We start from the raw sequence: 142,685 nt of genomic DNA, 5'->3' as shown, positions 1-142,685 counted from the left end.
TGTGGGGTAACTTCAACGCAATCATATGATTTTTAAAATGTATTCTGATGGAGAAAGGCAAACGTTGGAAAACAGAGGTCAGCAGCAGGTACTAGCCGTTACTCCTCACTTCAGTGGGAGGAAGTCAGTCATGAAAGCGCATGCCTGGAACCCTAGCGCGAAGGAGGCTGGGAAAGGAAGGCTTCCTGGACAGCTACACAGGTCTCCAAAGACCGAAAGGAGTCTGGGGTGTGGAGAAATGGTCCAGCCGGTAGAAACGCTTGTTGCTCTTCTGAGATCCGGGGTTCTATTCCCGGCATTCCTGTGTGATGGCTCCTGGAGCTCTAGCTGCAGGAGGTCTGATGTCCTCTTCTGACCTCTGTGTGCACCTGCACTTGGTCACATGCACATACACACAAACATGATTTGAGTTATAGGTAATTATGAGCAGCAACATAGGTGCTGGGACTCAATCTCTGTCCTATGGAAAAGCAGGAAGGACTCTTTACCACGGGATCATGTCTCTGGATTCGTAAGTTAAATAAATAAAAATCAATCTTTAAAAAGAAAAAGAAGGCTGGGTGCGGTGACACATGCCTTTTAATCCCAGCTCCTGGGAGGCCGAGACACACCGCAGAGTTCTGTGAGTCCCAGGCTGGCCAGGGCCATGTAATGAGACCTGTCTTAAAATAGAAAAAAAAAAAAAAAAAAAAAAAAAGAAAGAAAGAAAGAAAGAAAGAAAGAAAGAAAGAGAAAAATGGGGCCAGATCTGCAGCAAGATATTCTGTGAATAAAGTCCTGGCCACTTAATCTGATCAAGTGAACCCACGTGAAACCTAGGCTGTTCCCCAACCTGCACATATAGGTCATGGGTTCATACACACACACACACACACACACACACACACACACACACACACACACACACACACAGAAATAAATAATAACAAAAATGTTTGAAAATTGAATTAATTTTTTTCCCTTTTTCAAGACATGGTTTCTTTGTGTAGCCCAGCCTGGAACTCACTCTGTAGACCAGGCTGGCCTCAACTCAGAGATCCTACTGACTCTGCCTCTCTGCCTCAGCTTAAAAATTAAATGTATTTTTAAGGGGGTCGGGGATTTAGCTCAGTGGTAGAGCGCTTGCCTAGGAAGTGCAAGGCCCTGGGTTCGGTCCCCAGCTCCGAAAAAAAAAGAACCAAAAATAAATAAATAAATAAATAAATAAATAAATAAATAAATAAATAAATGTATTTTTTAAAAAATCATGTATATACATACATACATACATATAATGTCTATATGTATACATACATGCATACACATATTTATGAGGGTGTTCTGGAGCCAACAAGGACAGAGGTATGTAGCCTGGTGTAACCCAGCGGTTTTGTGTGCTAGGGCACCCTATCCACACCATGCTTCCAAGTACATTCTTTAGTTTGTCGAGAGATAAGCATGGGGCAGTGCTTAATAAAAACCCAGCCTGGCTTACAAATGCCTAACTCCCAACAGCAAACAATGCCAGCCACGAAATCCTCGGTCCCCCTAAGCTCTCCTGCAGGTCCACACCAAGCAACCAAAAGGTAGCCCGTTAAAAAAAAAAAAGGACGCTTGCCTTCTCTTCTTCCACCTCCCCGTCTCGTTGCGCTGGGAGACCCAAGTGCCTGTTTTCACCACTGCCATGGTTGTGAAAAGGAAAAAGGGAAATCACCTTGGCAAGTTTTGGGTCTGTTTCTTACTGTGTTTCTACTGTGAGCCTTTACACAAGCTCTGCTTCCTGTTCAAGATATTACCTTCTTACTCTGCCAGATATAAACTGCCCCTCTCGGAGGTTCAGAGAGGTTTGAGAGAGCAGGCATGGATCAAAGAAGGGAGAGAAATGAAGAAAATAAAGACGGCACTCCAGCTTATGGGATATATAAACCCTGTTTCCTGAAAAGATAAATGATTTCCTAATGAATAGATCCTTTAGGCCATAAAAAAATCCATTTATTTTCTTTCACATTTGAATAGAGGGGATTTGCATTTTCTCCTGCGCAGTTCCATTTAAATTAAAATGCAGAGCGTGAGGCTGGCGCACAATGAAACCAAATAATAGTGGGAGGGGCCGCAGTATTCTTCGTAGGAGCAAAATTCGGAGTGTGCTAAAAATTCGGAGTGTGCTAACTTTACCGTAGGAAAAAGCAGGCGCCGGTACCAACACCTACTGTTGCAGAAGAGAATGCGGCAAGGCCATTCCGGCCACCTTCGAGAGTCACGCGAGAAGCTGGGCGGCGGTGCTCACGTCTCGTTTATTAGGAAACTAGGCAATGTGTTTATCTAAGAGAGGATCTGCCATTTCCAAAACCTCTGCTGTTCTGACAGCAGCAAGCTACGTCCTGATGGCTAATTATACTCGGAAAAGGGCAACTTTAAAAAAATAAAATAAAATAAAAGCGGTAGAATGAAAATACCCCCCCCCAAAAAAAAGACCATAAAATTGTTTTAAAGTACCTGCGTTTCTGTTGCTCCCTAATCCCCAGCTGTTCCTGGTCGTCTCTCTTCCCTGCCCCCACCCCATGTGCTGGAGAGCCAGCATTTCAATGTCCCTGGTGGCCACCAACTTACAGTAGAGACCTCTCCTCTACTCCCGCCCGGTTTTCAGAGCACAAAGAATAAAGTACAAGTTATGAGGTCTTAAAGACTAGAAGGGAGGACACGTCAATGTCTCTGAAGGACAGGGACGGGACACCGTGCCGTAGAGGGACCCTGGAAACTGGGAACGGTGTGGTAAAGTCAAAAACCTCCTGAGGCCGAACAGACAGGTGTGCCCCTGACTGGAAGGTAGGGTGTGGCAGAGCACGGAGATCGGGCTGTTGATCTACTGCTGCAGAGCCCTTCGAGGCCATTGGCATTTGGACTCTGTGGCTTACGTTTTTTAAATCAAGAAAAGCCAGAAACTGGGGCTGCCCTGGAAGAGCTTCCACTAGAAATGCTGGCCACTCTGTTCAGGGTGTTTAAATACTATCTAAGCTGAAGAAAACCTGAAGGGAGGTGTGAATAGTCCTCAGCTTGTTGTCCCTGCTTCTGGGGAGTCTGAGGTTATTTAAAGAATGTACTTATACAACAGCTTACCTATTAATTGTCCTTGAATAATTAATTCTGTCTCATTAGATTCAAGGGACAGATAAAGCTGTAGTATGCTTTCAGTTCTGCTGCCCTAACGTCATCAATTCTCTCTTTCTCTCTCTCTCTCTCTCTCTCTCTGAGTGAGTGTGTGTGTGTGTGTGTGTGTGTGTGTGTGTGTGTGTGTGTGTGTGTGTGATGTTGTTCAGGTTGGCTTTAGAGTTACTATAAAGCTAGGGCTACCATTGAACTCCCGATTCTCCTATTCTCCTGCCTCTCAAGTACTTGGGATTACAAGTGTTCGTGCACAACTAATACAGACAGACACACTTCCACACACTTCCCCTCAGCCAGGCTGATGAAACCTGTCTCGAATTATTCACTTACTGTGTTTTTTTGTGTGTGGTGTTTTTGTGGTGTGTGTGTGTGTGTGTGTGTGTGTGTGTGTGTGTGGTGGTGGTGGTGGGGCGTCGGGAGTGATATCAGTCATCAGACAACTTTCGATAATCCGTCCTCCCCTTCCACCTATGGGTCCTGGGGCTCACACTCAGGTGAGACCACCAGACATATGGTCCCACAGAGCCTTCACTCCCTGAGCTGTCTCTGTAGCCCACGCTGCTGATCCACAATTTTTTTTTTTTTTTAAAAAGGCATGAGCCACCGCGCCTAGCGACTGTTTCCTCGCTTGTTTGTTTTAGCTGGATGTCTACTGTTTCCTGAGAGCCTGGATTGTTTAGCACATTCTTATCTACACAGAAAACACCCCCCCCCAACCCCGTTCGTTTGGCTTTGAGAAGAAATCCCGAGATCTGAAAGAGAAGAATTAAAAAGGCTCTCTTCTCTGTGGGAGGGGCCAGATGTTGACTGTGCTGCACATAATTAAATCTGAAGTCTGTTAGGCGGTATCTCCTTGGAGAGGTTCATGGAGGACTTCCTGAGAGCCGGAAGAGAAGGTTTCATATGCCAGGGCTGAGTGAAGATTTTACCTCTAGCCACACCAAACTCTTGATCTCCTTGAAATTCGTGTCTGCATTTCTCTTTTGGGGTAACATGGACAAAAGGGAAAACTAAGCAGTCCCTTACGTCGTAGGCATTCTCTGAGTCACTAAGGGCTGGGGAGTGTAGCTCAGTGAGTAATCAACTGGTGTGCATGAGGCCCTGGGTTCTATCTCCAGCACCACCCCCACCCAAAGGAGGAAGGTCGGGAGCTCAAGGTCCTCCCCAGACACACGGGGAGTTGGGGGCTAGCCTTGGCTTCAGGAGTCCTCAAGTGAGAGAGGCCAGATGAGATGTTAGATCCCTGGAACTAGCATTATGCATAGGTGTGAGCTTCTGTATGGGTGCTGGGAACCCAACCCGGGCCGTCTGCAAGAGCATCCAGTGGTCTTTGCTTTGGTTTTGTTGTTGTGTTTTCAAGACAAGGTTTCTCCATGTAGCCCTGATTGTCCTGGAACTTACTCCGTAGGTCAGGGTGGCCTTGAACTCACAGAGATTAACCTGCCTCTGTCTCCCAAATTCTGGGATTAAAGGCGTGCACCACCAATGCCCCATGCTTCCAGTACTCTTTTTTTTTTTTTATTAGTTTTTATTTATATAAGTACACTATAGCTGTCTTCAGACACACCAGAAGAGGGCGTCAGATCCATTACAGATGGCTGCGAGCCACCATGTGGTTGCTGGGAATTGAACTCAGGACCTCTGGAAGAACAGTCAGTGCTCTTAACCGCTGAGCCATCTCTCCAGCCCCTTCCAGTATTCTCAACTAGCCACTCAACCATCTCTCCGACCCCTTATATTTTTAACATAATTCTCTATATATGTTTAATATCCCTACTAATCTGCAGCCACTATTTTATTCATTTCCCATTGTCTCCCCCCGGGCGGGAGTATGTAAGGGTTGTTGCATAAAGTCAGGACTGAGGGGAGGAAAGAGGAAAGGGTGAGGGAGGCTTGCCAGGGTGCCTGCTGCCTTTCACCAGCCTTGCCGGGTACTGGGAGGGACTGTGGCAGTGGGGAAGTATTTGAGACATAGAATGTCCTGCCGTGGCTCAAACTCCTATTTCACCATAGCCCTGGGAGCTCTGATAACAAGTGTTCATTTCTTACCACCGTGGAGGCTAGAAACACCAAGTCAGCAGGGGAGTGTCTCTGAGGACCCTCTTCCGGGGTGCAGCCAGCTGACATCGTGTGTCTCCACAGGGTAGAAAGAGAGAAAATTAGCTCTGTTGGCCTGTTCCCCCTCTTTGCCCCCCTCCCTCTCTTTCCCCTCACCATCCTTGTCTACTTGAGATAGGGTCTCATGTAACCCAGACTGGCCTCAGACTCACTACATAGCCAAGTACAGTATTATACTCCTGGCTCTTCTGCCTCGACCTCCCCAAGTGCTGGGGCTACGGGAAGGGGTCAGCATGCGCACTCTTGCTTTTCTATAAGGAGGCATTAAACCCTGTCAGGTGGACCCCACTCTTACGACCTATAGCCTTCCAGAGGCCCTACCTACAAATTCCACCACATTGGTGGTGAGATTTCAACATATGAATTTTGGGTCCAAAGTCCAGAACCTGTAATAATCAGAACTGCACAAGCATCACTACTCTTATGGTGATTTCAATCTCGATCAGACTGGATTGAGACAGCCCCAGGGCAGGTTGGGTGTGGCGGGGCCCCTGCCTGTAATTCTAGCATTCTGGAGGCACAAGATTGAGGCCAGCCTGGTTTACACAGCTAAACCCTATCTCAAAAAGTCAACAGCAGCAAGCTGGAGAAGAGATGTCCCAGTGAGCAAATGCAAGCTCGAGGACCTAGGTTCAAATCCTCTGTGCCCACGTTAAAAAAAAAAAGGCAGATGCTGCTCCTGCACTACAACCTCAGTGCTGTGGGAAGAGTAGACAGGAGGACCACCAGCCTCGCTCCAGGTCCTGAGAGTGACTTAAGGGAATAAGACAGGTGTAAGTCCAAGTGGTCTCGCTCTCTCTCCTGGCCTCTGCGGGCACTGCCCTCATGTGTACGTGCCCATCCCCATACACACATAATAAAAAAAATTAAAAATAAAATAACTTTTTTTTCTTTTTCTTTTTTCTTTTTTTCGGAGCTGGGGATCGAACCCAGGGCCTTGCGCTCGCTAGGCAAGCGCTCTACCACTGAGCTAAATCCCCAACCCTTTTTTTTTTTTTTTAATTTATTATTATTTTTTTTTCCGGAGCTGGGGACTGAACCCAGGACCTTGCGCTTGCTAGGCAAGTGCTCTACCACTGAGCTAAATCCCCAACCCCATAAAATAACTTTTAAAAAATTACAAGAACTGAGCTGGAGGGATGATTCGGTGGTTAAGAGGACTTGGTACAAATCAATCAATCAATCAATCAATAAAACATTTGTTACAGCCAGGCATGATGGCACCTGTCTCAAACAAAACCAACCCAAAAGGTATTTATTTGTTGCTCCTGCAGAGGGCCCATGTTCAAATCCCAACATGTACATGGTAGTTCATAATCCTTCATAACCCTGACTGCAGGGGATCCCCTGCCTCTGTGACCTCTGTGAGCAGCAGGCACACACGTGGTACATACACGCGTGCAGACAAAACACCCATAGACCAAAAAAAAAAAAAAAGAAAGAAAGAAAGGAAGAAAGAAAGAAAGAAATCCTCAAGCCCCATGAGCTTCTTTGTTTTATATCCCAGAAAAAAACGAAAGCCCAGAGTAGTCAAGGAAGTTGTTCAAAGTCTCACAGTGGTGAGAAGACAAGGAGCAGAGCCAGCTCCTCAGACTCAAGGGTTCAGACTCTAAGTCTGAAAAATGTTAATGAAGGGGAGGCAGAGAGCGAAGGTTCCCTGAGCAGCTTTTATGCCCTACCTCAGAGTAGGGTTCTCTATGCTAAAGTGGACTTTAATCTCCTAGATGAAGGGCACTAGGGCCTGGTTTACAACAGCCCGCATCAGTGAAACAACAGTGAAATGGGCCCTTGGACGTCAGGAGCGCCTGCTCAGATGAGGCCACGCCCACTTCTTCCACGTGCCCCCGCCCCCCATCTTGCATTCATTTGCTCTTCTTTCTTGGCTGTCTCAGTGGCAGCTCTCAGAAGGTAACCCTGCTGTTTTGTTCAGTCCGGTTTGGTTTTTGAGAGAGGACTCTGGCTCCTCCAGAGTCCAGCTCCTGGGTGCTGGGCTCCCAGACGCGTGCCCACCACTCCTGGCTCAGTGCAGCTGTCTGTTCAACCCAAGAACAGGGATGAGTTGTCACTAACCCCCATGTTCGAATCCATGTTAAAATCTCTCGGTAAACTCAGCCTCCGCATCAACATCTGTGTTTTTATGTTTCGCAGTGCGTGGAAGCCAAGCCAGGGCCTCACCCACGCTAGAAAGCAGCCCGCTTCAAAGCTACACGCCCCAGACCTAGAGAGACTTTAGAATGTTGTTTGAACAATTCATGGCGGTAAAGAACACAGGGCCCTGCTTTTCAAGGAATCACCCTGATCGCTTGGATGGATAGGGGAGATACTGTTTGGGGCTTTGGGAAGACACAAACTATGTGCCACACTCCAGGGACTCCCGAGGACAAACACTGTCCAAAGCTGCCTGACGACACTGGCGAATGAAGCCAGACTGCTGTCCCATGGAGATACCCAGCACCCAAGAAAGCGATCTTGAGTTTGAATATTCAGCTGTCTCAGTTTCTCCCCGATCATGACTACAAAGGAGGAAGGTGGTGTGGGCTGCGTCATTCGTTCACCAAGCATTTAAAAAAAAAAATTATCTATTTAATGTGAGTCTTCAGACACACCAGAAGAGGGAATTGTATGCATTACAGATAGAGCCACTATGTGGTTGCTGGGAATTGAACTCAGGACCTCTGGGGGAGCAGTTAGTGCTCTTAAATACTGAGCCATCTCTCCAGCCCTCACCAAGCGTCTTTGACAGTGTGTTATTAGTGTACATGCTTGTATATGAACGCACCACAGCCCAGAGGTGGGAGTAAGAGGGCAACTTCATGGATCTATCCTCCCCCACCCCCACCCCCGCCTGTCTTGCCTTTTATGTGACTTTTGAAGATTATCAGATTTGTAAGGCAAACTTACCTGCTGGGGCACCTTACTGGCCCTCAACAAGGCATTTTAAAATTACTCTTCAGACTCAAACACTGTTTTTCTAGCTTGGGTGGGTTTTTGTGGTGTCGAGGATTGAATGCCTTTTACATGCTAGGGGATGCTCTACCAGTAAGCTACATTTCCAGCCATTGGGACATTTCAGGCACTGGATCCCCTGGAATTGGACTTCCAGAAGGTTATGAGGCCAGCTCACTGTAGATGCTGGAACTGAACCTGGGTTCTCTGCCAAAGCAGGAAGCACTCCTGGCGGCTGAGCCATCTCTCTAGCTCCCTGCTTGTATTTTTTTGAGGTCTGTTTGATTTTCAGATGGGATCTCCTGCAACCAGGAAAGCTTCCAACTGTCTATGAAGCTGAGGCTGGCCTAGAACTGCCGGTCCTCCTGCCCCTACCTCCTGAGTGCTGGGACTGTGCCTGTGCAGTAGCGCAGCCATTTCTAATTTGGTTCTAATCGTAGAAGTGAAGTTAAAAATCCTTTCTTCATACTGGGGGTGGCGGCGGCGGGGGTTAGGGGTGGCAGACAGATCTCTGTGAATTCAAGGCCAGCCTGGTCTACTGAGCGAGTTCCAGGACAGCCGAGGTTACACCGAGAAACCCTGTCTCAAAAGCTAAATAAGTTGGATTTGGCTCAGTGGTAGAGCGCTTGCCTAGCAAGCACAAGGCCCTGGGTTCAGTCCCCAGCTCTGAAAAAAAGAAAAGAAAAAAAAATCCTTTAAAAAAAAAAGCTAAATAAGAAGTGACATGGTTACATCCATATACCAAGTATGATGTTCGGTTGGTTGGCACCTTGCTGCCTAGCCCTGATTGCCTTGAATATGTACAGTCCAGGCTGGCCTGGAACTCACAGAGACCCCACTAAGTCTCCCCAGCATAGGTAAGATTAGGCGTGAGCCACCACACCCAGATAGCTTTTCGGGCTTTATTTACAGAGCCGGCCTACTTCCTGCATAACCTTATCGTCTTGCATAGCAATGAAATACAGACCCAGTTCTGTCTTTATCCTTCCTAAGGATCAAACTGAGCCACAGTCCTGGGCAAAGTGAGGCACGTCTTCCTGCCTCTCAAGAGAGTCTGAAGCGACAGAAAGCAAAATATAATACTTCCTTTCTTGGGCCGGGGATGTCGCTCAGAGGGTGGAGTGTCCATTCCCAGTGCCACCGTAGAGCACATCTGTAATTCCAGTGTTCAGGAGATGGAGGTGGGATCTCTAGCAGCTATATACTGAGGTCAAGGTCACCCGGGGCTATCTGAGACTCTGAGGATAAAATAATCAATTACTTAAATACACACACACACACACACACACACACACACGTGCGCCCGCGCGCGCAAAGGAGAAGCACCAAGTTAGCATCATATAGCACACACCAGAACAAGCAGGCCCTCAACAAAGACAACCGCAAGTTGCTATGGAAACCCAGAGACCCTCTAGAAACGTGAGCATCACCTCCTGAGGTAAACAAGTTCATCTGAGACAGGAGCAAAAATGCCAAAGGACAGAAGGAGCGACAGGAAGGGCTTCCTGCTCTCTGATGTCTCTGGATCCTAAGTGTGAGGGGAATTTCTCACAGGTCTCCTGCATTGCAAACCTGAACTCAGCTCGAGGGACTCTGCTGGGTGGAATAGCTCAGGTGAGTTTGGTTCTTGGAAGGAGAGGATCAAATCCAGAAGGTTGTCCTCTGACATCGACATACGCAGTGGCACGCATGCCTCAAAACACACGTCACGCACACCACCAAAGACTAAAAGAAATAAGTCAATTTAAAAACACTGAGGTCCAGTGATATGGCTCGGGGGATTAGGGGGCTTGCAGCTAGGCCTGATGATCTGAGTCCTCTCCTCTGCCTTCCAAATGCTGGGATTAAAGGCATATGCCAGATTAAATTTTAGTAGTAAAAAAAATTATAATTTAAGAAAAGCCCCCAGCCAGGCATGGTAACAGCACACACCCTTAATCCTAGCACTTCAGAGGCAGAGCGCTGAGTTCCAGGACAGCCCGGTTTGCAGAGTGAGTTCCAGGTCAGCCAGGGATACACAGAGAAACTCTCTATAGGAAAAACAAAGAAAAGAGAAAAAAAGAAAAGACCACCAAACTGTTCCCTCTCACCCAACTCTCTTCTTATGAATGAAAATTATACAAAATATGAGATTTCTTGTCCCTCATTCAAATCTTTCCCTTCCTTTCACAATCATTTAATCAAGACACCTTTAGACCAAACAATCCCAGCTCCTGATTTAATAAAACATCCTGTCCAAAGAAAGAAACCTGTCAAAAAATAAAAATAAGGGGTTGGGGATTTAGCTCAGCGGTAGAGCGCTTACCTAGCAAGTGCAAGGCCCTGGGTTCGGTCCCCAGCTCCGAAAAAAAAAAAGAAAGAAAAAAGAAAAAGAAAAATAAATAAAAAATAAAAATAAATAAGAAAGAAAGCTGTCAAAAAATAAAAATAAATAAAACTAAATAAAAAAAGAAAGAAAGAAAGAAACCTGTCCTTGAAGTCACTTGAAAGAGCAAAAAAGATCTAATAGAACAACAAATTTGTGAGGAAGGGTAGAGCTAGGCTTCTTTAATCCACATTTAATATTTGAAATAGAAAATGCTGGGCTCGGGATTTAGCTCAGTGGTAGAGCGCTTACCTAGGAAGCGCAAGGCCCTGGGTTCGGTCCCCAGCTCCAGGAAAAAAAAAAAAAAAAAGAAAGAAAGAAAGAAAAAAAATGAAATAGAAAATGCTGCCCTTAAATGCTGAGGACTAAGACAGTTTGAAGTGTAACTACCTCTGTCCCACAAGCTAAGGATTCCATCAAAACACCATGGGCAGCAGTGCAGAGCCTGAGTCCTTGGTATCTTGAGCCACCGTAGGGCAGGTGCACTGCCCACCACAAACCTATATTCCTGTTGCAAAATGGAAATAAAGTAACACTCCATGAAGCAAGAGAGTCCAGGCCAGACAAACCAGGAACTACATCACCCGCTGACATGCTTGTCCATATCATGTGATAGACATGTATTTATTTATTGAGGTGGAGTCTCATGTAACCGTAACTGGCTTCAAACCCACTATGTAGCTGAGGAAGACCTTGAACTTCTGATCCTCCTGCCTCCACCTCCCAGGTGCTAGGATTAAGGCCTCCTATCTCTGCATGACTGGCCTTGAATCTCTGCTCCTCCTGCCTCAGCCTCCGGACTGTTAGAATAACTCGCATAGGCTGCCACGATTGGCTCTGTAGAAGTCAAGAATAGAATGTGAGCTTAAACCGGTCATCCTCAGCTCTCTAGAAAGGACTTTGTTTCTATTAGTGAGCCTTGAAGGGATGTGTGCTAGGTAACAGGATAGGCTATTTCTATTCTAGACCATTGAACACTCGATGGTCTATGACGAGGTCTCAGATAGCCCAGGCTGTCTTCAAGCTCTGTTATGTAGCTCAGGATGTCTCCCAGTTCCAGGATTCTATCCTGGTCTGGCTATCATTCCACATCCTGTAGGGAAAGAGGGCGTAAAGTGATGTTTCAAGCTCTCTGGTCCCTACACTATTCAGAAACATTTTGCTGGGCCAGAAAAAAAAAAAAAAGAAAAAAGAAAAAAGAAAAAGAAAACAAACAACAAAACCAACAAAACTTTGAAGCTTTCTAGAAAGCGTTTCTCAGATGAAGAAACAAACAGATCTTTTGATTTGAACCGGGAAGCGATTCTTCAGAGCAAGGAAGGAAATCAAAGGCTTAAATTCTACCACGAAATTCAAAAGTGGTCCTTTCAGGAGGAACCCGACTTAGTTCCTCCACTCACCCAACTCGTTCTGGAGAGAGGAAATTAGTTTACTGCCATATCGAAATAAAGAAGCCAGGAGGCTGCGTTCCAGAAAATCACGTGGCGCCTCCCTCCCCCACCTCCCTCACAGCTCTCCCAGCCGTCCCCTCCCTCCACACGGTTTGCTCGCTCGCCGCGCTGCGGCTGCGCGTTGCAGCGTGACAGCCTTGCACACTCTTGGGTGTGGGACCAAAAAAAGTGCAGAAAACCTGCTAAGAACCGAACAGCCAACGTAAGTTTTGCATTTCTTCCTGCCGCGCCCGCATCCTTAGACTCCTCCCTCCTCCTCCTCCTCCTCCTCCTCCTCCTCCTCCTCCTCCTCCTCCTCCTCCTCCTCCTCCTCCTCCTCCTCCTCCTCCTCCTCCGCATCCCGGGTCCTGGGCTCTGGACCCCAGTGAGGACTGCGAGTGGAGCACACCCTGGGGACCTTGAGACGTTTCTTCATATTTTAAATTATTCAGATCGGACCTGGATACGTTCCCCTGTAAACAAGAAGGACTCTGGTGAAGGCGATTGTGAAGTAACTTCTAGCTAGTATTGTTCCTTCCTACCCTCCACCTCTACCCCATCTCCACCCTCCCCACGCCTTCCCCTCCTCTTTGCTCCCCTCCCCGCCCACTCACCCCAACGGGTGTTCCGTTTGGTAGGCGTCCAAGCCATATACGCCTATTATATAGAAGCTATAAATAGGAGGAGAGGATTTATCAACCTGAAATCTGAAGATTGTGACATAATCAGCCAATACTTTTGACCGAGAAAAGCAATCACTCGTTTTTGAGAAGTCCAATGAAATTAAGAAAGATTGTTGGCAAGACAGAAAACAATAACAGAGGCCAGCGAGAATGGCTCCGTGCCTGAAGGTGCAAACTGCCAAGCAGGAAGACCGGAGTTCGATCCCTGGATCCCGCGCGGTGGAAGGTGACTCCTACAAGCTATCCTTTGACTTCCACAGCCGCTCCCAAACATGTACAAATGCAGTCAATCGATAAACTTAATTTCAAAAGGAAAGGGGGAGAGGGCAGTGGCACACGCCTTTAATCCAAGCATACAGGAGGCACAGGCAGAGGGAGCTTGGTGAGTTCAAAGCCAGGCTGGTCTAGATAGAGAATTCTAAGCCACCCAGGGCTACCTAAAGACACCGTGTCTCAAGCACAAAACAAAACAACAACAACAACAACAACAAAAAAAAAAAAACCCCGACATTTTACCTTCTTGCTCAATGTGGTATGTATTAACTTTAACCATTCTCTGTAGAAAAAGATGGAGATACTCAATACCACACAGTATACCCTTACTCAAGGCTTGCCCATATCCAAAACACACTCTCTCTCTCTCTCTCTCTCTCTCTCTCTCTCTCTCTCTCTGACACACAACTAATAACATCCATAATAAATAATACTAATATAAAGCTTACAAATAAAAGCAAAAAAGGGTGGGTGAACTTTTTATTACATATTTTATATTTTAGGTATGTGTTTGGTCTGCCTGTATATGTACACCATGCTCAGAGAGTGTCCACAAAGGCCAGAAGGGGGCACCTGGTTCCTGGAACTGGAGTTACAGATGGAATTGAACCCCGGACCTCTGTAAGAGCTGCAAGTGCTCTTAATCACTGAGCCACCTCTCCAGTCTCCTTAATATTTATTTTTAACTGTGTGTACATATACTAGACTTGCTGGTGCATGCTGTAGGAGGTAGAATTAGGAAGCTCTGAGGTTTTGTGCAGTTGAATTCAGGTGTCTGAAGAGGACAGAAGAGGGCATCCCTGGAGCGGGGTGTCTCAAGTGGTTGTGACCCACCCAAGGTAGGTGCTAGAAACCAAACTGAGTCCTCTGGAAGAACAGCAAGGGCTCTTAACTCCTCAACGCTTCACCGGTACCTTAACAAGGCTTAATAGGAGAGTAGGGCAGGGAGATGGGGGAGGGACAGCAGGCAAAGGGTCAACCCAAATTAAGAGCATTGGTGAAGCCATCAAGAAACCTGATACTGGGGGCTGGAGAGATGGCTCAGTGGTTAACAGCACTGACCGCTCTTCCAGAGGTCCTGAGTTCAAGTCCCAGAACCCACATGGTGGCTCTCAACCATCTGTAATGGGATCTGATGCCCTCTTCTGGTGTGTCTGAAGACAGCTACAGTGTACTCACATACATAAAATAAATAAAATAAATAAATCTTAAAAAAAGAAACTAACTTGTTAATCTAACTACATAAGTACACATGTAAATAAACTAATAATTTAAATGGGCCTCATTTGAAAACCAATGTAACATTTACAAGTTCTTTTTAAAATATCTTTTTTTTAATATTTTATTTATTTATTATATATTATGATTACACTGTCACTATCTTCAGACACACCAGAAGAGGGCATCAGATCTCATTTCAGATGGTTGTGAGCCACCATGTGGTTGCTGGGATTTGAACTCAGGACCTCGGGAAGAGCAGTCGGTGCTCTTAACCACTGAGCCATCTCTCCATCCCTTAAAATATCTTTTAAAGTTTTGTTTTTCTTCTTTTTTCCTGTTCTCAGGTCCCCCTGACCCCTATCCCCAACACACCCCAAAATGATTTAACTCAACCTCAGTTCACTCCCACACCTGACTGGCTGGGAATCCTGTAAAGAAAAATTAGGGGTTGGGGATTTAGCTCAGCGGTAGAGCGCTTGCCTAGAAAGCCCAAGGCCCTGGGTTCGGTCCCCAGCTCCGAGAAAAAAAAAAAAAAAAAAAAAAAAAGAAGAAAAATTGAGGGGGAGAACTTGAGGCTCAGGGTCCTGCTGAATGTGTCTGTCCACCTGAGTGTGTCCGTCTACCCTTCTCCCTCCCTCCTCACTGTGTGAAGCTACTCGTCCTCACTCCCCCACCCCCACCCCAGGAAATACACGGATTTCCCTCCCCTGTCTAACTGGGATCTTTCAGAAGTATGGAGAGAATTTGTGGACAAGGTCCTGGGTCTGACATCGCTATACATTCTAAAGGGATGATTCTTCTCCAATTGTTCCAGCGAAGTCCCGAAGCCCTGGGAGGGCCAGGCTCCAGGCTCCAGGCTCCACCTCCTTTTGTATTTTGAACATGCATTAAATACCTGTTCCTCCCCAAAGAAGCTTCCCTAATAGAAAACTGCAAGCAGTCCTTATGTCGCTGGGTCTCGTGTAGTTGAGCTGTGTGTGATTTCAGAGAGGTGTTCCCTGCTTTGCTCATCCATTGTCTTGGTCCTGGCAGCTCGTAAGCGTGTATTACCTGAATTAGACTACCCCGCCATTTAGGTAGCAAGGAACAAGATTCTTTGAGTGTCAGCTGATTGCCTCCTGTTGAATGGTGCACACCCCTCCCGTCCTGACAGGAAAAGCTCAAGCTGCTGTATGTTGTAGAAGCTGTAATTACTTTAGCCTTTGACTCACTAGAACTTGGTTGTGGCCGGGACAATGTTTCACCGACATTTGCTTTCTAAGCATTCTAGGACTTGGATGCAATCTGTAACCTCTCAGATCAGGTTTTTTTTTTTCTCTTGCATGCTTTTTAATTTTTTATTTATTAGTAGTATGCATGCGTGGGATATGTGTGCGTCATTGTGTGTGGAGGTGGGAGGAGTCAGCTCTGGCCTTCTACCACCTTGGTCCTGAAGATTCGAACTCAGATCTTCGGGTTTGGTGCCAAGCACCTTCTGAGCCATCCTGCCACTACCCCTTGGATCAGGCTTTCATTTTTTTTTTTTTTTTTTTTTTTTTGGTCTCAAGTGATCTGTAGCTCTCATCTGTCCCCTTGGCTCTGCCGATGGCTGGTGTGAAGATCTCCAGCCTTTCCCAAGCCTGCCTGAGAACAAGAGCTTTGTCATACATGTAAATTCAACCGGGAGGCAAGAATGTGTTAAACAGCAGTTTTAGTTTATCCTTCTTTAGTTTATCCTGTGTTTTAGTTTCCCTTCTTCCGCTCGTGATTTTTTGTTTTGTTTTGTTTTGTTTATTTCATGTATGTGAGCACACTGTAGCTGTCCTCAGACACATCAGAAAAGGAAATTGGACCCCATTACAGATGGTTGTGAGCCACCATGTGGTTGCTAGGAATTGAACTCAGGATCTCAGGACCTCTGGAAGAGCAGTCAGAGCTCTTAACCACTGAGCTGTCTCTCCCACCCTTTTTTGTTTGTTTGTTTTTTAGGTAACTGTTTCTGAATTATAATATCTCCCGAGCCGTCTTCTGAGCAAGTTCGCAATTCTCTTGTAAAGTCCCCTCTTCCGAGATGAGCCAAATGTGATTGATTTATTAATTAGCAGAAACCGTCCTCTGAAATTACCTTGCGTTAATCACAATTCATGCAAAATGTATCCAATTAGTCTTAAGATGTAAGTTTGACAGACTCGCCTTTCTTCGGAGACTGAAGTCAATTTTAATAACCTTTGCTGGATAAATCATTAACTCAGGCAAGGCCTGAAATGATAATGGAGAGATGATAATGGGGAGGAAATTCCAAAAAGTCTAACAGCCGCGCTCTGGCAAAGCCCAGAGCTGTGTGAAGTGGAGTCAAAGAGACTGGAGGAGGCTGGAGGAGACTAGAGGAGGCAGGAGGAGGCCGGAGGAGACTAGAGGAGACAGGAGGAGGCAGGAGGAGGCTGGAGGAGGCAGGAGGAGGCTGGAGGAGGCAGGAGGAGGCAGGAGGAGGCTGGAGGAGGCAGGAGGAGGCAGGAGAAGGCAGGAGGAGGCAGGAGAAGGCAGGAGGAAGCTGGAGGCAGGATCCTGGCAGCTGGGGATGGGGCAGTGTCTGCAGCTACCACTGATTCTCCTGAGATTGGGGGGGCTGGTGGAATGTGCGGAATTCACAGGGAAGGACACCCCCCCCCCCGTGGGCTTAGCCTTTTGGTGAAAGACACTTAAAAGCTCCCCAGAGCCCAAACACAATGATCCACTGGTCACAAGTTCAAGTCTCCACAGCCATTTGTACTTCTAAATGTTCCTTCCCTTTGCTCCAAACTGTACTCTTTCAAACGCCTGCACATTTCACTGCCTTCTGAGCCCGATCCCTGGGAGTTTGTCTCACTGATAAGGACACAGAAGTCCTTGAGGTTAAGTGCAAAATTATACAGCATGTCCAGAGGGGAAGTCTCAAAGATCCTAGGGTAAGCCACACAGCTTCTCTAGGCCCCGAAGATCTTCTGCATAATTAGAGAGTTGGAATAAATGAAATTGTATGGTTTCCCACTCAAAATGGTGGTGCTTTTAGTGTGTTGGATTCCAAGCCAGCTTTCTTAGTAGATTTCCTGAATATGTCTATTTAAATATGCAGGGGTTGGGGATTTAGCTCAGGGGTACAGCGCTTGGGTTCGGTCCCCAGCTCCAATAAAAAGAAAAGAAAATAAAATATGCAAATTTTATATACATGGTGCATGTACATGTATATGTATGAATACACATGTGTGTTATATAGTCATATCTGTGTGTGCAGTGTATATACATATATGTGTATATATGTGTTTATATGTATTTACTCACATGTGTGTGACATATATATAGGTATAATATATATGTATATTACACACCTACATAAATGAAACTACCACACAACGAGAAGGTCTGCGTGTGTAGTGTTTCCTTTGACTCTGTGTTTACAATGCTGGACACCAAACCCAAGCTCTCTAGCATGTCACCGAATGAATGCTCTGCTAGCCACGGATTCCAACCAGATTTAAACCCAGAAGCCAAATCGAATGCTCTACAGAAACCATAGAGCAGGCATTTAAGGGGTGCTACTTTAAATCATTTCTGTGAGACCGAACTGTTTTGTCTCCAGAGATGGGGTATCCCTCCCTCCCTAGACCAGGATAGCCTCTTGCTATGTACACTAGGCTGGCTTTGAACTTCCTCTGATCCTCCTACCTCAAGCCTCTGGAGCTCCAGGATCACCCCTGGCAAAAGGCAACACACCCAGCTGAGACCAGATGCTTTTAACTGTGTCTAAGGCTGAGTGTTTACTTTCTATCCCATGCTGGGGGTTTGTTGTTTCTGCTGCTGCTCGCTCTCTTCCCCTTTTCCTCCTTCTCCTCCTCCTGTTCATCTTTCTCCTCTTCCTCCTCTCCCTCCTCCTCCTCCTTCTCTTCCCTTCCTCTTCTTCCTCTTCCTTCTCCTCCTCCTCCTTCCTGTTGGTTACAAAAAAAAAAAAAAGGAGCTAAATTTTTCTGGACATTTAAAACTCTGCATACCGAAGATAAAATGAAAATTACTGAATTCCTAGGAAATGAGAGAGAGAGAGAGAGAGAGAGAGAGAGAGAGAGAGAGAGAGAGAAGAAGGAGAAGGAGAAGGAGAAGGAGAAGGAGAAGGAGAAGGAGAAGGAGAAGAAGAAGAAGAAGAAGAAGAAGAAGAAGAAGAAGAAGAAGAAGAAGAAGAAGAAGAAGAAGAAGAAGAAGAAGAAGAAGAAGAAGAAGAAAAACCTTCGACAAGCCTTCTGGAAGATTTACTTGGGGAAGAAGGGGCGAGCCCCAATCTTAGCAAACATGGAATTTGGTTGAAATATTCTCCTAAATACAGTGCACTGTAGGGAGCTGTACTCCTGAACTCCCTGTGAGCCCCAGTATCCATGGAGTTTCCAACAAGTGGGTAGAAGCTAAAGGGTGTAGCCTCCTGGAGGCAGAGGCAGGGCTGGGTTTGAGGGTCTGTCTGTAGGGAGAGCCTGTTTCAACATGGAGGGAGATGGGAGTGAATGCTTGTAATCCCAGTTCTCCTCAGGAAACTAAGGTAGAAGAATCGGGGTTCAAGGCCAGCCTGGGCCACATAGGGATTTCCAAGCTAGCCTGAGCTACAAGAGTGAGACCCTGTCTAAAGGAAGAAAAAAATCAAAAACCTGGTGGTTGGGGGTATTTCATAAGCACTGTTGTTTGGGGGGGACCATTTACCTTTTTGATGTACTGTATGTTTTATGAAGTAAAACATAAAATTCTCTTGAGACAGATCTTAGAGGAGGACGGTGCCATCCTAGAAGCAGACGAGCCTTGGAAACCCATGCCCAGCTTCCGCAGCTTTGAAACACTGACTGCGTCTTCTTCACTCAACACCTGACTCCTCGGTTCTGCAATTAAGGGCGTTAAATCCCGAAGAAGCCAGGCAACCCCTGTAATCATGACCCGTGTCTGCCCAAGGCTGCCTTTGGCCTGACATCCTCCCCCGGTACTCTCAGGGGGAGAAAAGTTGCCTTTTGGGGGGGGGGATGTTCACTGCTCTGAGAATTATATGTTTTGGGGAGCACTCACTCCCCTTTAGTGTGACTTTATAGAGCCAAGGAACTCTCTGGTGGACTTCGCCCTGTGTAGTGAAGCCTCTGGGGAAGTTGATGGAGTTATGATTTATCTTTTGGCAAGGGACACTGGGAAACAGCTAGAGCAAAGGTCACAGGGACCAGCTCCGGTTTTAAATTCAGCCTCGGGAGGGGTAGTTCCAAAGGGAGGGTTCGTACCCGAAGCTTTCTGGGAGAACGTTACGTTTTTGTAATGTTAGGAATCTAGAAGTGATTGGTCATCTACAGTGTCATCTGGATGCCTCTAGTGCAAAAATGTTTTAAAACATAACCTGGTTAAACCGGGAGGGGGGTCCTTTCCTTTGCCAAAAGCAAACATTCACTGAATCACACACACACACACACACACACACACACACACACACACTCCCAGTGCTGAGGCAGAAATATTGACAGTTAAGAGGCTACCCTGAGTAACAAAGATAGACCCTGATTCAAAGCAAAACTAAAGCGACAACAGCTATGAAAACATAGTTTGGGGGCTCAGAATGTAGCTCTGGCGGGGGACACTTGCCTAGCATGCGTAAAACACGGGGTCCCATCCCAACACTGTGAAAAATCTGAAAATTGAATAGACAAGGAAAGAATACGAGGTTTAAGAATAATCCTAATTTTAAAATAAGTTAGGGGGTTGGGGATTTAGCTCAGTGGTAGAGCGCTTGCCTAGCAAGCGCAAGGCCCTGGGTTCTGTCCCCAGCTCCAAAAAAAAGAAAAAAAAAGTTAGAATTGTAAAAAGAAACTCACAGTATATTAGTCTTTTCTGGGGAAAAAGAAGAGATTTTAGACAGAGTGTTTAAGACTAATCAACAGATACCATTCACCATCGGGCCTTGTCCAGAGACAGGGCAGAGGAACTGCCCGGCAAGTTCCAAGCAGCAACCTCTAAATCCTAAAACCAGAGCTGGTTCTGGTCCCCAGTTTGCTGCGTGCCTGGCTCCATTATTTATTGATGCTTTTAAATTGATGTCGTAGTGGCCAGCTGATGCCTCTGCTTTCTTCTGTGAAGTGTGTGACATTCCTGCTTTCCCTCCCCCTCCGCCCCGCCCCCCCCCCGTCCCCCCACTCTCCCCCCTCCGCCCTGCTCTCTCCCTGCTCCCCGCCTCTCCCCTCACCTGCTCTTCTCCCTTCTCTTCTTCCTCCCGCTCCTCCAGGGCTCAGAGGGCAAACGTAAAAATTTCCCCAGTTGAATGTGTAGTAGAACTGTGAGCAAGGCCGAGAACACAGCCCGAGCAGCCCCCCCATTCTCAATAGCGTCAGCCGCCCCCCACCCCCACCCCTCCGCCATACTTCTCCCCCCACCGCCCCCTACACTGGAGGCTTAGATCCTAGCCAGGTTTGGCAAACCCTTACTTGGCTGGAAAGATCTACCTCTGGCAAAATAGAAAAACTCTTATAAGATTTCCGTTCGGGGGTTGGGGATTTAGCTCAAAGGTAGAGCGCTTGCCTAGCAAGCGCAAGGTCCTGGGTTCGGTCCCCAGCTCCGGAAAAAAAGAAAAAGAAAAAAAAAAAAAGATTTCCGTTTGATTCGTCTTTCGTTTGTCCTAAAAAACAAACAAACAAAAAACAAAACCCCACGTGCATTTATGAATCGCCACGGTGCAAGTGCGGAGGTCAGAGGATGATTCACAGGAGCCGATCCTCTCCATACACGCGTGGGTAGCAGAGACTGAACTCAGCCGGTCAGACCGGAGGAGGGGAGGAGGGCACTCACTACCTGCAGAGCCATCTGCCCCGCCTCTCTAAAGTCTTCTAAAAAAAAAAAAAAAAACCAAACCAACCAAAATACACCATGAGCGCACATATGTTACAGAGGATGGAGATGGAGCTGTGGGGACATGTGCCTGATAACCATGATAAGAGAGGAAACTGAATTAGCCCCAGTGTGAGGCCTCACAGCTAAAGAAGCAGGCAGCAGGCAGGGCTGTGAGGATCAGTTGATAGACTGCCAGGGGTGTAAAAAGCCATGGGTTCTATCTCCAGTGACTTGTAAAAAAATGGGAAGGGGTGTCACACAGCTTGTAATCCCAGCATTTGAGAAAATGAGGCAGGAGGATTGCTCTTGTAGAGGACTGGAGTTCGGTTCCTAACACCCACTCCGGTGGCTCCCAGCCTCCTGCAAGCCCAGCACTAGTGTTACCCATTGCCTCTGGTCTCCCAGGGGACTGTAGTCATGCACACACACAGACATGCACATATACTCTAATTTTAAATAGGAGGAGGCACTCTGGGCATGAAGACAGAGGCAGGCAGATCTACACAGTACTATGCAGAGAGACCGTGTCTTAAAAAGAAGAAGCCAGGTGGTGGTGGTGGCGCCTTCAGTCCCAGCACTGAGGAGGCAGAGCTGGGAGAATCTCTGAATTTGAAGCCAGCCTGGCCTACGGATCGAGTTCCAGGACAGCCAGGGCTGTACAGAGAAACCCTGTCTCAGAAAACAAAACAAAATGAAAAACACAAACAAGAGGAAGATCATGAAAAAAACCTGGAGAGTCTTAAATATTGACTGCTATCTAATAGGATATAAATAAACCTGGGCTCAAACATTGAGCACTTAACCTGGACTCTGTAAGCACACACACATACCCACAAACACACACACATATATACACACAAACACATACACTCATACATACATATACACACATATACATACTCACAACAAATACACACATATATATACACATACACATACATACACACAAACACATATATGCACACATACACACACACTCACACACATACACACATACATACACACACACATATACACATACACAAACACACAAATATAAACACAAATATACTCACACATACATAATGCATATATACACATACATATATATACATACTCACATGTACATAAACACACACATGCACACACACACACACACACACACACACACACACACACACACATACACATACACACACAAAGAGAAACCCAAAGGATTGGAAGAACCATTTCCTGTGCTCAGTGGGAAAGTCTAGCAGAATGACTATCGGTCATGGGGGAATGATCTTAACAGCATCCTAGTCTGTTTCCTCAGATCAAAAAGGACAGACACAAGCCCCACATTTAGATCTGCTGTACCCAACTGTCTCCTCTCCCCTAGAGGAATTACACGCTCCAGCCTCGAAGCCATGTGCCTAATACCTTAGCTCTCTGAGTACAAAGACCAGCGAGGGTCAGATGACATTGCTATATTTAGAAAGAACTCTTTCTTCTGTTTGGCTTTCTCTAACAGTTTTCTGCTCTGAGCAAACGGAAGATTTAAGGGCGTGTTATCTCTCATTTGTTGAATGAGCTGAAGTTGTGCCGGAGTTTAGCGATTAACGTGCAATTTTCTAAAAAACAATGAGAGATAGTCTCTTCATTCAACATGCCCCCGCCCTAATCTTTTCAAAAGAACTTGGCCGGAAGGCTTCGTGAAGTGTTTAACAAATGTTACAGAAGATGGGATATGCAGTTCACTGGGCCGACCTATGCGCATAGGATCTGAGGTGATTTAGATAGCGATCTCTACTTACCAAACTAACACCGGGGGACAGACTAGCTCACGTAACTAAAGATGGTGACTGTAAAAAATTAACTCCAAAGAAAGAACAAAAATTAACTCCAGGGGAGCAGGGAAATAGGTTGTGCCTCCTCAAACCTTCCCCCTTAGAAGATTCCTGAAAATAATGTCTCCTTTTTTTAATGGACAGCTCTTTTATTGATTAGAAAATGTTACTGTTGTGTGCAAATGCCGGGGAGGGGTGCCTGCCACCGCAGGCATGTGGAAATCAGAAGACGCCCCGTGGAGTCCTTCTCCTTTCCGTCCTCACACAGAACCGGAAGTGCTGGCTTTCCTGGCAAGATACACGAGGAGCGGCAACCCACGGCCTGGGTTTTATTTACTTATTTCTTTTTTTAAGGTTTTCAAATTTTATTTTATGTGCATGAGTGTTTTGCCCGAATACACACACACACACACACACACACACACACACACACACACACACCACCTGAGGTCAGAAGAAGGTATTGAGTCCCCTGGAAGCGGAGTTACAGATGTTTGTGAGCCAAACACTGTTTCTGGGAATCAAACCCAGGTCCTCTGAGAAAGCAGCAAATGCTCTTACCTGCTGAGCCGCCTTCCTAGCCTCTGGTCCAGTTTTTATTTTAAGTTAAATATCATGAACATCAGTGGACCACAGAACCAACATTTTTTGCCAGTTCCGGTGGGGTACATAGTTTAAAAACAAAAAAATCCCCAAACAAATAACAACAACAATAAAACACCCAATCTCTTTTCCCTCCATCTTCACTGCCCCTCCCCTCAACCCCCACTTCCCCAGGACAGGGTTTCTCTGTGTAGCCCTGGAACTCACTCTGTAGACCAGGCTGACCTGGAATTCAGGGATCTAAAAGCCTTTGTGCCAAGCGCTGGAATCAGAGGCATATGTCACCACAATCAGCTGTTTGTTTGTTTTGTTTCTTTGCTCTCACAGCTCCGAATTGTCTCGAACTCCTTATATAGACCAGATTGGTTCAAAGAACCGGGCCAAGCCGGGTGAGTCAGAGCAGGCCATTATCCCAGCTCTTACAGGTAGAAACAAGAAGTAAACACGCTTACGTCAGCTTCAGCCATGTAGTGTATTCAAGACTATCTACAGCTACATGAGACCCTGTTTTTAAAACTACAATGAACAAATACATACACTGTGAAAGTCACACACATCCAAAGATGCCCGGGGTTCAGGTAAGTCCCACCGAGAACACTTGCTGTGATCTCTTAAACCTTCCATTTTGTCAAAGACGGTGCTAAACGGATTCGATCATGCTACAGGAGGGAGGAGGAAAGTGGGTGTCTGCAGTTGTATTTGGGATGTGCTTCCCCCACCCCCAGGCCGGTGTGCCTTCCATGTTCATCACAGACACTGAAGTGAGCAGGATTAAAATACACAAACAGGGCTGAGAGATGGCTCAGTGGTTAGGAGCACCCACTGCTCCTTCAGAGGTCCTGAGTTCAATTCCCAGCAACCACATGGTGGCTCACAACCATCTGTAACGGGATCCGGTGCCCTCTTTCTGATCTGTCTGGAGACAGCTACAGTGTACTTATGTATAATAAATAAGTAAATCTTTTTGAAAATACACAAACGTGGCTAAGTTTGTAAGGGCACTTGCCGCTCTTCCAGAGGCTCTCAGAACCAAGTTAGGCAGCTAGTTCACCACTGCCTGTAACTCCAGCTTCAAAGGCTCTCAAGCCCTCTTCCAGCCTCTTTAGTAGCCTGCCCTCCCACGCAGGTACCCACACTAGACAGACAAGTACATCTTAAAAGGAGAGCAAGGAGCCTCTACCTCAAAAGTAGGAAAAGAATCAAGTTGCCGTTGAAGTGTATTTGGAGATGACAGTGACTGAGACGGGGACGTAGCACTGAGACTCAAGTCCTGCCCACTTCAGCCCTGCTAAAGGCCTGTCAGTCAGTGGACAACACCTTACATGGTTTGAGAATTAGATTCAGTGAATGTCGGGAAAGCTTTCAGGACTCAGCTCTGCGCTTCACCTCAAGCAGCCTCTGTTTCTCCGCTTTCACAGCCCACTCCAGGCTAGCTAGCAGCTGAGCTTCCAGGCCGTGCTCTCATCTCCACTGGGAGTCTCCTACAATGGTGTCAGAATTACTGACACATCTGCCTTTTAGGGGATCACACTCAGGTGGTCAGGCCTGCGTGGTGACATTTTAGCCAATGAACACTCTCTAAGTGAGACAGGGTCTCATGCAGGCTGACCTTAATGCCCAGCTGACCAACTGTGGCATTTGCACACATAACACACACATATGCACGTACACACACATGCATAAACTATACATGCATGCATACACACATGCGTGAATCATACATATATACATTCATGCATACACACATGTATGCACCATACACACATACATCCATACATACACACACTCATACATGCATGTACCATACACACATACATAAATACACGTGTACATATACATATATATATTCATATACACATGCATGCACTATAATATACACGCATACATGCATGCATAATACATGTATGCATGCATGAATGTATGTGCCACACACGTGTGAATCATACATATACATACATGCATACATACATGTATGCACCATACACACACACTCATACATGCATGCGCCATACATCACATACATACCTATGTACATACACATATTCATATATATGTGCATGTACCATAATATACACACATACATACACATGTATACACATACACATATATGCATACATATATACACACACATATTCATATACACATGCATGCACCATAACATACACACATACATACATGCATGCATACACACACTCATACACACATGTATCTATCTTACATACACATACATACAAAATAGAAATGCCAATAGAGCAAGCGTCACAGAGAGCATGGATGAGGACTTAGGGGCTGGTGGCAGCCGGGGGAGGCCCTGGTGAGTGACTGTATGAGGGTGACTTGGTGAAGAGACAATAGTGAGTCGCTTCCTTCTCCACTCGGGATAAACATCTCAAGGCCTGGGACCAGTCTAGACTTTAACAACACTGTCCACACAAAGGGTTCCTCATTTGAGAAATGCAACGCAAATTGCATAAGAAATGTGTTCTTTAAAAAAAATTATATATATATATCAGGATTCCTGAGGCTGTGACAGGGGTGAGGTATGCACAGGGAAAAGACAATGCTAAAATACTTCATTTCAGAGAAATATATTATGTTTGGGGGCTGGATTGCTGGCTCAGTAATAAAAAGAACCTGTTGTTCTTGAAAAGAGAGGACTGGGGTTCAATTCCCAGCACCCACATGGCAACTCAACCATATTAACACCAGATCGAGGAAATCCTAGGCCATCTCCAGCCCTCCGCGAACACCAGGCACAAATATGAGACACCAACATATGTGCAGAAAAGATACCCTGAGGGGCAACCCTGCGGTACATTTCCTTAACTGTAGATTGATGAACTGCAGACAGTGCCGTCCCTGGGCTGGTGGTTCTGGGTTCTATAAGAAAACAGGCTGAGCAAGCCACGAGGAGCAAGCCAGTCAGCAGCACCCCTCCACGGCCTCTGCAGCAGCTCCTGCCTCCAGGTTCCAGTCCTGTATGAGTCCCTGCCCTGGCTTCCCAGTGTAACCTGAGAGTTGTAAAATGGCCTAATACATTTCCTTCCCAAGTTGCTTTTGGTCATGGTGTTTTGTCACACAACAGAAAAGTAAGACAATGGCTGAGCCAGGACTGTAGAGAAGCTGGAAATACTGGCCCTAGTGTATCATTGACTGCATCCCTGGGGTGTTCTGATGACATATTAAAAGGCTGGTGTCTTTGCAAAACCCTGCAGGTCTCTTTTGAATAGCTTGTTGCTCTGTAGAAACTACACTGAACATGGTAAAGACTGTCAGTCCTCTTGGGCTGATCTACCTGGAAACGGTGGCAGACACAGCCTTGGCCCCAGAGAACATTAGCAAATGAAAGAAGGGGAAAGAGGAAGGGCAGGTTACAGAAAGACAGGAAGTCTGAGGTTTGTCAGTTGTTGAAGCATTTCTTGTGTTGTAAGTGTCTGTGTGATCTGAGAGTTTCCTTTGGGATAACAAAATGCTAGCTAGTGGTAAAAACCAGCAGCAGTCGGCGAGGGGTGGAGGCAGGAGGATGGAAAGTTTCAAGGCAAATACATAGTTACATAGCTAGACTCTGTCTCAAAATAAACACACACACACTCACACGCGCGCACGCGCGCGCGCACACACACACACACACACACACACACACACACACACACACACAAATTCCTCCAATCCCAGCACAGAGGCAGAAGGTGGGGAACAACTTGGAGGCCAGCACAGACTTCCTGGATACCCTGTCTCAAGAACAAACAAGAAAATGGCAGTAAATAAAAGCACTGAAGAGCATCGTAGAATTTGTAGGTGTGGCTCTGAGGTGGAATGCTTGCCTAGAGTGTACAAGGCTCTTGGTTCACTTCCCATACTGCAAAAACAAAAACAAAAGACCCAAACCAGGAGCTGGCAGTCAACTCAGATGGAGGAGTGCTTGCCTCAAGTGCAGGGAACCCCGGATTCTATCTCCAGCAGCACAAAAGCCTGCAGTGGTGGCACATGCTTAGAATTCAGTGCTTCCAAGTAGAGGCAGGAGGGTCAGGAGTTCAAGGCCATTCTGTACAATTTAGCAGGTTCAAGGTCAGCCTAGGACAGGAGATCCTGCCCTTTCCCCCAAAAATCCCCCAGTAAAGTACCATGTTACTCAAATCCCAGAGTGGAGAAGTTTCTAGTTAAAGGGAGGGGCTAGCTTCGCTCTCCTACCTCACTCAAGAAGTTCAGTCCATTTCCCAGGCCTTCCATCATGAGTTGTTCTCCCCCTCCCCCCCACCACCACATTCTGCACTCAGGAAATAGCACAAAGTCGGAGGCAGGGGATATGGCTCTGGGGGGCAAAGAGCTTGCTGTGGAAATGTGAAGCATTGAGTTCAAATCCCTAGGGCCCAGGTTAAAAAAAAAAAAAAAAATAGTACCTGTTTGTAATCCCTGTGTTCCGAAGGCAAGATAGGAGGCAGAAACAGGAAAACCGATAAAAGAGACTGTCTCAAACAAGGTAGAAATGAAGAACTAACATCTTCTCCCTCTCTCTCTCTCTCTCTCTCTCTCTCTCTTACACACACACACACACACACACACACACACACACACACTTAAGCTCATGGGTGCACACACACATGCATGTACACACACTCATACACATGCACACATACACGGGCACACATGCACATACTCATGCACATGTGCCTGCTTGTGGAGACCAGAAGAAGGTAATGGATCCCCTGGAGCTGGAGTTACAGACAGTTGTGAGCTGCTATTTGGTACTGGAAAGCAAATTTGAGTACTTTCCAAGAGCAGTCAGAGCTCTTGACCACAGAGCCATCTCCCAAGCTCAAATACTATGTAGCCCAGCTCAAGGTGGCCTCAAACTCTCAACCTTTCTTCCTCAGCTTCTCAAGTGTGTCCTTGTATCTGGCCAGCTTATTCGTAAACACAGACGTTTAAATAAGCCCAGTTACCACACATATAACATCTTTTATCTCAAAGCTGCTGGGCTCCATTTAGGAGGCTGTGGAGCTGATGCTCTGAGGACTGGTGCGGTCTCGTCCCCTTCTGCTTTCCTTCTCTGCTCCGCCAAGGTCGTAGTGAGCTCCCCTGTCTTGCTAGGAACATGGACTCGATCCTACCTGAAGCCTCACAAACCTGCTGGGACCTCACTTGAATGTGCCTCCCACCTAATTGCTAACCTTGCTCGCTCACTTAAACTAAATCTCTTTTCAAACGACCCTGAGGACAGTGTTGGCAAGTATTTCCATCGATATTCTAGACTTTTCTAGACTCTTCTGTGGCACCGACCCAACTCTGAGATGGCAAAATCAAGTACAGAAAAATAACTAAATCTGGCATCCGCAGAGCCGTTTTGGATGTAACTCAATGTTTGGATACCAAATGGAAACTTACATGATGCAAAATTACGTTTCCTTTGATTTTTTTTCCCTCAATTAGAAAACACAAAGGCCGAACACCACCACCTCCAGGCCATAAAACCATTCTTCCAGGGAGCTACAGAAAACATCAATGAGGCAGGGTATAGATCAGGGCCGAGTGCTTGCCTGTCATGTATGGAGGCCCTAGATTCCGTCTTGAGCACCAGTATGAATGGAGCATGGTGGTTGGTGCCGGACACCCTTGAACTCAGAAGAAGGATTGCTCTCAAATTCTGTTTTGTTTTTTAAAGGTTATTTGTGTGTGTGTGTGTGTGTGTGTGTGTGTGTGTGTGTGCGTGTGTGTTTCCTGGAAGAAGCCAGAAGAGGATGTTGAATCCTCTGGAGTTGGAGACCTGAACTCAGGTCCTTTGGGAAACAGTTCATGTTCTTAGCTAAGTGACTAGCCATCGCTCTAGCCCCTGCTGCCAGTTCTAAGCCAGCCTGGACTACCTGCTGTACCCAGACTACCAGGGCTACATAGTAAGACCCTGACTCAAAATAAAGGGAGGGAAGGAAACACACACACACACACACACACACACACACACACACACACACAACGGGGCGGGGTGGGGTGGGAGAGGGGGAGAGAGATCTTACTAAGGACATAGTTCAGTAGCAAACCCCCTGCCCAGCCCATGCGAAGCGCTGTTTTAGATCCACACTACCAGATAAAGAACAACAAAAACAACAGTAACACCAGGGGGAGGAGTGCTTCAGTGCCTGCCTAGCTTGTGTGAAGTCCCACATTACAAGCTGGGCTTGGTGGGATAGCTTTGGAATCTTAGCATTGGAAGTCCAGGCAGGAGGATCGGGAGTTTAAAGTCATTCTCAGCTATATAGTGAGTTTGAGGGCTAGCCTGCACTACATGAGACCTTGTCACGAAACCAAACAGAGGTCTGGGGAGGTGGCTCGGCAGTTCAGAGCAGTTATTGACGAACCGTGACCCACTGAGTGCATGCTGGGAATTAAAGGTCCTCTGGAAGAGCATCCAGTGTGCTTAACCATTGAGCCATCTCCCCAGCCCTGGTATTTCTTTAAAATTTTATTTGTGTATTCTTAAAAGTATGTTTACGGGGATGGGATGGAGGGGTGGGTTATGGGCAGGAAACCGGGAAAGGGGATAACATCTGAAATGTAAATAAGTAAAAAAAAAAAATCCAATAAAGTCAATAAAAAGTCAATAAAGTGAAAAAAATTATGTTTGCGAATGTAGGTAAGAGAGGAAGCCAGAAGAGGTCATGAGATCCCCCAAAGTAAAGGGAGTAACAGGCAGTCGTGAACTGCCTTCTGTGGATGCTGGGAACTGAACTCCCGTCTTCTGAAACAGCAGTCAGTGCTCTTTTTTTTTTTTTTTGGAGCTGAGGACCGAACCCAGGGCCTTGCGCTTGCTAGGCAAGTGCTCTACCACTGAGCTAAATCCCCAACCCACCCCCCCCCACCCCCCGCAGTCAGTGCTCTTAACTGCTGAGCCATCTCTCCAGCCCCATGCTGATATTTATAAATGGAAGACCATCATTATAAAAGACAAAAGTGGGCCTGGGTTCGGTCCCCAGCTCCGGGGGGGGGGGGGGGGGATGTTTAAAAGACAAAAGTGTCCTCAGTTTTCACTTGCTTGCTTTTGGAGTCTCAAGCCCTCCAACCCAGGATGGTCTTGAACTCCCTACAGTGCACTGTGACGCAGGATGTCCCCATTTCAGAGTGCTGGGATTACAGAAACGCTCTACCGAGACAAGCTGGGCATGGCTTGGGATGCAGCTCAGCGTTCTGCGCACAGCAGGCAAGCACCCTAGCGATTGATCTATGGCCCCAGCGCTCCCCATAGCTGTGCTTCCCAGCTTTCTCACTGCCGTGGCTAATTGGACACAAGAAACTTAAGGTAGGAAAAGTCTATCTTGGCTCACAGTTTGAGGGATCCAGTCTGTTCCGATGCAGAAGTCATAGCAGCCAGACGCACTGCATCTCCAAGAGTCAGGAACTAGGGAGAGCTCGGGAGAGCTTCCTTTCTTCTTTTTATCCATTCCTGCGACTCAACCCAGTGGGGAGGGGGGAGACGATACTCCCACGAGGAATGTCTTCCATCAATTGTCACACAGCAACCCCCTCATAGGCGTGTCCAGAGCTTTGTCTCCCAGGTGACTGTCAGTACCGGCCATCACACAGGTTCAAGAAGAGAGAGAATATTAAGGCTTTCACAAAGCTCACGCCAGGGTCTGCTTTGCCAACGTGATGGTTAGGATCAACTTCAGCTGGAATCCCAGGAGAGACAGCATCTAGGCAAACGTGGAAGGGATTATTTAGTTTAGGCTTGTGTCAAGGGAGGCCTGTTGGGAGGGACTGTTTTGATTAGGTTAGTTGACTTGGGAAGACCGGGCTCAACTCCTCAACAGCGGGTGGCACCATTCCCTCTGCAGCGATCCAGGACAGTTTAGAGAAATCAGCATGTGTCCATTGTTCTCCTCCGAGACACTGCAACCTGCAGTCTTTAAGCTCCTGCCTCCCTAGACCTCCCCTGGAAGAATTGTACTACCGAACTGTGAGCTGAAATAAACCCTTGGTCCCTTGAGTTACCTTTGCCAGGATAGTTTATCACAGCACCAGAAAAGAAACCGAGACACCGATTTCTCTTAGGAAAGAATCCCAGCTGGAGAAGCCAGAAGACCTGGGTTCGATTCCCAGCACCCACACGTGGGCTTACAACCCACTGTGACACCAGACCAGGCTCCCTGATTCTGGTCTCTGCAGGCACCAGGCTCCCACAAGGTATAAAAACACACATCCAAATGAAACACGATCTCAATCAATCAATCAATCATCAATAGAACCTGCTTTACACATTTAGTATCATTTGGAAGTCTGAAGCCAGTGAAGTGGTTCGGTTCGTAAGGGTGCTTCCTGCTATGTTTAACAATCTGAATTTGACCGGTTGGGGATTTGGCTCAGTGGTAGAGCGCTTGCCTAGCAAGCGCAAGGCCCTGGGTTCGGTCCCCAGCTCCGAAAAAAAGAAAAAAGAAGAAAAAAAAAAAGCCAATCTGAATTTGATCCCCAGAGCCCACCCAAGTGAAGATCCTCAGACCACCACATGCTCTCTTTCCCCCCCCCCCCAATACACACGCGAAACGAATAAATGACTTTTAGAAAGCTTTTGAGAATCTTCCAAATTACTGTGCGGGTGGCGACAACGTGATCGTATTAATTCCTATTTTCCCACATTATGACAAAATGCTCGACAGAAACAGCTTAAGAGAGGAAGCATGTGTTTGCTCTGCTTCTAGCCGTTTCGTGGGTCATGGGTGGGATGGGGTGGGGTGAGGGGGTGGAGCCGAGGACTTCCCATCGTGGAGACAGGAAGGACCAGGGCTTAATGCGGGGAAGAGGGGCGCGTTGCCTGCCACTGCCTCCCAGTAGCATTTCGGATGAATCTGCTTGAGGATTAAGGTATCCGTGAAGTCCGTACTGAGCGTCACATGGGAGGTGTGATGGACTAACAGTCTTCGCCGTATTTCTCAGGGCGGGAGCCAGTCTCACGCCAAGGCCCGAGGTCAAAGAAGACCAGGAGGGGCTGGAGATGCGGCTCAACTGGAAGAGTGTGTGTAGAGCGTTCAGGAGGCCCTGGCTTTCATCCCAGCACCCCATAAATCAGGTGTGGCCCATGTCTGCAACTCTGTTACTTGAGGGGTGAAGGCTGGAAACTCAGAAGTTCTAAGTCATCCTCTGGATTGGTAGTGAGTCAGAGATCAGAGGTCGGAGATCCTGTCTTAAAAAACAAACAAAAAAACAGAAACAAAAACAAAAATCCTGTCCAGCTGAGTTAAAAAAAAAAAACAGAAAAACAAAAAAACAAAAATCCAAAGATCGAGGAAACCATGGAACACAGAAGCCACTTTGGGCCAGATGAGGAAACATACCGAACATTCTTTTCCCGAAGCCATTCCTAAAACCTAACGAATACGCGAGTGAAGAAGAGAAGGATTACAAACATTAAAAAAGAATAATTAACAGGCCAGATGTGGTGATGAACACATTTAAATCCCAGAACTCAAGAGACAGAGGCAGGCAGATCTCTTGTCAAGATTATATAGTAAGACCCCATGGATGGATAGATAGATAGAGAGATAGAGAGAGAGAGAGAGAGAGAGAGAGAGAGAGAGAGAGAGAAAGAAGACTGGTAGACAAAGTAGACAGACAGACAGACGAGAGATGAGTGCAATAGGGCAAACCTGAAGTTCCAGCACTTGGAAGGCTGAGGCAGAATGGTGACAGAAATCCTGAGGCAATCCCGAGCTACAAGGAAGGAAGAAAGAAAAGGATAAGATCCCGGGACAGGGTGCCTCAAACCTAATCCCCATACTTAGAAGCCTGAAGCAAAAGGATTACCTCTAGTTTGACACACTGTGGCTAAACAAACAAGAAGCCAACAGGGCCAGGGAGAAAGCTCTGTTGGTAAGAAGTTAACTTTGCAAGCAAGAGCTGAGTTCAGACCTCCAGAACACGGTCAGCAGGACAGACAAACAGACCCCACCACCACACATACGCACCGACCAGTCTGGCCTATTCAGTGAATTCGGAGCCAGTGAGAGACCCTGTCTCAAAAATAAGGCACACAGTTCCTTAAAACAAACAAACAAACAAACAAACAAACAAAAAACCAACAACAAAAACAAAAAACAAAAAATCGGGGTCAACCTTTGTCCTCCACACACGGGCACATGCACTTATAAACAGACACATGCACTCACACTTGTACACGAACACATGCACAAGCACATCCGCATGCATACGCTCAAGAAGAAAATAAAATAGAATAACAATTAGTAGTAGAATGTGCCTAGGACTGGAGAGATGGCTCAGCGGTTAAGAGCACTGACTGCTCTTCCAGAGGTCCTGAGTTCAATTCCCAGCAACCGCATGGTGTCTCACAACCATCTGTAATGGGACCCGATGTCCTCTTTTGGTGTGTCTGAAGACAGCTACAGTGTACCCACATACATGAAATAAATAAATCTTTTTTTTTTAAGTGTCCAAAAACAGCACAGACACCCTTTGCAGTAAGTAACATCTGAAAGATTAAGACCCTTCTGGAAGAAAGCTAGGAATCAGGAATAAAATAAAATAAAAAGCAAATAACTCCACCTATCCACCTCCCAAAAAAAGCAGGACCAAACCCATTTCTTTCTGTCCACCGCAGGTTTCTGCTTCTTTCTCATCTGTCTCCCTTGCTGTTTTATTCACTTATTTTTAGACATTTTCTGTCTTCATTTAGTTCTCCAAAATCTCCTGCTCCTTCTTAGCCCAGGGACTTTGCATATTCTGTTCCCCTTCCTCAGAAAACTCCTCCTGTCTCTGCCTCCTCCCTGATTGTCCTGCTCTGTCCTGTGTTCAGTAGAGCTTGGCTTCTCGTCTCCTGTGAGATCTCAGCTCATCTACAAACCCTGGTTTTCTTTCTTGTTTTGTTTGCTTGTGTGTTTTCTTGCTTTCTGTTTAATAACTACACAGTATAAATTAATTAATCCTGGCAGAAATCCCTTTCTACTGCCAATGTAGTCAGAAAGTACTACCCAAGGTCTAGTGTACCTCAGGCCGCCGTCCACTGTTGTAGAGAAAAATGCCCTTGAAGCCTTTCATCTTCCTGTTTCTACTTCAAGCGCTGGAATCTCGGGCCTAGACCCGAAACGTGCATTCGAGGTGGGCATTCTACAAATTGAGCACAGCCCCTCCTACTTCTGTTTAAACCTCCAGGGTCTGGAAGGCCATTTAACAGAAGTGGACAGCACCAAGGGGCACACATTTTTGTCTGTGTGAGCTCTTTCCCTCATAGAAAGAGACTAAAGATTTTAAGTCAGACCTGGTGGTGCATGTGTCTAATTTTCAGTATTTGGGAGTCAACAGGTTCAGGGGTTCAAGAGTATGCTCAGTGCTTAGTGAATTCAAGGCCAATCTAAGTCACACGAGGCTCACTGTCACAAACAGAAAAAGAGGATGGAGAGAGTTCAGCAGTTGGAACCACTGGTTGCTCTCCCAGAGGACCGGAGTTTCGGTCCCAGCACCCACAGCCATCTCTAACTCCAGTTCCAAGGACTCCAACTCCCTCCTTTGGCCCATTCCAGCATCAGGGACACACATGGTACACAGTCATACATGCAGGCAAAATGATCACACACATAAAAGATTAAATCTTGTTTTTAATTGTATTTACATGTTTATGTGTGTATATATACAGAGACCTGCCTACCTCTAAAGTACTTCAATTAAAGGTGTGAGCCACCATGCTTGGTCAAACAAAACAAACAAGCAAACAACAGCCCGAACCTTTTTGGTTGTACTGGGCAGGAGAGATGGCCCCGCAAGCTAAAAGACCTGAGTTAATCCCTGGAAACGACATAGAGATGAACAAGGAGAACCGATACCACAAAGTTGACCTCTGACCTTCACATCCCTTCCTCCAAAAACAAAAGCAAAAAACATGGCACTTGCGTTCCCATTCACAATAATTAATTGGTTGATTTAAAATTATCATCCAGCTGGGCTGGCAAGGCAGCTCAGTGGTTGAGAGGAGCACTTGTTTCTCTTGGAGAGAGCTGGGTTCAGTTTTCCTTATTCAGCCACTTTCGACGACAGTTCTGGGAATCCGATGCTCTCTTCCGGCTTCCGAGGACACCAGGCGCGCATATAGAGTACAGGTATGCAGGAAAAGCAGTCACACACATAAACATACAATAAATTAATCTGAGGGGGGAAATTATCATTCGCAGTGTTATTTCACCGTGCGGGTGCTTTCCTTTTTAAACGCGTGTGCCAGCATGCAGATCCTTAATCATAGCACACAGGAGGCGGAGACAGAATGTGAGTCTGAGGCCAGCCTGGTGAATTCCAAGCCAGCCAGTCTACACCGGGAAACCCTGTCTCAAAGAAGGGGGAAAGAGTGTGAGGGAACTCCAGACAAAGAAAGCTGGGGGTGTGGCTTAGCGGCAGAGCGTTCGTAACAGCCAAGGTGGTGGGTTTATCCACAGAAGCCAGAACAACGGGAACAAAATAAACAAAAGATTTAAAAGAACAGGAAAGCCTCTGTGTGTGTGTGTGTGTGTGTGTGTGTGTGTGTGTGTGTGTGTGTGTGTGTGTGTGTGTACTGCTCACTTCCTCTTCAGAAGGCGGTAGGGATGAATCACCAGAGAAGTGATAGGAGGATTTGGTCCAGAATAAGAAGTTTCCGGAACATTATCAAGTCTTTGTGTATGAAGCTGGGCTTCCTCCTGTTCTGCGTCCACCAGGAACAATTATGAGGATTCAGAATGAGAACACTGGAGGCTCGTAAAGTCTCCACGAGAAACGAGATGTCGATCAGCCCGCAGCTTAGCTGGTTAGCCTCCAGCTTGACCTCAGAACAAACAGCACATTCGCCATATCATGGGTGGTTAAAGACTGAAAAGCATTTCTTATATATCAACAGTGCATGAGAGACACATATACGCCTGTGAATAGGCTTTAATATATTTAAGATGTATAGAAAACAAAACAAGACTTTTGAGAATTATTTATTTTTCTGTATATGCATTTAGTCTGGATGTCTGGATGTCTGGATGTCTCTGCTCCACATGTCTGGTGTCTGACAAGGGTGTTTCATTCCTTGGGACTGGAGTTACAGGTGGTGTGAGCCACCATGTGGCTGTTAGATATGAATCCTGGGTCTTAACCAGTGCTCCTCGCCACTGTATCCCTCGTCTCTCCAGCCCCCCAGTCTCCCCTCACCTCAAAGAAAAACTTACTTGTGGCCAAGTGAATAGAATTTGCAACTGAGAGAAATCTTCCTCCAAACATTAAGGCTAGAGTTGAGGTTGGTTTTATTTTTTTTTTTTAAAGATTTATTTATTATATGTGAGTACACTGCAGCTGTCTTCAGACACACCAGAAGAGGGCATCAGATCTCATTACAGACGGTTGTGAGCCACCATGTGGTTGCTGGGATTTGAACTCAGGACCTCTGGTCCGTGCTCTAACCACTGAGCCATCTCTCCAGCCCAGTTTTATTTTTTTATTATTTTTTGTCTCTTATTTTGTTTGATCACTGCTGCTTTAAAACAAACAAACAAACAAAAAAACAAAAAAAACAACTTTTTTTTTCAGCCAGGTGTGGTCACACACGCCTTTAATCCCAACACGTGGTCTTTTCGAGTTCAAGGCCAGCCTGATCCACATAGTGCATGCTCCAGGACAACGTAGAGACCCCGTCTCCAACAAACACATACGTTACACTTTAAAACTTATTTGCTGGGGTTGGGGATTTAGCTCAGTGGTAGAGCGCTTGCCTAGGAAGCGCAAGGCCCTGGGTTCGGTCCCCAGCTCCGAAAAAAGAACCAAAAAAAAAAAAAAAAACAAACTTATTTGCTGTGCGTGTGAGTGGACACATGTGCTGCGGCTCAAGCGTGTGGGTCAGGGCATTATTGGGGAGTCAGTGCCTTCCATTGTGTGGGTTCCGGGGATGAAACTTAAGTTGGCAGGCAAGTGTCCAATCACCGTCCTGGCATCTTGTTGGCCCTCTCTGCCGTTTCTTAATATAGGAACCGCAGCTTCTCTTCTGGCTGACCTGAACTTGCTAGAGAGACACTGTGAACATGTGATACAACCGGCACATGGGTTCAAAATTAATCAGATTTTAAAAAAAGAGAACCAGGTGGGTTGCAGTTCCCTGCTCAGTCTGTTTTAGAATGGACTCTCCCTGACTTCCTAATGCTTTTTCCCTTGAGATGGTGGGAGGCAGAAAGGGAGAGAGAGAAGAGGGAGAAAGAGGGACTGATTGTGCCTCGGAGACAAGGTTTGAGGGGCGAACTTTGGCAAACCCAGCCTGGAGGCATCATTGAGGAAATAGCTCCATGCAGCAAAGTTTAGCTGTGTGATTCTGGGCATGCCGGTTGCCATCTCTGTGCCCCAGATTTTGCCCATCTGTGAGTGAGGACATTCATAGATCTGTCCCACTGGGGGCTTGTAGTTAGGATTAAAGAATACGGGGGTGACACTCAGAAGGTGTTGCCAGGAATGAAGGAGTTTACACAAGATGTTTGCCTTCCTCTTCCCTGCCCCTGAAATGCCTGGTGTTCTGCAAATGGGACCCAGAGAAACCCAGCACCAGAGAGAGGGATTTGCCACCTCAGAGGGGAGCATCACCCAGCAGAGAACAGGGGTTCCTTTTACAAGGTTTGAAATGAAATTGGGTCAGAAGACAGCCTGGTACAATGCCAAGGGCAGGGGAAAAGGCTGACTCCGCCCAACACAACCCAGCCCAGCAGGAGGGCAGGGCACAGGGACTTTTAGCTGAGTAATTCAGCCGAATTCCTCCCCACATGGCCTTCCTCCTCCTTCCTCAACAGAAATGTCCCGTCCCTCAGGTGTTCTAGCTACCCACTTGAGAGGGCTTCCCTTTCCCAATTGTCCCCCTAACACCAGCCTGAGTTTGTCATCAAACGCCACATTGTGTTTCCCATGGTACCAGTATAACCACCCACTGAGTGAATTACTAGAAAAATGATAAGATTTAAAAAGAATAATAATAGTTTTCTCCCTTGGTGACAGGGGGGAAAAGTCCACACTCTTACATCATTGTTAAAATTGTGAAATCAAAACACACAACTAGCCACACAAAGGAAATTAAAACACAGTGGGGATCATTAATAAAATGATGGGGTGGGATAGAGGAGGGGAAGGGGGAGGGGGGAAGGGCTGGGATAAAATGATACCAGAATGCACTCTGGGAGAAAAAAAGAAAGAGGAAGCCATTTCACAGAAAACCCATACTTTAGACCACTTCCTTCTCTTACAGGTAATCTGTGTGTTGAGAGAGAGAGAGAGAGAGAGAGAGAGAGAGAGAGAGAGAGAGAGAGAGAGAGAGAGAAAGAGAGAGAGAGAGAGAGAGAGAGGCAGGAGGCAGGAGGCAGGAGGCAGGAGGCAGGAGGCAGGAGGCAGGAGGAGAACAGGAAGCTTCAAGGCAGAGAGGGGCAACTGGCAGAAACCCTGTTTGTGGATTCTAGAAGTTACAAACACGGGATCCATTGGAAAGCAGGACACACAAACTCCCCGTGTCTCCCGTTCAAGATAAGAGCGTGTAAATTCAGGGGGAAATTGAACTAAGCTCTGGAATCCTAAGGGACCGATTTTTTTTTTTTTTTTCTTGTCTGAGCCACTGATTTTCAACCTATCAAATGGGACATTCTCCTTTCTTCTGTGCCTTGAAGTCACCTGTGAAATCCTCTTAACACTACAATGCAAACAGAAGGCGCCATTTGAGGGAGGGAGGGTTTCTGCAGTCCTAGGTGAAGGTGAACTGTGGGGAGTTTCCAACACCAAGCGTTCATCTTTACTGACTTTTTACCCCAACTCACTGATTTTTACCTTAAAATTTATAATTTTATACACTTTAAATTTTTATAAAGTTTTTGTTTTGTTTTATACAAGATCTCACTACGTAGTCGTGGCTGGCCTGGAACTTGCAGAGATCCATCTGCCTCTGCCCACCCTCTGCTGGGATCAGAGGGTCATGCCGCCACATCTAGCCTAAAATTATGTGTCAAGAATAAATGAGAGTTGGCACATGGGTTTGGCTCCCCAAAGCCTTGACTGCTCACAGCTGTAATTCCATTTCCTGGGATCCGATGCCCTTTGACCTCCTCCCTAGGCAGCAAGAATGTATGAGGTAGACGAAGGCAAAACACTCACACGGATAAAATACAAACAACCTTTTAAAGAATTCGTATAAGGGCTGGGTGTGATGGCGTATAGCTCTCATCCCAGCACACCAGAGGCAGAGGCAGGGGGATCTCTGTGAGTTTGAGGCCAGCCTGGTCTACATAGCAAGTTCTGGGTGGGCAGCCAGGACTATATAGAGGCACCCTGTTTTAAAAAGCAAACTCTATAAGTAAATAATGCTGGGGATGTGGCCGAGTGGGTGGGGCGATTGCTCAGCGTGTGTATGAAACCCAGTCCACAGCATTCCACGAACCCCCAATGGAGGTGAAGGCAGAAGGATCAGGAGTTCAAAGCCTGCCTCAGCTACAAAGCCAATTATAGTTGGCAGCCTGGACTTTCATGATAGCTTGTTTCAAATATATATTTGTTTAATTTATATATGCATTTGATATATATGTATATATATGTGTGTGTTAAATATATATCATATATATTTGTTTAATTTGTATACATACTTGGGATATATATATATATGGATATATATGTGTGCTAAATATGTGTCATATATATTTGTTTAATTTATATACACACTTGATATATATATATATATATGCTTTTGGGATATTTATATGTTTCTTATATCACACACATGCATATATCATATATATATACATATATACCTATACATATATATCATACACACACATATGTATATCCAAAACCAACAATCTCCCCTTTAAGAGAAGAGATAAGATGAAGCTGTTTTAAGCGGAAAAACCAGCTCTCTCGAATTTATAGCTTGAGCTCAGTACTGAGAAACGGATCAAGAAGTCAGTATTCCCTAGCCAACACACTCCTCTCATCTGTAACCCGTCTCTAGCCAAATTCTGCAGGGCTGGGGCTGTATGTAAGGCTTCCTAGGAACACAGGGCAGCCTATCTGGGGTCCACGCCCATTTACAGTTCCACATGAAACTTGGAGGCCGGCCAGGGCTATGGCCAAATAGTTACTGCACCAGAATTAGTTAATCAGAGGCCCCGGGGGAGATCGCGATAATCCCCTCCACATGGACCAGCAGGGTATGGGGAGGTTCTGAACTTCTGTCTTATTCGGAAGGATACCCCCAATCAGCCATGCCCACTCTGCCCAAACTCCCCAGTCCTCAGCAAATCTGGGACAGCCTATGGGTTTGGGCCACCGACTGCTTTTGGCAGAGGAAAGAGAGAGAGAGAGAGAAAAAAAAAATGGTGTAAGCAGGTTTCGAAATCTTGATGATTTCATGAACCAGTCAGTGTTTCCTTTCAGAAAAGCGCCGCGGTTGGCGTTGGAGAAGAACTGGCTTTGAGAAGCTTTCTACATCTCCAGGAGCTCCTGGAGCGGCCAGGCATCCCAGCCTGCCTGTTTACATCCTCCAGAGGGAGTTCATTCACCTGATAACAAGACTCTAGAAAATAAACCGTCACGCACTCGCTCCGTCAGACTTCCTGCTTGCTCTCTCTGGCAAACGCCTCGAGGTTGTCCTCCTCGCTTCTGTTTCCTGTTCGGCTTTTCCATTGCATTTCTCTAGTTTTCTTGTCTTAGAGCTGTCCACTGAACTTTCTTTACGGTTGGCATGTGTGGATTGTTCACACGAATGAGTCGCATTATGGCTTTTCCTGACACGTACACGGTGAATTTGGTACTGCTCGCCCACCCCCCGCCCCCACCTTCCAAAATGCTCCCCCTGTATTTTTTTTTTAAAGTTTTTTTTTTTTTTTTTTTTTTTTTTGAGACAGGGTTTTTCTATGCACCCCTGGCTGTTGTGGAATTCACTCTGAAGACCAGGCTGGTTGCCTGTCTCTGCCTCCCAAGTGCTGGGGTTAAGGGGAAGAGCAGGCATCGCTTTTTGTTTTTAAAATGACCATTCGACTTTGTGCATTACCCAATGAGTTTAGCTAGGGTTATTTGCAGGAGGGTTTGGTGGGAGGTGTTTGGCCACCTTAAACTATTCAACATATAGAAGTCTACCTTTTCTTCAAGAAACTAGTCGTTTTTAACCTCAAAAGGAGAGTAGTTGTATTCATCGGAATGGCACGCTGTATGTTTCTTTAGCCTATGAAGCTACATGAATAAAACTATTTCAAATGTTACCTTGAAATCGTTTGGCCACGGTACCAATCTACTTTTTTTTTTAATTTAATAACTTTATTTGTGTGTGAGTGTGTGTGTGTGTGTCAAACAAGGCTGAGCATTCTGTGGCTGAGTCACATCTCCCCTCCGGCCCTCACTTCAATTTTAAAAACTTCCTTAAATATCCCTGAACCAATGAGAAGAGGTGTCATGGCACCGGGCTGTGAAAAAGCATCGAGGGGACCCAGTACTTTCTTTGCTAATCCGGAAAGATTAATCTTAAAAATGTAATACTACTACTACTACTACTACTACTAATAATAATAATAACAACAACAACAGTAGTAAGATAAAAAAACAAAACAAAACAAACACAACCCTGTCCCTTTTGTGTCTCTCCGTGTAAACAGCCATGCATAAACAGTCCTAGAGCTGACACAGAGGACGCCCATTGTCTCCGCTGGTGTGGATGGAAGCAGCTTTGGCGCGATAAACCCAGTGATTCAGACGTGGAATGTTGGTAACGTTGTAGGCATGCAAACAGAAATTAGTCGGCTCGCAGGAAGGCTCTGTAACTCGAAATTCAGTCAATAAAGTTAAAACTGAGAGCGCTTCTGAGGTTACCCGGAATCTATTTGCATACAGGCTTATCTTGTTTCTTAGGCAGAAGAAGGGTGGGGAGGGGAGGAGGAAGAAGGAAAAAAAAAATCCCAATTTTCACCACATGTTCTCAAAATATAGTCGCCTAAGACGACACCGGGTCGCGGGCCCAAGTGCTGACTGTAGAGAACCCAAATGCACCAAAACCGTCTCCGTGTGAGCAGCAAACACGCCGCTGGCCTCGGGTCATCTTACTGAGAAAATCGCACAACCACACTTTATGTCCGCGGGGACTGCCGGGTTGGGTCCGGACTGATTCTGTTCCCACTCGGGGTTCAGAAGTGGGCTTTGCCCCCGCGTGGGGTCAAGGTCGCAGAGGGTCCCCGGATCTTTCTGCAAGTCACACGGGGACAGATGACGCCCGGGAGTCCGCCCCGGTGCGTTTAGCTTTACACCTAGTGTAAAGTGCTTTAATCCCGGGAAGGAAAACCGGAATCGCTGGTAGTTTTTTTTTGGGGGGGGGAGGGGGGGTAAGGGGGCGGTGAAATCGTCACGTGTGTGTTGGAAGTAGTTTAAGGACACACCAAGGATGAGTGAGAAGGGCCATACCTATCGGGAAGATACTAATTTAATTTTAAAAAGCATACTCAGTTAAATACATTTATTCATTTATTTGTTTGTTTATTCTGTTTATTTTCGCAAAGGGACAAACTTTATTCAAAGCAGAGGCGAAGGATTTTGCTTAGTTTGAGGCCATCCTGGTCTACAAAGAGAGTTATAAGCCAGCCCAGGGCTACATAATTAGACCCTGCCTCAAAAATGAAAGAAAGAAGGAACAAAACTTTATTTAAACACAAATCCACAGTACAGGTTGGTTAACTCTGCCAGGGAGCAGAGGACGTCCTGACTTGTTAAGCAACGGCAGGGCTGGTCTTAGGGTTTAGTGAGTAACGGGGGCTTCCTGAGGGGACAGATGAATTGAGTCCCTGGGACCCACATTTGGAAGGAGAGGGAAGACCTTTGACCTCACATGTAGGCTGTAGCACACGCATTGCACCCACACATACATAATGCTCAAGGACTTATTCATATTTTAATTCTTGCTGTGTTAGGGATTGAACCAAGGGCTTCCTACATGGTGGGCAAGAACTCTAGTCAGTGAGCTGTAACTCTAGCCCTACTTATTATTTTTGAGGCGGGATTTGATCTAGCCGGGATGGACTCCAACTTGTTATGTAACAGAGGATGGCTTTGAACTTCTGATTCTCCTGTCTTCAACTTCAGATTGGTGGGATTAGAGACCTTCACCACCACCCTTGTGGGTTTTGGGGGCATTGTTTTTTATTTGTTTGTTTGTTTGTTTTTTGTTTTGTTTGACATGGCTCTCTCTCTCTCTCTCTCTCTCTCTCTCTCTCTCTCTCTCTCTCTCTCCCTGGCTATCCTGGAATTTACTATGTAGACCAGGCTGGCTTTGAACTCACAGAGATTTGTCTACCTATGCTAGGATTATAGGCGTGGGCCACCTGGCTTGGCACATTAATTATTCTAACTGGGACAATCAGAAAGTCTGGTAGGGGCGAATGTCTCTGATCATCTTGGTAATCCATTTCCATTGTAATGGGAGTTTTCAATTCTCAGCCCGAGAGTGCTTTAAAACGTAGAAGGATACGTTGGGAGAGAAGATATTTTAATTGCTTTCAAATGTCCCAATAAATTGAGAGCCAGAGAGTGCTGCCGCAGCATTTCCTTGCCAGACCATGACAGGCTTGTTTGCCAAATCTCTCTCTAAGCTCTCTCCTCCTTTTTCTAATCTTGGGAAGTGTCGAAGATATTAAGTGCTGCTGGCTGGTCAGAAACGTAAATGTTTGCAGAAGGCTTAAACCTTCAAATGTCCTAGGAAAGACACAAACACCAGATCGCTCTTCTGAAAACCACCTAAAACTTAAGGGACAGGGGAAAAAAAACATAGGTCCTCAAAAAAAAAAAAAAAAAAAAAAAAAAAAAGGAAAAAAAATATATATGGTGGACTTGTTTATATAATTTGTTATCTTTTAGTTCCTACTGACAGCCTCCGGATAAACTGCCAGTCTATGAGTAAGGAAATGACTCCAATTAATGAAGATAGGCAGAGAAATATCAGTAGGGCCAGGAGGCCCAAGGTTGCTATCTAACCGTCACGACAACATCTGCAGGGCTGGCAGGCACCTCTGCCAGGCGAGGGAGCAGCCGGTGAACCCAAACCTCAGCAAAGTTACTAAGACGGCTCCAGTTCATGTCTAGGAGCAGATGAGCAACTTCTCTACCCGTTCTGTATGAGCAGAAACGGAACCTACCAGCCCTGGTGAGTGTCCTTGTGTCCCAAAGCTTAGAATTAGGTCCCTTCAGGGGCAGGATCTCATGTAGCCCAGGCTGGCTTCACATACTCCAGAAAGTAGAGAGTGACCTTGAACTTCCGAATCTCTTCTTTCCAACTTCCCCGCAATGGGATTACAGGTTTGGATCACCTCGCCACGTGGTGCTAAGGGTAGAATGCAGGGCTATGCACACGATAGGCAACAATCTCAAGTCTCTGTTATTATTACTAATTAATAATAATTAATATTATTTATATTATTATTTTTCATATGAAACCTAGGGGCATGAAGGTCTCAAAAATTTGAATCATAACCAGCCTGCTGGTGCATGCCTTTAATCCCAGCCCCTAGGAGTCTGAGGAGGACTGATCTCTGTGAGTTCAAGATTAGCTTGGCCTACAAAGTGAGTTCCAGGACAGAGAAACCCTGTCTCAAAACACACAAACAAAGAAAGCTTTGACTCACGACCATACAGACTGCAGTGTCTCCCTGATGGGTTAGCACATTCTGCTTCATTGCTTGGATATGGAGAGAGGCCTGGCTCCTCCCCCTACAGAACCTCTTCCCCCACTTCAGAACACCTCCTTTCCAACCTTCATATTTAGGTGTAGCTAAAATAATTTCAATAGAATCCCCAACTACAATTCATTAAAAAAAAATGTTTTGTGCCATAGCAGGATTCAGGCTAGAGCCTGGAAGTGAGGCTAAGTCTCACAAAATACAAGATAAAAAAATGACACCACGCAGTGGGGGCGCATGCCTTTGATTTGGGCACTCAGGAGGCAGAGGCAGGTGGATCTCTGAGTTGGAGGCCAGAATAGTTTACAGAATGAGTTCCAGGGCAGTCAGGACTACACAAGAGAAATTCCGTCCGTCCGGGGGGGAAAAAAAAAAAAAACCCAACAAAAAAACAAAAAAGCAGAACAAAAGATGCTTTCCAATCCACAGATCCGGAAGGAGCTCTGAGAGTTAATTTAGAAGACCTTATCTTACTCTGACCCCATAGGTAGCAATGAATATCCTAGTAAGAGCACCAGTGGAAGGGGAAGCCCTGGGTCCTGCTAAGACTGAACCCCCAGTGAACTAGACTATGGGGGGAGGGCGGCAATGGGGGGAGGGTTGGGAGGGGGACACCCATAAGGAAGGGGAGGGGGGAGGGGGATGTTTGCCCGGAAACCGGGAAAGGGAATAACACTTGAAATGTATATAAGAAATACTCAAGTTAATAAAAAAAAATAATAATAATAAAAAAAGAAGACCTTATCTTTGTGTTGTTGTTTAAAGAGCTTAGTTTTTATTTTTTTGATTGTGTGTATGTGTTGTTTATATTGGAGGATGTGCACATAGGTACACCCAAAAAGCCCAGACTGGGTATCGAATCCCCTGAGATTGGAGTCACAGTGGGTTGCGAGTTGAAGGTTGTGGGTGCCGGGAACCAAACTTTGGTCCTCTGCCAGAGCAGTTCACGCCCTTAACCTTGGAGCTGTCTCTCCAGCATTTGAGTATTGCCCTTCAAATATTGGTGAGATCCATTTCACTTCACTCTGGATTTCTTTCATGTTGAAAGACTCGTTCACTTCTCTAGTTATGGACTGTGTCCAGTATTGGGCTTTATTTGCATTTTTTTCTTCTTGTTTTTGGCGTTTTAACTCAGGGCCCTTCCCATGTCCGAGGAGCGTTTTACCCTGAGCCACCTTCCCAGCATCTGCACCGTATTAAGTACCTAAGGCCTGTTCCAAGTAGGTCTGATTACAAAACCAATAAATGAAGAAAGCCCAAGTCTGTGACTTATGCTTCTCTAAGGGTCATAACTAAGTGGCGGCATATTTTTTGAGCATGTCATAATTCCGGAATACAGGAAGAAGCCACTACATTTGGCTTATCTTGTAAGCGAAACTGAGTCAGGGAAAACTATGTCTTACATGATATTACCTAACATAAAAATTCCAAGATCCATCCATCCACTCATCTATTCATCTGTCTATCCATATACCCATCTATATACATATTATTTATTTATTTTGGTGCTGAAGGCTGTACCAGGACTGTGAAAGGTCTAAACTGGCCTTGAACTACTAACACACATTCTTAGTTTGAGATCTAATTAACTCACCAAGGCCATTGGCTGCCCACAATTTGTGTGTTAAACCTCACGTGATTTTTTTTTTTTCTCAGAGCTGGGGACCTCACGTGATTCTTGTTTTAAATGGATGTATTTCGGAGGGGTGTGGAATCTGACGTCTACAGTCTCAGCATCGGAGAGGCAGAGGCAGGACAATTGCTGAGTTCCGGGCCATCCTGGGTTACAGTGTGGAACTCTGTAAATTAAGAAAAAGCAGATAAAACAAATTAAATTAAATGTATGTCAAGTTTGTATGTAAAATATATCTATATAAAACACATACATACATGTGTATTTTTTTCCTCCTTTGTTGGTTTGTATGCTTGTTTTGTTGTTTGTTTCTGAGACAGGGTTTCTCTGTGTAGCCTTTGACTGTCTTGGAACTTGCTGTGTAGATCAGGCTGGCCTGGAACTTGGAGATCTGCCCGCCTCTGCCCCTCAAGTGCTGGAATCAGGCATGCACCACCACTGCCTGGCATCTTTTTTTTTTTTTTATCTTGTATTTTGTGAGACTTAGCCTCACTTCCTGGCTCTAGCCTGAAACCGGGCATGCAGAAGATCCCCTAGCCACTGCTGGGATTAAAGGTGTGAGCCCTCATGCCCAGCCTGAAATTTTCTTCTTCTGAAGAAAAGATTTTTCCATTATTTCCCAGATGGTTGGTTTTATTTGATCTTGTGATACTTCTCACAAACAGGCATGTGTTTCACTGCCTGGCTTTCGTGTGTGTGTGTGTGTGTGTGTGTGTGTGTGTGTGTGTGTGTGTGTGTCTTTTAAGTGTGGAGACTACAGGCACAAGTCATTCTGTCTTATTTACAGTTAAAACAAGTAGGAACCTACCAGAAGGACTATAGACAATTCAAGGAATTGTGAGTCAGGGGATCACAAGTTTCAGACCAGCCGGGGATACCCTGTCTCTAAATAAAGAGACAAGCAAACACATAAGGATCATGGGATACAATACGTTGGGGAACAGATTTAGGCTTCCCCCACGTACAGAATGATACTTCTCGAAATAGTTTGCTAATAAAACCCTGTTGAATCAGCCGACTGTCTACTTAGAGTCATTCTCTATGAAAACCCTCTGGCAAGGAGCGGTGGTCCTTTCTGTGTAATATAGAAATTTCAAGGTCGAATATGATTCCATTTCAGGGGGGCTGAAACAGGAGAATTGCCAGGAGTTTTACTAGGCTACACAATAAGACCCTGTGGGTTTGTTTGTTTGTTTGTTTGTTTGTTTGTTTGTTTTTTTCCCCAGAGCTGGGGACCGAACCCAGGGCCTTGTGCTTGCTAGGTAAGCGCTCTACCACTGAGCCAAATCACCAACCCCAGACCCTGTGTTTTTTAAACAAACAAACAAAAACAGACAACAGAAGATGAACGACAACAATTAAGAAAACTCTCTGAACTTTACCTGAGGTAACTGTGGCTGAAGTCAAACCCAGTGTTTACAAGGGAAAAAAAAAAGTCTTCTGTAAGAATATGACATTTCCTTTAAGCTGCGTTAGCTTTGCCACCTAGTCTTCAGATTTGATCAACTATGTCACCTTGGATAGCAGTGTAATCTAGCTAGGAAATCTTCCTCAAGGTTTTATCTTCGGAGGACAGCATCTTAAACAGTTTCAGTAAATGGTACTAAAAAGTCAAGTGCTGGCTACCCAGCTTAGAATCATTTGCCTGTGAGTAGCTGAGAAAGCCGTTTTTGTTGTTTGTTTGTTTGTTCGTTTATTTTGACAATATCTCACTGCTTAGCACTGGCTGGCCCGGAACTCACTCTATAGACTAGAGTGGCCTCAGATTCACAGACATCCCCATGCCTCTGCCTCTGGAGTGCTGGGATTAAAGGCACGCCCAGCTGAGACAGCTATATTTTCAAACTTAGTGTTTATCTACTGCTCACTGTGATCTCCAGATACATAGCGTATGTCTGAAGTCTCGAAGCTCATCGGACATCTTTGTCTGGTAAACATTAGGACAAGAGGATGTGTGTAAGCGAATAGAACGGAACACGTTAAATTAAGTGGCACCGTCTTCGTTCCAGGCTTTCCTTCCCACCACCGTCCCGTTCGTGGACTTGTGGGGTGTTGTGCACACTGTGTGTCGGGCGAAATGGGAACTGCACAGCCGGAAGTGGAGTGCTTCTGATACTGCTAATTAAGGAATGTGGAACCCTTCCTTTCTGAGTCAGCACCGAGGTATGTAGAACTCTGCCCTGCTCTCTGCTTACTGCATGGAAGTTTAGAAATAAAACCGGAGCGTCTTGTCATTTAACATTTAAGAAGCAGGAAGGAGGTGCTATGCCTGTGCCAGTGTGTGTGTGTGCGTGTGCGTGTGTGTGTGTGCTTGTTTAAATGGTTGCTGATCTTTGAAAGCTTTTATGATAGCTGGCCCTTTTATCATCTGACTATATTTACAACATAGGTTCTCATGGCACAGTGCTGTCCCAAAAGAATATTGCACACACCGGTAACAGGCGGGCCTTTCCAGCCGCTAAAGTTTCATAGCATGGGAAACATCTTATAAGGTTGTTAGATCCTAGTTTTAAGTTTCTTTTTTTGTCAAATACACCTTTAATTTCAAAGGTTTTTACCGGAAGGTTTATGGAAAATAGAGAGAAACAGGAAGTGGAGAAAAGGTCATTTGTATCCCATTATCGAAGAAAAAAAAAAAAGACTATTCAGAACTAGTCTGAACAAATTTGAAGTGCATGTAAACGGAATAGCAAAAAATAGTAGACTGATTCTCCTGTAACCCAGTACCCAGTTCTATAATTTCAACGTGTTAACCACAACTGTTTCAATTCTCCTGTAATCTGGAAAAGTATTCTAAAGTGTAAATTCTAATGTATCATGTCAGTTTTCTGTAGGTCTCTGTATACATCTCTGAGCACATATAGCTTCATATAAATTATTAAAGAATTTTGCATGTGCCAAACATTTTACAGATAACTCGTTGGTTTGTTTAACCCATACTCAAATTTTTTCGTGATAAGAAAATCCCTTCAGTTCTTTCCTGTTTATTTATGTGTGTATACGCACGTAGCATAGAACACATGTGGAGATCAAGGGACAACTTTGGGGAGTGAGTTTCTTCTGCCTTTTAAGTCCCGGGGATTGAACACAGGTCATCGGGCTTGGCTCCCAATATCTTTACCAGCAGAGCAGTCTCCCTGGCCCGATTTAAATTATGTTTTTTTGGGGGGGGAGTTTTTGTTTGTTTTGTTTTGTTGAGACAGGGTATCTCTGTGTGGCTCTGCCTGCCCTGTAGCTTTGTAGACTATAGGCTGGTCTGGAACTCTCAGAGATCCACCTGCCTCTGCTGAGATTAAATCACCACTGCCACCACGGCCGAGTGGATTTAAATTCTTGTTTATTTTTGCTTTCTCTTTGAGAGATAGTCTTGATAAGAAGCCTAGGCGGGTCCTCTTGTGCTTCAGTGTCCCAATGGCTGGGAGGATTTCAGGCTTGGATCACCTCCACGGTGAATTTAAATATTTTCATGTGTACCAATATTTTTTTTTCTTTCCAAAAAAAAAAAAAAATGTGAGACTGGAGACATGGTTCAGTGGTTAAGATCCCTGGCTGCTCTTATGAAAGACCAGGGTTCAGTTCCCAGCACCTACATAGCAGTTTACAATTCTCTGTAATTTCAGTTCTTTTTTTCTTTTTTCTTTTTCTTTTTTCTTTTTTTTTGGAGCTGGGGACCGAACCCAGGGCCTTGTGTTTGCTAGGCAAGCGCTCTACCACTGAGCTAAATCCCCAACCCCTTGTAATTTCAGTTCTAAGGGACCTGACACCCTCATACAGACATACGTAGAGGCAGAATATCAGTGCATGTGTTTAAAAAAAAAAAAAAAGACCTATACAATTTTGTTTGGATTTGAGACTCAGATGACTTCCACCTCCCAAGTATTGAAGCACCACTCAGTCCAGTTTGATTTGTATTTTTAAAATAGTGTGATTGTATCTTGGATTTTCCATTTGCGATCGAACCTTTCTCAGTGGTCTATTGAAAATTAAAATAAAGTTTTGATTAAATTAATTAATTAGTTTTGGGGGAAAAAATCTGTTGCTTAAATTGTCCTAGAACTTTCTTTTAACCAAGGGTGACCTGAAATTCCTGATTCTTCTGCCTCTATATTGCATGTACTGAGATTATATATTCCGATTTTATCTATCTATCTATCTATCTATCTATCTATCTATCTATCTACCTACCTACCTATCTATTAGTTAGTTTGACTTTCAAGATAGAGTTTCCCTGCCTGTCCTAAAATCTTATTCTATAGACCAGGCTGGCCTTGAATTCACAGAGATCCACCTGTTTGCCTCCCACATTCTGGGATTAAAAGTGTGTACCTCTGCCAGGCTCTGATCTTTATCTTTTATTTATTTCATTTTTATTTATGGGTGTGTTTCTCTGCACGTGTGCACAGGCGTGCAAATGCCAGAGGAGGCCAGAAGAGTGTGGGATTCCAAGTTGGTAGAATTACAGCCAGCTTGTGAGCAGCTGTTGGTGGGTTTGGAGTTCTGGACTCTGGTCCTCTGTAAGAGGGGCAAGGTTCTCAATGGCTGAGCCTGTAGGGTTCACGTTTTGACTTAAAAATGGCTGCATACACTCATGTAGGGTAATCCTTTGATTTAGGGAAGAGTGTGAATTTTCTTCCCAGTCATTGTTGCTCTTAAGAATTCTTGAGACCTCCTCGGGGCCTATGTCCTTAGGCTCCATCCCAGGACTGTTACTGCTGGATCCAGATGTATGAATATCTGTAAGTCCCTTGCCTGTCTCATTGCTATGTGTGCAAAAGGACTGGACCAATTTACACTTCCACTTACAGAGGCTGATAGAGGTCCTGGGAAGATGCTCAAAGCAGGTGCTTTTCAAAGTTCTTATAAATCACCGGGTGGGAGGTTGGCTTGTGCTTGTCACGTGGCTGTGGTCTTCTGGAAGTAAATACAGGTTTTCTATAGCTGTAAAAACACTGGCTACGGGCACTGTCAAACAACCACGACGTGACTTGGATTAAAAGGGGAAACAGGATGACTTGTTGAAAATATGGTCATGAAACAGTTTCCACTCCTGTCTGGGAGGGGAGATGACCCTGCAGTTGGTCCCCAGGCCACTTTGTTGGGTGACCAGATCTGTAAAGCATAGTCCAGCACCCTCTCTATTGGCTTACAACCCCCCCCCCCTTTTATATTTTCACAGGTAATTTATTTCCACATGGCTGAGTTCATGAGGCAACACTGTCGAACACTTCTGGCAGTGTTTTGTAAGGGGTGTTTCTTTCCAGCCCCACTGTGTTGGGGAGTAGAGGATGAAGTAGGAGACGGTTAGCCAAATTCTATTTTGATTTCTTGGGGACGTTGCTTTTATTTTCGGACTTCCAATCATATTGCGTATTCTGTTCCTAGCATTCTTGTTTCTTTTAAGGGATAGATAATACCGCCCGCCCGGGATTACAAGTTCTGCAGAAAATCCAGCTCTCTTGGTTTGAAGGTTTATGACCCGGCACCCCTCCCCCACTCCTTTGAGGAAGCAAGAAAACTCATTAGTGCTGTGTTTATGTAAAGGGGTGGGGAGAGAGAAATGCTAAGGACGGACTAGGGGAGTTCTTCTAACAAACACTTTTTCTTTCCTTTGATATTTTCCTGTATATGTATCTTTCCGGTTCTCAAAAGGCCAGTATCTGAATTTTAATTGCCTTTTCTTAGGTGCGCAGCGGGGGTGCACACCTTTAACCCCAGGAGAGGCAGAAGCAGGTGAATCTGAGTTTGAGGCCAGCCTGGTCTAATGGTTCAGGAAAGTTGGGCCCAGTACCGGGTGTTTTGACCTCTCCAAAGCCAAAGAAATTCCTTCTAGGAAGTACAACAAAACTTAGTCTTTTAAAATGTCTCTCAGGACGACACGCTGGCTTGGTCTTTTGTAAAAGCGTGTCAACAATTTTTTAAAAAATTATTCAGTGGGGCAGGGGGATTAAACCAGAAGGCTGTTTGGATGCTGGGAAGAGGGAGAGACTCTTGGCTATTGTTTAGCTGGTCGCCACAGCCGGCCTTATCTTAAGTTCGCAAGTGAGTGTGGCTTAGTGGTAAGAGTGTAGCATTCCTACGGTCCTGGGTTCAAACCTTCTCCTCACGTCCCCCCCCTCTACCCCCCAGCATTAGAGAAGCTGAGGTATTGGCTCAAGCCTGCCACCTCAGCACCTCAAGAGTGGAGCGAGGAATATCGGGAGTTCAAAGCCAGTCTCAGTTGCACTGGCCTTGGAGGCCAGCCTGCGCTACATAAGGAAGATGCTGTCTCGAGCAAACAAACACCAAGGGTTCAGTGACCGGTTCTCCTCATCCTCAGGGTCGCCGCCTTCACGCTATTCCCCTAACTAGAGCAAAGGCCAAGGCTGAGGAGCCAAGGCATGACTGAGTCCCGGAAGTCCACGAGAACTGTTGGGCCCATTTCCGGTTGCCTGGCCCTAGCAGGTGTTTGAGTGTGTGCGGGACCCGCCCTAATCTCGCTTCCTTGCAATCTCATTGGTGGGATCTTTGCTGGCCCGCCCACCTGTTGGTATTTAAGGCCGGGCGGGCTTCATCCGGCACCAGTAAGTCCGAGGAGGTTCTTCGAGGTGGTCAGAAGATTGCTCCCTGAGGATTACCACGTTAAGGTACAGGCTTCGGATAATTCCACCTGCGTTGTTCATACCAGGACCGCTAGCTGAGGGTTGAATGTCTAGATTAGGCAAATCAAGACTTCAGTCTGACACGGAGTCGTCGTCGTCGTCGTCTCCCCCCGGCCCCCCACAAGAACATGTCTATGGGTTTTACCCAGGCTAGACGTCTTCTTGGTTGGAGTCTGTGACCGTGGTCACTGGTATTTTGTGTCATTTTTGAGTACTGGGACATTGAACCCAAGGCCTCCCCTGTGTTCTTTTTCTCTTTTAAGACAGCCTCGAACTGTTTCATAGTCCAGGCAGGCCCCTTGTATGTTCCCTGACTAAAACTAGGATTACACACCTACACCACCAGGCTAGAACCAGTGTTCTTTATGGTGGTGCTTGCTGTGCGCCAAAACCCCGAGTGCAGAGTTTTGAGTGTCTCCAAATAGCCTTTCCTTCATCTGCAAAAAGGGAGAGAACAGACTGGGAGACTTACATCCGATGGTGAAGGTGGCAGGTGGGCAGTGAGACCACGTGTAGTATCCGTTCTTACCAGTTTAATATCTGATATGTCCTCTATCCGAGGGCAATATATTAAATGGACTTTTGGAAGGAGGAGTCGGAATAGAAGCTCGCTCTGTCTACTCCACTCACCGACCTGGTATTGTAGGACCTCCAGGAACGGTGCACCCCTTTCGGGGACTTACAATGCTGGTCTAAAAAAAAGAGACTTGGGAACTTCCTTTTTTTTCTCTGGCTCTTGCTCTTGTTCTACCACTTTCTCTACGTAAAATGGTGCCATAAAATGCTCCGTTGAGAGGTCTACTTTTCCGTTTCTCTAAGCAGGTCCTTGAGGCTTGTATCCCCTGTTACTTGCTGTCGTTGCTCTCGGTTTGCAATGATTGAGCCCTGAGGCATACGGTTGTTGGACTCTTGTCACCGCAAGAACTTTGATATTGGTGGTCTTTAAATCTCTTACACGGTCCAGATCCACTGCAAGAACAAGTTTAAAAACTAGCTATCTCGAACATAGTACGGAACAAAACTTTTAAGCCTACACCTTCAAACGTACAAAACAAAAACAGAACGCCCCCACATCTCAGAAGTGTATGTCAAGGGCAAATAAAGGTGATCTAGTAGGGGCGACTCCTTACTTCGTTTGCTTCAAGACCTATTCAGGAAGTGACTGCTGACTTGTTTTCTCTATGGTCTTGAGGTCAATGCTCTTAACTAGTGAGCCATCTCTCCCACCCTATCTATCTATCTATCTATCTATCTATCTATCTATCTATCTATCTATCTATCTATCATTATTGCCTATTTTCTTTTCTGTAAAAGGTTGGTTGGCTATTTATTTATTTATATTTGAGACCAGGTCTCATCTTGCCCAGACTTGCCTTGAAGTCTTGATCCTCCTGCCTCAGCCTTCTTAGTCCTGCTAGAATTATAGGCATCAATGGGATACTTGGCTTACCTTTCTTTTTTTTCAGAGCTGGGGACCGAATTACCTTTTTTTTTTTAAGCAGAGGGAACATAGACTTTATTAAGGAAAACAGAGAAAGGGCTCCCAGAGTGGGAGAGGTTCCAAAGGTGAATACTTTTATTATGATTTTTTTTTCTTTTTTCTTTTTTCTTTTTTTCGGAGCTGGGGACCGAACCCAGGGCCTTGCGCTTGCTAGGCAAGCGCTCTACCACTGAGCTAAATCCCCAACCCCTTTATTATGATTTTTTTAAGACAAAGTTTCATGGTGTTCACGTGGTATAACCCTCCTGCCTCTACCTCCCAAGTGCTTGAATTACAGGTGTGTGTCACCTTGCCTGGCTGTAAGAGGATTCACATACAAGAGCTAATCAGAGAACGAATTGTGTACCCCAGGCCAAGGGAGAAACTTTCCATTCCCCCGTCACAGTCTCTTGGGCATCTGGGATTTCAAGTGTCCCTAAGTCATGGTGTGGCGTTCACACTGGCACAGACCATGACTCCAGTACATGTATTCTTTTTGTTTCTTCCTTTTTGTTTTTTCTTGCCTGCCTCTGCTGCTGGGATTAAAGGTGTGTGCTAACACAGCCAGCCATTTTCTTTTATTGCTAGTTATCCTTGAAGTTGTATACCGGACCTTCGAGTTGGACACACTTAGATATCTAAGTAGTTGCAGCAGACAGAGCTGGTCTATGTTGCTGGCTGAGGAAATGGCTCACTTAATAACTAGGCTAGTTTGTTACTCTGCTGTAACTGAGACCAGAAGGCTCCAGGCAGATCATGCACATTGCCCTACGTCAGTTTTCAGCTGGTTTCTGTTGCCAGGCTGGCCTTGTTCCTTGATCTTTTGGTCCCTAAGTCTAGAATGGTCTAACTTCTGGGGCTCCCCCTTTTACTTTCTAACCTATGCAAAAACAAAACAAAACAAAACTGTTGGCACTGCACCTATTCCTAGAGGTCCTCTCCAAATTCCACCTCCTTCAGTCCCTTTCCCCTTGGTTTCAGAACTTGTCCTTGAGTATTAACCTTTCCAGAATAGGAGGTAGGTTCTGGAGCAGGGTGGGGGGTGGGTGGGGGGATGGGGGGTGGGGGGTGGGGTTGGGGAATCTGTTTTCAACTTTTAGATCTTTTATTTAATTATGTAAGTAATTTCCCATCCCGTGCTGCAGGCTCTTTTTACTTAATATAAATATTTAAGGCCAGGTGTGGTGGTAGACATCTTTATTCCCAGCACTAGAGAGGCAGAGGCAGGTGGATCTCTTTGAGTTTCAAGGTAGTCAGGGCTGCACAATGAGATGAGATTCTTTCTATAGCCTAGCCTAGGATGACCTTGGACTTCTGATCCTGTGGTCTCCGCCTCAAATTCAGGCAATTCGGGTGTGCCCCAGCTCACGTGATTTTTTTTTTTTTTTTTTGTAATTCTGAGTTTAATTTTTCAGATGCTACATTTCCAGGAAAGAGTGTTGGTTTTTCGTGTTTTGCTTAATTAATATGTTTACAGACCACTAATTTTTTTAATTATATAGAGAGAAATCTATCTTACTTATCTTAATTATATATAAAAAAAAGTTGAAAACATTTACCACTAAAAGTGTTCTGATTTTTTTTTCTCTTTCTCATTCACGACTTAGTGACTTTTGTTGGGGGGGTCTTTACCGATTTACAGCATTCACTAGGGTATATCTATGATCTCGTGGTTTTATTTTAGAAGGGGTACCTGTTTTACATTCACATGTATATGAAACTTTCTGTTAGCGACCTTGGCGGACTTAGATTATTGTGTTAAATAATTGTGTTAAACCTGCATGGGGGGGTTGGGGATTTGGCTCAGTGGTAGAGTGCTTGCCTAGCAAGCACAAGGCCCTGGGTTCGGTCCCCAGCTCTGAAAAAAAAGAAAAAGAAAAAAAAAAAAAAGCTGCATGGGACCTCTAGACTCTCATGTTGTTAATGTAAACTGCTATTTATATCCTGCCATTTGGTTGTTCAAAGTTTAAAGATTTTCCCCATTACAGCGAAGCTTTGGATGTCCTTGTGTTTCCCTCTCTTAACTGAAGTGATGGCCTCTGCCGGGGAGACCCCACGTCCATATGCCACTCTGGTTACTTGTGTTTATGTTTGATGACCAAATGCTTCTGTCAAATAGAAGCTTCTGGAGAGCAGCATTCTGGACTGGTCTTAGCCCCCCTCTATAATTGCTCTCTAGCTTAGCTGCTTCGGAGAGAGAGATGGACTGTAAATATTTACAAAGTGAATCAGGCCGGCAGGTTGGCGGAGGCCGCAGTATAGCTTTGCATCCTGGTGTCCAGAGAGTGAACGGAGTCATGTTCTGGTAGAAAAGGAACTTTTCATATAGAACCGAAGTTCTATGGTTATTGTATGGTGGAGAGGAAGAAAGGGTCTGCAGGTGACACCAATAGAGGGATCGAGAATGATGGGATATGGGGTTGGGGATTTAGCTCAGCGGTAGAGCACTTGCCTAGCAAGCTCAAGGCCCTGGGTTCGGTCCCCAGCTCCGGAAAAAAGAAAAAAGAAAAAAAAAAAAAAGAATGATGGGATATGAAGGGGAGGGACTTGGGTCAAGGTGTGGCCTGGGAAGACCTTTGCAGGGCAAGCTGAAGGAAGTCTACAGGGAAGCTGAAGCTGGTACCTGACTTGGGGTTTTTATTTCAGTTTTGTTGTTGTTGTTTGGGCTCAAATATAGCTCAGGTTGCTCTTGAAGTTGCTGTGTTGCTGAATCCAGATTTGAACACTAGACTCCTGCCTCCAGCTCCAGGTCTGTGCTGGCATTATAGGCCTGGGCTACCAGGCCCAGCTTTTGTTTCTGTCTTTCTGCGTAGCTCAGGCTGGTTTCAAATTTGCAATCCTGTCTTAACTGCTTGGGTGCTGCAGTTACAGGTCTGCCCTGCACCACGGGCTCTGGGAGGCCGATTTATTTCTTGAGGTAGGGTCTCAGGGAGTCAAGGCTGTCTTCAACTCTTGATCCTTCCCCTTCTGTCCTCCAAGTGCTGGTATAGCAGACAAGGGACATCATATCTGTCAGGATATTTGTTGTATTGTTCGAGTGCTTATGTGGGTGTGTGTGTGAGTGCGTGTGTATTAGCCCACATTCGTGGTATATGGCATGCACATGGAGGTCACAGGACAACTTTTGTGAGCCCTGGGGATTTAACCAAGGCTCTGCAGGCTGCTTTGGCAGTAAGTGTTTTTCCCTGTCTAAACTTGTGCTGCTCCTCCTGGCTCTGCCTCCCACACTGACAGCATGGATGTCATGTCCTTCCTGGCTGGGTTACTTATTACATTTTAGAAACACTTATGGCCTTCTGCTCTGTGGAGAGAGTCCTGGCTGAGACCCTGATTTTTTTTTAGTTTATTATGTGACTACACTGTTGCTTTCTTCAGTCAGACACACCAGAAAAGGGTATTGGATCCCATTACAGATGGTTGCGAACCACCATGTGGTAGCTGGGAATTGAACTCAGGACCTCTGGAAGAGCAGTCAGTGAGCCATCTCTCCAGCTCATGGTACCCTGATTTTTAAGACCTTTTCTACTACTTTCAGACACTGTTCTCTCTTGAGGAACAGAGACATGGACAGCTGCACTTAAGGCCATGGTGGGAGTCATGACTTACTTCTTGGTGACCAAGTGTGGTATTGTTGAGACAGTGTGAGAAGGGAAGGTGGTGTCCCAGGGCTCTATATGGCTCTCGACATCCAGGAAAGGAAATAGGGAGTCAAGTATGTTTTAGGCAGGGCGTGATGACATACATGCCTTTGACCCAGCACTTCAGAGGCAGTCAGGATCTGAGCAGAATCCAGCCCTATTTTACAGAGAAGTGATAGGCCAGCCAAAGGCTCGCTATTAAAAAACACTTAACGGGGGGCTGGGGATTTAGCTCAGTGGTAGAGCGCTTACCTAGGAAGCGCAAGGCCCTGGGTTTGGTCCCCAGCTCCGAAAAAAAAGAACAACAAAAAAAAAAAAAAAACAAAAAAAAAACCAAAAACACTTAACGGAACAAAGATCCATTTACTCCAATTATACTAATCCACAGCTGAGAAAAGATTAATATAAAAATCCGTACTGGAGAGATGGCCCAGTGGTTAAGAGCACTGACTGCTCTTCCAGAGGTCCTGAGTTCAATTCCCAGCAACCACATGGTGGCTCACAACCATCTATAATGAGATATGATGCCCTCTTGTGTGTACAGGAAGACAGCTGCAGTGTACTTAGATATGTGAGATAGCGTGAGGCAGCGCTATGATAACAACAGGCTTGGCTACCGAATTAATTGGAGCTGGTGTGTGCAGTCAGCAGAGCACTACAGGAAACTTGGGGACCTTGGAGCCTCTAGCCAATTAGCGCTCACAGATCTCCCCCTCACCCCATGAAGGCATGTTTTTATAAGCAGTTGGACTAGGGGAGATGACCTAGGAAAGGGGTACCAGGGGCATGTGGACACTGCTATGGAAGGTTGAGGGGAGTCAGAAGGGTGTGGGGACCAAACCAGATGAAGAGGGTTTCAGCTCTATGGGATGCTCATGATGTGTTGAATGATGAATGACCTTTGACATCCTACTGCAACCGAGCTCATCTCCCCCACCCCTGCTACCCCCAAGGCCTCACCATGGTCTTGTTAAGTCATTAATATATTATTTTTTGGTTCTTTGTTCTCCCCTGCCCGTGCTAGGCAAGCACATTCCCAACTTAGTGAGAGCCAGAGGAGCAATTTTTTTTTTTCTTTTTTTCGGAGCTGGGGACCGAACCCAGGGCCTTGCGCTCGCTAGGCAAGCGCTCTACCACTGAAGCTAAATCCCCAACCCCCGGAGGAGCAATTTTTATTTTTAATTTTTACCTCCTCTTCCTCCTCTTCCTCTTCCTCTTCCTCCTCCTCCTCCTCCTCCTCTTTCTTCTCTTTTACATTTGTTTGATGTGTGTGAGTCCACTGTCGCTGTCTTTAGACACCCCGGAAGGCATCGGATCCCTATTACAGATGGTTGTGAATCGCTATGTGGTTGCTGGGAATTGAACTCAGTCAGCTTCTATGTAGCTTGGACCATCAACCCCTGAACCATCTTTCAAGCCCCCTACTTAATTGTTCTTTACGTCAGGATCTCTGGTGGGTAGCATAGGCTGGTGGGGAATTCCTTCTTCTGGTTCACACTCCCCTACTGCATGACTACTGGGTATCCACCACACCTGCCAGTAAAGGCTAAGGCCGATTTCCGGGAAGGGAGCTACTTCTGCTCTCTAGTTCCCTTCTGTCTGTCTCCAGGAGGGAGATAAGCCCAGAAGGGACAAGGACTCATTGTTTTGCCTACCATTCTGCCTCCTGTGCTTACAGCCAACTCAAGGTACCTGATGTCTGGGCCAGAGGTAAGGTTTGCTCAGACAGGAAGCCTCTAGAGTTATGGAAATACTGCTCATTTCTGCTGACATTCTGCATTACTCTTATCTCTTAGCATCCTCATTTTTCATCATGCAGTCTGGGGATGGGAACTAGCCTGTTCTGCATTGAAACAGCAAACTGCTTCAGCCCAGCCTCCTACGGGTTTAATTAGTCCATTTTGTCCCTATTTTTGAGACAGCATCTCATACAGCCCAGTCTAGTTTAGAACTTGGTATGTAATCCAGGTCATCCTTGAATATTTTTTTCTTTCTCTTCTCTTCCTCTTTTTTTTTTAAATTTATTTTATGTATATATGAGTACACTGTCGCTGTCTTCAGACACACCAGAGGAAGGCATCAGATCCCATTACAGATGGTTGTGAGCCACCATGTGGTTGCTGGGAATTGAACTCAGGACCTCTGCAAGAGTAGTCAGTGCTCTTAACCACTGAGCCATCTCTCCAGCCCATCTTTGAACTTTTGATTCCCCTGCTTCTACCTCCTCAATGCACTGTCACACTTTTAATTATTCATTTATATGGATACTTTAATTATTAATTAGTTGATTGAGACAGAGTCTCACTATAAACCAAGCTGTGACCTCAAGCTTACAGAGATTCACCTGCCTCTGCCTCTGTCTCCTTAAAGGCTTGTTCCTTCTGGTCCTTTATTTAGCCTTTATTATTTGGAGATTGGGGTCTCAGGGTGGCTGGTCTGGTCTTGTTTAAGACCTTCTGAGCAGCTGGAGTTAGTGCCCGAGCAACCAGGTGAGGCTTAACCACACCCTTTCTAGGAAATTGAGCCTGAACAGAGATTGAATAATAGTTTAGCATTATTTAGGATAATATTTAGGATTAGCTCTTAAGTGGTGGAGCCTGAGGATCTATGCTAGAGTGAAGGGGGTTGTGCCTGTCCAGCTGCCATGTCAGATGCCCTGGGGAAGAAGGGAAGGTGGGTTTTTGGTAAAGTGTGAGAAGCAATGGCAGAGGCAGGACCCGTGGGAAGCCCTGGTCTAAGAAGACTGCTGGTTGGTATGTGCAGGATTTGAAGTGAGGATCCTGCCAAGACATGCAACTACAAGAAGAGCTAGGTGGTGGCCAGACCCAGAGGCCAGCAAGGCCAGCTCTAGAAGCCACTCTCTTGGTCCACGCAGTAGGAAGCCACTGGGCAGGGTGGTGACAGGCTCTGCTCTCTCCACTGTGAAGTGTGTCTGTTGTTATGGATGGAGAAAGCGAGAAGGCCAAGTTACGTGAAAGTTGAGGAAGATGTACCAGGTCACTGTGTATGATTGGAGCAGGAACGGGGCACCCTATACCTGGTTGGGGTTAGAGACACAGAAGTAGAGTTGGGGTTTGAAATATTCTTGAGGTGCATGGGATCGATTTTGGGGCCCTGTGCCTGTTGGGTGAGTGCTCTGCCATTTAGCTACACCCCCAGCTCCAGAGTTGAAAATACAGAATTTGCTGATAGATACATGTGTATATATAATTTATTAGAGCTATTTGTGGGGAAGAAAAGTTTATTGATTATAATAGGAGGTGGCACCATACATACTTGGAAGTACCTAGAGTACTCCTGTAGCTTTAAATAACAACACTAATACATTTATTATATTAATAACAATTATTTATATAATAAGTAAATCATCATCTTCATCATTAACTGGTTCTTTGAGATGGGGTTTCTATAGCTTTAGAAGTCCTAGAACTCACTATGTGTATACAGGCTGACCTCAAAGTCACAGATCTGCCTGCTTCTGTGTCTGCCTCCAGAGTGCTGGGATTAAAGGCATGTACTGCTATGGCCTGCTGCTGGTATTCTAAGACTATATTATGAATTAGCCCAGGCAGGACTCAGACTAACTGTTTGACTGAGAATGACTTTGAACTTTGGTCTTTCTGCCCCCACTTCCCCAGGACTGGCTTTACAGCCATGGCTACCATGCCAAGCTGGAGACAGGACCCAGGGCTCCTGCATACAGGCAAGCAGTGCCTGAACCATGTTTCCTCCTGTTTTTGTCTTGTCTGAGGCAGGATCTCATGCAGTCAGACTAGCCTTGAATATCTTCCTGCCTCCAAAATGTTTTGGTGTGAGTGTGTGAACAGAAAATGGCTCTCTTCATTGAGACGGTGGCCATGATTGGATTTCAGTGATTGTTATTTTTCTCTGTCCTCCCTTGCCCCATTGGGAAAACCTGTTGAGTCGAGGAAGTTCTGAGAGGGGCTTCCCTGGGAATGTTCTATGTATAAATCTTCAAGGCAGTTTCCAGGAACATTCTGAAAGAAGGCAACCTTGGGAACCAGGGGTATTAGAGGAAGAGGCAGTTGTTGTCTGTAAGGGGTAAACAAACGTGTGGAAGGGCAGATGTGCTTAGAATCAAATGGTGTTCTCAACCCAATCAAGGTTGATTTAGTCAATCAAGTCGGATTATATCTCAGCCTCTATTTAAATTGAGCTTTGCGCTTAGCCCCTCCCTTCTTGGTTTGCTTGTAAAAACCAGCAATCACATCTCCTCCTGTATTGTTCCGGGCCAGGTGGACTGGCTGGCTCCTGCGATTTCCAGGTCCCAGGTCCCGGCACCACCTTCCCTCCTGAAAGGTAATTTCTGCCATCTACTTTTCTCTTAACCTTACTGGGTATTTTCAAAACGGGTGACTTCCACAGGGCTGAGATTGAGGAAGGGAAAGTGGAGTGCCCTCCCTCGGCTTTGTTTGTTATCTCTCCTTAACTTAGTGCTTCTAGTCTGGGGAACAGCACTGCCCCTGCCTCCCTCTCAGATGCCCTTTGTAGTTTGTAAATGCAGGTTCCAACTAACTTTCTGTTTCCTGCTGCCTGCAGTTTTTCTGGTTTTCCTGCCCTGCACACTGAGTTCTTTTGAGCGTCTGTGCCGTTTCTGTGCAGCTCCGGGGATTTCGTTCCCAAGCTGTTTTTCTGTAATCTGTTCCACAGTGAAACCAATACTTGGAAAAGACTATATATTTCATCTGCACTTCTAATTGGAACTTAGTCTCAAAAAGATAATTCCCGTAGATGTAGATACAGAAAACCAGGCTTGCTCTTGTTTTTGTTAGATTTTCGAATACAGGCAAGGATCTGGATAGAAAATCAGATGTTAGTTTAAGGAAGCGGCCTGCTAGCACTAAGATGAAATCAGAGATAATGGCGAGTGAGTTTCTAAGTGCACTTTGGGAAATGTGTCTGGTGTGTGTGGGTGTGTGTGTGTGTGTAGGAACTGTGAAAAAGACAAGAGGTGGCTGGGGTTTGTTGGGTTCAGGAGGTGGATTAGGACCTGAGTGTGGCTACACGTGCATATTCCAGCAGCAGGGACGGAGAAGCCGGGTCCCACTCTGTGTGTGTGGCTGCGTCCTCCAGCACCTGATTCCTTTAGAGGTAGCGCAGTCTGGGAAGTGAGTGATGGCGAAGCAGGGTTCCGCGTGGGCGGGGCCAAGGCCGTGGAGACCAACGTTCGATTTTTCAGTTTCCACTTCGCCCAGGAGTGGGGCGTTCTTAGCTGCTTATTACGAAACCAAACGTCCCTTCGGTTCTCCTGTGACTTTCCGACTTTTAATTGTGTCTAAGGACCCACGCTTCCCAAATCAGAGCGAGACACGAGCCTCCGCATTCTAAGGCAGAATTCCGATCCCTCCATGTCCCTTGGAAAACACGGTGTGTGTTTGCAAGCTCAGCCGTCACTGGCAGAATTTTGCAACGATTTCCCAGTTTTGTTGGCACATCTCCAGGAGGGAAGGTTCTTTGTAATTCTTTGCTCAGACATCAGGATCTCATAGAAATATCTTAGCAGATAGAACAGGGAAGGCAAATCTCTTTCAATTTTAAGAGCTACAACATAGTAAGCGCCCCCCGCCCCATTTGTGGTGGGTGGAGAGGGATGAGAAACAGTAACAGACCATCTGATGCCAAAATGGCTTAACAGAGTATGGCTTTGTGAGGGCATGGAGGACCCCCCCCCCCCTTCCTTTGCTCTGAAAATAACTCAGTAGCTACAAGGTCTGAGAGCCCGGGTCTCATTGTTCTTAGCCTAATGATTGTTTGTCAAAATATTTGATTGTTTCCCTATTGCCGCTGAGAAGTTTGGACTTTCCTTTCTGTTCCATCTCCACACTAGGATTTTTAACTATCAGCGCTATTGTGTTTACAGTATTCAAGGCTTCAGAGTGCAAAGGTTATCCATTAACATGTAGACTGAGGCTCAACCTCCATCCACTTTACTTGGTCATAGTTTTCTTTGTTTTGTATCAAAGCTCTGCCCCCCCATCTTTTTTTTGTTTTTGTTTTTTTGGGGGCAAAGTTAAATGAAGTATCCTGCTTATGAACGTTTGCTGAGCTGTTGCCTTCTGATCGTGAATATTTATAAGGCTTTAAGCAGTACTTTAGAGAAAGATACTAATCTGTGGTGAGAAAAGGAACCCCAGCACTAAAAATGATCAATATCTTCTGTGCTTGAATGAGAATCAGGGCTGGCTTAAGGATCTACTTCCAGCGATGCTAATTAATTGTGAGTAAGTAATTGATTCACTTCCTTTGAAAAAAAGACTAACGAGACCATATGTGGGTTGGTAGTTATATGTAAAATGACAGCAAAAACATTCTCCAAGGCAGATTCTTGCCCCTTGCTAAGCTGTCTTCTTGAATTCTTCTTCCTATTTATTAAGGACTGCGTTGCTTGCCAGTTCCGGTCGGTTCTTTTTTGTCCCGTTCTCCCCCCCCCCCGCCCCCATGCTTCTTTTGATTTAGGAAATGGGTATGAATGCTTTTCTTGTTGTTTTCCCACTTTTTGATACACAGAGGGCCAGCTTGAAAAAGACAAACAAGTTGGCCGTTCCGTGTTAAGCAATAAATCTATTTTACATTTGAATTCATTTGCATTTTGGAGCAGAAAAATTATTGGATGTGATTGTGGCCGCCATAGTTCCTCCCTGGGGCTTGCTTAAAACGGGGCATCAGTCCCAGGCCTTTGGAGTCAAACCTTTTCCTGTCGTGTCTTCCTTTATCTTTATACGAGTCAGGAATAAAACAGTAGGGAAACGCTTTCAGTGAGTTAGGTATAAAGGAGTGTGTGTGTTTTTTGTTTTTGTTTTGACCACACTTTTAAGCCTAGTTTCACCCAAGTGAATTTCTCTGTAAACTAAGATTTATTAGGTACCAAGTCCAAATTCAGCGTGAAACTATAATAGAAGCACAAGCCCAGGGTGTTAAGGGGGAAAAAGCTTTTTGAGGAGAACTAATTTAGAGAAATTTATTCTTTTAGGTCCCGGACCTTCCTCATTGACTCTCTGAAAGTGTTTACCTTCAGAACACCTCAGAACACCGCTATCCTGTGAGTTCCCGAAGCCAGTGGCAAGGTTGGTTTAATTTTTTTATTTTTATTATTAATTTTTTTTTTTTTTTTTTTTTTTTGCTCCTGATTCTGGGCGACCCGGGAGTTGGGCAATCGGCCCCTCCCCTCTCCTCCCCTCCCCGGGCGCACCTTGCAAGGGAGGGGGAGGCGGCGAGGGAGGACTAGCTGTGCGCCTGCGCGCTGCGTTTGCAGACCCCCCCCCTCCAGAATACCTGTCACTGGAACCGCCCGGGCGCGAGCGCGCCACGTTAGGCCGGATGGCGGGACGCGGCGCGGGGCGCGCGTGCGCGGGAGCCCACGGGGTGGGAGTGGGGTGCGCGCGCCGCTCGGCGGGGCTCGCGCCTCGGGGGTCCGTGGGGGGCGTGGCCAGCAGCGGTGGGCGGGTCAGGGGTGCGCTTGCGCACACGCGCGGGCACAGAGGGGGCGTGGCCGGCGCGGCTGGGGGCGGGGCGTTGGGCGGCGCGGCCGGGGGGGGAGGGCGCAACAGCTGCTGCGAGCACTTTCTGCCCCAACAGTCCCCCCGCCGGACGCCGGCCGCCCGCGCAGGGACCCCGCGCCTGCACTGTCCCCGCGCGGACGAGTAGGGGGCGCCCGCGCCGCTCCCTCGCCCCGCGCCGGAGGTGAGCCCGGCCCCCCGGAGCCGCTGTGGGGGTGGGGGTCCCGGCGCCCGCGGCCGTGGGAGGTGGGCATGGCGCGGCCCCGTCCCGGTCCCCGCGCCGTCGGGGCTAGCGGCAGACGCACAAAGGCCGCGCCGCCTCTGCCGCTCCTTCAGCCCGCGGCTGGGCGGTGCAGCCGGACGGCCGCAGGTAAAGGGGCGCCGGGGCCGCGTCCCCACGGCCGTGGCCGCGCGTGGGGCTGGGAGGGACGGCCGAAACAATGGTCCGCCAGGCGCGGCGTGGCCGTCGGGGGTCCGGGCCCCTTGTCCGAGTTGCGTCCTGTCAGCCAGGGAAGGTGTTCGGTTTCACGCCCAAAGTTAGAACGCCCCGCAAACTCCCGTGGGAAGTTCGTGCGGGGCGGCGGGAGGCGGAACCGCACATCCGAGGGCGCCGCCCCGTGCGCCTCAGTTTAGCCTCGACGCTAGCGGGTGCACAGTGAAGGCGCCCCCGCCTCAGACCCTGGGCGCACGGGAAGCGCATTCTTGGGCGGGGAGGGTGGGGGTGGGGACAGCGGGCGGGCGGGCGGGGATTTTTCCCGAAAGGTTTGCTTCCTGAAGTGAGCCGTAGTCCCGGGGGCCCACTTCTGGGATCCCCAGTGGGGGCCAGTCCGCAATCGCTCAGTAGTAGAAACTTTTTAACTTTTTATTGTTTGGGTCGGGGGCGTGGGGTGGTCGTTCCCAGCCTCAAGGATTGTGTCCTGTGAACCTTAGTTTCTCTTTCTGAGAAACAGGCATTCCTCAGCACGCGTTGATTAAGGGGCGCCTGCCTGGGGTTCTGGATTGTAGGGCACCACCATGTGTACCACAGGATCCCGCGGCCAGTTTCCTCGTTTGGGATGGGTTGGAGCCATTAAGTTGTATGTTTTAAGAGGCCTAGGTCTGATTTAGTTCAGGTTGATTCAATTATGTCTTCATCGCTTTTGAGTTGGTTGAATAACTTGACATGAGATTAAGGCCAACAAAAGAAGAGGCAGGGTAGCCACAGCTGCTGGCCATGCCTGGCGACTAGGTAGGGGCCTCAGGGGGCCTTTCACCTCTCTTTGTAACTGAAGGAGGTCCAGAGCCTTCTTGACTACTTTTCCCAAAGTGAATCGACCACCTTCATTTAATACCAAATCAGATTTCAAATGCTAAGTTTTGCTTGAGAAGGATGAGTTAACAGGTCTAGTTTCAAAAAAAAAAAAATTCTCTGTAGTGACAAGTGCAGAGAACTAACCTAATTGCTTTCTGTTTGGAGAATAAGCCTATCAAACCACTAGTTTGTGCTTAGTTAATGTGCTGAGAACTTTTAAGGTGTGTCTGTCCTTAATGGTAGACGACTTTTTCGTGTTTATTAAGATACTGGGTATTTTTTTTTTTTTCAAACTTCTGGAGTCTAGTGGTGTATTTCGGCTTCTTGGTTATTTTGATTTTAATTCTGAATCCTAATGATTGATTGAGTCAACCCTATCGTCCCTCCACATGCTTCCTGCTCTCCAGTTATGTAAGTATAAAATCCAAGAGGCAGTAACTCTGCACACTGAGTTGTCAATAGTTAGTGTTAGTCATCCTGGGGATCTACATGCTTTGTCTCTTTAGACTCTACCTTGGTCTGTGTGCCGGAGGAGGAAGCAGGGGAAGGACCTGAGGGGGGGGGGGAGGACACGTTTCTTTAGTCTCCAGCTCCTTTGATCCTCACAACACCTCCACACTTTGCAGTCTGATCTCCTTTTAGTGGAAAAACTGTCGAGATTGACACTTGGTGATTGTCTTGGCTTCGTATTATTCCCTTTCACTTCTTACTTTAAAAAAGGAACTAAGATACCGCGGAGAAAAAATTTTCCCCTTTATGCTGAAGAATCTATTTTAATAATAGCTCTCTCTTTTTCTTTCCCCCCAGGTGGTAGGGGAGGAAGAGGGGGAGAGAAAGTTCTGACTCTGGCTTCTTCAAGGGGGGGATTTGCATTCTCTTTGTTAGCCTCCATTTTTGGCAGAGAAACTCGGGGTGGATGGGAGCCCCTAATCCTTTTCCAGTAGGCTTGTTTTGGAGGAAATCTGGAAATAAGACTTAATCATCAAGTATCTTGTAAACTGATGAAACAATTGAGACCTATGGTGGCCCTGAGTGACTCAGGCTCTGTCTCCTGGCAGATCAGTGCTAGTCACTTTTCTCCCTAACATCGCTGCTATGAAATGCTGTTTTGCCACAGCAGGGCTGCCATCCCCAGCCCAGGAGCCCTCTTCATTCTGAGCTGCCTGATTAGAGCCTCGGGGGTTCCAGAAGATGAGCTTCTTTTCACTCTATCAAATGGCATTCTTTTCTCACTAGTTCCAAACATGATATTGGTTGACAAGAACTTTGGAGTAGTCTTAATGACCCTTGACTGCCTAAAACACAGGACGTCATAAAAGATCTGCTGTCTGAGTGCTGTGAAAACAATTGACTGGGCCCTTGCAGTACTGTCTAGGAAGCTGCGCTTCCAGGCAGCTAGAAGATAGTTATTCCGAGATTGTTCCATCTCTATATGTTGTGCAGCCTGAACTCTGGATTTTCGAGGTCACTAGCTATAATTTGTTTTAAATGGCTGGTTCCTGATTCCCCATTGCAGTTTCATCCCGTGGCCATGTGTGTAATTAATAATCTGGGAAGTGGAAGCTGAGTGAGGCATCAAGAAGGGGCTTTTCCTTCCATTTTTGGAATCAGAAGGATCAACTTCAGGCAGTTTGGGTGAACTGTTGAGTATTTTAGTATCAAAATGTAGTTAACTGATCACAGCTGAGCATATGGAATAATTTTTAATTTAGGGTGATTAAAAAGATGTGTAGAACAGCTACCAAAATTGAATTAAAGGGTTCCTCTCCTAATAAATATTCTGAACCAGGAAAGGCTTAGCTACCTCCCGTAAGGAAGCTGTGATAGTGGAGCAGCCTCCACTGGCACACCAGCTCCTGATGGTTCCGGGGGATGGATGGGTGTTAGCTAGTTTAAATGCTCATGGAGGAAGCCAGGCATATTATTACAGAGACTTGGGGAAATGTCTTTCACCTTGCTGTGTAGGGCAAGTCTGGTGGAATATCAATTAATGGCCTCCTTGTGGGGGCACCGTAGGAGCTGAAGAATTGGCCGTTCAGTTAGGTGATCTGGATTAAGGTTCTTGGCCCGCCAGTAACATAGCCACGCAAATTTGCAGTGGTGTGTGGGCCGGAGGGTTTTGAATTCAGACCACGAGGGCAGATAAAAATCTTGCCTTGAAGGAAGTTGGTGGGGATGGAGGGGGATGTACCACCATTTTCTCTAAAACCTTCCTCTCCTATGAGCAAGCTCAGCTCTTGGATATGTCTCGCTTCCAGAGAAATGGGGTCTATGGGGGGGAAGTCCCTGTCAGCCAGCTGCTACCACAAATTACCCCTTTATGTTGAGCTCCCTTAGAGAACTTTCATTTGAACGTCTGTTGACTGCAGCTTTCTAAACAGTCAATTGTTTTCTGCCTAGGCTAGGGACATTATGGAATTACTAGAAATTTGGGGCCAGTTTGGTAATTTGATGATAAAGGTGAGAAATGAATTCAGTGAACCTGGAGAGGCAGCTGAGCAAAGGTGTGTGTGCAGGAGTGAGTCCTTTGGGCTTTTGCCCTTCTGCTTTACCAGTTGACTGGCCTAACCTACCCCCAAAGGCTAGTTGGTCGGGCTGGTTTTTAATGGGTGACTGTGAGGATGTTCAGATTTAAGAGTCCTGAATGGCCAAGGTGGCTGGGAAGCAGTCGGTCACATAAAGAAGTGGTTTGTTTGTCTCTGGATGGTCTAATACTCAGCAGGACACCAGTCAGTCAGTCTTGGTGGCAGTTTGTGTTTCCTAGTAGCTGATGAGTTAACTCTTAACATGTAAATCTGTCCAGCAACGAGTGGTCTCAACTATGGAAAAGAGTTTTTGTTTTTATTTAATTGGAGATGCAAACAGGTAACTGTAACATTTATTTAACTTTGTAAATACAGGAGGGGTCCATGAGGCTGAGGATAGCGCCCACCTGGGCTTTAAGGGTGTCCTGAGCTAGTATCCTACTTGAAGTTGGTTAAACTGGCTCTAATTTAGACTCTGCCCATTTAATCTTCTGGAAGAAAGAGCTGGAGTGTGTAATTCTTGGGGCCACATAATGGACATACAATTTGTTGGGGTGTGTGTACGTATGTATTTATGTGTATAGATCTGACATGAGCACAGTGACTCATTGTAGTCTCTAGAGTTGATGAGACCCGGGAAATGTGGGGTTTGCTTCCTGAAGTCCTTTTCCTCTATGTCAGATCTCAGAGCACATGGGTGACATGTAAGGTTGCTCTGAACAAACAGAAGTTATTGGAGAAACTTGAGACACCAATGCTCCATCTTGCCTAATTGAAGATTACCAAGAGTATTATTTGCCCCATAAGCTGTTGTAAAACATATCAACACGGGGTGTTGGAAAGCCACTTTACAGATATAAATATCTTTAGGTTGATGATGATAATAATAATGAAAGTAAAACTGGATCCTTGAGCACACCTGAACTGATTCGGGATGAGTCAGGCAGTTTCCAGTTTAATTAAAAAGGGGTGGAGTTTATGTTCAGCAGTCCTCCAGCCTCATCCTGTTGGAGTTGAGTATTCTGTAGGACTTGGAAGATATTGGGCTGCATTGCCCTTGGCTTAAAGTAGTGTTGAAGTTAGTACTTGGCCTGTGATTGATTGGGTTATGATGCTGAATTTAAACAATTTCCATCCCAACCCCTCCTTCCCCCCCAAGAAAGGTGGCCTGGCCACTTCAGCTTTTTCCTTGTAATATTAGGGAAAGATCAAAAAAGTTCAAGATTGGGCTGGAGAGATGGCTCAGCAGTTAAGAGCACTGACTGCTCTTCCAGAGGTCCTGAGTTCAAATCCCAGCAACCACATGGTGGCTTGCAACCATCTATAAATAAAATAAATAAATCTTAAAAAAAAAAAAAAAGTTCAAGATTTAGGAGCTGTGGAGATCGCTCAAAAGGTCAGGCCATTTGCCACCAAGCCTGACAGACCTGCATCTTGATTCTTGGGACATGCATGTTGGAAGGAGAGAACTGACTTCTAAAATTGTCTCCCCTTTGATCTCCACATGCACCCCCATACATACGTAAATTAATAGTTTTTTTTTTTTTAAGAGGAAGGTTTTTATTGTTACTATAGACTGGCATAGAAGTTAGTCCTTTTACAGGGTTCAGAAAAAAGAGTAGGTTAAGAACCCTCGCCACGGGGGTTGGGGATTTTAGCTTTAGTGGCCCTGGGTTCGGTCCCCAGCTCCGGAAAAAAAAAAAGAAAAAAAAAAAAAAGAACCCTCGCCACTTTGCAGAGGACTTGAGTGTGGATCCCAGTACCCACAACTGTTCATAAGTCAAGTTCTAGGGGATCCTGCATGGCATTACAAGTGGTACACACACACTCTCTCTCCCTCCCTCCCCCTCTCTCAGGCAGACACTTAAGTAGATAAGTCTTAAGGACCCCTCCCATCTCAGCTTTATTTGTGTAGGTATTTGGCCTCCACGTGCTTCTCAGCACTGTGTGCACCGTTAGAGGCCAGAAGAGGATGATGTGTCCCCTGACTTGGAGTCACAGATGATTATGAGTTGCCATGTGAATGCTGGGAATTGAACCTAGGTTCTCTAGAAGAGTAATCGGTAGTGCCTTTTACTATTGAGCCATGTCTCCAGCCTAATTTTGTACTTTTTTTTTTTTTTTTTGGTTCTTTTTTTCGGAGCTGGGGACCGAACCCAGGGCCTTGCGCTTCCTAGGTAAGCGCTCTACCACTGAGCTAAATCCCCAGCCCCTAATTTTGTACTTTTAAAGATGGAAATAAGTGCGGATTAGGGGTGGCTGCAGCGGCACATGGGGTAGAGGTGGATCACTATGATTTCCAGGCCAGCCTGGTCTACAGAGCATGTTCCAGGACAGCCTAGGCTACCTGGAGAAATTCTGTCTTGAAAAACCAAACCAGAGACTGGAGAGGTGGCTCAGCGATTAAGAGCACTGACTGCTCTTCCAGAGGTCCTGAGTTCAAATCCCAGCAACCACATGGTGGGTGGCTCACAACCATCTGTAATGGGATCCGATGTCGCCTTCTGGTGTGTCTGAAAACAGCTACAGTGTACTCATAAATAAAATAAAAAAAAAAAATTAAAAGAAAAACCAAACCAACGGGGAAAGAAAGAGAGAAATTGGCCAGAGCTTAGTTGTGTGATTTGAGTGCCTTAAGGCGTTCATTAGAAAACCTATTACCTGAGTGAAGAGTGAAGCAGTTGGAGGCCATGGCAGAGTGCTGCCTGTGAGGAGAACCCTAAATGTTGTTTTAGCAGTTTACTGCTGCCTCTCGACTCTGGGGGGATAGCCTTCACCAGGAATGTGAGCTCTCATACTCATGGGAAGAGTATAGATGTGTCGTCTAAAGTCTGTGGACAGCTAGCTATGAGCATGTTGTGTATGGTGTTTCTCAGTTCAGGAGTTGTCACGAGTGGCACTTCTCCTGATTAGCTGTTTTGAGCAGTTTATCAGGCCTTGCAGTATTTTATAATATAATTGATAAATTTGCAGTCAGGTACTGGTAGAATTGAGTGTCCCTTTAGTCACATCAGTGTGTAGTTAGTGGCTTTGAGGCTATCAGACATACTTGAGCAGTAAGAGCCGTATCCTACAGAGTGTCAATGGTCGTTGTATATTAAAGAGTAACCGAGTCATTTTTATGGCCATTAAGCCCCAGCATGCTGTCAGAACGTAAGGGCATTCGGAGAGGGATGGCCAGCTGCATGGGTATGGGCTTGAAGGCTCGGTGCTTCCTTTACAGGAATGAAGATTGAAAGATGTTTTTAAAACAGACATTTTTTGCAAAGTACTTTTTAACAAGCTTTTGTGGTTAGAATCCTTGCCTTCCTGGCATCCAAACAAATTTAGATTGCAGTGACGTTCTTCAGTTCTGTCAAGAAGCAGGGCTTGAAGCAGGCCTTGGGAGTCCTGGTGCCTCCTACAGCTCGGGGGAAGGCTAGCCCACTTTGGGAAAGCTGCGTTTGCTTGCACACCGAGGCAGAGGGACCATTGTTAGTAATTCAGTAGAACAGCTGTCTGTAGGCTCTGACAAGTCTGTTGCAGTTCTCGCAGGGTTCAGCAAGTTGGTTTTAATCAACACGTACCCGTACCCGCACCTTTGTCGGCGTAGATGAGCAGCTCCTCAGTGAGGATCGAGAGCACCTGCGACCAAGGTTGGCGGCCCCTCAGGAGGGGACAAGCTCAGGGAGGGCACTGTTGCTTGTCAGAGCCATGGTGCGGCCTCAGACCTACACATGGTGTAGGCTGGTGCTCTGCAGCTGACCACACTTTGGCCTGCCTCAGCGCAGGGCTGGCTGGCAGCACGGTAGTATGGGGAGAATCTGGGAGGAGCCAGGTTTGGCGCATGCTCTCTTAATTCCAGTAGGGGGGCAGAGGCAGTCTCGGTTCAATGCCACGCATGTCTACCATGGAACTGGGAGTTCCAGGACAGCCAGGCTGTGAAGAGAAAGCGTGTCTCAAAAACAAACAAAAAATCTTGGCGGGTTGGTGAGACAGTTGATTAGTTCACAGCCCTGGCTGCTCTTCAGAGGACCTGTGTTCAGCTTTCAGCATCCATGGCAGGTCATTCAGAACTACCTGAACCCCAGCTCCAAGGAAGCGGACATCCCTCTCCTAGCCCACCCTCAGCACACTAGTGTGTGTACACACACCAAAGAATAAATGTGTCTTAAATACTGGTATAGCTTGGTTGAAGAGAGTGGTTGGTCATGGGGTGTAGCCTCTGATTTTCCGTTCATTTTAGCATCAGATCAGAGGCAGCCAGGACTATAGCCTGAGAGATGTGTCCGGCTTCAGTCCCTGGTTTCTGTCAAAGTTCTGGGTGTCTTAGTCCAGTGCCAGTCCCAGAGAAAGAGCAGTGGGCAGCCAGCAACTCTGTCCTTAGGATCTTGAAGGTGTTATTTTTTATATTTGAAAACCTTTTTAAAATCGCTTTTTAAAAAGCGATGGTAGAGAAAGCTAGTTTACAGCAAATGAGAATTTAAATTTTGTCTTATCTTTATTTTTAAGTCTGTATTTCCTCATAGGCTGGTTTTAGAGGTGGACTGTAGTCTTGAGCATGCAACAGCAGAACGAACCATGGTAGATGGTACAGGCAGGGCTTGTGTGGAGCAGACTTGCCCTTGAGTCTGGAGTTGCTATCACTAAAGCTGTCTAGGACTTGAGTTGAGCATAGCTAAACTATCAAACTGTTGTGGAGACCTCAGGAGGGGAAGCTTTCAGCTTTGCTCCTCCCCATCTGACTGCCTGGGACAGACAGATGCTTCCTGTGGCTGTAAGTCATCCTACCCCCAGGTTGGTCATGGTTTGAGCCAGGGGTTGGTTACCTTTTAGAGTGGTATTCTTCTGAAAGCTGAGGCTTATGATCAGTACTGCCCTCCCTCCTGGTCTCCCATCCTGTGCCCCAGTTCAAGCAGGGTTGCTCTTAGCTTTTTTGAGAAAGGGTTTCACATTAGTTCCTGGCTGGCCTAGAACTTACTATTGGATATTGCTATTGCTTTTCTGCCATTTTAAAATGGTCATTGTAGAGCTTCAAAGAAGAAAGGACACCTGGTAACTGACTGACTGTACTCCAGGTGCAGTCAACCCTCTGGCATGGAACAGAAGCAGGTCGTGGGGTGGGGTCCTGCCTTTCCAGACTATGCACCTAATTCTTCAGTGAACGCCTGCCTGTGCTGTGGGCGTCTGTCTGCTCAGTGACTGTAGAATCTGAATCACTAGGCCCAAGCTGAGATGCTGCACTGCTTTTGTGGTTGTGTGGAGCCATGGACGGCGTAGTGCTTGTCCTCTTTGCTGTAGTTTTAACCACAGAAAGTGCACCCTGGCTTGAGTTCACTTTGCCTTGACACCTTGAAGGCCCTGGCTTAGGCTGGAACTGGGTTCTCAGGTCTCTTGTTATGTCATAGGATGGGAACACTCCAGGTCCTCGTCCTCCATTGTGATAGCAGCGAAGGCAGAGGCTCCAGTGTAGCACAGCCAGCAGCTTGCTCCTTGCCAGTCTGCTCTGCAGTCTCTCACAGCTGCTTCCCCGGTAGAAGGGGACGAGCCAGCTTCATGACTGCTGTGGGGCGGGTGGGGTGCAGAGAGGAGGAAGAAAGAGTACTGTAGCAGGTGCTCTGGTGCCTTTATGTTTCCTTGGGCCAAATTCAAAAACTTTGTAGAAGAAAGAGGCAGGACTATTTCAAATAAACCCTCTCTGTGCTGTGAAGGACACTGAGGTTTTTAGGGATTAAATCTTCAAGAGTGGAAATCAGAGTCCACAGAGTAGCTAAGCCACTCCCTTCTCCCTGGCCAGTGGAAGGTGGAGACAGACAGGTAGGAAGTGGATTTTGTGAAGGAGGAATGAGCCATACAGAGTTAGGTCCGAGGAGGCCTGTTAGAAAGAAATGTGGACACGGGGAAGTCAGTGGCCTCTGCATCTGGTAGGTCGTTGACCCTTTGAAACCCAACCCTGCCTGGCAGCATCTGGTACCCGAAACCTCAGGGTCCTGGGCCAAGGACCTAATGCAAGGAAAAGTTCCTGAGTCTGCTGAGGCTTTGGACCAGTCTCATTTTGTTAGATCCATTTTCGTAACTTCTTTCTTTTGAGACAAGGACTCGTAGCTCTGGCTATGTAGACCAGGCTAGCTTTGAAATTTCAGCTCCAGCTGCCTCCTCCTCGTGAGTGCTGAGATTGCAGGCATGCGTTTGTGCTTTGCCATGTTTGTGCTTTTGCAAACTCCTGTAGTCACTGTAGGAGACACGCATGCATCTTGGGGGCATCTGACTGAGACAGCAGAGTTGTGACAATTTTATCCTAAAGCTGTCTTGGCCTGTCCGTTTTTGAGACGGTTGTACGTTGTGTACGTTGACAAGGCTTGCTTTGACCTCACTATGTAGCCCAGGCTGGCCAGCCTGTCGTTGCCGTTTCCTGTTCACACTTGGCATTTATATTTCAGTAGGCAGAGCTCTGGCTTAAAGGTCTCCTGACTGGCTGCAGTTCTGCTCACTTAGTAAGTCTACCCACTGGGAAGTGTGCTAGTGAGGAAATTAAGAAGCATGTTCAGCAGGATGTTATGGATTAGTCAAAGGGTAGGCAGTTGGGTCCCTTTTTGTGGAAAAGATCATGTGACTCATGGGCCAAACCCTGTTCCTGAGCCTTCTTCACTGAGGCGTGTTTTTTCCTTTCAGATTTTGGAAGTCCCTTGTCTTCACATTGCCGGGATCAACGTCTTGCTCAACTGAGCCACTCACCCAGTGGAGATGGACAGAACTGTTGCCCTCATGCTGACTCACGTCTGAATCACAGCCCAGGGCAGCCTGGATGCCTTGTTTGTGCAAAGACCCACCTCTATCACTGAGCTTCCCCCAAGCTCTGGAATATACACATCCCTCTGAACTTAGAGTTGCTCTAATTTTGACGCCCAGGGCTTCTGGAGGTTTGAGTGGTGATATCTCACAAGTGTCCTTATTCTAACTCCAGAGATCCTTAGCAGACAGCTGGATCGTCCATCCACTCAGACCTGAAGTGGCCGGCAGCATGCCGACGCAATCCCTCCTCGTGTACATGGACGGGCCGGAAGTCCTTGGCAGTTCTCTAGGTACCCAGATGGAGGTGGATGATGCTGTGCCCATGAAGGGACCGGCTGTGGTCCCCTTCCGAGCTGCGCAGGAGAAGAGCTTGGCCACAGCTGAGGGACACATGCCCCTGGACTGCATGTTCTGCAGCCAGGTCTTCTCTCACGCGGAAGATCTCAATCAGCATGTGCTCCTGCAGCACCGGCCCACCCTCTGTGAGCCGGCTGTGCTGCGTGTGGAGGCCGAGTATTTAAGCCCCCTGGACAAAGGTCAGGTGCCCACGGAACCACCAAAGGAGAAGAGCAGCAAAGAAATGGAAGAGCTGAGCTGTGATGTATGCGGACAGACATTCCCAGTGGCTTTTGATGTTGAGAGCCACATGAAGAAACATAAGGACTCCTTCACGTATGGGTGCAGCATGTGCGGGAGGAGATTCAAGGAGCCGTGGTTCCTGAAGAACCACATGCGGACACACAATGGCAAGTCTGGCACCAGAAGCAAGCTGCAGCAGGGCACGGAGAGTCCAGTCACCATCAACGATGTGGTCCAGGCACATGCCCCTGGGAACATCTCCACTCCCTACAAGATCTGCATGGTCTGTGGCTTCCTCTTCCCAAATAAGCAGAGCCTCATTGAGCACAGCAAGGTTCATGCCAAAGAAACTGTTCCTAGTGCCAGCAGCACAGCCCCTGATGGCCACCAAGAGGAACCCACATCCCCGAGGGAAGAGCTGCTGCAGTTTTTGAACTTGAGACCCAGATCAACTGCAGAGAGTACAGTGAAGCCCATGACCTCTATACCTCAGCTTGACCCATTCACCACCTACCAGGCATGGCAGTTGGCTACCAAAGGCAAAGTGGCCGTTGCCCAAGAAGAGGTGAAAGAGTCAGGCCAAGAAGGAAGCACGGACAACGATGATTCGTGTTCAGAGAAAGAGGAACTTGGAGAAATATGGGTTGGGGGTAAGGTGGAAGGTTCTGGAAAGTCCAAGACAAATAGAAGCAGTTGTTCAGGTCTCTCCCAAGACAAAGATAAGTCTAGACATGGTAACAGTGAAGTGCCTTCAGGGGACGCTGACTCCAAGTTGCCCGGCAGCAAGGAGAAGCCCACACACTGTTCGGAGTGCAGTAAAGCGTTCAGGACATACCACCAGCTGGTCCTGCACTCGAGGGTGCACAGAAAGGACAGGAGGGCTGATGCCCCATCACCCACCATGGCTGGGGATGCCAGGCAGCCTGGGACCTGCTCCCCAGAACTCCGCACCACTCTGGAAGAGAGTGGGGCCGGGGACCGAGAAGGAGGCTCTGAAGATGGGTCTGAGGATGGGCTCCCTGAAGGGCTCCATTTGGGTGAGTACTCTGCTGCCTCCTGGGCGGTGTTTGCTGCAGGGACTCCAGGTGCCAGGTTCTTATCTCAGTGCTTTGTGGTGTCATCCATCATGTAGTCTCAGAACCATCTCAGGCCCTTCTCATTGCTTTTTTTTTTTTTTTTTTGGTTCTTTTTTTTCGGAGCTGGGGACCGAACCCAGGGCCTTGCACTTCTAGGTAAGCGCTCTACCACTGAGCTAAATCCCCAGCCCCCCTTCTCATTGCTTTAATCAGGAGGTGACTTAATAGGCCGGTCCAAAGCATTGTGAAAGGACTCTGCCTTTTGCTCCCAGAAGACTTAGTTTTTATAGCTAGTACACCAGTGTGTAGAGACCAAGGATGCTGCTGGCTTCTTCAGGCAGTGCACTGAGGTTGTGACCTGATGCAGAATGCTAGGAATTATGGGCTGAGGCCCAGGACTTGGATCCCCCTTCCTGTTAGACAGGACTGCCTATCCCGGGCCTGTGTTGATGCCTTCTCCTACATGGGTTTTTAATGGTCCCAGGAGGATGGGGAAGCCTCCTTAGGGTTCACTAGTTGCACTGTGGGACTTGCCCAGTGCATTCTGATCACCTTGGTGTTTGTGAGGCCAGTGTTCGTGAGGGAGCTTCCAAAATGGTCTTTTGGTGAAATCCAGGAGTGAGGGCCCACGTCAGGCCTGCTCTAGGAGTCTGGTGTGTTCTAATGGTGTTTATAGAAACAAGCTGCTACCCAGTCTCGGATGGGTGTGAGCCTCGAGCCTTTGCAGTAGATTGACTTACCTGTTCCTCATCTTGCTACCCACCCCACGTGAACCATTGTTTCATGTCACTGAATGTGAGGCTCTGCTGCTTAAAGTAACACCCCGATGTGTGGGCATGGGCCACACTTGCCTATGTGTGTGGCCACTGGGTAGTGTGGTTGCAAGTCCTCTGTGAGACCAGAGTGAGTCTGAACAGTCAAGTCTGTCAGCACTGCATGTGAACCAGCATCCAGTTCTTTTTCTGGTCACTTGTGTACTTAAGGAATGTTGCTTTTATGACAAGTGTTCAGTCAGTTGAGTTTCCAGGCCGTGGGAACTCTGAGTTTAGCATATATCACTCTTTAGTCCCAAGAACTGTAAAGACACATGGTGTCCATGATGCCGTGAGACGCTTGCAGATGGCCTCTGCACCAGTGCAGTTCTGCAGCATCAGGGCTCTACGTGGTGGACAGTGTGGTGGGGTCCTGTGGTAGGCTGGCCTGGCTGGCCACAGGTGGGCGTGCTGGAGTCTTCCTGTGGTTCCCTGGTGACCCATTATCATTGCCCAACCTTTCCTTGAGATTTCCCTGCTTGCAAAATCGGATCATCCGCCTCTGGCACTCCTCCTAGGATGAGCTCAGCATTAGTTATGGCGCTGTACAGAACAGCATAGCCCCAGTTCCAGGCTATAAGAACGCAGGTGCCAAGCGTTGAGAAGGCCACAGCCTGTGTGTTAGAGAGCGAGCCTGCATGTCCCTAGCCATTCGCATGTGAGGTAACAAAGCCTACACCCTGACACAACTGGAGGCTGGGTGAGCTGTGGGAGAGCTGTGAGTATAGCTGTGAGTGCAGCGGACTAAGGGTCCTGCTGTGCCTTCGGACAGTCTGCTCTGCTTTAGGTGAACTTTCAAGAAGTTCACAAGGGGGCTGGGGATTTAGCTCAGTGGTAGAGCGCTTACCTAGGAAGCGAAAGGCCCTGGGTTCGGTCCCCAGCTCCGGGGGGAAAAAAAAAAAAAAGAACCCCCCCAAGAAGTTCACAAGGAGAAAGGCTGCGATGCAGTTTCAAGCCTCTGATACTGTGTCAGGAGCTAACCGGGCTTGGTGTAGTGGAGGCCGCCCAGCGTCATCCATCACACCTGCTCTTGCCAGCTCTGTGAATCAGCTGCCTTTGGGAGGTAGTAAGAATGCAGCATTCGGCAGAGAAGGGGAGAGGCCTGTAATCAGAAATGAAGGTTTTTTTTTTTTTGGTTCTTTTTTTCGGAGCTGGGGACCGAACCCAGGGCCTTGCGCTTCCTAGGTAAGCGCTCTACCACTGAGCTAAATCCCCAGCCCCAGAAATGAAGTTTTGAAAGGCAAAATTTAGTTTAATTAATTTGGTACCCTGGTGGGGTTTTTGTGTACCTCATGACTGACCACCATGCTGCACCATGGCCCTGATGTAGACTTCAGGGGAGTTACCTCCCTGATAGAACTGACGGAGACTACTGGAGCCATCACTTGCAAGCTGGTGGGCTGGAGAGTGGAAAGCCTCAGCCAGTTTACTTAGGGTCTGTGCTCAGTGGGTCCTTCTCACCAGACACCTCAGCTTTGCCTTGAGATAGACTCTAGTGAGCCAAGCCTCTTTTGCCCAGGGGACTCCACCTTCCCAAGCGTGGCTACATTTTGGTCAGCTTTCCTAGGTGCTTGCCCAGAGTCAAGTAGGGATTGCTCCTGAGTTTATTTTGTGCTTGCTGCCCTCTAGTGGTAGCTTCCTTAATCTCAGGTTGTCTTCTGCTGGTAATAGGTTTCACGTCACCTCCAAATACTGGTTCTGAGTTCCAGCAGTTCTTTTGGCCACTGGGTGCACATCTACCTTAGGCATGAACCAGGAGTAGGCTATGGGAAGTGGCGAGAACAGAAAGTACCTGTCAAGTTTCATCTATTACATGGTCTTTTTTTTTTTCTTTTAAAGATTTATTCATTTATTATATATGAATACACTGTAGCTGTCTTCAGACACACCAGAAGAGGGCATCAGATCCCATTTCAGATGGTTGTGAGCCACCATGTGGTTGCTGGGATTTGAACTCAGGACCTGAGGAAGAGCAGTCAGTGCTCTTAACCGCTGAGCCATCTCTCCAGCCCCAAATGGTCATTCTTATGATGAAAGTACATACCTCATCTTTACTAGGGCACTAGGCTACATTCAGAATACACAGGGTAGTGCCAGGCCTAGCGGCACACACCTTTAATCCCAACATCATGGAGGCAAGCTAGGGTGGGTGCGTCTTGAGTTCCATGCCAGTCAGGGCTACATAGTGACACCTTGTCATAAAACAAAACAAAAGCACAAAGTCTAAGACCTGAGACACTGCCTGACGCCCTCGGTATGTTATTTGAGCCTGTAAAACTTCTTCACAGAGCTAAAATAACAACTTCTGTAAAACTTGCTTTCCCCCAATTGTTTTGAGACTCCTGGAGTCTGAATTCCTGAACCCTGCCCTTCATCTGACTGACACCAATATTTTTGTTTCTGCTTTAAGATAAAAATGATGATGGAGGAAAAGCAAAGCCCCTCACGTCTTCGAGAGAGTGTAGTTACTGTGGGAAGTTTTTCCGTTCAAACTATTACCTCAATATTCATCTCAGAACGCATACAGGTAAAGGACTTGGATTTTAAAGCATGTGTTGGCTGAAACAATTCTGTGCTGTTCTGTGGCTCAGACGGCTTTAGTGTGTGTGTTTGCAGCTGTTGTGTGTCCGACATCACTGCAGCTTGAACCGTGGGTCCTGTTTTGAGGTTGGTTTATGGCTACCATACCTTAAGGAGAGCTTGTTAATATTTTTATGGTTCTTTTTTTTTTTTTTTTTTTTTTTTTTTTTTCGGAGCTGGGGACCGAACCCAGAGCCTTGTGCTTCCTAGGCAAGCGCTCTACCACTGAGCTAAATCCCCAACCCCGTTAATATTTTTAAATGCCATGTTTTAAGACCCTCTTGATTTTGGAGTAAGGTACGGGTGTGTTTGGTGCTGTCGGATGCAGGAGTAGAGGTCGTGCGGGTGAGAAGGTTGCAAGGTCTCCTTGGCTTGGGTGCACTGCTTAGTCCACTGTGCTAGAAACAGTGCATGTGTGGTTGGGTCAGTTTGAGCGTGCTCTCATGGGGAATCAGGTTTATATTTTAAAGTGCATTGCACTAGGGCGTTGGTGCCCTGGCTGTGAGGATTGGCAGGTAGGGAACAGCCCATGTTTGGTGTCATAGCTTGTTTAGCTTGCAGAGTTCTATTGGCACCTTTCCTAAACTTCCTGATACAGTGGAATATCTCGTTTTAGGTGAAAAACCATACAAATGTGAATTCTGTGAGTATGCCGCAGCCCAGAAGACATCTCTGAGGTACCACTTGGAGAGACACCACAAAGACAAGCAGCTGGGGGATGCCCCTGCTGAGTCCAAAAGTGAAGGCCGAAGTCAGGAGCCGCAAGATATGCTACTAACGGCTGATAGTGCACAGACCAAAAATTTAAAGAGATTTCTTGATGGTGCCAAAGATGTTAAGGGCAGCCCACCCGCCAAGCTACTTAAGGAGATGCCTTCTGTCTTCCAGAGTGTTCTGGGCAGCACTGTTCTCTCACCAGCACACAACAAGGATACTCAGGATTTCCATAAAAACGCAGCTGATGGTGCTGAGAAAGTGCGAAAGAGTCCTGCCCCTGCTTATCTGGACATGCCAAGAAAGAAAACAGGGGATCCCCGGGCCAGCAGCCCTGCCTGCAAACTAGAGGGGGTTGGGCCCTTAGCACGAGAAGCTGGCCACGGGGAGAAGATGGATCGGGAGGCTGACTACAGACATAAGCCCGGTGCTGACTGCCAGGACAGGCCTTTGAATCTATCACTCGGGGCACTCCACGCCTGTCCTGCAATCTCTTTGAGCAAGTGTCTCATCCCTAGCATTGCCTGCCCATTTTGTACTTTTAAAACCTTTTATCCGGAAGTCCTTATGATGCACCAGAGACTTGAGCACAGGTACAACCCCGACACGCACAAGAACTGCAGCAGCAAGTCTGTGCTGAGGAACAGGCGGACAGGGTGCCCCCCTGCTTTGCTGGGGAAGGATGTACCCCCCTTGTCTGGTCTGCACAAGCCCAAGGCCAAGCCTGCCTTCTCATCACAGGCTAAGGCCCTGCACCCAGAGAAGGTTCGGCAGGGGACCTCGGGGCCAGGCAAAGCTCCCCAGACTTCAGGACCGGACAACAGCACTTTAGCCCCAAGTAACCTGAAGTCACACAGGTCACAGCCCAGTGCCGGGGGCCCCAGTGCCACCAGGCAGCAGCAGTCAGAGCTGTTTCCAAAAGGTGGCGTCCCTGCTGCTATGGATAAGGCGAAAAGACCTGAGCCCAAACTGAAGGCCCCCCCGGCTCCCCCGGCTCAGTCCCCCCTTAGCAGTGGTAATGGCAACGGTTCGGCTGAGTGCCCATGGGGGCAGCAAGGAAGAGACTACTACTGTCAACGGAATGCTGGCAGTGCCACGTCAGAATACAGTGAGCCACATCCCAAAAGACTCAAGTCCCCTGTGGTGTCCCTGGACACAGAGCATCCTGGGCCCAATGGCAGAAGGGGCTTTGAGCTCCCCAAGTACCATGTGGTCAGGAGCATCACTTCCCTGTTACCACCAGAGTATGTGTGCTCACCGCCTGTGCTGCCTCCCAAAGCCCGTTTCCTGAGCCCTGGGGAGGTGGAGTCGCCCAGCGTGTTGACTGTGCAGAAGCCCTACGGTGCCTCTGGACCCCTGTATACCTGTGGACCCGTGGGACATGCAGGAGCCAGCCCATCCCTTGAAGGTATTACTGTAGGCGCTAGGTCGGGGTTTAAACACCTCCCACAGGAACATTGAGTTCTGAGGTGCAGGCAACCGTTTTCTCATATCTAGTAGGAAGCAGGGGATTGTGGGCCATCAGAGCTTAACTTTTATAGATTATGTCTTGAGTTTCTCTTAAGGAAATGTAGAAAATAAAAATAAGCTAAAAGTTCCTTTCCTTGTTGATGCCCAGGTGCTAGCTAGTCATGGTGGAACACGCCTGCCATCCGTCCCAGCACTGGCTAGTTGTGACAGCTGGACTGGAGGGGAGGGGTGGTCGAGATTAGCCTGGGTTACTTAGATCATTCCAAGAGAAAAGAAAACCTGAGTGCCACTGAAGCCTAGCTTAGGGTTGTCACACCCCTTCCCCTTTGCACGTTCATGGCTGACACTCTAAGCCTATGGTGGAATTTGGGCTTCCTGTGTGCTCGTCTACTCATGAGTGGGCCCTTAGCCTGTCAGAAGTGGAGAGAGTAGGAGCTCCTGACTGAAGAGACTCCCATCAGTTGTGTGTGAGTGGCAGTGGTGCACTGAGTGTGTGCTGTGGTGTTTTCCTGGCAGATTGTTTTGTATGTAGTGGTCACCTTTTGGAAAATTGGAGTTCTCATAGGGAAACATCTCTTTCCCGGTGTTTGGTGGAGGTTTCTGGTGCTGTCCTGTGCTCGGAGGAAGGGGGCAGATTTGTCTGAATGTGCGGGTCTGTGTTGAGGGTTTGAGTGCTCCAGAGAACCCTCACTGTACAGCGCAGGTAAAGCCCCGAGGCCATCAGTGCAGTGCGTTCTGGGTGCATCCTGCTAGAGACAAAAAGTGTTCTCATCCACTACAGTGAATTGTCTCATTGTCATGAAGTAGTAACTTGTGCTTTATGGGTGCTGGTGGCAGGCATTCTGCCATCTAAGCCACGTCCTGGTCCCAGTGTGTGTTTGCACCTGTGGTTTAGGTGTCTGATGTCCATGGTTCGAGTTGCCCCCTTTCCTCTGAGTTGGTTTCTGCATGTGTAGGCCCACGTGCTTGTGAGGATGTAAGGATGAGTACATAGACAGCTCCTCCCTTCCTCCAGACCAGGCTCGGGTTCGCTGAGGAGTGCCTGGGCCATTGCTGGTGCTCAGTTAAGGTCTTTTATTTTTGAGATAGGACCTCACTATGCAGCCCTGGCTGGCCTGGAACTTACTGTGTAAACCAGAAGAGCCTCAAACTTCAAGATCCCCTTTGTTTTGCCAGGTGCTAGGGTTAAGGGCAAGTGTCACCAGGCTTGGCTTTTTTTAGGTCTGACGTTGTGTAGCCTTGGCTGGCTTCAACTCAACATGCGCCTGCTGTCTCACCTCAGCTCTGGGGTGAAAGGCGTGGAGCAGCGCTGGTGCCCTTTCTTAGTCTAAGGTACTACACTGGGGAGGTAGGGTTGTCATCAAGGCGTGGAAGCCCCTGTCGCTGGTGGCGGGATCTGAGTCCCCTCTCTCTCTTTCTCTTCAACTAGGAAAGAGGCCTGTGTCATACCAGCACCTATCTAACAGCATGCTGCAAAGGAGAAACTGTGAGAATTTTATTGGAAATACGCATTATCGACCAAATGACAAGAAGTCTTGAGTTCTCGTTCTTGGGCAAAGGTGAGCGTTATTATCCTTAAATACGTTGTATGGATTTTACTGGGACAATAACCGAAATCATTTTCTTTTTGAACTTTTAAAAGTGACTGTTACTATTCTAAAATTACATTTGTTTGTGGAGGTGCTCAGTGTGGTTGGGTAAATGTGGAGGTGTGAGGGAGCTGTTTCTCTCTCCCACGGTGTGCGATTGCTCCGGCCCTCGGGTTCAGCATCCAGGGCCATCTAACTGGCCCTGTTGTTTTTAATTCATTAATGATTATTTTTTGTTTTGTGTGCATTGGTGTTTACTTACTTGTCTGTCTATGTGAGGGTGTCTGCTTCCCCAGAACTGGGAAAATAAACAGCTGAGAGCTGCTATGTGGTTGTTGGGAATCTGACCCCATCCTCTGAGAGAGCAGCCAGTGCTCTTAACCACTGGGCCATCTCTCCCAACCCTCCTTCCCCTATTTTTGTTTTTTGTTTTTTTTTAAAGATGTTTGAAAATTTATAGTATTTGCTGGACGGTGGGGGCGCACACCTTGAGTCCCAGCATTTGGGAGGCAGAGGCAGGCAGGTCTCTGAGTTAGAGGCCAGCTTGGTCTACAGAGCCAGTTTCAGGATAGCCAGGGCCACACAGAGAAACCCTGTCTTTAGAAACAAAACAAGGGGGCTGGAGAGATGGCTCAGTGGTTAGGATCACCAGCTGCTCTCCCAGAGGTCCTGAGTTCAATTCCCAGCAACCACATGGTGGCTCACAACCATCTGTAATGGGATCCGATGCCCTCTTATGTGTCTGAAGACAGCTACAGTGTACTCATATGCATAAAATAAATCTTTCAAAACAAAAGTGAAAAGACAAATTAGAATACTGAGGACTGTAGGTGACTGGTGGTTAAAGCATCGGGATGGCTCCTGAAGAGAGAAGCTAGGCCCTGGGTCAGGGCCCTGTGCCGACTGCCAGTCTGCCTGAGTCCCAGACCGAGATAGGCTGGGGTGCAGTCTGTGAGGAGGTCTGTGAGGAGTCTGCCTGAGTCCCAGACCGAGATAGGCTGGGGTGCAGTCTGTGAGGAGGTCTGTGAGGAGTCTGCCTGAGTCCCAGACAGAGATAGGCTGGGGTGCAGTCTGTGAGGAGGTAGGTTCTACAGAGGTGCAGGGGGCTGCTCTCAGTCCAGAGGGGATGTGAGCGTTGTGAGGCTCTGACCTGTCCAGGCAGAGGTGTGTGCTCACTCGGGCGTACGGGCCAGATGGACACACACTTCCTGAGCGCAGGGAGATGCTGCCAGTACTGCCTGCCTGTCCTTTTACGGGTCACAGCCTGGCACAAGGATGTTGGCTTTCCTGGCCCCTTTGTTTCCTTTTCCTGTGTGAGTGTCTGACTGAGCACCTGACCCTCACTAACCAAACGGAGCGCTAACACCGAGCCACGTCACCAGCTGTTGAGATTTTCCCTCTTTTTGGCAGGGGGAGGTGGGGGGCAGGATGTTGCTGTAAAGTCTAGGTTGGCTATGAACCTGGTAATTCTGCTTCAGTTTCCTCAGTACTAGTGTTACAGAAGCGAGCCATCACACCTGTGTCCCCCTCTCAGTTGGTGGCAGTTGGAGTTGCCAGATGGGATGTACCAAGTACTGGGTTCTGGTTCCTGTGTGATAATGTCGTTCTCCTGAGTAGTCCATTGACACATGACTTGGTCCAGCTGCGGAGGTTGGAGAAGTAGGCCTTCGCTGCTCCTCCCCTAGTTGCACTCACGTGTGCTGCAAGATGGAGGGTTTTGTTTATCTGCACGGGTGCCTCTGGATGGAGATCACAAGAAAGGGTGTTGGGGCCGTCTACCATGGGTGCTGGGATCCAAATTTGGCTTCTCTGGAGAGCAGTGTGGTAGCCGTGGATCCATTTCTCCGGCGTCGTTCTCACGATCCTTCCTTCAATGATTGTGTGTTTCTAATCACGTTCACCGCTTTCCCATTAGGTCCCTGGATGCAAGAACACACTTTCCACGGAATCACACTTTGGTTCATCTTCTGAGAGCACGTGAGGATAGCTACTGAACAAGCTGTGACTGAATTGTACATAGACCCGCGAGGAGCAGAGAAGGAACACTACATTCTCTAACGTCTGTTAACCTTTGTACCAAATAGCAATAAAAACTAGTGGGAGCAGTTGGGCTGTGCGCCAGGGGACTGCAATCTATTTTGTCCCTAAATATTTTTTTAAAGAATTGACCAAATAAGTTTTTTGCATACTTGAGCTCGGCTGAAAAGGAATCATTTGGGTGGGGTGGGTGGGGTGGGGAGTGCTGTAAAGCTTGCACCTCAGGTAACTGTAAATACCAACTGATGTCGTGATGTCATCCTCGTGAACTTTCTTAAGTACTGTGTGTTTCTCTTCCTCATGGAGCTCAATGACTTGAGCATTTTCTGCTTCTTTATGCTTTTTCATTTAAAACGTGTTTTAAAGCATATTCTCACTGAGTCTCTTGTCTGTCGATGGAAGCATTGACCCTCAGAAGATGTGCTGTGCAGCCTGAGGTCAGCAGGCATTAACCTGGTACCTTTACTATAGCTGTTAGAGCTCATGTGTACAGGTCGTCCTCGAGCCCCAGCTGCTGCTCTGGGGATGTCGTGGTGCTTTTGAGTGGGTGTTGCCTACAGAGAAGCTGCCTCTGTAGGGCGGGCGGCCAATGTCTTGGACAAGTCAGGCTCCATGAGGAGCTATCTAAGTTCTTCTTTTCTTTTTGGAAGATTGGGTTTCTCGGAGAGTTGCCTGATTTAAGTCTAGATAAATATGCCACATCTCCTTGTGGGAATTGCATGCTGGGAGGCAGTTTTAAAGAGTGGAAAGTTTGGGGAAATACTTTAGTTTGTATTTGAATGAGTCTGATGTGTCTGGCGTTTGAGCATGGGCACCTTGAGTGTGGGTGAGGACCTGCCAGCGGAGCCTCCTGGGAGGCGGGGAGAGAAGATCCGCTGGAGACACGAGTCTCCCATTGTTTCACAGGGTGACTTCCTCAGTGCACAGGCAGCTCAGGATGGGAAGAGGAGCCACCAGCTGGCTCACGCGCATTTAAACTTGAGTTCCTCTGATGTCTGAGTTAGTCAGCAGTTCATGGGTTTAGCAAACCCAAAATATTTTATTAAGAAACTGTTTCAAAAATAAATTTGCACTGCTCGTTTTTTCTTGCCCCACCCCTCTTGATTGGACAAAAGGGTGAAGAGCTCAAAAACCTCGACTTCCCCCCCACTCCCTTTTCATAGTGCACCATGAAGGGGCCCTTGGGAGATGTCTTACCTCTGTGTTGAATGGAGACCTACCTGGGTTGAGATGTGCCTGCTCTTGCAGAAGTGCTTTCGTATCAGGAACGTGTACACTAGGCCCTGTTCCCGTCCACAAGCTGAGCCATATGTACGTAATCTAGACTGTTTTTTTAGGTCTGCACTTTCATAGCCTATTTTTTGAAGATTAACACATTTGCAGGGTGATGACTCCATCTTTGTCTGAATGCAGTGAGTGTAAGAGGAGGCTCGCTCTCAGAGACCGTACATGTGAATCTGGAGGGGTTATACAGTCGGGGCCAAAAGTTAAAACCTGTATTTAAAGAAATAATCACCAAATCTATTAGAAAACAAGTCTGTGTGAAATGCTGAAATGTCGGGGCTTTCAGATTCCTCTAGGTACATTTTCTGAATGCGTTAATGGGAATTCCAGGTTTTTTCTTTAAACAGCCCTTTGTGCTTCCGTGTGTCTGGTCATCAGTATTAACTCTGGGATACTACTGGCTGTGTGTCTTTCCCTGGGAGGCAACAGTACGCGTGAGGAGGTACACTCGTTGCATTTTTGTTAACGTATTTATTTCATTCCAGTTTGATTTATTTTAATTGTTGATACTTAAGTTGTCAGTAGACAAGCTTTATTTATGATATATTTCAGCTTAAAGTTATGTTATTATATGTGGATGTAAATATAGACTTGGTGTTTTACAGTTCCAGTGTTCTGGTTTTCATTGTGTTCCTGGTGTGTATGCCTGTTTGTGTGCGCGGGTGCCTGTGTGTGCGTGGGTGCCTGTGCGTGTGTGCGCGTGCGTGTGTGTGCGTGCATGCGCGTGAACATGCAGGGGTTACTTTGTGTGTCCTGGTGATCAAACTCAGGTGTTAGGTTTGCCTGCAGACATCCTTAACCCATTGAGCTATCTTGCTTGGGCCCTGGTTCCTGTTTTAAATCTATTTTTTCCTTGTTTATTTTAAAAGAATACTTTTTTTTATGTGCCCATGGAAGTTAGAAGAGGGTGTTGCATTCCCCGTAACTGGAGTTGTAGATGGCTGTGAGCCACCATGTGGTGCTGAATGAGGAACCCTGTCCTCCATAAGAACAAACAGCTGCGCTCACCCCTGGAGCCAGACCCGTCCCCTGTCACTCACTCACTCTCAGCTTTTTAACAACTTTGTGTTGAGGCACAGACAACATGGCATGAGTTGTGGGGGTTAGAAGACAACTGAGGGGTTGCGTCTTGGTTTCCACATGTAGAAGGACTCTCGCTCTCCTGGGCCCATGCCTGCGCTCTCCCTGGGGCTGGCGGTTGGGAATCACTCGGCTTTCCTGCGCCCTTGCTGGGTTCATTTGGCGACCGCTCCTGTAGCCCACAGCCCAGGCTCCCATCAGACTTTGCTTGTGCTTCAAACTTGCTGTCTTGCATCTGTTTCCCAGTCCTGGGGGTGGGTGTCTGCTTTCCCCTGGGTTGGAAGAAAACAAATCTCAGACAGAATTTAATTTTCTGTCTGAACTCTATGTGAGTGTGACTTTTTAGAAGATTAAAAACTGATTGTGTGAGCGTGTTGCCTGCATGTGTGTGTACCCATGTATGCCAGAAGAGGGCAAGGGATGCCCAGAACTCTGACTTCCTTAAAAATACCTCCTTCACCTAAAGCCAGAGGAGCTAGACACAGCCCTCCACCTGTCTGGGGTTTGGTTTTTGTCAGTTTGGGCTTTTCTTGCCCTCATCTCCAACCCACGTCATTGTGAGCTGGCAACTTAAATCTCAAGGTGGAATTGGGTTGAGTTTTTCTGGTACAAGGGTGAGTGAGTTCTCTCCTCTGCCTGTGTTAGCCTGTGAGGGTACCATGCCCAACAGTGGGTCCAGCAAGGCAAGTCAGAAAGATCATAAAGCTCCCCCACCTTTCTGTTTAAGCTTTCAGTGGCCAGAAGTGAAAGCTAGGGACGTGGAAAGGATATTTGAAAAGTCCCGTGGGGCTGGTGAGGTGGGTCGGTGGATAGAGGCAGGTGACTTGCTACCAAGCTGGTGACTTGAGTTGGATCCATGGTACTGTACTACTCATGGTGGAAAGAGAACCAACTCCTGAAAGTTGTCCTTTGGCTTAGACACACACACACACACACACACTTTGTTAGTGATTCTTTGGTGAAAACATTTGCCCTCCAAACCTGATGACCTGAGCTCAATCCCTGGTACCTACATACATAAACAGACTCACATAAATAAAGTTAATAAACTGCAATGAAGAAGACCATGAGAGTGGGGCATGGTGGCTGAAAGAAGGGGGGTTGTGAATCCCAGGCCCGTCTGAAAGTAACAAGAACAGGACCCTAAACTTACTTTGTGACTCTGAAAAAACACTGTTTGAACTAACTAAGACTAAGCTTCTAACTGCCTCCTGACTTAGCCCCTGGCCCTTCAGGGGTGACCCTGGACTGGATGTACTGTTGTGGGTGATGTTGTAAGCAGCTGGCCACTCTGAAGCCCAGAGTCTCATATCTGGCCAGTGGCAGTGTCTCCTGGTGGCCCAAGGTTTGTTCCAAGTATTGTGGTCTCACCCCTTTGTTGTGAATAGACTGGATTTCATCTTGGGTTCTTGTATTATTATAAAGTTAAAAATATCTGTATCTGTGTGAGCACCCGTAAGGGGCCAAAAAAGGTTCACTGGAGGCAGAGCTCTAGGAGGTTATTGGCTACCCCATATGGGTGCAAATGTTCCTTACGACTCCCCAGCCCACCCTTTTTTTATATTAAAAGACTTAATTATGTCACGTGCATGTGAATACACTCTACCCATTGGGCCATGGGCCTTGGATCCTTTGAGGCAGCTGGGATCTGCCCTCCATGGTTGCTGGCAATTGAATCACAGGTCCTCGGGAAAAGCAGTAAGTGCTTTTAACCCACTGAACTGTTTCTCTAGCCCTAAAGTTCTTAATTATGTGCGGGTGTCTGCAGGTGCCACAGAGGCCACAGCGTATTCCCGTCAAGAGAGCAGCAAGCATTCTGAAGGGCTGAGTGCGCTCTCCAGCGGGAGGAATGAGATTAGAACTCCCTTTGAGTGGGGAGGGGATAAGTGCCCCTCCCACCGCCCACCCTTGTTACTTTTGTCTTTTATGGTGTGGGGGACACACACACACACACACACACACACACACCCCTCAGTGAGTCATCCTGCTCTCCAGCTACTGCCTGTCCGCAGTCTGGTCTGAACACATGGGTTCTGTGTGATAACTGACTTCATGACCTCAGCCTACCGTACGTAATGCCAGCCTTACTGTGCATATCAAATGGGGGCCTTCACATTGATTTCTTTTTGAAATTGTCTACAGCAGGGCTTTGGAAGTTGTTGCCCCAGAATAGCAAAGTCGTTAGAAATGCAGATAGTCAGGTTTCTCGGGACCTGCTGGGTCAGGCACCACGGGGGTGGGGCAGCACCCAGGTCTTTTGCAGGCAGGGCTGCACTGTCATAGGATCCCTTCTGAGAACAGCCATGTAACAGGGAGGTGGCTGGACTCTGAACGGAGCAGAGAGAAGCTCTCTCGATCATAAACGTGTGAACTATGTCACCCATCCTGCAGCTAACTCAAACATACACATCTTTGAAAACTTGCCCCAGTGATCAGTTGAACAGCTAAGCTGGGAATGAGGAAGTGGTCTTTGTTCCCACTGGAGACATTGGTGGTGACACTTCACAGCTTCAAGGGAAAAGCTTGCAGGTCTTGTTTTGGTATTTTTCCCTAGAGGCACCAGAAACCCAATTTAATAAAAAAACAAAAAACCAAAAAAAAAAAAAAAAAAAAAAAACCCAAAAAATACCAAACCAAAAAAAAAAAAAAAAAAAAAAAACCAAACAAATGAACCAGGTTGCCAGAGTGCTTACCTAGAATGTGAAGCCGTGAAGCCCTGGGCTCTCTTCCCCAATCCCACACAAATTAGGATGGGGATGAACTGTAATCTCTGTGGTTGCAATGTCCAGCCTGGCTCCAGGGATGGGCCTGACAGAGCAGTGAGAGAGTGGAGAGGGATACACGGACACACTGGAAGGCTGGGATTGGGTGGTCTGAGAAGCTGCAGCACTCTGCTAAGGGGAAGCTCGCACATTAATTACCAGACTGAGGTAGAGTTAACAGCACCCGCACAGCTGATGCAGGAGGTGGGTCACGGGGACATGTTTAGCTCAGCTCAATAGGACTGGTTTCTGCAGGGAGGCCAGTAACATCCTGGGGGAGAAAACTATGGCGGACATGTCCAGCATACATCCATTAGACTAGGAAGGCTTTGCCTCCTCTCGGATGATGTCCTTGACACCTGATGTCTGTGCTAACAGCAGGCATTCCAGTAGGTCCTTAGTCAGGGCTCTTTCTGCTCCCCACCTGTTAGGATGCCTCCACCTTGCAAGTGGAACCATCCCTAAATCCCAGCGTGTGGGTGGTGGAGGCAGGAGGACTGGGAGTTTAAGCCTGGTCTGTCTGAAAAGGAAACACACCAGTCACCCACCAATAAAAACCCCAGTAGGTCATCCTGGAGGGGAAACTTTCTAACCCCGAGAGGAGCCTCTTGTCCTTTGTGCAACAATGTGAGAATTGAGCCTGTCTCCTCTTTTCCCCACTGTACCAAGACTGTCAGTCTTTTTTTTTTTTTTTTGGTTCTTTTTTTCGGAGCTGGGGACTGAACCCAGGGCCTTGCGCTTCCTAGGCAAGCGCTCTACCACTGAGCTAAATCCCCAACCCCTCTGTCAGTCATTTAAAAGATGATTTCAGGGTTCTGTTCCAAGCACACTGCAGCTCACAACACCCTGGTTATTCAGTCCCAGGTCACTGTGCCCCCGTGAGTGCTTTGTCTGCGTGTATGCACGTGCACCCATATGCCTGGTGCTTGAAGAGGACATAAGAGAACGTCAGATCCCTTGGAACTGGAGTCAGATGGTTGTGAGCCACCGCACATGGGCGCTGGGAACTGAACTCTTCCTCTGAAAGAGCAGCCATCTCTCCAGCTGTGTGTGTGTGTGTGTGTGTGTGTGTGTGTGTGTGTATTTGCCAGGCCTAGTGGCTTAAGCCTTTAATTCCAGCATCCAGAAGGCAGAGGCCCATAGATCTCTGGGTTCAAGGCTAGCCTGGCCTACAGATCTGGCTAGTTCCAGTACAGCCAGGGCTATACAGAGGAACCCTGTCTCAATCTACCCCACCATTCCCAATTGTTCTTAATTTTTTTTTTTTTTTTTTTGGTTCTTTTTTTCGGAGCTGGGGACCGAACCCAGGGCCTTGCGCTTCCTAGGCAAGCGCTCTACCACTGAGCTAAATCCCCAACCCCCTAATTTTTTATCTCCTTGTGGGGGAGGCAGGGTCTTAGCGTAACTCAGGCTGGCCTCCAACTCACCATGTAGCTAGGGATAGTCTTGATTTGCCTCCACCTTGAATGACAGGTTGTGGTTCAGTTGCTATCTTATTCTGTCCAAATTATATTCAAATCTTACAGCCATGCTATAGGGATGCATTTAAGTTTCCCTTATGTGTCCGACGTTTTTGGTAATATGTCTGTCTGAATCTTAGCAAGTGGTCAAAAAGCTTTCAGTCCAAGTGAAGGGAAACTTCATATCTTTGCCACATGGTGGCGCTGGCATCAGGCACGAGGCAGTGTGGCTGCTCCTTCCTGGATCTTGGGGTTCTGTGTGACTGTAGTGAGTGACACTGGGGCTTTGGGTTCTCAAGAGGATGCACAGTGGCTCTGGCGGCCGATCTTGTCCTTGAGTAGGGAGCATTTTTCACAGCCCTTGCCAGCCTGATGAAATTGCTCTCGATTAAAAAAAAAAATCTACCAAGTCAAATGGGCTGCAAATGGTTGAGATCACCAAGCAGCATTGAAGTCCTGATAATAGAAAACAAGGGTCTGCTTTCGCCCTCCCTCCACTGCCTTTTCTCCCAATTGGATGACTGTGCGAGAGTTGTGGGAGAGTGTATGTGTGTGCACGCATGTGCATGAGTGTATGGGAGCGAGTGTGAGTGAGTGTGTGTGTGTGTGTGTGTGTGTGTGTGTGCGCGTGCGTGCACGAGGCGGTAAATTTTGCAGAGCTTCAACTCACGCCTCATCACCAGCTCTTGCTTTTTGAACCTTCTCCATTCCAAAAGGCAGTTGGGCTCCAGCACTTGGCGTGGTGGGAGGAGGGGGTGGGAGGACCAGGCGGTCAAGACCAAAGTTGACTACAGAACATCTTTGAAGCCAGCCAGAGCTACATTGCTACCGGTGTCATAAAAGCAACCTCTGTTCACACACACACACACACACACACACACACACACACACACACACACACACCAATCAAACCAAACAACAAAAAGGTATAGTTTAGTTGGTGAGTGCTTGGTAACAGGCAAACCCCGGGTCCCATCCTCAGAACCACGTTCCAGACCGCTTTCATCTTCAAGAGTTCAGCTTGGCACAGCAAAAATGTCATTTTTAGGGCCTCAGACTCACTGCATAGACATTATGTTTGCTTCTGCCTCCCAGACGCTGTGATTTCAGGCATGGACTGTGTTGCTAAAGTTCCTTTCTTCTGCGAAACATCCTTCTTCACTATTCCTGAGGACCCAGTGACAAGCCAAGGTGTCATTCCATCCAAGTTCACTCTGAGGGTGAGGAATTAGCAGCAGCAGGAGTGTCTGTGACCTTAAACAGCCTCGTGATAGGTCTGCACCCAGCAGAGATGGAGACTATCAAGGGGCCGCATAGATTTGAGTCCCATTCTGGAATCCTTTCCCACCTATGTAGTCTAGCCTCTCCCAGAGCCTCACCCCATGGACAGTTAGAGCAGGATTGCATACAGCTAGCTGGGCAGGGTGGCCCAGATATACAGGTGTGGGTGTCGTGAGCCTCCCTGCTCCGTCCTTTCAAGAGGAGGAAACGTCTACAGTCAACAAGCCCAGCTGTGACGGTCTTTGGGTATGGTGGCACACGGTCTAGTCCTCAGCCTTCAATGCCAGTCTGGGCTACAGAGAGTTCAGTCTTTGTCCCAAAAACAAGAGGGAGCTTAGGGGGTTAGGAGTGCTTGATACTCTTGTCGAGGACTTGGGTTTGATTCCTAGCACCCACATGGCAGCTCAAACCACCTGTGGCTTCAATTCCAGGGGACCCAGTGCCCTCTTCTGGCCTTGGTGTGCACCGGGAGAGCAAGTAGTGAGTGCAGAGACACATGAGGCAAAACACACACACGCATAAAATAAAAACGAGTTAAAAACCCTTAAGTTATTTTCTGTTAAGGCAGTCCTTTAAGGAAAGGAAATGAAATTGTATCTTTGTCGGGGGTGGGGGTGAAGGCCAGGGCATGTTAGCAGGAGTCAGAGGACACCCTGCAGGAGACAGTTCTCTCCTTCAAGAAGAACCAGTGCTCCTAACCACTGGACTACGATCTCTGCAGCCCTTCAAGGTTTTTTTTTTTTAAAGATTTATTCATTTATACGTAAGTACACTGTCGCTGTCCTCAGACACACCAGAAGAGGGCATCAGATCCCATTACAGATGCTTGTGAGCCACCATGTGATTTCTGGGATTCGAACTCAGGACCTCTGGAAGAGCAGTCCATGCTCTTAATCACTGAGCCATCTCTCCAGCCCTAAAGGTGGTTCTTACCCAGCTACAAACATTCAATTATTTTCCTGCTCAATAGAAGCCTGGAGTTTGGGGTTCAGATCCAGGGCATCCGGTCCCTGTGGTCTTTTTGGGTACATGCATACATGTGTACTTACCCAAATGGAGACGCACATCTATATATAATAAAAATAACAAAGCCAGTCCTGAATCCCACCCCCATACAGCAGATGTTTCCTGAACCCTTATTTGTGCTCAGCAACCTGGATGCTTCTGTGCACTTGACATTTTGTTTTGTGGCTTATAATTATTGTATGTGTGCATATGGTACCTTGTGTGTGGGTGCATGTGACACGGCACACAGGAAGTCAGAGGGCAACTTTTTAGAGTTGGTTCTCTTTTTTCACTATTATGTGGGCTCTGGGGGAGTCTCTCTCAGTTTGTCAGGCACGTGGGGCAGGCACCTTTGGCTCTCCAAGCAATCTGGCTGACTCCTTGCTTTCAATTTTTATATCCGAACCTCACAGAGTGTGGAGTCCTCTGTTCGTTGGTATGTATTGGGAAACTGACGCCCAGGGTTCAAAGTATGACCTCAGCAAAGAAGTCTAGATACACTGAAAGGAAGTCCTCGTCAGGTCGGGTTGCTTTTCTCTGGAGAGTTCCGGAAGGTCAGGCTTTGGTTGTAAAGGAAGCAGATCAGGGGAACTTCCTGACTTCTTGTAGCAGAGAAGCTCTGTCCCCATTCCTCGTGTAGGTTATGCAGCTTTTGGCCACACGGGGGCAGCCTTTGCTAAGGAGAGCGACCCACTGCAAGTTGGAGACAAAGGCCGGAAGAGCAGCCTGGATGAGCTGTCTGTGGGATGTAGGATTCTATCCAGGTTCAGGAAATTAATCAGCATTCCTGGGCTGTGGTAAACAGATACAGACCAGGTCTCGGCTGAGACCATCAAATCGAAGGTTCTCATCTGCGAGGCTGTGGAGACAGAGTTCACAGCAGACCCTCACTTTGGGGGAGACTGCACGGGATGCCTTGAAAACTTTGTCACAGGCAGAGTAAGCGTTTTGCTCTGGTGTACTTATTTCAAAGGGAACGAAAGACCTTTTTGTGTTGGGGCAGTTCTTCACAGATTTCCATAATCCGTTGGCCAACGACACTGTACAGTTGGTGTCGCAGGATACCCTGTTTTGATTTCGCCAGATGAGGAAGGTTATTAAAAAATACAGCAGCAAAATTAAATTAGTGCTAACTGTTACCATTCACAAAAGAGGAACAAGGCAGCCTGGAAAATGTCACCAAACGTCATTAAACAGTGAAAGGTAAAAAAGCAAAATACCGGAGAGGTGGTTTTAGTGGAAGAAGTCATGGCGCTATTGCAGAGGTCCTGAGCTCTGCTCCCCTCATCTTGGGAAACTCACAACTGCTGGTAACTCCAACTCTGTCGGATCTGACACCCACTTTTGGCTTCCAAAAGCACCTGAACTCATGTGCACATACATGCATGCTTATGATTCAAATTAATAAAAGTAAATCCAAAAAAAAGGGCAGTTGTTGTCTGTAAATACATACCCCCATTTACAAGAAGTCACATTGGACCCAGAGCTCTGAGATTCTATGACTAAATCTGGGCCTGGACTTAGCCCCATATTCCACTGTCACTGATCCCTGAGCATCTGACTGCTACTCTAGTAGGTGTAGAGGTTCTCAGCCTTCCTAATTCATTGACCTTTAAAACCATTCCTCGGGGTTTGGGGATTTAGCTCAGTGGTAGAGCGCTTGCCGAGCAGGCGCAAGGCCCTGGGTTCGGTCCTAAAAAAAGAAAAGGAAAAAAAAAAAAAAACCATTCCTCATGTGGTGGCCCCCAAGCATAAAACTATTTTCATTACTACGTCATAACTGTAATTTTGCTAGTGCTGTGAATTGTGAATATCTGATAATTATCTATTATGCGACCCCCGTGAAAAGGTCGTTCAACACCCCGAAAAGGGCTGAGACCCACAGGTTGAGAATGGTGCCGCAGGGGATGACTGGGCTGCAGAAGAGAGGAGGGCTCTTAATTTCCTTCTCCCTGGTTTTTATTTAAGTCCCAGGAAAAGGCTCATTGGTTGGTCTTGGTTACACAGCTGATGGCTGAACTAGTCACGGTATCCAGGAAGATGATGCGCCCTGATTTGTTGGGTCACACTCCTCAGGTGATGAGCCATCCCCCAAATTTAACTATTGGAACTAGGAGGAGTGGGTCCCACGGAAATACCAAAGCGCTACTATTAAAAGATTTAGAGAAGGCAGGAGAGGGGTCTCATCGGTTAAGAACACTACCTGCTTATGCGGAAGACCGAGTTCCTAGTCCTTGTCAGGCAGCTCAGAGCTGCCCGGATGTAACTACAGCTCCAGGACATCCGATGACTGCTTCTGGCCTCTGCAGACACCTGCATGCTCTTGCACATACACTGACAGATCCATGCATACACGTGAGTAAATAAAAGTACACAAAGGAAGAGAGGGCCGGTTAGATGCCCTGCAGGTAAAAGATGCTTGTCTCAAAGCCTGGGGACCTGAGTCTGGTCCATAGGACGCACACGGAGGGAAGGGAATGGACTCGCGCACTGTCCTCCGGCATCCACACATGCGCAGTGCCCTCCTCCACAATAAGTGTAAAATAAGTAACGAGGGGCCCTGGAAAGCAGCGCTCCTTGTCCGTTCTCTTTCTTAAGAAGGAGCCAGCCACGTCCCAAGTACCCAGTCGCCTCTCTCCAGAGAAAGAGAAACCAGACACCTTCTTTCAGGGATGCTGCCAGAGTCCCACACTGTCCTCAGTTTTCTTCCCAGGGGCCTCAGCTTAAAAGAGAACGTGAAAAGCAAGGAGCACAGGAAGTTGGGAGGAGGCTTGGGGAGGACGAGAGGAGTTGGTGGGAGTAGAAGGTAGATTTGATCATGATGGATGGTGCGCGCCTATGGGATTCTCAGTGAAAAGAGAATGTGGTGCCTTCGCTTTTCAGACGGAACTGCTGTTAGTGGCAGAATGGCGGTCCACAGAAGGTTGGGGGACCGGAAGCTGAGCACGGCTGACCCCTGGCTGTAAACAGAGTGCTCGAATGGTCGGTCCAGTGAGGACTGTTCACCGAAACTCTGCCTTAAAAGCGGATGGAGTGGGGTGGGGCTGGAGAGGTGGCTCGGCGTTTAAGAGCTCTGACTGCTCTCCCAGAGGTCCTGAGTTCAAATCCCATGGCGGCTCACAACCATCTGTGATGGGATCTGATGCCCTCTTCTGGTGTGTCTGAAGACAGCGACAGTGTACTTATATATAATAAACAAGTAAATCATTTTTTAAAAAGTGGATGGAGGGCCGTGGCTCAGTGGTAGTTACTCGCCTAGCATGCAGGAGACCCTGAGTTTGATCCCAGCGTTGCACAAATCATGCTGGGGCCCCAGCACTGGGAGGGGAAGGAGAATGAGACGTTCAAGGTCATCCTTAGCTGCCTAGCCTGGGCTACGTAAGACCATGTCTCCAACGACAAGCAAGCTGGAGTTGGGGGAACATGGCAGGTTCTCAGAACCTTCTAACACCCTCAAACTGTTACACAGCAAATACCCAGCAGTCTCTGCTCTCTTTGGTGGGGTCATTAAATTCTTGCTTGGCTATAGAGCCAGGAGACATGACTGTCTTTCATAATTCCCAATATGAGATTTATTTTTATTATTTCTTTTAAAGACATGCAGTTCTAAATGGCCTCCAATTCACTTCATAGAGCAGGCTGGTCTGGAACGCAGAAAGGTTCGCTCTCTCTGCCATCGCACCCAGCACGAGGCAGTGCCAGAGATGGAAACTCGGGCTTTATACACCCAGGCAAGCACTTTACGGACTGAGCTTCACCTCCCAGTCTCCATCCTGAGGTTTTTTTAGGTGAGGAGAAGATGCACAGAGAGGTTAAGTGAGCTACGCTGAAGTTGCACAGCTAAGAAGTGCCCGAGTGCTCTCTCGAACCTACATTATTTGTTCTTAGCTGCACTGGCTCTGCAGCTGCGTCCTTTACAGCTCTCTGGGACAGGGTGGTCCTGAGGTCGTACGGCGCTTAGCACCAGAACACCCTTTGGTGTTCTCTGCTAGGGAAGGGCCCAGCATCCAGGGACAACTTTGGACAGCCTTCAGTTTCGGCTGGCTGGAGACAGACCCTTCTCTGCCTGAAGCCTGTGCTGTGAGCTCCAGGAGGGATGGGGGTCTGTGAGGGATGAGGAGACACACACTCCATTCCTTCCGGGCCTTGGAACTTCAAACTTCCAAAAACTATGAGATTTGATTCCTTTAAACAAGATTTAATTTATGAGTGTTTCACCTCAATGTAAGCACGCATACCGCATATATGCAGTGCCTATGGAGGCCAGAAGAGGGCGTTGGATCCCTGGAATTGGAGGATCGGCGGGTTGTAAGCCACCCAGTGGTTGCTGGCAACCAGATGTAGGTCCTCTGGAAGAACAGACAGTGCTTTTAACCACTGAGCCATCTTTCCCGCCCTGAGAGAATACTGCTGTGGCAACCTGTTAGCCATAGACAATACACAGAGGTACTCAACTCGGAAGCATTAAGGGAGCCACACATGGTGGTGCACAGCTTTAATTCCAAAAGTTACCAAAAAAGGCAGGTACAGAGGCAGGCAGATCATTTTGAGTTGGAGGCCAGCCCGGTGGACACGGTGAGTTCCAGGTTAGCCATTACCATTGCCATGGTGAGACCTCGTCTCAGAGGGAAGAAAAGGACAAAGACTTTTGGGGTTTTGTCCCTTCCCTCCTTCAAGTGGCCTGAGATTCAGCTGGGGCTCTGTGAGGGTTGCACACCAGGGCCCCAGTTTATCTGCACCCTAAGCTTCATTAACACAGACTTGCACACACACACACACACACACACACACACACACACACACACACACGCCAGTGACAGGCCTGTCTCTGCACGCACGGTGACACAGGCCTTGCTGTCTGCTGTCAACGTGCCTCAACCAACTGGGAACCCTGGCCTCCACGCTGACAAGGGGTGACTTAAATGGCTCCTGCTTGCCGAAGTGCAGGTCTAGGGTCATGGTTTTCTGTTGAAGAAAGAGTTTCAGGGTTTGATAAATGACCGTTTAATGCCGACGCCCGCGCTGGCTCATCACCAGCCTTACAATCGCTGTAATTAGAGAGGATCTGGGGGCTGAGGCCCTGCAGTCCTCTCAGGCTTCAGCCTGATTCTGTCCTGCTAACCCTTCCTGGGCTTTCATGCGGGAAGTAGCAAGGTGGCACCATACAAAGGAGGTATCTAGGATACCCGGGGCCCTGTGGGGAGCAACGGATAGACCAGCGTGTGGATGGCTTCGTGGCACAAAGTGAAGAGGGGCTGAGGAGGCCTAGAAGTTACGTGACCCTGGGCACACAGGCCTCAGGCATGTAAAAGGGCAGCCATTGTACAGTGGGTAGTCCTGGAGTCCCGCAGGCTCTTTGGATTTGGGCGTATGTTCAAACACGTAAAGCACGTAACGTTCTCTATTGTAACCGTCTGGAGTGTGCAGTTTTGTAAATGGTATTACTCGTATTTTAGAGTCTATGTATTCTTCCTTACTTCTGTGAGGCTGGTATTGGAACCCAGGGCCTTCGTTGCTCATGTCAGGCACGTGTCCCGACCACTGAGTTATGTACATTTCCAGTCCTGTTTTAGCTTTTTACTTTGACACAGCGTCTCATCAAGTTGCCCAGGTGGGCCTTCAACTTGCAATCCCCTTGCTTCAGCTGCACAAGGAACTGGGGTTCAAGCCTCCTCCACTTATCCGTCCTGAAGCTTAATGACTTCAAATCTCAACCTGCTATAAAGGGTCACAAGCTGCTATGTTATATATGGTGTGAGTCTACAACAAACCACCCAGTCTCTTCATTTTGAAGGTCAGAACTTACTTAGGATCTGTGTATTTTGAGACAGGGTCTCACTGTATGGATCTGAGAGACCTGGAATGTGCTAGCCTTGAACTCACAGAGAGCTGCCTGCCTCTCTCTCTCTCTCTCTTTTTTTTTTTTTTCTTTTTCCGGAGCTGGGGACTGAACCCAGGGCCTTGTGCTTGCTAGGCAAGCGCTCTACCACTGAGCTAAATCCCCAACCCCTGCCTCTGCCTCTCAAGTGCTGGCATTAAAGACACTGGCCATCACACTTGACTGGTATGGAATGAGTGCTTCTCTAGGAGCTGGAGAGATGGCTCAGCGGTTAAGAGCACCAACTGCTCTTCCAGAGGTGCTGAGTTCAAATCCCAGTGACCACATGGTGGCTCACAACCATCTGTAATGGGATCTGATGCCCTCTTCTGGTGTGTCTGAAGACACTGACAGTGTACTCACATACATGAAATAAATAAATCTTAAAAAACATGTACATTTAAGGTGATGCCCATCTCAGAGGAGAAGGAGGGAAATTTGGTCAGATCAGAGGCTTTTAAAATTTAAATGGAGGGGTTGGGGATTTAGCTCAGAGGTAGAGCGCTTGCCAAGCACAAGGCCCTGGGTTCAGTCCCCAGCTCCGAAAAAAAGAAAAAAAAATTTAAATGGAAGCAGTGTCAGTGAGCTAGTTCAGTGGGTGTCTTAGTTAGGGTCTCACCATGACCAATGTAAGTTTTATAAAGGACAACATTTAATTGGGGCTGGCTTACAGGTTCAGAGGTTCAGTCCATTATCATCAAGGCGGGAGCAGGGCAGCATCCAGGCAGGCATGGTGCAGGAGGAGCTGAGAGTTCTACATCTTCATCTGAAGGAAGTCAGAAACAGACTGACATCCTCCGGCAGCTAGGAGGAGGGTCTCCAAGCCCACCCCACAGTGACACACCTCCTCCAACAAGGCCACACCTCCTAATATTGCCACTTCCTGGCCAAGCAAATGCAAACCATCACAGAGGGCTAGGGTGCTTCCCACCATGTCTACTGATTAGTTCATTCCCTACATGTAGAGAGTGAGAATGGATTCCATCAAGGGTCCTTCCTCCTCCACGCACATGCTGTGGTATGACAACCCCATCCCCCAAACATATGTGGAATAAATTACACAGGTAGGGGTTGGAGGTCAAGAGTGCTTGTTGATCTTACAGAGGACCCAGGTTTGGTTCCAGACACCGACACAGGAGCGCGGGATGATCTGTAATTGTAGTTCCTTTGCCCTCTTCTGACCTCTGAGGGCACCAATGTGGTATACGCATGCAGGCAAAACATACGTAGAAATAAACCCAATAAAAATTAGCATTAAAACACACACGTCATTATTTATTTATGAAAAACAAACAGGTGCTTATGGGGGAAATCGTCTGATTTCTGCTGGGCGTGGCGGCGGACATACTTTGACATTATAATTATGGCAGCTAGAGAACGCCTGACACCATTTAATGAAAACATGTCTTTAAGTTGTTTACAATGGGAGCGGTGGCAAATGCCTTTAATCGCAGCACCTGGGAGACAGAAACAGGAGGTTCTCTGTGAGTTCAAGTCCAGCCTGGTCTACACAGAAAGTTCCAGGATAGCCAGAGATACGCTTTCTACTTAGACATCAACTCAGAGGATTCGGGGGCTGGCCCCATTGGTAACGTGCTTGTAGCGTAGGCCTTAGGGCTTCAGTTCAGATCCTCAGTGCCCAGGGAGAAAGCTGCTGTGGTGCCAGGCATCAATAATCCTAGCACTGGGAGGGTGGCCACCCAGGCTCGCTCAGTCACTGAGCTCCTAGGTCAATGAGAGACCCGGTCTCAAATGTAGGGTGGAGGGCAACTGAGGAAAATATACGATGATCTTTGACCGCTACACCCTCCACATGTGCACCTCCACAGTGCGCAAGGAAGGTAAGGTACACACACACACACACACACACACACACACACACACATTCATACACAGTTATACATAGGGACACATACACACACATATACACATGCAAGAACACACACAGACATACATACAGAGATGCACACACCAACACACACACATACAGACACATAGGAACACACACAGATACACATATACAGGCATACACACATACATAGACACAAACACAGGAACACACAGACAAGCACACACAGGAACACGCAAACACACAGACACTAACACACATGGTTAATGTACACACAGACACTCACACATATGCACACACGGGTACTATACAGACAGACACTCACACATATGCACATACACGGGTACTGTACACACAGACACTCACACATACGCACACACATGGGTACTGAGGTCCATTTTGGAGTGTGGTGGTTTTTTTTGTTTTGTTTTGTTTTGTTTTTTTTAAACTTTTCTATTTTTCGGAGCTGGGGACCGAATCCAGGGCCTTGCGATTGCTAGGCAAGCACTCTACCACTGAGCTAAATCCGCAACCCCTGGAGTGTGGTTTTTAATGAGGCAAGGTCTCATACTAGCTCAGGCTGTTTAGACGTTTTAGATGTGGCCAGCCCCCTGCTTCCACTTCCCAACTGCTGAGATGACAGGTTTGAGTGACCATGTCCAACTAGGCCCTGAAGTCTTAACTGGCCACTTCGGAGAACAGAGACTGAACAGTTGTCAACGGTAAACGGCTTGCAAACACACAGAGCTTAAAGGGTCTGACCGCCGTTCCTCTGCCTCCGTGAGTTAGCTCAGCCCTTCCCTTCCTCCCTCCCTCAAAATGACTCCACAATGCACAGTGCGCTTAGCAAGCAGACTCGCTCCCTCCCAAGCTTCCGGATGGACCAAGGCTCTGGCAATTAAGGGTAAATATCCCCGTCGCCATTTTATAGAGGGGGCGCTGTGAGACGGTAAGAGGACGGCATGTCATGACTAGAGTTGAGGTCAAACAACTGCTTGGCCAACGCTTAGAGATTAAGATTGGCATGCTGAACCAAGGACGGTGACACGCAGGTGTAATCCTCACTCGGCAGAGTCAGGAGGTGGAGGCAGGAGGATGGCCACAAATTAGAGCCCAGCCTAGTCACATTGTGAGTTCCAGCTAGTAGTTAGTAGTCAGGGCTTGCATAGTGAGACCCTGTATTTAAAATAAACAAATAATGTATACACATTATATATATATATATATATATATATATATATATATATATATATATATATATATATATAGTGTGTGTGTGTGTGTGTGTGTGTGTGTGTGTGTGTGTGTTCCGTGTCTGCTTTAGTGTCTTTACTGTTCATGTGATACAATGCCCTGACCAAAGCGACCAAAGGGAGGATAGGCTTGCCTTGGCTCACAGTTCAATCCCTGTGAGCCGTCACAGAGGGAGCTGGCTGGAGCTGGCCACCCTGGATTGACACCCAAGAAGCAGAGATGAATGCTGGCGCTCAGCCTGTCATCCCCATGCCCTCTGTTTCTCTGGGGACAGGGTCTAACTGTGTAGACCCAGCCAGCTTCCCCACTGTGCAGACCCCAGCTTTGGCGCCCTCGTTCGCTGCTTCCCCTAGCACGGCCATCCTTTGGATCATTGTAACAATACCCGACTCAAACCACTTCCGGGAGGAAGGAGTTTATTTTGGCGCCCGAAGGACAGTGCGTCACGGTGGGGAGGACGGCTTTGGCCGTGGTGGCAGAAACATGAAGCCACTTGCTGCTTCTCGGCTTCAGGAAGCAGAGCTGGAAGAGGAAGTGGGACGGGGCTATAGACATGGCGGTGGGTCTCCAGCAGTTCGCCCTGTCCCGCGAGGCCCCATCTCCGGGTGTTCTACACCCCAAAACACCACCATGAGCTAGGAACCAAGTGTTCGAGCGCAGGGACCCGGGGGACTCTCCAGTCCCGAGCACGCTCCTTCCTCCTCGAAGGTCTACTTAGCAGCTGAGCCAGTTTAAAGAGGATTCCAGATGCTGTGGAGAGCGGAGATTCATCGCCCACGTCCTGAATGGGGGTTGTTAGTGCTCGACGCAATGCAGACCCGACTGGACCTGGCCGGACAGAGCCGGATTTCGGCGCCTAGCGTTGAGATAGTGTAATTCTTGCCTTGACCTATGGGCGGCGCAGGAGCAGCAAGGAACTCAAGTTCCCGCTGGTGGCTGTATGGGGACCATTTTGGAAATGAGTCGGGTGCCGTTTTGAAGTGGGTTGGATGCCATTTTAAAAGTGGACTGGGTGCCATTTTAAAGGGGGTCATTTTGGAAGGGGATTGGGTGCCGTTTTGGAAGGGGATTGGGTGCCTTTTTAAGTGGGTTTGGGTGCCATTTTGGAAGTGGGTTTGGGTGCCATTTTGGAAGTAGATTGGGTGCCATTTCGAAGTGAGTTGGGTGCCATTTTGAAGTAGGTTGGGTGTCATTTTGAAGTGAGTTGGGTGCCATTTTGGAAGGGGATTAGGTACCATTCTGGAAGGGGATTGGGAGCCATTTTGGAAGGGGATTGGGTGCCATTTTGAAGTGGGTTTGGGTGCCATTTTGAAGTGGGTTGGATGTCATTTTGGAAGGGGATTGAGTGCCATTTTGGAAGGGTGTCATTTTGAAGGGGGTCATTTTGGAGGGGGATTAGTTTCTATTTTGGAAGTGGGTTGGATGCCATTTTGGAAGTGGACTGGGTGCCATTTTGGAAGCGGACTGGGTGCCATTTTGGAAGTGGACTGGGTGCCATTTTAGAAGAGGATTGGGTGCTATTTTGAAGTGGGTTGGGTGCCATTTTGAAGTGGGCGGGTGCCATTTGGAAATTGTTCTTTTACCCATAGTAGAGTCTTCAGACGGTGCAACCTTATATGACCTGGAGATTCTGCCTCAGATTTTCTGACTCACAGTAGTAGGGAAGTAATAAACATTTATTATTTCATTTGCCGAGTTTTGGGGAAATCTATTATGTAGCATTAATTAATTAATCTAAAATGTAGCCTTTTCAATGGGACATGTCAAAGCTGAATTTCTTTTAATTTTTTTTTAAGATTTATTTATTTTCTTTTGTTTATTTTATGAGTACACTGTCGCTGTCTTCAGACACACCAGAAGAGGGCATCAGATCTCATTACAGATGGTTGTGAGCCACCATGTGGTTGCTGGGATTTGAACTCAGCACCTCTAGAAGAATAGTCAGTGCTCTTATCCACTGAGCTCTCTCTCCAGCCCCAAAGCTGAATTTCTAACCTTCCTTTTGCAAACAAAATCCTCCCTGTTCAGGAAACAACTGTTCCAGTCTTTTAATATTTTTAATCTCAGGCTACGACCTTGAAGTCATTCTCAGAGCCCATCTTGCTTTCCCAACACAAATATGTCATAAACTCAATTGCCGTTGTTCTAATTTTAAAATGTATTTAAAATTCAGTTGTGTCTTTCTATATTTTTTGTTGCCACCACCATCCTGGTCCACCGCAGCATCCTTTACTCAGGGTGTTCTGTCAGGTCTTTACCCAATCTTCCTTCCTTGGTGGATCTGAGAGTCAATTTCAAGTACAGTACAGCATCCAGCAGCATCCTTTAAAAACATTGACAGGCGGGGGGCCGGGGGGTAGGAGGAGTGGGGAAGATGGCTCTATTGGTAGTGTTTGCTAGGTAAGCATGAAGACCTGAGTTCAGATTCCCAGCACCCATGCACAAATGGGCTGTGGTAGCACACGTTTGCATCCTCCCTTTGGGGAGGCAGACAGAGAGGGAGAGGGAGGGGGAGAGGGACGGAGAGAGAGAGAGAGAGAGAGAGAGAGAGAGAGAGAGAGAGAGAGATATCCATCCATCCTAGGGGCTTCCTTGATATTAGGGTAAATGGAGAATCACTGTAATCAGGGTAAATGGAGAAGCTCTAGTATTGGTAGGAGATCCTGTCTCAAAGAATAAATGGTGGCTAGAGATTGAAGAAAACGCTTGATGTAGATCTCTGGCCTTTACATGCAAGTACACACATGTGCACATCTGCATAAACCTGCACATCCACTAACAGACACAGAGAAGACACCATAAACCAGAGTATGTCTACTCCATTGTAGTTACTCTTCTTTTTTTTTTTTTAAAGATTTATTTATTTATACATAAGTACACTGTAGCTGTCCTCAGACACACCAGAAGAGGGCATCAGATCTCACTACAGATGGTTGTGAGCCACCATGTGGTTGCTGGGAATTGAACTCAGGACCTCTGGAAGAGCAGTCAGTGCTCTTAACCACTGAGCCATCTCCCCAGCCTGTAGTTACTACTCAGATCTGTCCTCTTCCTCCATCTGATCTTTGGGTAGGTGCTGGTTCTCAGTGAAGCCTTATGTGCTCTCTGGGGTTCTCCAGTTTTTATTGAATTTATGTGTTCATGCTTTTTCTTATTGCTGTGATGGAATACAATGCCCAAGTACATCTTGGGGAGGAAAGGGTTCATTTGGCTTACACTTCCTTCTAACAGTTCATCGTTGAAGGAAGTCAGGGCAGGAACTCAAGCAGGGAAAGAATCTGGAGGCAGGAGCATTGTTGGGTGCTGCTACTGGCTTGCTTCCTGGGCTTTGCTCAGGCAGCTTTCTTATAGAACCCACACCACCAACCCAGGGGTGGCACCGCCCCTAATGGCCTGGGCCCTCCCACATCAGTCACAAGCCAAGAAAATACCCTACAGGCTTGCCTGCAACCCAGTCTTATGGAGGTGTTTTCTTGGGGTTCCCTTCTCTCAGATGACTAGCTTGTGTCAAACTGACATAAAACCTGCAAGCACAAACAAATCTCTCTTTGTTTCCTTTTTTGTTTCCCTCCCTCCCTCCCTCCCTCCCTCCCTCCCTCCCTCCCTCCCTCCCTTCCTTCCTTCCTTCCTTTTCTTTCTATCTTCAAGACAGGGCTTCTCTGTGTATTCTCTGTGTAGCTCTGGCTGTCCTGAAACTCAATCTGTAGACCAGGCTGGCCTTAAATTCACAGAGATCCACCTGCCCTTGCCTTCTGAGTGCCGGAATTAGAGGTGTGTGTGAACACTGCCTGGCTACAAGCAACTTACCCAGGCAAGGTTGTTGTCTTTGGTCCCCAGCCCCTTCCTTCCTGGCTGTGGGGCCATTCAATGATTTTATTATTTGTGTGTGTGTGTGTGTGTGTGTGTGTGTGTGTGTGTGTGTGTGTGTGTCTGTGTGTGTCTGTGTGTGTCTGTGTGTGTATGGTGTAAGAGGACAACTTTTGGGACTTAGGTCTCTCCTCCACTATGGCTTCTGGAGATGGAACTCAGGTTGTTGTGTTTGCAGAACAAACCCTTTTTCTTTGCTGAGCCACCCCACCGGCTCCATTTCCATTTTGTTAAGAACGGTGGCGGTGCTCAGCCTATGTCAGTACCGCCTGGGACCAGGGAACAATCCAAATGCCCAGGACACCCAGCACAACCCTGGGCCCCTGGCTGGTGTCTGAAGGAAACCGGGAGGTAGGAGGAGGCTCCCCTGTGAATCCCCATTGCATTTACCTCCTCATCTCTCTGCAAAATTTGCTGTTTCTGCTTTAACAGAGGCAAGAAAAATAGTAAAGTACACCGAAATTGGTTTGTATTAAAAAAAAAAAACCTCCTCTGTACTTAGGGTAATAAATTATAGACAGAGGATTCAATATAGGCTATAAATTGAATATTTCAGTGTGAGTAGAGTTGTAGTGAGTGTTCCTTTGGGGATTAGAGTTTATTTCCTAAGCTTTTGTTCACTACATCATGAGTCTCTTCAATGAAACAGTTTCTCTGGCTGACAGCTAGATGAACCTTGCACTGAAGGGGGGCTATCGGGTGTGGTTAATGTACAGAGCAGCTCTGAGAAGATGGTTAATGGCCAAATATTTACCAAGGTCTCCTAACAGGCCTGGATAAACTCAGAATCCATTGGGAGGAAGCCAGAAGGTCCAGTGAACCCACTCCTTAGATGATTAACCTACCCTGGCGGTAACAGCGTTCATTCATGGGAGAAGTCTAATTGCCTTTTGGAGAAGATGTCTTGTTGGGCCTGGAGAGATGGCGCCACAGTTGAGAGTATTTATCGCTCTTTCAAAGGACCTTCATTTAATTCTCAGCACCCACATGGTGGCTTACAACCATCTGTGGGGCCAGTTCTCAGTAATCTAAATTTTCCTCTGGCCTTGGGCATGAGGCACACATGACTGATACACATATATGCATGCACACAAAACAGTCATACCAATGTGCATGCCTGGGGCCTACTGTGAGTCACTGTGTGGGTGCTGGGAATCAAATGCAGGTCCTCTGGCAGCCAGTGAGCTCACAGAACATCACTCCAGCACCTCCCCCACCCCTGTTGTCTCTTAAAGGGACCGTCTCTCAATGGAGTTACGAGGGCAACCATGACCGGTTTGGGGGTTGGATTTTCAGACAGGTTTCAGCTGTCCAGCAGCCGTCCAATGTAGTGACCAGCCAGGTGAGGCTGCCAAGCGCTTCAGACGAGACTGGTTCAGACTCAGTTTGCTGTGCGTGTAAACGCGCCTAGGAATTCGAAGCCTTAGAACAGAGAAACAAACAATACAGTAACTTTGCTAGGCCTCATAAAAATGGTTTTCATATTGATTCAGTGTTGAAGTAGTATTTTGTGTTAATGAAATAGACTTTTACATTTCATTCTGTCTGTTGCTAATTTCATTCTATATAATTGAATGTAACACACACATGGTTTTCACTTTGTTCGGCTTACAGGGAACCATGCTAGAACAGGGTCAGCTTCTGTCGGCATATTTGGAGACATTCTTTGAAGAGTATTGGTTACTTTGCTGTCGCTACTATAAAATGCCATGACTGAGTGACTTAGGGAAGAAAACACTTATTTTGGCTTAAGGTTCCAAGGGGATAAGAATTTATCCTGGTGTGGTGTGGTCATGAGGACGAGACTTAGTAGGAGCAGGAAGCTGAGGAATTACATCTTCAACCACAAAATAAGGAGCAAACTTGAAGTGGGAGGGGTCTGAACTCTCACAGCCTACCCTCAGTGACACACTTCCTCCAACAAGGCTGTTGTCCCCACAGCCTCCCCCACAGTGCCAGCAACTGAAGATGGGCATTCGAGTGTGCGAATCTATAGGACATTTCTCATCCACCTTTGTTTTTCTTTTGTTTAAAAAGGAAAATAAAGATCGACTTTTATCTCTCTGTATGTGTGTGAGCCTGCAGGAGTCTATCTGCATCATGAGAATAGATACCTGCAGAGGTCAGAGCAGGGCGCTGGATCCTGTGAAACGGGTTACAGTGGTTGTGAGCTACCATTTGGGTCCTGGGAACCAAATCCATGTCCTCTGCCAAAGCAAAAAGCCTTCTTTACCTCTGAGCCATCGCGGCATCGCCTCACCCCTACCCCTGCTGTCTACAGACTGGGAAACAGTGTCCCAGTCTGTAGTCTTACTGGCCTGGAACTTGCTATATAGGCCAGATTGGCCTTGGATTTAGAGATCGGCCTGTCTCCCAAGGATTGTGATTAGGAGCATGTCCTATAGCACCCTGCCTGGCCTGTGTTTATTTATATATTTAGTTGCCTTCCCCGTGGAATCATCCCCCCCCCCCCGACACACACCCAGGCTTCAGTCTGTAATCTCCCGAGATGAGGGTGAGCTTCACTTTACAGACACCACGGGTTGGGAATCAACCCGTGCCTCAGCCTCCTGAGTGCTGGGACAAAGACATTATTTCTTCTCCTGCGCTTACGATAATCAGATTATTTAACCAAGGTGGACCCTGAGACCTGCTTTCGTCAGCTACCCCAGGTGACTGCTGTACTGCTGGGTGCAGGCAAAGGCCTTGAGCTCAGTGTGCAGAGCTCCCTCCTGGAGTTGCTCTGCTCAGTAGCAGGGTGGACACCTTTGACCTGCTGCCTTTTACCCATGGTCTAGGGAGCTCCTGCGTGGAGGACCATGCCCAGAGCAGCAAAGGCTCAGAGCTGGCTTCCCTGTGCCCTCCAATCGTTCTTTTTCCTTCCTTTCATTCTCACTCTCCTTTCCTCCCTCCCTGCTTCTTTCTCTCTCTCTTTCCCATTCTTTTTTCTTCTTCTATTTCATTTTTCTTTTCCCTTTTTTCCCAGCTCCTCCTTGTGGTTTTTGTTGTTGGTGGTGGTGAGATGGGCTTTTTCTCTGTAGCCCTCCTTGACCTAGCGTTTACTACAAAGACCACACAGACCTCCAACTGTCAATTATCCTTCTACCTCTGCTTCCTGGGTCCTGGGATCACAGACTTGTGCCATGTACTGCCATTGCAGGCAGATTCTCAAAGTCTGGTCCTCAGAGGAGAAAGACAAGGAAAAGGATGAGGAAGAGGAGCGACAGGGAGGGGCAGCAACTTGGAAGCCTTAGGTACATGGACACCTCAGGCCTCATTCCCAACCCGTGGCGTCTGGGGTCAGGCCAGCCCCATGTGTTGAGTCAGCACTGATGGAGATGCTGGAGACCTTTGGGTTTGAGAACCTTTAGTTAATGTTGGAGCTTCTCATCCTCCCACAAAGGTTGTCCCTGCCCCTCCGATAGCATCTTTTTTTTTTTTTTTTTTGGTTCTTTTTTTTCAGAGCTGGGGACCGAACCCAGGGCCTTGCGCTTCCTAGGTAAGCGCTCTACCACTGAGCTAAATCCCCAGCCCCCTCCGACAGCATCTTAATTGGGCAGGTAACCCCTAGCCGTCCCCTTGCCCAGAGACAGGGCTTCTGTTTCCAGGGGCCCTGCCCTGGGTGGCCTGCCCTGGGCGCCTGCTCCCTGCATCCCCAGCATGGCAGCACACATGGTTTAGCCAGGATGACAGGAGGTTTCTATTGAGAGGGTTGACAGGCCTCCCATCACAGCTTGACTGACAGCCCCCTAATCAGCAGGAAGAGAATGGTGCGCCTCTAGAATGATGTTTGCTCTGTAAATATTTGACATTATCTACCCTGAAAACCTGAAAGAGAACTTCATTTTTCTTTCTTTTCCTGGGAATACAGCAAGTCACAGAACACCCATAAGTATAATTAGTCTGACAAGGGAGTTTCTGATTGGGGCCGGGACTTAACACGCGTGAAAAATCACAGACATCTCTGCTGGCTCCTTGTGGCACATGAGGGAGGTTCCTCTGTGGCCACTGGACGCTCAGTGACCTCTGGGGACACTGCAGATGCTTGGGCAGGGGTGGGGCCTTCGAGTCGGCATTTCAAACCAGTTCCCGGGGTCTTCTGCAGCTGAGGGAAAGGACCAATGTGAGGGGCAGAAGCTGTAAGACCTTGATGCCTGTCTCATGTCCATGGATGGCTGAGAAGCCACTGAGGGTCATTTGATGGTTAAGGTTTCAAATCTTGTTCTACAGATTACCGGAGGCACGCCAAGGTAACCGACCTCTCTGTGGACAGTGTTAGTATTTCTAATTAATTTAAATACATTTTTATAAAAATATTTTTATTTATTTTACATTGTAAATGTGTGTGGGCATATGTGCCACACTAAATGAAGGTCAGAGGACAACTTCAGGAGTTGGTCTCTTTTCCATGATGTGGGTCCCAGGGATTGAACTCAGGTCAGCAGGTTTGGCAGCAAGCCCCTCTACCTGCTGCGCCCTCTTGTTGACTATTGGTTTTAACTTGAGGGGTTTTCCTTCCAGTTTTCTCTCTCTCCATGTGATTTTTATTTTGAGTATAGGGGATTCAACCCAGGGTTTTGCTCATGCTAAGGAAGCCCTGGACCACTGAGCTACATCCCCAGCCCTACCTTTTATCTTGAGATGGGGTCTCACCCAGTCGCTCAAGCTAGCCTGGAACTCCTCACCCTGTAGCCCACATAGAGCTTGGACTTTTGAACTTGTTACCTTAGTTGGGATCACAGGTGTAAGCCACCAAACTCAGCTTCCCCCATTTTATATGTATATGTGTGTGTGTGTGTGTGTGTGTGTGTGTGTATGTGTGTATACATGTATGTATATGTATATATGTGTGTGTATATGTGTATTTATATATGTATATATTTTTTAATTTTTAAAAGATTTTCACACACATATGCACACACATGCATGCACGCATGCACAAGCAGTGTTTTGCTCGAAGGTATGTCTGTGTACCTCTTGCCTACGGTGACCTGGGAGATCAAAAGGGGGCAACTGGATCGCCTGGAATTGGAGTTACCAGTGATTATGAGCTGACTTATGGGTGCTGTGAATGGAACTTGGGTCTTCTGGAAGAGCAGCCAGCACACTGAGCTGCTGAGCCATCCCTCCAGCAACCCTGAGTCCCGCCCCACCTCCTTTGACCTTTTGTTTTTGTGTTTTCCAGACAGGGTCTCAGTGTGTAGCTCTGACTGTCCTGGAACTATGCCAACCATGCTAGTCTCAAACCCACAGAGACCACCTGTCTCTGCCTCTTGAGGACCTCCTCTAATATTTTAATAACACCAGAATACGTGACACTTTTTCACAGGTGTGGCTTCTTTGGAGGGGCGAAGAGCATGCTATTGAGTAAGGTGTCAAGTTCCAACGTCCCTGCTGATAGTGTACGTTTATGGCCGCTGTGAAGGACCAGGTCAGCTAATTCCCCTCCAGAACCTCTTGGTGGTGTTTTAACGTGTGCTATGTAAAGTGTTCAAGGTTAATATTAGAAAAACTAGTTTAAGGGGTTGGGGATTTAGCACAGTGGTAGAGCGCTTGCCTAGCAAGCATAAGGCCCTGGGTTCGGTCCCCAGCTCCGAAAAAAAGAAAAGGAAAAAAAAAAAAAAGAAAAACGAGTTTAACAGGCAGCAGCTGCCCCATTCTCTTCCCAGCCAGGCTGCTGCCTGCATATATGGACGGGAGAAGAGGCAGGGCTCGTGTAGGATGGGATGAGACTAAGCTAGCTTCTCTCTGCCATAGGGTAGGGCTGGAAGGCAGGCTCGGGCTGGCTTGATCCATCTGTTCCTGTGGCAAGTGACCCACAATGCATCCTCAGCCATCCCTGGCTGTGGTGTCATCATCTTTGTTGTGAGCGCCGCACATTTCTCCGTGGCTCCATGAGGAGTACATCCAAGGACACACAGAGGGAGTCTGTCCAGGTCTTTTTTTCACGACACAGGATCTCATGTAGCCTGGGCTGGCTTTGAACTTGCTGCATACTAGATTCCTTCCCCTGCTTGTACCTCCTACGTGCTGAGCTGGGATGTGTGTAGCACCATGCCTGGGGAAGTCCTTTCTAACTGCTGAGGCTCAAACACACGAGGCCCTTGCTTCTGGCGTTCTGGGGTCTTGGGTGGTCTTGGTGCTGGGACGTTGTAGGGGAGGAGGGCATAAGGATGTCATAAAGATGAGAGTGCTGAGGGCTGGAGGGACAGGTGTCCTGCCTTCTGGGTCTGTCAGAGGCAGGCAGCATAAGTGGCCTCAATGGCAGTGGTCTTTGGCAAAGAGAAGTCCTGTTGGTGGGAGACACTTCCACCCCGTCAGAGTTGTCCCTGAGTGGGCGAATGACAGCAGAAATGCAAGGTGCCACCATTTGCAAAGGTCCTGAGGCAGAATGCCTGGTGGCTACTAGAACATAAAGGAATGCAGGTCTGCTGAAGCAGAATGTGCTAGACTGGCAGCAACCGGATGAGACCCGGTCTCTCAGGCCTGCTGAGGCATGGGTCATCCCATCCTGGGGCTCCAGGGAACCGTTAGATGGGTGCAGGCAGACATGGCTAGTGAGAGTGTAGGAGACACATTCTTCCCTCTCAGAACTGGAGGAATAGATTGTTTTGTAACCTACTTTTAGTAAGGGTTCAACCTCTCCTCTAGCCCACTACACAGCAGAGGTCGTGGAAGAGAAAAGTTAGTAGGGTATGGGGGGAAATAGACCTGTTCAGTGATAGTTCTTCGGGTGTGAACTCCATCTTCTTTGGCAGCAGCTCAGTCCTGTAGCAAACACCAAATCTGAATCAGCAGCTGCAGACCAGGCCTCTAGGCAGGCAGACATGTGAACCGGAAGCTACAGTCTAGTCCTTTCAGCAAGCAGACCCCAGACACAGAACTAGAAGCTGCAGTTGAATCCTGAGGAACCACCAGGCTCGTCAGCTGACCTGAGGCCAGGCTGCTGAAGTGGCAAGCTGCCCAGGAGCCTCATGAGTTTTTTGGGGAGCTTCTCTCAATGGCGGCGTTACCACAAGTTGAGCTCAACAACACTACGTAAGGTGAACCAATACATGCCTGTCCTTAGTGAAGAATAGGGAGGCGGAGCAAACCAAAGCTCAGTGTTCGTTTCCCACCGTCTGTGGGGTGATAGTTGTGCTCCTTCATCAAGTGTCCTTTCATTTGTTTGCTATTCAAACATCCTTTGACCTCTGTGCCCCAGCAAAGCAGCATTTGACATAACTGACTTTCCAAAGAAACTGAGTTTCCACTTCAGAGAACACCAGGTGTTTCCCCCACATTCTTTCCATCTCCCTTGGAGGAAGAGCTTTTTTCTGGAGCCTGGGAAGTAGCCCAGCAGGGGATCCAAATGATTGGGTGGGAAGGGGATGAAGATGCCGGTCCACACTGCAGAGATCCACACGTGTCACCTTGGCCTGTCCTGGATGTCATCTGTCACTCAGCTTACCACCTTACAGGTCTTGATGTGATCTGTTTAAGTCCTGGGACACCAACTGATAATGTTACAGGTGTTAGACACTTCTTATCTGGGAAGAGTGAAGGAACCTTTGTTTTTAAAGGCCCCACCTTTTGTCAAACCTGCACTGAGGGTTCATGAGATGGGGTTTCCCCATCCTACTGACTGGATGCTAGGGAGCTTTTCAGATGTAAAGTGGATGAGGTAGGCTGAGGACCTCATTGGTTCTGGTGAGGACTTGGCCATTTCTTAATAACATGCCTTACCAGGTAAGCCCATACCCCAGTCATTAGGACTGCTGAATGAACGAAGATTTTTTTTCACAAGCCCGTTGCTTAATTTTTTTGTCCTTTCCCCTTTCTTCCCCTCCTCCTCCCTCTAGTCTCCTCCTCCTCTTCTTCCCCTTCCCCCTCCCCTTCCTCATCTCCTTCCTCCTCTTCTTCATCCTCTGTTTTTGAGACAGATCTGATTACACAACTCTGGCTGTCCTGGAACTCACTGTGAAAACCAGGTTGGCCTCAAACTCACAGAGATCCGTCTACCTTTGCTTCCTGAGTACTGGTGTTAATTATTATATATATTTTTTTAGGGAAATTGATAAGTGCTTTTTACTATGTTTCTGGAAGGGTCCTGTCCAGTTTTGCTGCCAGCAACAATGTGGGTGGAGCCTGGCAATCCCCTCTGAACCTTCTCCAATAATGGCAACGTCTGATTTTATCTTTGTTTCAAAAGTAAAGTGGATTTCTTCTTATTTTCCCCCATGTCTGGTCATTACTGTCACTTGATATTTCTTTTTGTGTTAATTGACCATTTGAGTTTATTTGTGCACCATTGGCTCATGGGGTTTTACCCAAAATAGTCTATTTGTAGGCAGGTACTTATGGGCTGGGTAGGTGGCTCAGTGGCCACATTACTTGCCTAGCATTCAGGAGTCCCTCAGTTCCATTCCCAGCACCCCATAGAGTAAAGTGGTGGCACAAAGGTATGTAAGTCCAGGACTATAGATCAGGAGTTCAAGGTTAGCCTCAACTAGCTCCTGGCCAGCCTGGACTACAGGAGATTTTTTTTTTTTTTTTTTTTTGGTTCTTTTTTTTTTCGGAGCTGAGGACTGAACCCAGGGCCTTGCACTTCCTAGGCAAGCGCTGTACCACTGAGCTAAATCCCCAACCCCCAGGAGACTCTGTCTTAAAACAACAAAGGTGTGAATGCATTTATATTCCCTGGATATAATCTAACACCACACCACTAGTTAGATCGGTGAATCTTAGGCTAATATGGTTTCACATAATTTCTTTCTTTCTTTTTTTTTTTTTTTTGGTTCTTTTTTTCGGAGCTGGGGACCGAACCCAGGGCCTTGCGCTTCCTAGGCAAGCGCTCTACCACTGAGCTAAATCCCCAACCCCTTCACATAATTTCTAACTTTTCTTTGTATTTAGTGTTTTCTGATGAGTTTTTGAGGCACTTTCCCCGTTGTTTTCATTAAGTCTTTTGTATGTAATGGAGAAAGAATCTAAGGCAGGGAATCAAAGCTTTTAAGGCTGGAATAACTTCCCCAATGAAACCCTGCTTCCTGCTTATATTATTCTCTAGTGATTTTGTAATTCTGTTTTTAGATTAAATTAATGAATCAAAATATATATCTAGGAAGACATAGACATTGAACTTCAGGTCCTGATAAGTTTACCAACCATACAGGCAGTGTCTTAATGAGCATTCATTTTTAAATATTCTCAGTAAGTGGCATACATACTTTCTCATGGAGTTGTCTGGTTGCTCTTATACCAGTTCTTGAATTTTCAGACTTATTTTATTTCTATTTGTGTGTATGTGTGCCCCGTGATAAGGCGGGGTACAAGGTCTTTGGAAGCCAGAAGAAGGTGTTGGATCCCCTAGAACTGGAGTAACAGACATACAACTGGCGTTGTGAGATGCTCTGTGGGTGTCAGGAACCAAGTCAGGGTCCTCTTCAAGAGCAGCAAGTGCTCTTAGTCTCCGAGTCATCCCTGTAGTCCTCCAGCTCCTGCATTTCACAATTATAATAGCTTTATAGAATATTTTCACACCCTTGGGATATTTCCTCATTATATGTTTTGGCGTTTACTTTATGTATTTATGTATTTTTGACTAGTTTAAAATGTTGACAGGTGGGTACATCTGCACAACCACAGAGACGAGTCTAATGTCGTGTACCGTTCTCAGTACTGGCTGTAGAGTCCACTTCCTTGCACATGCTGGGCAAGAGCGCTGACACTGGCTCTCACCCCCAGCCCTCTTCTTCCCACCTCAGGTTCCTGGGTAGCTGGGGTTGCAGGCTTGAGCTAATAGATCGGTCTCTATAGCTCTGAACTGACCTCTTCTATCGCCTCCCTCCCCCTTTTTATGGCTCTGGAGATCAAACCCAGGATGGGCTTTGTGTGTGAGAGGCAAGCATTTTACCACTGAGCTGCACTGCAGCCTCCAGGAATTTGGGTTTTATTCTAAGGGGGCTGGGATCCTGGGTGGAACCCATGGTCCTTGGCTGCTTCCCTCTATTCTGACCTCGCCCCTGTCGCTCTGCACTCTGTGTCTTCTCTGGCTGCAGCAGCCTTCTGTTCTGAGAGTTCCTCCTCAGGGTTTTTAGATGACAGCATCTCATTCTGTAGCCCACGGTGGCTGGGACTCACTCTGTTTTGACTAGGCTTGCCTTGAACGTTCGAGTCTTAACCGTAACCTCCTGAGTGCTGGGCTCGGTTATAGGCATGACCCCACAGACCTGGTGGTAATTGTTCTTAAAATACTTCTGATCTTTCCTGTTCTTCTCATGTGAGAGTCAGCTGTCCATAACTATGCTGAAATATCCAACACAAGAAACTTATAAAGAGAAAAGGTCCATCTCGATTCACAGTTTTGGGGAAAATGTCCATGATGCATTGGCTATGTTCTTTGGGGCTGTAGTAAATAGTGGCTGTAATGTATGGTGGAGTCAAGCAGCTTACTTCATTACCAGGAAGCAAACGTGAGAGGTGAGACTGGGGTCCTACCATCTGCTCTGAGGGCAGTGACTCAAAGACTTCCCATAGGTCCTGCCTCTCAACAGTTTCATCTGCCAGCCTCAACTGGCTGAGGATCCAGTCTTCGATACCTGCCGATAGAGGATCATCCACAATCAAGACCATCAATCCCAAGTGGTACTGCACACCCGTTATCCATCACTCAGGAGGCCAGGCTAGAGGATCAGGAGTTCAAGGTCATCGTTGGCTAACATTGCTAGAGTGATTATTAGCTTTAACTCTCGATCCGACCTATAGTTGTCTTCAAAGAGGGTATCAGTGAGGGACTGTCTACATTGTACAGACAAGTAGTCTTCGAGGAACTGTCTTTAACTTCCGGGTGCATATGTGGAGGTCAGAGGGCAACTTGCAGGAGTTGTTTCTTTTCTTCTGCCATTGGCTCCTGGAGATCAAACTTAGATCTTTAGAATTGATGGCAAGGTTTTTACCTGCTAAACCACCTTGATGACCCGCTTTTGTTTCTTTTAGTGCCCTTTAAAAATATACTCTAATCGGTTAATCTGAGCCATCTGCTAGATTGCCTCAAAAGAGTACTAAAGAGGCTGGGCTCAATGAGTAAGAGCACTGGCTGCTCTTCCAAAGGACCCAGGTTCAATACCCAACACCCAAAGGACAGCTCACAACTGTCTGCAACTCCACTTCCAGGGGATCTGACACCCTCATACAGATATACATGTAGGCAGGCCACCAATACATGTAAGATAAAAATAAACTATTTTTAAAAAATATATTATTTTTATTTTATGTGTATAGGTGTTTTTCCTGCATGTAAGCCTATGTGTCACGTGCTGGGAACTGAACCCGGATCTTAGGGAAGAGCAGCCAGTGCTCTTACTCATTGAGCCCAGCCTCTTTAGTACTCTTTTGAGGCAATCTAGCAGATGGCCCAGATTTTGCCTTCAACATCATTTCCTCTTGGAATCCCGTGTCTTCAGCCTGGTTGGGCCACCTCCGTGTGTCTATTGCCCTCATATTCCTTCTGGCATAGCATCTCCTTCCTTCTCCAGCCTTCCCCAGTGTCACAGAAGGCATGAGTATGACCGAGCCTAGATTTTAGTGCAGTTTATTTCAAAGGCCAAGTCTTCTCCCAAACCACTGCCATCCTCATTCATCAAAGTTACCCTCGGACACAGCACAAAGTAGGTCCCCATGAAACTCCAAAACTCTTTGACTTGTGCCAGATTGTTCATCCCAACACCGCGCCTCTGCTGCTCCTGTATTTAGCCGGCCTCTCCTGTGTGACAGCCATACACAGAGCCCAGCAATAGAGTTAGGACTCACAGGTGGCTGGCCCCACAGCCGCCGTCATTAACAAACGCAGGTCCGATGCAGTCGAGCTATTAGAGAGCTGTGGGCCAGCTGTGCAGACCACACATCCCTTCTGCTTCGGCACTGGTGTCTGCTTGGGCAGCTTGTGTGACACAGAGTTCCACGCTCCCAGGACATTAAAGGAAACGCAGGGGATCACAGAGGGGAAACTGAGTGCCCGCCCGCAGCGCTCTCTCTCTAAGGTAGGGAGAACTGGGCCATCTGCAACATCTCGGTTGAAATGTCCTTATCAAGCCGGTGTGGCGGGAGAGTCTGCAGAGCTGGCCCGGATAACAGGCCAGGGGCGTGGGCGTGGGCGTGGGCGTGGGCGTGGGCGTGGGCGAACGAGAGCAGACGCTGGAGTGTGTCCACCGGTCTACAAGGAGAGGCCTACCTATACTCTGCCTCCCTGGCCTCCTTGAGGGAGGGTGCTTTACCCCACCCCCTTACCCTCTCCCTTGCCTCTCCCCTCTCTTGCCATCTTTAAAAACCACACGCAGGCAGAAATCAATCCATCAAATGTCGTTACAGATTTATTAAAGCCTGATGTAGAAAGACATTTAACAGAACCATCTCCAGGAAGCATAAAAAGAGCACTTCGATTCAGTCTTGTGCTTTGAAAATCTAAATATATTTTTATCATATAAATAATTCTTTTCATGGTTTAAGTGCGTCTGTGTGTTTTTCTCTTCTCTGTCTCTTTGCTCCTTTCATCCCCCGCCCCTTCTCAATTGGCCAAAGTAGGAGTCTGAAAGAGGATGAGCTGCTGAGCTAATAGCTGGGCGGTGTCTCTGCGAGCCGCCGCTGCTACCAGGACCGCTAGGTTCCGGACCGTGGTTCTGTGTCTATAGCATTGTGATGGAGGGCCGCCTCTGGCACCCCGACAGCGAACACACCCAGGTCCTTATAGCTGAAGCTAAGACTTCTTATGCAGATTGCCATGCGGTTTCAGATAGGAATAGTCTATTTTTAATAACAGCTGAATGATGAAAAAAGATTTTTTTCTTGCTACAAAAGATTGATATGTTAAAAGTGTAAGTAATACACGTATAGATGATTTTTTGGTGGAGGTAAGGGCTTCATACAACCTTGACGAGTACCATGTTACGTTTTCATAGGGGCCGAGAGTACTATTGGTTATTTAAGGGTTTAATTACATTCTCAAAGTAGGATGATTTCCCTTTAGAAATAAAGCCCACTCTTTAGATGTAAAGAAATAATGGCTTTTGTGATATAATTCAAGGGCTTTCTTCGTATTGACCATCAGAATTTATTTTAGTGGTAATATTAAAAACTGTTTCTTTCTGTGGATAACTTCCAGGCAAGGGCAGCACAGGCAGGCGCAGGCTTGAAGCGGGTCCACACGTAAGTCATTTCTATTCATCAAGGGGCCAATCAGGTCAGGCTGTGGACCTGACTCCTAAGGAACTTCAATGCCAGATTGTAGTGAGGAGGGGTTATGATAGGCTGGTGACACCCAGTGACCAAAGAAAGAGGTCTTTATCCCTCCCACCTGGAAGATCGTTTCCCAGTTGGTCCCAGTTGGACCGTTGGCCTTTGAGTGGAGATGGGGTGGCAAAAGCCTTTGGAAATTTGCAAACAGTGTTGGCCTTGAGGATGAATTTCAAAATGATGAGAAGCCAAGAGAAGTAGTTTCCAGATTGCCAGGGAAGTGGGCAATGCTCGCCTGTCTGTGATGAATCTGTTTGGCCACAGGGTGGTATAGTCTCCCTAGTGGAAAACTTTTGGTTTTGTTATGTTTGTTCTTTCTTATTCTTTTCTTTCTTTTTTCTTTTTTTTTCTTCTGTCTTCTTCATTGCAAGGACAATTTATAAGCCTCCTAAACGAGTGAAACATGGTTTTGATTAAAACAGCCTGTTGGCTCAATAATCTGTGTAATTTTAAAAACATCCTTAACGCCGAGGAGGAACACGCTGATGTCAGGAATGGCCTGGGGCCCCATTACAACAGTAACAGAATAAATAAGGGGTGGAAGCGCGAGGTCATAAAAACAAAATTAAGCTAATGTTTCAAATTTTGACAATTATGAATTCTTCCTGTAAAGAATACGTTAAGAAATCCCCCCCCCCCCCCAGGCACCATTAGATAACATACAAAGAGGCTAATTCTACATGGATGAGTGTGTAGTTTTCCCATGGGGTAAAGCATGCCTTCAGAGGAAAACCGAGACAGGCCATCATCGGTCCTTCCTTGGATCCGGCGACCGGATGGGGGCTCATGCAGGCGGACACACATGGTTCTTAGAATTTCTTAGGGACCCGAGCCCCAGTCTTATCGAAGGAGAATGGTCAGGGGAAAATGACAAGTGTATTGTTTTTGTTTTTGTTTTCCAATGCAAAATAATCCCGAATTGGGGGCTAGTCTGCTTGCAAACAGAACCAAGTAAATATAAGAAAATCTGTGTCTGGGGCTGGGGATTTAGCTCAGTGGTAGAGCGCTTGCCTAGCAAGCACAAGGCCCTGGGTTCGGTCCCCAGCTCTGAAAAAAGAAAAGAAAAGAAAAGAAAACCTGTGTCCGTACGTGGCAATATAGTCGGTATTTACAAATATTCCCAGCCTCCCGGGATGCTGCACGCCAAGCCAAACAGCCTGTCCCCCCCCCCCCCTTCCTAGGGTATCAGCGGGCATCATACACAGCATGCAGGAGAGAGTCGTAGCCGTGCACAGAACATTCTACAGGTATGGCCGCAGTCATTTTCTTTACAAACGACTGATCCACTTTCTGAGTAGAAAATGTTTGTCTCTCTTTCCTGGGAACAGACCCTTCCTTCCAGAAGGAATGTAGTTCCTAAAGATCAGACAGAACACCTAACCTTCACCCCCAACCCTGCAAACTCAGTTTCTTCTTCTTCTTCTTCTTCTTCTTCTTCTTCTTCTTCTTCTTCTTCTTCTTCTTCTTCTTCTTCTTCTTCTTCTTCTTCTTCTTCTTCTTCTTCTTCTTCTTCTCCTCCTCCTCCTCCTCCTCCTCCTCCTCCTCCTCCTCCTCCTCCTCCTCCACCTCCTCCTCCTCCTCCTTCTCCTTCTCCAATTAAAATCAACTCAAAATTCGGAACGAATGTAGGGGACATTTCCTAGCTTGTCCTTGTCACATGAGTGCTGCAGAACCAGAGACAGCCTCCACCGGTCAACTTGGATATTCCAGGGCTTCGAAAGTTCATGGTTCACCCCAAGGAATCCAACTCTCAGGAAGGAAATCCAAAGGGATGAGAAGGTTTGCAACAGAGACCTGAAAGTATGCTGCGAATCAGGATTTTAAAACACGAAGAACCCTGAGCCAAAGGAGCCCTAGTCCCCACATTTGTGTTTTTAGCTTGGGTCGCATCTGCTTGTGTGAGGAAGAGTGCATCTCGAGGCTCCGGTTTCTGCAGGCTTTCTCCCCAGGCAGAATGGACGCTGTTTTTAATTGTTTCACTGCAGACTGTAGAACTTTCTGTCTTTAATATCTGCACACACATTTATAACTCTGGAATGTTCCAGAAGTCATTTAGAAAGTGAAAATATGACCGGACACAACTCCACAGTCAGACATAATCGGATAACTGTTCATTCTATAAATATTAGGCTTCTTCGCCTGGGGACAGACAGTCAGATGTAGGTTTCAGGTGTAAAATAATTCAGAGAGCATACTGAAATGTATTTCCTGAAAGGGTTGAAGGGAGTGCTTGGATTTAAAATTCTTTTTAAAGCAATGTATTTTTTTTCTTTTTTCTTTCTTTCTTTTTTTTTTTTTATTTTCAAAGTCTCCTGGGGGCTCCAACCAAAGTTATTACTTTTATTTCAAAAAGCTGTTTTAAGCAAACAAACAGAGTTCATGGGGCTGTATTTGATCTGTCGTCTTCAAACACACCTTCCTGTAGAAGCCCTAACGGCAATTGTATGGCTGTTGTCCCCCATTTGTATGCTGAAGGGTGTCAAGTTGGGGTGTCACTTCTTGGAAGAGCTATTTTACCATGAATGTATTTTTTCCAAAGGAAACGGACAGTCTCACTGCAGAAATATCATTCCACTTGGTGCTAGCATTTTAAAACAGGCTATTTCTAATCCATAAAACATTTCCACCCCCCACCCCTCACATGCTTTGGGCTGCCTTGCGCATGAATAATTTTTGGAGACACTTCTGGGTCTGTTAGCCCATTGTTCATAACTACTGGAAGGAGATTTTTAACTGGTCTGGAATTTGCTTATCTGTGTACACTTCGGGTCTGCCACAGGAAACCAAAGAACGTAAGTGGCTTTTACTTTGGTTGGAGAGGTAAAATTCTGCCCTGGAAATCCTAAAGATGATTTGCAGGTTTTCCTGCGATGGAAATACCGCTCTCCATCTAGGGGAATGGAGGTCCACATCTTTTCCTCCTGCTCAATCTTTGTCTAAAAGTATTTTATAGATATTTTGAGAAAGTGACACCCAGAGGAAGGAAGAAAATGAAATTAGCATTTTCACATCTTGCAGAGGGAACAAAATAACCCAAAAGTTGAGGTTTGAGTTTATTTTCTTTTTGTTACCTCTTGCATGTTCAGAACAGACCACAGTGGATTTTCCTTAGAATCCTTAAGTGCCTGCAGCTTACAGCCTTGAACACATTTCCTCATTATCGTTATTTTATATTGGCATCCGAATTAGCGTTCTTTATTCAGGGAAGAATAGGGAATGTGTACGTGTGAGTACCTGCATGTACATATGTGCATCATGTGTGCCTGGTGGCCTCGGAGGCCAGAACTGAATTTACAGATGGTCATGAGTGGCCATGAGGGTGCTGGGAGCTGAACTGGGGTCCACTGCAAGAGTGGACAGTGCTCTTAACCACTGAGCCATCTCTTTACCCCTAAGAGAGACTCCTCCTCCTCTTCCTCCTCCTCCTCCTCTTCTTCCTCCTCCTCTTCTTCCTCCTCCTCCTCTTCCTCCTCCTCTTCCTCCTCTTCCTCTTCTTCCTCTTCCTCCTCCTCCTCCTCTTCTTCTTCCCTCTCCCCTCCTCCTTCATAATTTCCTCCTCGTCCACCTCCTTCTCCTCTGCCTCTTAACTCATTAATACTTAACTCAAAAATTGAAACCCAATAAGAAAGAAAATGTCGGAGGCTAGTCAGACAACTGGGCAAGTGGCAGGTGGTGAAGGAACAGAATGTGGGGATCTTGCTCCACCCGAGTCTTCAGGTTAACTGAAAGGTTTAGGAGTTTCTTTCTGCCACGTTGTTTAGACTCTAGAGCCTGTCTGTGAAACTCGAGCATGTGTATGCAGGTGTGAACACCGCCTCACACACACATGTGTATGCAGGTGTGAACACTGCCTCACACACACGCCCACAGGCATGGGCTGACCTCCTTATTCCTCATCTGGTTTCACAAAGACTCCTCCAGCGTGACGCTGCCATCATGTGTTCTGAATTTCCACGGAATTCGGAGACTTTCGCTCTGGACATGAGTTATGTAAGAGTCAAACAGCTGAGCAGGCATATTTTGGGGGCGAGTTTTTAGGAAAATCTATTCGTGGTCTGAACTGAATTCCTTATGGTCTGCCTGGGCTATCCAAAGACATGTTCATTCTGCACTTAGGCCGAGACCTGTTTGGAAATTATTTCTTCCCTGTATGCTTTTCACAGGGAAAACGTTCCTTATTGTGAAAATACTAGGGATTTCGAGCCATGGTGACTGGGCAGTAGCAACTTTGAAACAGGAGGGTTAATATGCCAAGGGGACAGTACACATGGCAAATGCCTAACATGATCAGGCGAGTGAAGTTCCTGAATAAAATGCCTTTCCTGTTGTGCCTTTTGTTGTCAGGGCCTAGGATGTATATCCTGTGACTTGCTGAAATACATAAAAATCAAGTATTTGCATATAGTTTTTTTTTTAATGGCCTCTTTACATTTCAGCTGGTTGATGGCCTTAGCTGGAAGGAGGCACAGAAAAGGAAGGGACACCTCTCATTGTCTCTGTTCCCAAAGGGTGGCTGAAGAGCGGAGGTACTCAAAGGTAATTTGCATGATATTTGCATATCATTCTCCCTGGTGTCTGTGGTCCCAGCTTACCTAAAGAAGGAAGTGGTACAAAAGCAGATAAAAATGCTCTCCTGGAGTTCAAGTCATTTCATTTTCTCTCTCCAGGAAGAAGTTTCTAGAAGCTTCCTAGGCTTGCCAAATGAAGACAGGCCCGGTGTCTAGAAATACACCGAGAGCCGTGTGCGCACGCCGAGGTGCCGGCTCGGATCTTGTTTTCTGCAGAGAACATTAACAGCTGTCTCTCAGCAGTGACATTCACAGTTGCCAAGTGACAATTCAGGAGTCTAACCAAATTTATCAATATTTTTGTCTCTCGCCTCCCACCTCACCCCACCAGAGAAATTGCACTAACGGAAAACCATATAGATTATACGCAAAGCAGCGCATTTATTCTTATTTTTGTCTTAGGAGGGAAATGATTACCCAGGGGTCCAGAAGCGTGTTGCACTCCCAGGCAGATCGGGAGGTCTGAGTTTGCATTCGGTTGGTTTCAGAGGGTCTGAATTATGTAGTTTCCCTGATAACCCCGGGTTGGAACAGGCGATTTTTAGCAGCTCCAAGAACCCCCATGCTAATGTATTATCCCACCCCCAACCCCTTTTAATAGAGTCTTGCCGTTGAAGGACAGTGCTCCGTCCAGTCCACCCTTCAATCTTAACCCATCTGAAGCCTGTTCCTTTCCAGCTGAGTTCCGTTCATTTCTGGTTGAACAGGTTAAGCAAAGACAGACCTCTCTGTTCTCAATTCACTTTACGATCCTCCCATCATAAAAAATAATATCAGCACCTTGCTTTTCATGTCAGAACTACGTCTGAGCCGCTGTTCCCTGTGCCCGTGAGTAAATCCCATAAAAGCCGCCCCGTTGTACTGTTGTTATTTTTCCTTGTGGATGATTGATGGATGGATGGGCGCTGACACTTCAATGAAGCTATTTCGACTGCCATCTCAATCCGATGATGTGAGGGGTATATTTTCCGTCCATGCCTCATTACTTCAGAATGACATTCCTGGAACTTCATTTACTTTTCCCCTCCTTCCCTGAAGCACCATATTTTTCCCCATCTAGGTTATGCATACCATAAAAAAAAGCAATGTGCTATTATATGTGGCATAAGGGCAACACTTTCCTTAGGAGGTAAATAAGTTTTTTTTCTTTTTCTTTTTTCTTTTTTACTTCAAATTTTATTTTAAATCCCAGTGTTGAATTTAGGGATCATGTCAAAATTTCCAAGACATTTCCAACAGACAGCCTCTATAATAAATGGTGAAAGGGATATATTGGGCTTCATTTTGCCAGCTTTTTTTTTTTTTTGATAACCTTGGTAATTAAATCAATAATGCAAAAATAGTCGTTTGTTTCAGAGTGTTGTGCTGAGATAGTTTAAGTATTTCACCCATAGCTGAGTGACGATTTAAAATACAATCCAGACTTTGTTGTCCTAGGAGAGCAAAGAGGCTCATTGTTTGCATGAAATGATGGATTTATCTGTTATAGGTTACTCCCCGTTGTACAGAAAATGCTTGGCTAGAACAAACCCATCTTCCCTGCACTTCCAAACTGTGTACTAGGTCTGCGAGACTTTAATATTAAAACATGCTCTTAGCTTTTCCAAGTTGACTTAGGACCTGATTTTCATCTGTGTAATACAGTATTCCCGTTAATAATAACGTGTAATTAAGACATCCGTTAAAAATCCATAACGTTAATTTAATGGAGAAAATCTAATACAGTTCTATTGGAATTTTTACGTTAAATTAACTTTAACGGGCTTTTAATGGATGTCTTAATTAGATCTCATTATTAACGGGAATATTCCACAAATTAAAATTGGGCCCTTAAAGTTTTAATGAAAAAAGTTGCAGGAATGCGTTTAAAACGGACACCCTGTTTTCATGTATTCTGCATGGTTCGGAGGAGAAGTTGCATTGGAGAGGCAACAGGTCCTGCAGGAGACAGAAGTGGCTACTTCCCAGTGCACCCTTGGTGAGGACGATCTTGCTTTCTCTCAGGTTCTACTCTGCACCTCTCCCAGTGGCCAGACTCATCTGACAGTGGTGCATGCTGGGAACTAAGCTTACACACCACTCAGGATAGCCTTACGGAGCAAGCACGTTCTAGCACTGCACAGGACAAAGTCTTTGGCAGCCACATGGTTAAGCCTGGCGATCCCAACAACTTTCCCAGAAGATGAACATGGTCAGGAGGTTTTCTTGGCTCAAACTCTGGTTTAACTTAATAACTCCTCCACTCTGCCGTTGATGAATGGCTCCCTGGTGCAGGGGCAGGACTAGGCAATCCAGGTGCAACCTTAATTGTTACACTGAACAGAAACATTTCCTTTAGACAAACCTTCCCAGGGGGGTTATAAATAGGAAATGGACGTTACCATGAGAAGCTCGCTCCCAAGAGCAGCCCAGCTCGGACATTAAACTACGAAGAGTGATTGGCCCCCTCCCCTTCCTTTTACAAACGGAGAAGAGAAGGATGTAGCTCCCAGTCATTAGTTTTCCTCAGTGGCACTTTGTTTCTTCCCGACAGTGAAAAGAGGCCCTTGGAGATGCGACAGTGCCCTTGCAGTTTATCAATGAAAATCTAATATCGTCCATAAGGAGAGAAGTGGAAATCAATACTTCATTACCAAATTGTTAGTGAGGATGAAGAGAAATGGTTGGTGCGATTTTCTCCTTTTCTTTTTATTCCCTTCCCCCCCTTCCCCCCTTTTTTTCTTTTTTCTTTTTTTGGCAGTCTTTTTAGAGCCAGGTGTCAAGAGGAGGTCGTCAGTGAGTCCAAAGTCAGAAGCAAGGATGCGAAGAAGCAGCAGCTCTGAGAGAGGGAGATCCAATCCAGGCAGAAAGATCCAGGCTAAGGCATTGTCCTGCAGGGAGGCAGAACAGAGAAAACAGTGTTATTTCTAGAGGAATGGCATGGGCTCTATCTTCCTGGCTGTCTGTCTGCCCAGCTTCGCTTTGTATGGCTGTGATGAAACACCGACCAAAAGCAACTTAGAGAGGAAAGGGCTTGTCTGTTTGGCTTACATTTCCATTACATTCCATCCCTGAGCAAAGTCAGGGCAGGAACTCGAGGCAGGAACCTGGAGGCAGGAACCTGGAGGCAGGAACCTGGAGGCAGGAACCTGGAGGCAGGAACCTGGAGGCAGGAACCTGGAGGCAGGAACCTGGAGGCAGGAACCTGGAGGCAGGAACTGAAGCAGAAGCGGAGGAATGCTTCCTGTGGAGGAATGCCCTTAGTATCAGTAATGGCTTCTTCCTGGAGGCTTGCTCAGCCTGCTTCTTTATATAACTCAGGACCACCTCCCTACCCCCAGGGGTGGTACCACCTACAGTGGAGGTCAGAGGACAGCCATGTAAGTCCCAGAGTTCAAACTCAGGTCACCAGGTGTGGTGCTTACTGGTCCCTCTGGCTGGCCCCTGTCAAAAAAACCACTTCTATACAGAAGAGAAATACTCAGGCTCCCAGAAAGTATTAATCTATCCACAATGTCTGAAAGGCAGAAGCAAGGCATTAGTGGGTGAATGGGTAAGTAGGACACAGAGACACATGCATGGAGATTCTACTCAGCCTTTACAAGGAAGGACGATCCCACGGTTCAGCTACATGAATGCACAATGAGGAACTTATGCTGGGTAAAAGGAGGCAGCCACCAAAAGGCAGACACTTTGTCCACCTGATACATTGTTTCCCCCCTTATATATGAGTACACTGTAGCTGTCTTCCGACACACCGGAAGAGGGCATCGGATCCCATTACAGATGGTTGTGAGCCGCCATGTGGTTGCTGGGAATTGAAGTCGGGACCTCTGGAAGGGCAGTCAGTGCTCTAACCACTGAGCCGTCTCTCCAGCCCCTTCCTGATACATTTAATGGCCACAGACTTTCGGTTTTGAAAGAGGACAAACTCTGGAGATGACATTTTTGGTTGTACAATACCGTGAGAAGATGGAACAGTGCCGAGGTATATGCTTAAAAATGGTCGAGATGGTAAATTCTATATTATGTCTATTTCAATATGATTGAAATATGTAATCTATTTTTTCACGGTGAGAGTTGCTGGAAAACCGTGACTTCTGTTCTCCCAGGCTGAGGAGCACCCGTCCGTTGTCACCTTCTCCATTCTTCTTTTCCTCCGTGTGCTTTTGCGACGTCTACATAGCCTGCCACTTGCTCACTTTTCCCCTGGGAAAAGTTGTTGGTGACACCGCCGCAATTTGTGTCTGGTGCTGCACAGTGTGGCTGCGGTTTCCCGAGCCAGCCCTATCCTCTCGGATGTGACGTTTGTTTCCGGTTTTATGCAACCGCATAGAGTACCCCGGGGGTTGTTTTGTGAGAGAGCCTTTCAGTGTGTTAGAGTGTCCTCAGAGGCTTAACCACCTAAGTCTCGTTCTCGAGTGGAAAGGAGGGAGCGTTTTTGTTGTGCTGGGGTCAAAGTGGTGCAGTGCCTCATTTTATTTATAGTTAAAGATTTTTTTTATTTTGTCGTATGTGTATGAATGCTTGCCTGCATGTGTGTCCATTCATCATGTGTGTGCCTGGTGCCCAAAGAGGTCAGAGCAGGGTGTCAGATCCCTCAGAACAGGTAACAGCAGATGGTGTGAGACACCTTGTGGGTGCTGGGACTGTACCTGTGGAAGAGCAGCCAGTGCTCTTAACGCCAAGTCATCTCTCCAGCCCTAATTAATAGCTAATCAGAGGCAGGATCTGTGGCTGAGCCTGGTCTGGAACTTGCTACATCCAGCTGTCCTTGATTTATGGATATAGGCTTGGCCTACTGTGGGTGTGTGTACTCTGTAACTTCAGTGCCCAAGGAGGGCAGAGAGGGAACTGGCTGGAACTGGAGTTACAGATGGTTGCGAGCTGCCTTTTGTGGGTGCTGGCAACGGAGTCCAGGTCCTCTGCAAGAGCAGCCTGTGCTCCTAACCACTGAGCCATCCTCTCCCCAGCTCCTAGACAGCGCTTTCCTTCTTTGTTAAATAATGGAAACACCTTATGTAAAATATGAAGGAAGTTCTTGGAGCCTAAGACTTGAGTCCTAATATCTCTAACTCCTATGAATCTTTTCACAGGTTGGCTCTTTGACCTTCGGGACCTAAGGGCCCTAAAAAAGTAACTTTAAAAAAATTCCTTGAAAAAAGAGATTTATTTATTTAGTTTAGTTTGTGTGTCCGTGTGTCCATGTCAGGGGTATGTGTACACAAGTGTAGGTGTGTTCAGAGTCCAGATGGGGTGCCAGATTCCCTAGAACTGAAGTCCCAGATGGTTGGGAACCCCCAGATGTGGGTGCTGGGAACTGAACCTGGGTCCTCAGCAAGAACAACAGGCGCTCTGTGGATTTGCTTGTTTGCTTTTGTTTTCTGACACGGGGTTTCTCTGTAGCCCTGGCTGTCATGGAACTCTCTTCGTAGACCAGGCTGGTTTTGAACTCACCTGCTTCCGGAAGCTGGGACTAAAGGTGTGCGCCACCACACACAGCTTGCAGCAAGTGCTATCCCAAATTACTTATTTTTACTATTTATTTGTTTATTTATTTATGTGTTGTATGCACGCATGAGCTGTGGATGTGGAGGTTGGGAATCAACCACAACTGTTGTCCGTCAGGTGTACTGACCTTCTTCTTTTGAGGCAGGTCCCTCCTTAGGCCGAATCCCATCGAGTAGGGGAAGCTGGTTGAGCAGAGAAGCTCAAGGACCTGCCTGTCTCTGCTTCTCCAGAGCTGGGGTTACAGACGTGCACCACCACACCTGACTTCTGATATGGATTCTGGGGATCCAACCAATGTTCTCCCACCGCATGGCAAGCAGTCTGCCCACCAGGCTGTCCTTCCAGCCTGTTGCTGTGGTTGGAATCTGAAGTGTCCCTCGCAGTTTGGACACTTGCATCCCAGCTAGGGAGCACTACTTTAATGACTATGGATCCCAGCAGGAGATAGGACCTAGCAATAGCAGGCAGGACACCAGGCTCAGACCCTTGAACGTTGCCTGGGCCTGGTTTCTGCCCTGCCCTCTGCTGAGGTTGGAACAGCCTCTACCTTGGTGGTCCCAATGTGACATAGATGCTTCAGTATGTCCTATCTCCATCTCCCCACAGGCCGGAGCCCTTGGTAAGCTAAATAACTCTTGCATGCCTTCAGCTGTTTCCACCAGGTTGTTCAGCAGAAAAGTAACGAATGCCCTTGTTACTAAGTAACGAAGCAAATCGCTAACATCAGCGTCTGGGTAAGTTAGAGGCATTTCCCCAGGAACTTCCGAGTACAGATATATGAGGGTCAAATTCCAGATATATGAGGGTCTTGCTTTTCAATCTGGCTATGAGGCTAACCCCACTGGCAAAGTCCCTCAGAATAGCCAAGCCAGGTGCCAAATGGCTGTAATCAGGCATTTAAGAAACAGAGGCAGGAAGGTCAGGAGTTCAAGGCCAGTCTGGACTACATGAGACCCTATCTCAAAACCAACAGAACAAAAACGAAGTCCTTTGTATCTCCACATGGAGAGATTGGAGGCATGGTGTCTATGGAAGTCAGCGTACTGGAGGGATGATAGATGGAGACAGTTGATGATGTTCCCCTCCCCCACTGATTTAGAAAAGGAGAAGACCAACTCTGTGGCAAGCTATTTGATCACATTGTGAACCCTTAGATTGTGAATTGAAAAAAACTCGTTTCTTGTTGTGCAGCCCTAGCCCACACCCAAGAGCTTTAACCCAAGAGCTTTCTATAAACAGGAGTTAAGTAAAGTCAACCATAGGTCAAGAGCAGAGTAAGCAACAGGGACAGGGAGTGAACACAGCAAAACGCAGGAAAGAGAAAGGAGGGGCTCTGAGCTGAAGGGAACTTGAGACAGTGTGGAGAAGAGAGAGCCTTTTCCTTCTGGGAAGTCGGTGGAGTAGAAGGTGAGCTGGGTGCCTTCTCTGCCTCTCTGAGCCAGCAGACGTCCACCACAGCCTCTGGCACCTGTGTCTTCCCTTGGTAAGTCGAACATGTGGGGTTGTATCTTTTAAAACAACACCACTCCACATTTTCTCTAGTCCCTCCCCACTCCCCGAGATTTTAAAATAAGATCCTAGAGAGAATTAAGTAGAAAATTAAGAGAGGCCATTAAGTGTTCCTATTTCTTTGCTTGCAATGGATTACATAAACTGGGTTAAGGTAGAAAGAAATCAAATACTGGTGACTCCCAGAGACCTCGGTTGAGGCCTTCACTTTCTTGCTTCAAAAGCTTTTCTCTACCCCCTAGTATTTTGTGCTACTGTGAGAAAAATAAAATGAGAGTAGGTTAAAAATAATTATATAATCTAAGAAGTCAATGGCTTTGATCATTAAGTAGAGTTTGTGAGGGAGAGCCAGACAAAAGGATACCATTATCCACGTGCATTAAGGAGCCACCAACAGATGGTTAGAGTTATCTATACTTCAATCTGTCCATTGTACTGGCTAGGTTTATGTCAACTTGACATAAGCTAGAGTCATCTCAAAGGAGGGAGCCTCAATCTAGAAAATGCCTCCATAACATCCGGCTGTAGGCAAGCCTAGTGGGCATTTTCTTAATTAGTGATTGATGGGGAAGGACCCAGTCCATTGTGGGTGGGGCCATCCCTGCGCTGGTGGCCCTGGGTTCTACAAGAGAGCAGGCTGAGCAAGCCATGGGGAGCAAGCAGTAAGCAGCACCCTCCATGGCCTCTGCACCAGCTCCTGCCTCCAGGTTCCTGCCCTGCATGAGTTCCTGTCCTGACTTCCCTCAGTGACCACAGTGCTGTGAAAGTGTAAGCCAAATAAACCCTCTCCTCCTCAAGGGCTTTGGTCATGGTGTTTCACCCCGGCAATAGTGACCCCTAGCTAGGACAGCCACGCTGACTTCTTAAATCCTCTGGCCAATTGCTTGGGTCGGTGGTTTCTTGACATGCCCTTGCTCCATTCTGCCTGTGCCTTCTGTTCCTGCCGGGTGTGGTACTTTAGGCACACTGCACGGCTGGAAGGGAACAGACAGAGGCTGGAATGTTAGGTACCATTACAGTGGAGAGACTCCCCAGGAGTCAGTGCAGCTCCTCACAGCATAGAGACTTTGGGGGCTCGATGAACATTTGGTGCTCACACTGAAGACTGTGCATTCTATCCAAGCAACTCTGGCCTCTCCATGCAGGCTCCCATAATACCTGGTTTCGAGCATGTACACACTTTGGTCAAGCACATACACACGTCCTTTCTGGAACGGACTGAAGTTGATGGGTTTGGGTGGTTTGCTCCTGTGGGGAGCAGGGAAGGAGGGTGTGACTCGTGACTCTTATCTTGGGGATCCTCAAAGCTATTTGGCCAGAGGGGAAAAACACAAGGGAAATATTCTTGTTGAAAATTAAAAAAAATGTCATTAAAAACTAGAAGACTATGATAGAGTAAAAATGGAGACAGGGACTTTTAATGGTGCCATCCTCAGAGAAGCCGCAGTTAATATTTCTTCAAATTGATTTATGATTTGAAAAATCTGAATCAGCTCGTCTCATTGCTTGGTCTCACAGACAGCGCTCTGTTTAGTTTTCCCTAAGAGAAGTCATCTCTGCGCGCAGAAACCCTTACACTTTGGTGGACCAACTTCAGCTCTTACAGAAGGTAAGACAATCGCCTAAATGCATGCAGCAGCCTGATTCGCAGACACACACTCATGCAGGCAGGCAGACAATGCTTTCAAACCGCTCTCGTTTTTTATCATGTGCCCCAGTCGGGCCTTGAATTTGAACTCCTCCATAGACGTGCCACCAGATCTGTACCCTGCTGTACACACCCCCTCCTCCCAACATAGTGTCCTGGAGCTCAGCTTGGCCTCAAACTCACTACCAATCAGAACCTTGAACTTCCAGAGTTCTACGATGCCGGGCAGGTGGAACCACACCACTGGATGCGGTGCTGGGAATGGAACCGGGGTCTTCGTGTATGTTAGGTAAGCTCTCTCCCCGGTGAGCCACATCGTCAGCCCCGGGGGGGGGCTTTGCTAATGGTTTTCTTCTGCTTAGTTTTTCTACCATTGAAAGCAGACTGAGATGAACTGCTTTAGGAAAGGGAAGTCTCTCTTTCTCTCTCATACGCACAAATGTGCACTAACATGTACATACATATATACACACTCACACACACGTTCTTACACACCCATACCGTCACACACTCACACTCACCCATAAACACCCACACATGCACATATACACATATGTGCAGAAACATGTTTATACTCACACACATCCATACACACACACACACACCAGTTTCTGACTGCTGGGAGGAAGAATTGCTTCTTTTCTTTTCCCAAACATCGAAAAAGTTGAGCCAGTTACAGACATTAGCTATGTCAGTGACAGTGGGTTGTGCGGCTGTCTAGACCAATAGTGGTGGGATTTTTACCAACTGTGTCATGATCTGATGTCAACCCACTCTTCCCTTCCAGAGGCCTAGGTCCCTGAAGTGACTTAACCAAGGCGATATGATCATGAATAAAATCGATTAATCTAATATTCAGTATTCAATACAAATATATATTTTCTTGACTTCAAAGCTTTACTCTAAGGCACAGGGCTTGCTTTTCCTGGCTTCCGCAGGATCTGCACCTGGAAGACCCAAGCTGCGTTGTTAAGGGCACTTTTAGCTCACTCTTGAGGAACACAAACCCTATATTCCTTGGGACATAGGAATATGAATGACGTTCTAGCTGCAATCACAATACTGGAAAGAAATCCCAACTTCTGAGCTTATTTTAAAGCTCGGCTTGACATAAATCTCCGAGGTCTGTCAAATGTGCGATGGACATATCAGGACACGAGCCAGGCGGGCAGCGGCCCACAGCTTGAGGCTGGAGACTTTTCTAATCAGCACCAGAGCAAACATGTTCCTCGGGGCCTCTCTCTCCTGTCACCGGTCTCAACAGACTGTGCGGTGGGCAAGCAGTGCGTGTTGCTTAATCCGTCCCCTTTCTCCTGTTTTATGGGGGCCCTTGTTAGCTTTCTCTAGCTGTGACCAAACTCCCGATCAAAACAGCTTAACAGAAGAAAGAGTTCTGCTCGGTGTCCTGAGGGTTTCAATCCATCACGGCAGAGAAGATTCTGAGCAAAAGGGGGAGACAGGAAGTGGATAAGTTATGGCCCTCAAGGACATGCCCCTGAGACCTGTTCCCTCTTATGACTCCCCTCCCTGACTTCAGCACCACCAAATGGTGTGCCAGTTATGAACTTGTCTTCGTTAGGGTTTACTGCTGTGAACAGAGACTATGGCCAAGGCAACATTTTTTTTTCTTTTCTTTTTTTTCGGAGCTGGGGACCGAACCCAGGGCCTTGCGCTTGCTAGGCAAGTGCTCTACCACTGAGCCAAATCCCCAACCCCCCAAGGCAACTTTTATAAAGAACAATGTTTAACTGGGGCTGGCTTACAGGTTCAGAGGTTCGGTCCATTATCATCAAGGCAGGAACATGGCAGCATGGGATGGTACAGGCAGAGCTGAGGGTTCTACATCTTCATCTGCAGGCCTCTAAGAGAAGACTGGCTTCCAGGAAGCTAGGACTAGAGTATTAAAGCCCATGCTCACAGCGCCACACCCACTCCAACAAGGCCACACCCACTCCAACAAGGCCACACCCACTCTACCAAGGCCACACCTACTCCAACAAGACCACACCCACCCCAACAAAGGCCACACCCACTTCAACAGGGCCACACCTCCTAATAGTGCCACTCCCTGACCCGAGCATATATTAACCATCACAGAACTCATTAAGAGATTTGGCCTCATGGTTGCACGTGTCAAAGACCCACTCAGAGGTAGGCATCGGTAATTTCCTAAGTGCTTCTTATTCTAGACCAATTGTCATTAAGTTCTCCCTGAGCTACCCTGGAAAAATGACTTAGGACCTTCTGTATCTCTTTGTGCAAAATGGCTGTTGACTGGTACTGTCCGAGACAGTGTAATACTCCTGGTACACCAAGAGAGGCAGGCGAGAAGACACGGGGCCTCCCAAGAACGGGGCCAACACTGTCACTGAGCGTCACCTGCGTCCTCACTCGTGTGTCAGCTTAGATGATCTCAGTGGCAGATCTTTCCTTAGCTCACACTCTGCATCCTCGGGCTGCCCAAGCGGTTAAGAAGCCGGAAAGAAAGAGCCGCATGAAGCTTCGCCCGGCGAACCCCTCCGGACCGCTAATGATGGGATTATGGAGTCTTAACTGCTGAATGCTTATCCCTAATTCTAATCAAAGGTACGTCAATCTAAATAAAAATGACAAGGCAAGGAGACAGCCTCTGCTATCCACTCCTCTCCACTCTCCACGAGCTTTAAAATACGAGTCTTTTCTCAGTACGATGCTTTGACGGGGCTTACACTGAATAATTATCAAAAAAAAAAAAAAAGAAAGAAAAAAGAAAAAGAAAATGGAACTCAGTGCTAAGTAAAACTTACTTTTTTTTTTTCATTATTGAAGACAGAAAGGGATAGTTTCTTTTGTTTTAAATATTTGGCTCTAGCCTTCATTGGGTGCCAATCTTTGACCCGAGGCTCTGACGGTACAACTGCTGCTTTATTAACTCTTTGAGTGTGTGTGAGTGCGTGCGTGTGTGCACGTTGTGTGTTTGTGTACATGTGCACATACATGTGGAAGCCAGAGTACTATGTCTGGTATCTTCCTCTGCCTTATTTTATTTAGTTTTTTTTTTTTTTTTTTTGGTTCTTTTTTTCGGAGCTGGGGACCGAACCCAGGGCCTTGCGCTTCCTAGGTAAGCGCTCTAACACTGAGCTAAATCCCCAGCCCCTTTATTTAGTTTTTTTGAGTCAGGGTCTCTCATTGAACTTGGAGCTCACTGAGTTCCAGGAATCCGCCTATGTCTGCCTTCCAGAGGCAGGGATGACAGTTGTGTGACGCCTTATCCAGCTTTTTATGTGGGTTGTGGGGATCTGAAGACGTGGGTTCACGGTTGCTTAGTAGGCTCCTGCTTTATTCAATGCCTTGAAAGTATTTTCACTATTATCCCCCCCCCCATATGTGTGGGTGTGTGAGCATACACGTACACGAGTCACAGCATGTGTGAAGGTCATATGACCTTGTAGTCTATTTCTCCTATGTGTTCAGGTCGACAGCAAGTGTCTTACCGTCTAAGCCACCCCACTGGTCCCTGTTTAGTTCCTATAATCCCCAAAGGAAGCTCGCACAAATTATTTTTCCTGTCTTTTTTCCAGAGCTGGGGGTCAAACACAAGGCCCTGTGCACGTGAGGCAAGCGCTCTGCACCTGAGTGCGACTTGCCTGCTCCGTGTCCCTCTTGTCTGTCTGTGAGCAGCATGGCTGTGCCATTTATCGGCTTCATGATTTTTGGGAAAGACGTTTCCTTCTCCTGTTTCTCCGCTCATGAAATACCATAGCACCTTCGTGTGCACATCACCCGGCATACATACCATAAGTGCCAAATGAGATGCAGATGTCTAGATCTGGAGAGATGGCCCAGTGGTTAAGAGCACTGCCTGCCTTTCCAAAGGACCGGGGTTCAGTTCCCAGCCCCTACAAGGTGGTTCATAAACACCTGTAACTCCGGTTCCATGAGTTCTGATGCCTTCTGCTGGCCTCTGTGGGCACTGCATGTACTCGGTTCACAGACATATGTGCAGGCAGAACAGTGTAAACATAAAACAAAAATTTAAATAAGAAGCGGGTTAGTGTTGAATTTGAGTTCCAGGACAGCCAGGACTATACATGAAGAAACCCTATCTCAAAAATAAAATATAAAACCAAAGTTCCTTTAACGATTCTCACTTCTCTTGTGGTTTTATCATTGTAGCATGTGATAAAGTACTTTGAAAATGCTGCGGAATGAGATGTAGAATACATTTTCAAACATACACACGGAATTCATTTATGCTTGAGAAATAAGTCATTAGGCCTCAGAAAATGGATTAGTCTTCCCAGAAATTTAAAAATGAAAGTAGCAGATGGGCTCTTCAGTTCTATAGTCCACACAGGGTGGAAAGAAATCCTTTGTCAGTTCAGATGTGAAGCTAAGAAAAGTTTCTCTCCTTTTATACACACAGAAAGGGGTGTGTGTGTGGGGGGGCTAGAGAGACGGCTCAGTGGTTAAGAGCACTGACTGCTCTTCCGGAGGTCCTGAGTTCAAATCCCAGCAACCACATGGTGGCTCAGAACCATCTGTAATGGGATCTGATGCCCTCTTCTGGTGTGTCTGAAGACAGCTACAGTGTACTCACATACATAAAATAAATAAGAAAAGGAGGCGGGGGGGGGTACATTTGACCACGATGTTAAGCGTTCCCGTCACACACCCACCATTTCTTCAAGAGCCTGGTACTGGCCCTGAACTGGATAAATCCAGCGGAGGGCGATGTCACCTCCTTACTCACAGGGGCGTGGTCTGGGCAGGGTCTGTTGGACGGCACCAGGGATTATGGGGTGGAAGAGGCTGCTGGTGGTCTGGGCTTTTCTGCCCTCAAGCCTTTCCTCAGCCAGTGATTGCTGCTGTTACTGGGGCTGAAGAGAATCTCCTGGAGGAGCATTCCTTAGGGAAAACTATATATCGAAGAATGAGAAGGAGTGAAACTGTCTAGCTGCCGTCAGCTTTTCCAAATGTAAATTAAAAGGAAAGAAATATCAGGGCATCATCCCGAGATTGGAAAGGACAACGTCCCTGGCGCCTTTGATGGGAATCATAACTTCCCGCCTCGAGGCTGCAGATCTCACGTTTGATGATGCTCCTAGGTGGGTGCTCTTGGGGCTTGGCCATGGAAGAGAGAAAACAAGTGATTTCCTGCACCCATTCTTAGAGAGCCACACCGCTGCACTCCCAAACAACCCTTAAACTGTTTGAAAGAGGTCTACACGCTGGCGAGCATCACCGTAAACAACCCAGACAGTTTCCAGTCGTCCTCCAACGTCGTGATTCACTGTGGCGCCCATCTTCTCTACGCGGGGCGCGGAGCCAAATGTTATTTATTCCAAGTGACTTATGGCCAAATGAGGTTCACAGTGTAGCCACAGCCGGGGGACTTCATTGGAGCCGAAACTGGGAGCCATTGGCATTTAGGGAACTCTGTCTGCCTTCAGAACATGGACTTTTCTTTACCGCTGTGATTATGGATCTAAAGCCTCTGGGGTACAGTCTGTGGCAGCGTCTACACTGGCAGAGAGGCTGGTGTGTTGGGCCACGTAATAGGCCATTCAGGTAAAGCTTGTTTCTCGGAATAATCACTCTCATTTTAATGAGTCTTTCCCTTTATTGGGTGCTCACCATTGGCCCAAGGTATGCTTGCTACTGTTATATTCAGTTTTTGTTTTTGTTTTTAAAGAACAAGTTTCAGGTAGCCCAGGCTGGCTTTGGATCTTGTTCTGTAGCCCAGGCTGACCTTGAGCTCCTGAGTGGGATCACAGGTATGTGTCACCACACCCAGCTCTGCTTGAATTTCTTAAAATATTTAATAAAAAATTATGTGTATGTGTGTGTGTGCATGCGCGTGCATGTGCGTGTGTATGTGCGTGTGCATGAGTGTGTGTATGTGTGTGTGTGCGTGCATATGCATGAGTGTGTGTGCGTGTGTGTATGTGCATATGCATGAGTGTGTGTGCGTGTGTGTATGTGCATAAGTGTGTATGTGTGTGTACGTGCATGTGTGCATGCGTGTGTGTATGTGTGCATGTGCATGAGTGTGTATGTGAGTGTGTGTACGTGCATGTGTGCATGTGCATGAGTGTGTATGTGAGTGTGTGTGTGTGTGTACAATGTGTGTTCAGGTGCCTAAGGAAGGCAGAAGGGAACAGCGGATTCCCCGGAGCTGAGCTGGAGTTTGGTGTGAACTAGGGTTGTAGGAATCAGGAAGGCAGCAATCCCTTCAACACTGCGACACCTTTCCATCCTTTATTTAATTCTTATTCTGAGGGCTGGGGATTTAGCTCAGTGGTAGAGCGCTTGCCTAGGAAGCGCAAGGCCCTGGGTTCGGTTCCCAGCTCCGAAAAAAAAGAAAAAGGAAAAAAAAATTCTTATACTGATCCCCAAGAGAAGTTCCCCCGCCCTCTGTTGAGAGGTCTCCTGGAAGATAGAGACTTAGGGGACAGGATGACGTCACATGCCAGGAAGTGGCAGAGCGAGGGCTGGAACAAACTTGTGTGACACTGTCCCTGATGGGCGTACTCTGTTAATTGCCACAGTTCCAAACTGGATCGGTCTCAATGACTGATTTGCTTACAGATGTCACAGACAAGCGAGGTGAGTTCTTGTTTCCTTTTTACGTGGGAGGACCCAGAAGTCGTCTGTGGGCGGTGCACTTTCCCCCAGTGACCCTGAGATAAAATCGAGGTCTGTCTGAGTCTCAGATCAGTTAACAGCAGTTCCTGAAGATTGTTCCCGAGAGCTCAGGTTCCTTAAGATGCTAAAAGCCAAAACAAAGGAAAAAGCAAGGCACACTGTGGTGGCACACCTTTAATGCTAGCACTCAGGAGGCAGAGAGACAGGTCCGAGGCCCAGGCCAGCCTGGTCTACATAGGGAGGTCCAGGACAGTCAGGGATGCATGGTGAAACCCTGTCTTTTTTTTTTTTTTTTTAAAGTCATTTATGGACCAGTGAGGTGGCTCGGCGAACAAAGCCTTCAGTAGAGAAGCCTGCTGACTTGAGTCCAGTCCTGGGACCCACAGGGGAGTAACAACT

At 47.1% G+C, this 142,685-nt stretch overlaps 2 protein-coding genes, 3 long non-coding RNA genes and 1 pseudogene across 20 annotated transcripts in view; 4 read left to right on the top strand and 2 right to left on the bottom strand.

Annotated features, from left to right (window-relative positions):
* Positions 1 to 10,050: 10,050 nt before the first annotated feature.
* LOC108350531 (uncharacterized) lies at positions 10,051 to 19,249 on the top strand. The gene is made up of 2 exons (XR_001837389.3): positions 10,051 to 12,226; positions 18,931 to 19,249. It is a non-coding gene; the product is annotated as an uncharacterized LOC108350531 (long non-coding RNA).
* Positions 19,250 to 48,667: 29,418 nt separating this feature from the next.
* Positions 48,668 to 89,343, top strand: Zfp217 (zinc finger protein 217). Of its 14 annotated transcripts, none has more exons than XM_017591806.3 (7): positions 48,668 to 48,901; positions 65,486 to 65,579; positions 76,479 to 78,214; positions 81,476 to 81,592; positions 82,262 to 83,767; positions 85,259 to 85,388; positions 87,334 to 89,343. In XM_017591806.3, the coding sequence occupies exons 3-6, from the start codon at positions 76,828 to 76,830 to the stop codon at positions 85,366 to 85,368; spliced, it is 3,120 nt and encodes a 1,039-aa protein (XP_017447295.1). In that variant the 5' UTR covers positions 48,668 to 48,901; positions 65,486 to 65,579; positions 76,479 to 76,827; the 3' UTR covers positions 85,369 to 85,388; positions 87,334 to 89,343. The 14 variants fall into 14 exon arrangements, with proteins under 14 accessions (XP_017447295.1, XP_017447299.1, XP_017447297.1 ...); XM_017591810.3 differs by lacking the exon at positions 48,668 to 48,901 and adding an exon at positions 53,151 to 53,361; XM_017591808.3 differs by lacking the exon at positions 48,668 to 48,901 and adding an exon at positions 62,739 to 62,814.
* Positions 53,844 to 54,047, top strand: LOC120102108 (U2 spliceosomal RNA; annotated as a pseudogene).
* A 31,998-nt stretch (positions 89,344 to 121,341) lies between the features above and the next one.
* Positions 121,342 to 136,513, top strand: LOC120101802 (uncharacterized). Of its 2 annotated transcripts, XR_010065497.1 has the most exons (6): positions 121,342 to 122,026; positions 123,626 to 123,691; positions 126,881 to 133,985; positions 135,530 to 135,620; positions 135,869 to 135,948; positions 136,447 to 136,513. It is a non-coding gene; the product is annotated as an uncharacterized LOC120101802 (long non-coding RNA). The 2 variants fall into 2 exon arrangements; XR_005502760.2 differs by having other exon boundaries at positions 126,881 to 135,620.
* The window catches only part of Tshz2 (teashirt zinc finger homeobox 2), a 446,931-nt gene continuing 431,615 nt past the window's right edge, over positions 127,370 to 142,685 (bottom strand). For both annotated transcript variants that reach the window (XM_063282975.1, XM_063282974.1), the window contains exon 3: positions 127,370 to 129,882. In XM_063282975.1, coding sequence (XP_063139045.1) covers positions 129,881 to 129,882 — 2 coding nt within the window. In that variant the 3' untranslated portion in view covers positions 127,370 to 129,880. The remainder of the gene's footprint in view (positions 129,883 to 142,685) is intronic.
* LOC134486490 (uncharacterized) lies at positions 136,514 to 138,689 on the bottom strand. The gene is made up of 2 exons (XR_010065498.1): positions 137,423 to 138,689; positions 136,514 to 137,098 (listed from the first exon to the last, which is right to left on the bottom strand). It is a non-coding gene; the product is annotated as an uncharacterized LOC134486490 (long non-coding RNA).

Source organism: Rattus norvegicus, chromosome 3, assembly GCF_036323735.1.
Source record: "Rattus norvegicus strain BN/NHsdMcwi chromosome 3, GRCr8, whole genome shotgun sequence".
Classification (NCBI taxonomy): domain Eukaryota; kingdom Metazoa; phylum Chordata; class Mammalia; order Rodentia; family Muridae; genus Rattus; species Rattus norvegicus.
This window is presented reverse-complemented; position numbering and strand designations above follow the sequence as displayed.

What these genes read in the sequence shown, in the direction of transcription:
- Zfp217 (XM_017591806.3), top strand. Translation starts at nt 76,828, where the DNA reads ATGCCGACGCAATCCCTCCTCGTGTACATGGACGGGCCGGAAGTCCTT. An exon ending in TCATCTCAGAACGCATACAG is followed by an intron (nt 81,593 to 82,261) that starts GTAAAGGACTTG and finishes ATCTCGTTTTAG; the next exon opens with GTGAAAAACCATACAAATGT. An exon ending in AGCCAGCCCATCCCTTGAAG is followed by an intron (nt 83,768 to 85,258) that starts GTATTACTGTAG and finishes CTCTTCAACTAG; the next exon opens with GAAAGAGGCCTGTGTCATAC.